The sequence below is a fragment of the Engystomops pustulosus genome, chromosome 7, assembly GCF_040894005.1.
Source record: "Engystomops pustulosus chromosome 7, aEngPut4.maternal, whole genome shotgun sequence".
NCBI lineage: Eukaryota > Metazoa > Chordata > Amphibia > Anura > Leptodactylidae > Engystomops > Engystomops pustulosus.
The window spans coordinates 145,869,391-146,013,569 of NC_092417.1; the positions used below are offsets into that span (position 1 = coordinate 145,869,391).

At 40.9% G+C, this 144,179-nt stretch overlaps 2 protein-coding genes across 2 annotated transcripts; both read left to right on the forward strand.

Annotated features, from left to right (window-relative positions):
• The first annotated feature begins 57,939 nt into the window (after positions 1-57,939).
• LOC140070233 (uncharacterized) lies at positions 57,940-104,213 on the forward strand. Its single transcript, XM_072116588.1, has 42 exons — positions 57,940-58,048; positions 58,470-58,559; positions 60,528-60,575; positions 61,816-61,863; positions 62,987-63,079; positions 63,484-63,531; positions 63,907-63,999; positions 64,647-64,694; positions 64,962-65,024; positions 65,354-65,482; positions 66,201-66,260; positions 66,347-66,608; positions 67,001-67,115; positions 68,012-68,102; positions 68,188-68,294; positions 68,599-68,815; positions 68,992-69,117; positions 69,638-69,755; positions 69,915-70,053; positions 70,397-70,507; positions 70,615-70,684; positions 71,571-71,708; positions 72,546-72,710; positions 73,367-73,461; positions 74,148-74,274; positions 74,382-74,637; positions 74,755-74,807; positions 77,224-77,324; positions 78,320-78,471; positions 78,570-78,708; positions 80,143-80,253; positions 80,358-80,537; positions 80,938-81,177; positions 81,334-81,490; positions 81,626-81,754; positions 82,537-82,690; positions 85,314-85,354; positions 86,361-86,621; positions 86,971-100,152; positions 100,947-101,510; positions 103,177-103,275; positions 104,119-104,213. The coding sequence occupies exons 1-42, from the start codon at positions 57,976-57,978 to the stop codon at positions 104,211-104,213; spliced, it is 18,588 nt and encodes a 6,195-aa protein (XP_071972689.1). The 5' UTR covers positions 57,940-57,975.
• Positions 104,214-104,621: 408 nt separating this feature from the next.
• On the forward strand, positions 104,622-108,422 carry LOC140070983 (intestinal mucin-like protein). The gene is made up of 6 exons (XM_072118157.1): positions 104,622-104,777; positions 105,301-105,399; positions 105,674-105,802; positions 106,649-106,709; positions 106,866-107,160; positions 107,996-108,422. The coding sequence occupies exons 1-6, from the start codon at positions 104,709-104,711 to the stop codon at positions 108,168-108,170; spliced, it is 828 nt and encodes a 275-aa protein (XP_071974258.1). The 5' UTR covers positions 104,622-104,708; the 3' UTR covers positions 108,171-108,422.
• The last annotated feature ends 35,757 nt before the right edge of the window (positions 108,423-144,179 follow it).

The window sequence follows — 144,179 nt, forward strand, 5'->3', positions numbered from 1 at the left end:
AGGGCCGGAGCTGGTGCATCAGCGCCAAATGTTTCACGTAGTGAAGCTCCCGTGGCGAGGGCTAGATTTTCGGAAGTCTGAAGGTTCTTTAAAGAAACACCGGATGACCGACGGGCTGTGGTGTGCAACCTGTGCCACACCAGGATCAGCAGGGGTTCCACCACTACCAGCTTAACCACCACCAGTATGCGCAGGCATATGAATGCTAAACACCCCACTCAATGGAACCAAGGCTGTTTACCTCCGGCCGGGCACACCACTGCTCCTTACCCTGTGTCATCTGCTGCCTCTGCTAGTCAGCCCCCTGCCCAGGACCCCGGCCCAAACACCTCCCGTGCGAAAACCACACCTTCGCCTCCACGATCCTCCACAGCATTCACCAATGTCTCCATGCGGAGCGTTCAGCTGTCTATACCCCAGACGCTGGAGTGCAAGAGGAAATACAGTGCAACCCACCCACACGCCCAAGCCCTCAACGTCCACATCTCCAAATTACTCAGCCTGGAGATGCTGCCCTATAGGCTGATAGAGACCGATGCCTTTTGCAACCTCATGGTGGCGGCCGCCCCTCGGTATTCGGTCCCCAGCCGCCACTACTTTTCCCGATGTGCCGTCCCAGCCCTGCACAAGCGCGTGTCAGACAACATCATCCGTGCCCTGACCAACGCCGTTTCTGACATGGTCCACCTGACCACGGACACGTGGACGAGTGCTGCCGGGCAGGGCCACTATATATCGCTGACGGCACATTGGGTTAACTTGGTGGAGTCTGGGACCGAGTCTGACCCTGGGGCTGGTCATATACTGCCGGGCCTACCTCGGTCCAGGTCTCTCGGCCCTACTATGCCTCCTCCTCCTCCCACCCCTCCTCCACCTCCGAATTACCATCCGTGGGCATGGCGCCATCAGTCGGTAGCTCTAGGCACCGCAGCAATGCCGTCGCCAAGCGATAGCAGGCGGTGCTCAAACTGCTGAGCCGAGGCGATAAAAGGCACACCGCCCAAGAGCTATTACAGGGCATCACTGCACAGACTGATCTGTGGCTGGCACCGCTGAACCTGAAGCCAGGCATGGTTGTGTGTGACAACGGCCGTAACCTGGTGGCGGCTCTACAACTCGGCAGACTGACACATGAGCCATGCCTGGCCCATGTGTTAAATCTCAAAGTTCAGCGGTTCCTCAAGACATACCCCAATCTGTCTGATTAGCTCACGAAGGTGCGCCGCATCTGTGCGCATTTCAGGAAGTCCAGCACAGATGCTGCCACTCTCAGGGCAGCGCAGCGCCGCCTCCAACTGCCCGCTCACCGACTGTTGTGCGACGTGCCCACGAGGTGGAATTCAACATTAACCATGTTATCCAGAGTTTACCAGCAGCGCAGAGCAATTGTAGACTGCCAGATGTCAACTTCCACCAGAACTGGTAGTCAGGTCAGTCAGCTTCCTCAAGTCTACAATGAGGAGTGGACGTGGATGTCTGATATCTGTCAGGTGCTGAGTAACTTTGAGGAGTCAACAAAGATGGTCAGTGACGATGCCGCCATCATCAGCCTCACCATCCCGCTGCTTGGCCTGTTGAAAAACCCTCTGGTCAGCATGAAGTTGGAAGCTGTGCGCTCGTCACAAGAGACGGGGAAAGAAGATTCCCTTGTTGATAGCCAAAGCACCCTCAGGTCTGTTTCTCAGCGCATATCGGAGGAGGTGGAGGAGGATGAGGAGGAAGAGGAGGAGAATGTTGGCGAGACAGAAGAGGGGAGCATTGCTCAGCCCTTCACTGTTCAGCGTGTATGGGCAGAAAAAGAGGAGTTGGAGGAGGAGGAAATGGACAGTCAGGCCAGTGAGGGGAGTGAATTCTTGCGCGTTGGGACTCTGGTGCATATGGCAGATTTCATGCTAGGCTGCCTATCCCATGACCCTCGAGTTCAAAGAATTTATTCCAGCACCGATTACTGGGTATTCACTCACGGTACACGGTACAAGCAAAATCTTTACACTCTCATCCCTGGAGAGGAAAGGAGTGTGAGAATGCATGAATACCAGCAGGCCCTGGTGCACAAGCTGAAACAGTATTTCCCTTCTGACAGCGCTAGCGGCAGAGGGCGTACTTCTGCGGGACAAGTAGCGAGGGAGAGTAGGCGAGCAGGCAGCTTTTCCAGCACTGGCAGGGGTACGCTTTACAAGGCCTTTGCCAGTTTTTTGTCACCCCAGCAAGACACTGTCACCTGTCCCCAGTCTCGGCAGAGTAGGGCTGATCTTTACAGAAAGATGGTGAGGGAGTACGTAGCTGACCATACCATCGTCCTAAATGATCACACAGCTCCCTACAACTACTGGGTCTCAAAGCTGGACATGTGCTGGCGTTGTATGCCTTGGAGGTTCTTGCCTGCCCTTCCGCTAACGTGTTGTCTGAGCGGGTTTTCAGTGCAGCTAGTGGCATCATCACTGATAAGCGTACACGCCTGTCGACTGACAGCGCTGACGCTTATCAAGATGAATAAAGCCTGGATTTCTCAGGATTTCCATTCTCCACCAGGTGAAAGAAGCTCAACCTGAATAATGTATGCACTCCTTCTCCTCATTTTCCTCCTTCTCCTCCTCTTTGTACACTAAAGCAGAGGAAACTGGCTATTTTTTGCCAGGGCCAACTGGCTCTAGCTATAGTACTCTATGTATTTAATTTTTATGGAGGGCCACCTACCCGGTCCTCTGTTTTAAACAATTTTTGGGAGTGCCACATACAGGTACTCTATGTATTTAATTTTTCTGGAGGACCACCTACCCGGTCCTCTGGTTTGAAAACTTTTTTGGACTGCCACATACAGGCACTATCCAAATTTAATTGTCTCCATAGCAGCCTCCACACGTCGTCTTTATAGCTGCCTCCACACGTCTCCATTGCTACCTCCACACATCATCTCCATAGCTGCCTCCAAAAGTCGTCCATATAGCTGCCTCCATACATCGTCCCCTTATCATACGAGCTGTGTCAGGCAGAATTTTGGGTTGTTTTCTTGGCTTCCACATCAAACTTGTTAACTTTGTCGCCACCCTGCTGTGTTATCCACAAAATATACTGCCAAACTTTTATCATTTACCGATATTATTTCAGCGCTTCTTACGCATCTGTTTACATTGCCCTCACCCGCCATAACCAAGCCAATTACTTATAAGAACAGTATTACACCTGGTCTTATACAAAAGGTTCTTAGAAGTGCTGTTTTTGGTCCATTTTGGGTGGGGAGGAGCCGAGAGGCAGGGGCTTGGACAGGAGAAAGTGCGCCTGGCAGCGGACCACCAGCTCCATCCCAAGATTAGGCAGCCTCAGAGGCATCCATGCATACTGCCCCTGCTGTTTCCTGTCCATTTCGCCTCCACGATCCTCCACAGCGTCCACCAATGTCTCCATGCGCAACTTTCAACTGTCTATACCCCAGACGCTGGAGTGCGAGAGGAAATACAGCACATCATCCACTTATCAAACGAGCTGTGTCAGGCAGAATTTTCAGGTGTTTCACCAGATACATAATGGAACTCAGCGCATCTGTCGCCGCCATGCTGGAGACCTGAAGTTTCAATCATAGCAGCGCAATATGGATGCCCCATACTGTCGCTCTTAATCATGGAAGTCGTTTCCATGGCTGCCTCCACATGTCGTCCTCTTATCAAACGAGCTGTGTCAGCCTCATTTTTTGGGTGTATCACCAGATACGTTATGGAACTTAGTCACTATGTCGCCACCATGCTGTGTTATCGACTAAATATACCGTCAACCTTTTGTTCACATAGGAAATCATTTCAGCGCTTCTTGCTCACCTCCTTTGGTTCCTCTCTTCCGCCTTAACCAGGCAAAATACTGATACATACACTGCTACACGTTATCCTCGCCAAAAGGAATTTTTTAAATTGGTTTGAAGCCTGAGTCCATTTGGGGTATGTCGCCCTGCCACTCTCTAGCCTGCCGCTGCTGACGCTGCCTCTGCATGCCGTCTTCTATAGTGTCAGGGTCAATTATTGGATGTTTTAGATGCTATCTAGCCTCATTCGGTCACTCTGTCATGGCCATGCTGTTGCCCATAATTTTGGCATAATGGTGCGATTAAGCAGCCTCAGAGGCATCCATGCATGCTGCCTCTGCTGTTTCCTGTCCATTTCCATGGCATTTCCATCATTTTCTGAGGTTTCCAGGTGTTTGGCCAAGCTTCCCTGTGCAGAGCCTTGGTCCCCTTGAAAAATGCTCGAGTCTCCCATTGACTTCAATGGGGCTCGTTATTCGAGACGAGCACTCGAGCGTCGGGAAAAGTTCGTCTCGAATAACGAGCACCCGAGCATTTTAGTGCTCGCTCATTTCTAGTCCCATGATATGCATCGGACCCATCTCTTGTAACCCTTACGCCTGCCGGCTGTAACAATGAATTAAAAATTAATCTAAACATTAAGAATAAAAAACAAATATACCCCCAACAAGAGGGATGAAGAGGGACAGACTAGAAAGATGCATATAAAAGTTAATCTTTATTGGTAACACATATTCACAATAACATGGACGATGCCAACATTAGATGGTGCTGTCCTATGGGTATCAATTGAATACAATAAAAGTACAATAAAAACACGAGTGGTGTAATACAGAACAAGAAGAAGCGGACCGACCCGGACAAAGTGGAGTAACAGGTAAGTAGGAAAGTTAGTTGGCAAAGAACTGGGCTAGCATAGGCCTGAAGCCTGCAATTGGACCATATGTTTATGGTACATATCAAAAATAGATAACAGCGGTAGCGTGGGAAATACCTGTTGTAAATAGTGACAATGCTATCCTATATGTGAGCTGCATAGCCTAGTGGCTGCAAAGCATGGAGACCAGTTCTTACCGAGTCGTTATGATTGTTAGAGGGTCCACTGTCCGGGAGAGGCCACGTCCCCGACGTACGTTTCGGCTCGGAATGAGCCTTCGTCTGGGGGTGGCGTGTTCCCAAACTAGGGTCCGTATATGACAGGTAGATGGACCAATGAGCGTTCAAAAAGAGGTGCACTTGATCACGGCCTCCCGAATCACGTGATGCGGAACCGCGAGTCACGGCCGGCAAGTCACTTGACTAAGTATCGTGGGAGCGCGATACTTGCATCGGATAGTGGACCCTCTAACAATCATAACAACTCGGTAAGAACTGGTGTCCAGGCTTTGCAGCCACTAGGCTATGCAGCTCACATATAGGATAGCATTGTCACTATTTACAACAGGTTTTCCCCACGCTACCGCTGTTATCTATTTTTGATATGTACCATAAACATATGGCCCAATAGCAGGTTTCAGGCCTATGCTAGCCCAGTTCCTTGCCAACTAACTTTCCTACTTACCTGTTACTCCACTTTGTCCGGGTCGGTCCGCTTCTTCTTGTTCTGTATTACACCACTCGTGTTTTTATTGTACTTTTATTGTATTCAATTGATACCCATAGGGCAGCGCCATCTAATGTTGGCATCGTCCATGTTATTGTGAATATGAGTTATCAATAAAGATTAACTTTTATATGCATCTTTCTAGTCTGTCCCTCTTTATCCCTCTTGTTGGGGGTATATTTGTTTTCTATTCCGGTTTTGGGGACTAATAAGACTAGGTGCGTTACTGTATGGGGTGACCGCATGGTGGGCCACACACTTGGCCTTGGTATACATTTAGGGAAGATCTCTATCTCCCCAAAAATCCCTTCACCTGTATCCAACTTTTTGTTTACATTAAAGGGAACCTACCACCACGAATCTACCTATAAAGGTAGATCGGGTGGTAGGTGGATGTAAGGGACGTGAGGATAGCTCTTTTTAGAGCTAATCCTCACGTCCCCGCTAACTTTTGGGAAACTTTATTGACCTAATATGTAAATTTCGTTATGCGGCTACTGGGGCGTGGAGTAGCCGGCACGGGGCTACACAGCGCGGCTACTCCACGCCCCAGTAGCCACATTACTCCTCCTACCCTGTTGCGTGCGGCGCGCAGCTCCTCGTAGCTGCGCGCCCTCGTCCGTCATTATGGCGTTCGGACGAGGGCGCGCAGCTACGAGGAGCTGCGCGCCGCACACAACAGGGTAGGAGGAGTAATGTGGCTACTGGGGCGTGGAGTAGCCTCGCTGTGTAGCCTCGTGCCGGCTACTCCACGCCCCAGTAGCCGCATAACGAAATTTACATATTAGGTCAATAAAGTTTCCCAAAAGTTAGCGGGGACGTGAGGATTAGCTCTAAAAAGAGCTATCCTCACGGCCCTTACATCCACCTACCACACCGATCTACCTTTATCGGTAGATTCGTGGTGGTAGGTTCTCTTTAAGAATAAAGCACAATAAAATAAAATTCCTAGTGGCAGTCCTGGTTATGTGCTTTGCTCTTCAATATATGAAAAATAATAGAAAAATTATGTTGCCTGCATTCTGCTGCTGAAAAGTACCTGTAGTATTGTAAATCTTCCACCAGCAGATGGCAGGCAGAAATGCAATGAGACGGAGGAAGAAGAGGGAGGATAAGCCAAATGCATTGTCAAAACAAGGGAAAGGCTGATGAAAATCCTTAATTTTCCTTGCGAACATCGCTGATGCAATTGTCCTGCCAGGACCTTGATCTTTTAAATATAAATACAATCATAAAGTTCTGACAGGGCGAATGTTTATGGACAGTTGGAGATTACATGACCCTATTTTCTTCAGCCATTTTATGGACAGGAATGTCCGGCTGATGAGGTAAAAGACAGGGGGCTTCACTTTACATATCAAGAAAGCGGATTAGAACTTTTAATGGATGTACAGTCTATTGGTATATTGGTAAATCTACAGTACAAGCCAGCCCAGGGACTTCTGGACTATGGCAGATTCCAGATTCACAGCAAATCGATCTACCTGCTTGCCGAAAGGAAAGTTCACAGCCTGTTACTTGCTGCTTCATTAGTTGGTGTGCGATTAAAGACACTGTGGGGCAGATTTATCAAGTGTCTAAAAGTCAGAATATTTCTAGTTGCCCATGGCAACCAATCACAGCTCCCCTTTAAAATATTCATGAGCACTGTTAAAATGAAAGCTGAGCTGTGATTGGTTGCCATGGGCAACTGGAAATATTCTGACTTTCAGACACTTGATAAATCTGCCCCTGTAAGTTTTTGTTCAAGATTTCTGTCTCCAAGTGTCATCCCTGGCTGCCCCTAACACCACAGGCCTCCCCTTCACCATCTGCCTGAGGATCTATTACCACACACGCATTTGGAAAGTGCCCCAAGCAGATCCCTTCATTATACTCCCGCCTTCCTCTCTGCCTGCATCTCCATGCTGGCTCTATTGGGTGTCTATGAGGCCTAGAACAAGGCATTGTGACTGATCCTGGCGCTAGGTTGCATTACAAGCCAGCCACTGTGGTCCCTGGGTATCCAGATGCCTTCACACTGTGGTCAGGCCCCCGTGGGGTAACGTTGCATTCAAAATCCACCATGGAACACAGCATACATGCCCCTGTCCTCTCTTTATTTAATTTTGGCCCTAGAGGTGTGCAGAGCATTGAGGATGCATTGACTCAACTCAAAGGATACATGTCAACCATTTTCTAAATAACCTCCTTAGCCCCTTTGTAACTATATTCAACATGTTTTAGGTTTTATAGATCTTTTATAATTTAATTTCATAACTCCGGTGTTAGCATAGAGGAGATGCTCTGCCTACTCCCCTCTGCTTCTCTGCTCCCCCTAGATTTCAAGTCAAACTATGGCGGGTTGTGCATGCTCAGCCGTAGCGAGAGGTACGCACTGGATGCCTCCATGCGTTGAATATAATTACAAAGGGGCTAAGGAGGTTATTTAGAAAATTAGCTTTGTTGTGGGCTATCTTTCTGGTGACAAGTGTCCTTTGAAGGGGAACTGTCATGACGAACAAGCCCAATAAACCTTACTCCCCACCTCCCGCTGTGCCTTTGTTGAAAAGTGCAGTGCAGGTGTCCCAGCTTAAATCTGCCACCAGTAAAATACTTTTGCAACATTTTTCTTTAATTGTTTCGCCCACTAGTATGCAGCCCCACACACTGACGTGCCCCTTCCTTTTATTGCTGGGTGCTCCGTCCTCACTGCTTATTTCACCGTGAGAGGGACAGCATTCTGGTAAGGAAGTTGACAGGAAGAGGAATTCCTGTCTGCTTATGCCGAGATTTGAAGAAATACTGAGCTTTCAATCAAAAAAGGGAGGCATGGTTCATTGGCAACTTGGAGAAAACATGACTCTTTATTCAGAAAATGACTCATCTAAATTCAACTGCATATCATAAAAACGGCTGTAATTAAGTTACAGTGCCTCAGTGGTATATCATTTTAGGTGATATGGAGATACCATTTAACCATTTACCATCAGGTATTACTGGTGTGCGGGGCAAAATTCTGGTGACATGTCTTCTTTAAGTTACCTATGTTCACGAATGACATGTTGCTGTTCCTGGCAGGCATTATTGGCAGTACGCAAGGTTACATAGAGCTTCAAAGTTTACATAAAGTACAAAGGCATGTCCACCTGCGATTCAGCTCAAATTAGCTTAGTCTACAAATTCTAATAAAATAAATTCAATACATGACACCATTATACCTACACTTTTAAATGGACGCAATCCACAACTCAGCCACTGGGTGGCCACATACAGCCACAACATCAACCACACAAAGAATCCAATGTTTCCTTCAGATTTTACTTAGTTTTATTCCCCCTCACCCCACACTTTGAATATGTTACACTTAATGGATATTCCTAAGGTCTTTGATTCCCTTGCTTGGCCTTCTTTATCTATGATGCTGGACCACTAGGGCCCGTTTCTGAAATGGGTAAAAGTGCTGTATGTGGTCTTATAGGTGTATATGTGAACTTTGTCGGTGTAAGGGCTTCTGTACTGCTCATTTTGATATCCAGTGTGGGACGCAGTGCCCTCTGTCCCCTCTTCTTTTCCTTGGACCCTCTGTCAATTCTAATCTGGACTAACCCAGATTTGTGGGGCATTAAAGGAAACCTACCACTCAAAAGTGGTAGGTTTATACACATATACATGGCACCAGCTCAGGGTGAGCTGGTGCCAGAGCATATTTTTGTTAGGGGAACAAAGCCCCTATTGCAGAATTATAAGTTATATTAACTTATAACTCGGCGCATCGCACTTGGGCACAGCGCACCATGCGCGCGCCGGATTCTAAAGTGCTAGAGAGCCGGTGACGTCACCGAGCTCTCCGTCATACGCGCACCTGCGCAACTTAGCACGCCGGCACAAGTTAATATAACTTATAATTCTGCGATAGGGGCTTTGTTCCCCTAACAAAAATATGCTCTGGCACCAGCTCACCCTGAGCTGGTGCCATGTATATGTGTATAAACCTATCACTTTTAAATGGTAGGTTTCCTTTAAGGTTGTACGAAAGAAAGCGATCCAGCTCAAATCCAGGATAGCAGCATAAAAAGTCTTCTTTATTCAAATAATTTTAAAAGACATGGGAAGACATCAAAATTCCAACGCGTTTCAGACGCTAAGCGCGTCCTTAATCATGATCATGATCGCTTTCTTTCGTACACTTGGATATTACTCGTCTGGGGCGAGGATCCGTGCTCTTCAGCATACAGAGTTCTACACGTGGCATGAGCTGGACTTTATCCTTTATCTCATATTTCCTTTAAGGTTGCATCAATCAACCATAAATTATCTATGTTTCAAGATGGCATGTTCCTGCTTTGCTCCTTTCCTTTGATTTCTGTCCTCAATCTCTTCTCAGAGCTGTCCTCGTTTGAGTCTATTGCTGGGCTCACATTCAACATATTTAATTCTAAAGCCCTAAATCACTTTACCCTTTGTTGGTATAGCTTCTGAAATCCTTGGTTACTGAAGAACCTGGATTATTAAGGTAATTAAGCTTACTACCTCCAATGAAACTATTTATGCTAGTGATTTCTCAGGTTGAGCCTGATGTTAAAGGATTGGTGACTAACACTAACATATCTAATGTATAATCAAGTGCACCTTATAGTCCAGTGCGCCTTATATATGAATCTAGACATTTTAGCAGGCATTTATTGATGGTGCGCCTTATACTCCGGTGCGCCTTATAGTCCGAAAAATACTGTAGGTGATGCGCACAATTGGCTTGAGAAAGAGGCATTTTGCAGCCTTAAAACTCGTTTCAAAAGGTTTATCAAACACTGTTTTGTTAACTATAAACCGCAATATATGTGGAATTGTATAACCCAATTGGATTAAACATTATTTGTCTCACCAAGAAGTGGAACTCTGGGACTTCATCACGAGGAGTGCGCCAGGAACTTTCCGATTTTTTAACTTTTTTCTGATCAACACAACATGACCCCTTCCACCGGTGTAGAGGAGCAGATCCGTAACAGCATCTATCGGAAGATTCATTTATATTCAACAACAGTGGTTATGCACAAAGCATATCCCAATCAGGTAAAAGGTTTTCTTTTCCATCCAAACTTAATTTACCCTAGAGAGTAGTGTTGCCCTGTAAGCACTTGTTCCCTTTATGTTTAGCTATCCATTTAATCTATTGCTAAACACAGACAAGCTAACTACAATCGAGAAAAAAAATGTATGCAAGTTATGTTTTAAAAACACTTTTCCCATAAAACATAATTAACAATTTGAATATCTTATATGAGTTCTGCGGCCATAGCTTTATTGATATGTAGCTTCTATTTGACACAGAAGCAGGGCTGAATCTGCCATGAATGGGGCAGAATTGCCATTTGGCAATTCTGTACTATGGCAAATCTGTCCTATGTGAGATCAATTGCATCTGTGTCTTTAAGATATTATCTGTACATAACAGACTTGTTTGTCTGTGTCGCTAGGTACATTGTGGAGGGCTAAGGCGGTGTGTGAACACGTGCCTGTATATAGAGGCTGTGCATAGACTGTGGGGTAGCTGTATATGGACTATGAAGGGGCCGTATATAGGAGGTGGAAGGGCTGTATATACTATTAATATGCTTCATACAGACTGTGGTGGGGATGTATATAGACTGTCAGGGCTGTATAAAAACAATGGTGGGGGCACTATATTGACTATGAGGAGGCTATAAATATGCTGTATATAGAATGTGGGGGTTGTTTATAGACTTGGGGGCTGTGTATAGACTGTGGCGAGGCTGTATATAGACCGTGGGGAGGCTGTATATAGACTTTGTGGGTTGTACATAAACTATTAAGGCTGGGATCCCATGATCAGTTTTTATTATGTTTTGAAACATAATGGGGCAGATTTACTTATCCGGGCCGTTCTCTGCGGTGGATTCGGGTCTGGCCGGGATTCACTAAGGTAGTTCCTCCGCCGTCCACCAGGTGGCGCTGCTGCGCTGAAGTTCCCCGGAGGCGCGCTGGAATGCCCTGAAATTCACCGGCCTATACCTGGTGAAGGTAAGTGTAATTTTCGCTACACATTTTTTTTCTTAAATGCGGCGGTTTTTCCGAATCCGTCGGGTTTTCGTTTGGCCACGCCCCCCGATTTCCGCCGCGTGCATGCCAGCGCCGATGCGCCACAATCCCGGGGCAATTCAGGTACAATCGGCGCAAATCGGAAATATTCGGGTAACACGTCGGGAAAACGTGAATCGGGCCCTTAGTAAATGACCCCCAATATGTTTTACATTGTTAATTATCAAGTCAAAAGATAATACTATTATGTATATAAATAGCTTATATTTATGCATTTGGTGAGGAGTTATTCCTTGTTTGTTCGCACTAAGTGGTTTCAAAACATATATATTAGTAGAAGTAATAATATTAATTAGGGGGTATGTAAGCATTGGTATACAGGTGACATCAAACTGTAAGTGACTTTGGTATTTTTTCGGGTGCAGTCTGGAGATGTGCTTGCAGAAAACAAACACATCTGGAGGTTAACTTAACAGTAAGAATGTAGTCCTCTTCTGGATGGAGCAGATAATCACCTAATGTCTTTCTCCTAGTTTGTGTGTAGTGTTAGTCAGCATTTTTTGATCACTTTTTAATGATTGTTTGATAAATTCTGTGTGACAGTTATAGCAGATAATTAGAGGTAGGTTACTGGGAGGGGGGTATTTAAGTTTTTGCCTGTTCATTACCTGTTGGTGGACAGTCTCTTCTTACCACTTATTCTGCTCCTCAGATCTCTATAAATATTACAGGTAATGGGTATAATGGGTCTTGCACAGGGTGTAAACTCAAGAGCCTTCATATAGAAGGCAGTAACATAGCGTAATGAGCTGCATGCACACCTCTAATTACAAAGATTTTTTATCGTAAAAGACTTTTTAGCAATCTTCTTCATTGCAGGCATATAATACTGGTATATTATCAGGGGTGAACCTAGCCTCCCTGCTGCCTGAGGTGTACTATAGAAAGAAGCTCCTCGTGGTTGAATAATTAGAATGTGATGAAATTGTAAAAAAAAAACATTTGTGCCAATTTCTTTTGGACACAGTTTTTACTGCTTTTACTGTACGCTCCAAATGACTTTTTCAAATTATTCTTTGGATTGGTATGATCACGGGGATACCAAATATTATACATATATTACTTCACGTCAGGCAGAGTCCATATACTACATCACTATACAGCAGAGCCCATTTATTACATTGCTATCAGGCATAAAATATAAAATAATAATTCCTTTATTATATTACATTGCTATCAGGCAGAGTGTATTTATTACATCGCTATCAGGCAGAGCATATATATATTACATTGCTATCAGGCATTATATATAAAATAATAATTCCTTTATTATATTACATCGCTATCAGGTAGAGCGTATATATATTACATTGCTATCAGGCAGAGCCCATATATTATCATCATTATCAGACAGGGCATATATATTACATCGCTACATAGTAAGTACATTGCTATCTGGCAGAGTGCACACAGTACATCGCTATCAGGCAGAGCGCACATGGTGCATTGCTATCAGACAGAGCGCACATCGTACACTGCTATCAGGCAGAGCGCACATAGTACATCGCTATCAGGCAGAGCGCACATGGTACATTGCTATCAGGCAGAGCGCACATCGTACACTGCTATCAGGCAGAGCGCACATAGTACATTGCTATCAGGCAGAGCGCACATCGTACACTGCTATCAGGCAGAGCGCACATAGTACATCGCTATCAGGCAGAGCGCACATGGTACATTGCTATCAGGCAGAGCGCACATGGTACATTGCTATCAGGCAGAGCGCACATAGTACATTGCTATCAGGCAGAGCGCACATTGTACATTGCTATCAGGCAGAGCGCACATAGTACATCGCTATCAGGCAGAGCGCACATGGTACATTGCTATCAGGAAGAGCGCACATCGTACATTGCTATCAGGCAGAGCGCACATAGTACATCGCTATCAGGCAGAGCGCACATCGTACATTGCTATCAGGCAGAGCGCACATAGTACATCGCTACCAGGCAGAGCGCAGATAGTACATTGCTGTCAGGCAGAGCGCACACAGTACATTGCTGTCAGGCAGAGCACACATAGTACATCGCTATCAGGCAGAGCGCACATAGTAAATCGCTATCAGGCAGAGCGCACATAGTACATTGCTATCAGGCAGAGCGCACATAGTACATTGCTTTCAGGCAGAGCGCACATAGCACATTGCTGTCAGGCAGAGTGCACACAATACATTGCTGTCAGGCAGAGCGCACATAGTACATTGCTATCAGGCAGAGCGCACATAGTACATCTCTATCAGGCAGAGCGCACGTATTCCATTGCTGTCAGGAAGAGCGCACATTGTACATTGCTTTCAGGCAGAGCGCACATAGTACATTGCTATCAGGCAGAGCGCACATAGTACATCTCTACCAGGCAGAGTGTATATATTACATCGCTATCAGGCAGTGCATATATAATAATTCCTTTATTATATTACATCGCTATCAGGCAGAGCCCATATATTACATCATTATCAGACAGGGCATATATATTACATCGCTACATAGTAAGTACATTGCTATCAGGCAGAGCGCACACAGTACATCGCTATCAGGCAGAGCGCACATAGTACATTGCTATCAGGCAGAGCGCACATGGTACATTGCTATCAGGCAGAGCGCACATGGTACATTGCTATCAGGCAGAGGGCACATGGTACATTGCTATCAGGCAGAGCGCACATAGTACATCGCTATCAGGCAGAGCGCACATAGTACATTGCTATCAGGCAGAGCGCACATGGTACATTGCTATCAGGCAGAGCGCACATAGTACATCGCTACCAGGCAGAGCGCACATAGTACATTGCTTTCAGGCAGAGCGCACATAGTACATCACTATCAGGCAGAGCGCACATAGTACATCACTATCAGGCAGAGCGCACATTGGGGGTCATTTACTAAGGGCCCGATTCGCGTTTTCCCGACGTGTTACCCGAATATTTCCGATTTGCGCCGATTGTACCTGAATTGCCCAGGGATTGTGGCGCACGCGATCGGATTGTGGCGTATCGGCGCCGGCATGCGCGCGACGGAAATCGGGGGGCGTGGCCGAACGAAAACCCGACGTATTCGGAAAAACCGCCGCATTTAAAAACTGAAAAAGTGTCGCTTGGGGAGCGCTTACCTTCACCTGGTCCGAGGTGGTGCATTCCGGCGCGTTGAGATACTTTTCAGCGCAGCAGCGCCACCTGGTGGACGGCGGAGGAACTACCTTCATAAATCCCGGCCGGACCCGAATCCAGAGCAGAGAACGCGCCGCTGGATCGCGAATGGCCCGGGTAAGTAAATCTGCCCCATTGTACATTGCTATCAGGCAGTGCGCACATAGTACATTGCTGTCAGGCAGAGTGCACATAGTACATTGCTATCAGGCAGAGCGCACATAGTACATTGCTATCAGGCAGAGCGCACATAGTACATTGCTGTCAGGCAGAGAGCACATAGTACATTGCTATCATGCAGAGCGCACATCGTACATCACTATCAGGCAGAGCGCACATTGTACATTGCTATCAGGCAGAGCGCACATTGTACATTGCTATCAGGCAGAGTGCACATAGTACATCGCTATCAGGCAGAGCGCACATAGTACATTGCTATCAGGCAGAGCGCACATAGTACATCGCTACCAGGCAGAGCGCAGATAGTACATTGCTATCAGGCAGAGCGCACATAGTACATTGCTATCAGGCAGAGCGCACATAGTACATTGCTATCAGGCAGAGCGCACATAGTACATCGCTACCAGGCAGAGTGTATATATTACATCGCTAATAGGCAGAGTGTATATATTACATTGCTATAATGCAGAGCGCACATAGTACATTGCTATCAGGCAGAGCGCACATAGTACATCGCTACCAGGCAGAGCGCACATAGTACATCGCTACCAGGCAGAGTGTATATATTACATTGCTATCAGGCAGTGCATATATAATAATTCCTTTACTATATTACATCGCTATCAGGCAGAGCCAATATATTACATCATTATCAGACAGGGCATATATATTACATCGCTACATAGTAAGTACATTGCTATCAGGCAGAGCGCACATTGTACATCGCTATCAGGCAGAGCGTGCATAGTACATTGCTATCAGGCAGAGGGCACATTGTACATTGCTATCAGGCAGAGCGCACATTGTACATCGCTACTAGGCAGAGCGCACATAGTACATTGCTATCAGGCAGAGCGCACATAGTACATCGCTACCAGGCAGAGCGCACATAGTACATCGCTACCAGGCAGAGTGTATATATTACATCGCTAATAGGCAAAGTGTATATATTACATTGCTAATAGGCAAAGTGTATATATTACATCGCTAACAGGCAGAGCGCACATAGTACATCGCTACCAGGTAGAGTGTATATATTACATTGCTATCAGGCAGTGCATATATAATAATTCCTTTATTATATTACATCGCTATCCGGCAGAGCCCATATATTACATCATTATCATTATCAGACAGGGCATATATATTACATCGCTACATAGTAAGTACATTGCTATCAGGCAGAGCGCACATAGTACATCGCTATCAGGCAGAGCGCACATAGTACATTGCTATCAGGCAGAGAGCACATGTTACATTGCTATCAGGCAGAGCGCACACAGTACATCGCTACCAGGCAGAGCGCACATAGTACATTGCTATCAGGCAGAGCGCACATAGTACATCACTATCAGGCAGAGCGCACATAGTACATTGCTATCAGGCAGAGCGCACACAGTACATCGCTACCAGGCAGAGCGCACATAGTACATTGCTACCAGGCAGAGCGCACATAGTACATTGCTATCAGGCAGAGCGTACATAGTACATTGCTATCAGGCAGAGCGCACATAGTACATCGCTACTAGACAGAGCGCACATAGTACATTGCTATCAGGCAGAGCGCACATAGTACATATTACATCGCTATTACAGAGCGCACGTAGTACATAGCTATCAGGCAGAGCGCACACAGTACATCGCTATCAGGCAGAGTGCACATTGTACATTGCTATCAGGCAGAGCGCACATAGTACATTGCTGTCAGGCAGAGCGCACATTGTACATTGCTATCAGGCAGAGTGCACATAGAAAATCGATATCAGGCAGAGCGCACATATTACCGTATTTTTCGGCCTATAAGGCGCACCGGAGTATAAGGCGCACCTCTAATAAATGCCTGCTAAGACATCTAGGTTCATATATAAGGCGCACTGGAGTATAAGGCGCAGGATCAAATGCAGTACCTAAAAATGACCAGCAGGTGGCAGACCTGTGCACAGTTCAAGCCAGCTACACTTCCCGGGAAACTTGTCTTCAGCGTGTGACAGAGCTCCGATCTCAGAGGTATGGGCTGCTGGGGGTTAATGCAGGGTGATGCAGCAGGGGTTAAGCTGTCTCCCTCTGCCCCTTCTCCTTCCCTCCTCAGCCAGGGTATTATTCCTATGGGGTTCCCTGTGGCTCCTTCTCTTTCCCCTGTTACATGGCTGTCAGGTATGGGGGATTGTTTACTGATGATGATGATTGCCTCGTGGTCGGCACTATGGCAGCTCCGGTCTCTCCGTGCTAGGGGAGGGCAGGATGGGCACAATGTTAGTTGTGGTGCCAGGGCACTTCAGGAGCTAGGGACCCTGTATACTGTGTGGGAAGGTGCAGGACATTTCTGGGGTTGGAGCTATTAAACACTGGTAAATGTACAGTACATCTTGTCTGTAGTACATTTATGTATAAGTTCATATATAAGGCGCACTGGCGTATAAGGCGCACCTTTGATTTCTGAGAAAATTTAAGGATTTTTGGTGCGCCTTATAGGCCGAAAAATACGGTACATTGCTATCAGGCAGAGCGCACATAGTACATCGCTACCAGGCAGAGCGCACATAGTACATCGCTACCAGGCAGAGCGCACATAGTACATCGCTACCAGGCAGAGCGCACATAGTACATCGCTACCAGGCAGAGTGTATATAGTACATTGCTATCAGGCAGAGAGCACATAGTACATTGCTATCAGGCAGAGCGCACATTGTACATTGCTATCAGGCAGAGTGCACATTGTACATCGCTACCAGGCAGAGCGCACATAGTACATTGCTATCAGGCAGAGCGCACATAGTACATTGCTATCAGGCAGAGCGCACATTGTACATTGCTATCAGGCAGAGCGCACATAGTACATTGTTGTCAGGCAGAGCGCACATAGTACATTGCTATCAGGCAGAGCGCACATAGTACATTGCTCTCAGAAAGAGCGCACATAGTACATCGCTATCAGGCAGAGCGCACATAGTACATCGCTATCAGGCAGAGCGCACATAGTACATTGCTATCAGGCAGAGCGCACATGGTACATTGCTATCAGGCAGAGCGTACATAGTACATCTCTATCAGGCAGAGCGCACATAGTACATTGTTATCAGGCAGAGCGCACATAGTACATTGCTATCAGGCAGAGCGCACATAGTACATTGCTATCAGAAAGAGTGCACATAGTACATTGCTATCAGAAAGAGTGCACATAGTACATTGCTATCAGAAAGAGCGCACATAGTACATTGCTATCAGGCAGAGTGCACATAGTACATTGCTATCAGGCAGAGTGTATATATTACATTGCTAATAGGCAAAGTGTATATATTACATTGCTAATAGGCAGAGCGCACATAGTACATCGCTACCAGGCAGAGTGTATATATTACATTGCTAATAGGCAGAGTGTATATATTACATCACTATCAGGCAGAGTGTATATATTACATTGCTATCAGGCAGTGCATATATAATAATTCCTTTATTATATTACATCGCTATCCGGCAGAGCCCATATATTACATCATTATCAGACAGGGCATATATATTACATCGCTACATAGTAAGTACATTGCTATCAGGCAGAGCGCACACAGTACATCGCTATCAGGCAGAGCGCGCACAGTACATTGCTATCAGGCAGAGCGCACATGGTACATTGCTATCAGAAAGAGTGCACATAGTACATTGCTATCAGAAAGAGCGCACATAGTACATTGCTATCAGGCAGAGCGCACATGGTACATTGCTATCAGGTAGAGCGCACATTGTACATTGCTATCAGGCAGAGAGCACATAGTACATTGCTATCAGGCAGAGCGCACATAGTACATTGCTATCAGGCAGAGCGTACATAGTACATTGATATCAGGTAAAGCGCACATTGTACATTGCTATCAGGCAGAGCGCACATAGTGCATTGTTATCAGGCAGAGCGCACATAGTACATTGCTATCAGGCAGAGCGCCCATAGTACATTGCTCTCAGAAAGAGCGCACATAGTACATCGCTATCAGGCAGAGCGCACATAGTACATTGCTATCAGGCAGAGCGCACATAGTACATTGCTATCAGGCAGAGCGCACATAGTACATTGCTATCAGGCAGAGAGCACATAGTACATTGCTATCAGGCAGAGCGCACATAGTACATCGCTATCAGGCAGAGCGTACATAGTACATTGCTATCAGGTAAAGCGCACATTGTACATTGCTATCAGGCAGAGCGCACATTGTACATTGCTATCAGGCAGAGCGCACATTGTACATCGCTATCAGGCAGAGCGCACATAGTACATTGCTATCAGGCAGAGCGCACACAGTACATTGCTCACAGGCAGGGCGCACATTGTACATTGCTATCAGGCAGGGCGCACATTGTACATTGCTATCAGGCAGGGCGCACATTGTACATTGCTATCAGGCAGGGCGCACATTGTACATTGCTATCAGGCAGGGCGCACATTGTACATTGCTATCAGGCAGAGCGCACAAAGTACATCGCAAAAGTACATCACAAAGTACATCGCTGTCAGGTGTATATATTACATCACTCAGGCAATAGAAAAGTAACAAAATATCCATGTGAGGAGCTAAATCTGGTGCAGCAAAAATAAAATATCCACTTCCTCATGCTATTAAATATATGAAGTCTGCATTGCATTTAACACGCCTCCTTGACTCAGAGCGCACACATCACCCCTTCCACAATAATAGCACACACTCCCCACAGAAAAGCACTGCATCTTGTCACAACTACACACTCCCCCACTACCACTACACAAGCCACAACTGACAACATACAAAAACCCTCATCCTCTCTGGCATCACACACACTCCCCACACCCAACACTTACCTCAGCTTATAAATATTTTTTCTCCTTACTGCTGTCCCTCTCATGGAATCAGGCATGCTGTGGGGGCGGAGATTCTTGCTGTAGGGCGGAGCTATGTCAGCTCTGTACCTTTGCATCTCTAAAGTTGCAAGATGCCATGGGTCAAGGTGGACAGCAGGGAAGAGGCTATGAGGCCAAATAGAAAACCATAATTTTCATTTTTAATAATTCATATAAACATAAATTGTTGAGTAACTATAAATGTAAAAATTTTCTCTTTGAATTGCAAAATATATTAATATAGCATCCTGTTAGAAGAAATGTCAGGGTGCAGATAAGAGAATTTTTTAAAGTGGAATTAAACTTAAATTTAAAATTAATATAGTATTCCATTAGAACTGTGTTCTGACAAGGCTTTCCATCTGTCATGGTCTAATAGTCAGTGATGGTGTAAAAATGGAATGAAAAATAAGAGATTCCATACCTACCCTTCTATAACTGCTGGTGTTATGCCACTGTCCAGTTGCCACTGGGGTGCAACGGTAACCCACCTACAGTAAGAGGAATTTAGGGGAACCTGGCCAGTGGTGGGGGTCAGTGGGATGAGTGGGATTATTGTAAAATTTGATTACAGTGTATTAGAGTATTTATTATGAATATTAATACATTTATATAATTTTAACCATTGATTTTCAGTCCCTTTAAGAATGTTATGAACAGTACTTTTACAAATGAATCTAAATAAAAAAAGACAACTTCCATATCCTCATACTAGTTTTAGCTGAAATGTGTATACACAGGCATGCATACAGTAACATATGTAAATCATCTAAATCTATATGTACTAACACAAAATGTTTCCTACATTTTAATCAAACTCATATTCAAAATCTTTCTTTCTGCAATTTATGACCCAACACTGTCTATGATATTCTCAAATACTCAGCCTATTCGTACCTCAGATGATAAAGATGAGGAAGCCACCCGGGACGTCTTTTGTGTTTTCCTCTTGTTACAGGACACAATAGATACGTACAGCAAGAGCCAAGTGATGAAAGTCATTTACCACTAGAACAAATGGCTGCGGACACTCCCATAGTCTGTAGACATGTAAGGTACACCTCTTTTTTTACAGAGAAAGCTGACCCAGTCCCAAGGTAGATTTTAGATCCAATAAGCAATTTATTAACCCAATACAATTTCAAATGGCGCAAAAAAACAGAGCAGACAATTTAGAGTGTGGTTGGACTTCACTGGTGGAGGAAGGGGTAGCCCACACTATTCCTTCAAATAAGTAAAGGTACCATATCCAAATGATGGGGGGGCTTTTAACGAATTATACATAAATATTGGCATATTTTGACCGAAGACAAGATAATTGGTGATCTTATCCCAAAAAAACAAAATTCATCTTTAGAAGAGCACAGAACCTTGGGAACTTAGTGGCCTCCACAATACAAGGAGACAGAGTAACTGATGAACAGGTGAATAAGAATTTTCTACATTATCCAGGCTTCTTTCCGTGTCGCATTTGTAAGGTTTGCAAAAACACAAAATTAAAACAACCTATTTTAGATTTTAGTAAGGAAGGTTTGACAGGATCACAGTATAAAATGAAACAACATATGAATTGCCACACAAAAGGGTATTACCGGTATATACTGTATGCAATGTCCATGTGGCAAGTTATATATAGGAAGAGCTATACAGTCTTTTATGAAACGTTTGAAAGAACATATTTACAATATTGTGAGAGGGTTTGAAGGACACCCTCTCTCTAGACACTATAAAGTGAAGCATCAGAATAAATCTACTGGTTCAATAGCATCTGGTTTAGAAAAAATGAAAAAGAATTGGAGAGGAGGAGATTTTATCCACCAAATGTCGCGGAATGAAAGCCGATGAATTTTTAATTTAGAAACACTGGCCCCTAATGGACTTAATCATGAAATAGAGCTATTTGCTTTTTATAACACTTATTTATGTTTTAAGACACATTGGGGCAGATTTACTTACCCGGTCCAGTCACGATCCAATAGCGCGTTCTCCGACGCTGATTCGGGTTCTGCCGGGATTCACTAAGGTCGTTCCCCCGATGTCCACTAGGTGTCGCTGCTGCACTGAAGTCCGCCGGAGTTCACCTTCTTCGTCTCGGTGTATGTGACTGCTATTCTTGCAACATTCCGCGTTTTTTCTGAATCCATCGGGTTTTCCGATGGCCACGCCCCCGATTTCTGTCACGTGAAAGCCGGCGCCTATGCGCCACAATCCGATCGTGTGCGCCAAAACCCGACGAAAATGCTCAATTCGGACCGTAGTAAATGAGCCCCATTCTTTTAAAGAATGTGCACACATATACATACATATTTTATACATATTATATTTTTCATATATTTTTAATTGTATGAATAAAATGATTTTTATTTATTACATACTTTTTTCATCTAGATTAGGATGTACATTTAGATAAATACACACTTTTTATATTGTTGAGGGCATCAGATGAGTTTTTGCTCAGGTCGTCTCCCTGAGGTACATGATGGATACCAGCAATGTTTGCAGTTACCAAATCCTATATAAAGAGGATCGTCATGGTGTGGCACACATACCTCTCATTCCTGACGAAGAAAGCCGTGACTTTCGAAACACGTCGAGTAGAAGTGTTCCTTTTGACGACCTGTAGATTGAGTGACGTCACTCCAACGGAACTGTTTAGCGGGTTGCAGCCACTGGCTGGGGCTGCTCCGCATTATTGATGACTTATTCAAAGTGCACCACTTGTAGAACCTCATCTATATACCAATTTCTTGGATGCAGAAACCTCTTTGGACCATTCAGGTGAACAGGATTTCGGACTGGATACAATTACCATCTTGAAGTTTTCATGCTCCATCACAGTTACCACGTTAGCGATCATTTATATTACTAGGACAGCGTAGGTGTATTCTATATTTTTAATCAATATATTAACCCCTTGCCGCCAAAGCCACTATTCACCTTCCTGACGCAGCCCATTTTTTCAAATCTTCCCTTTGTCACTATAAATGGTTATAACACTTTAACATATTCTGGGTGTTTTGAAATTGTTTTCTCGTGACACTTTGTACTTCTCTATTTTCGAAATTCTTCCTTTGCACCTGCCCTGGACCAGGTGCAGATTTTGCGCCTGAAAAGTCGCAATAATAAGCAATAAAAAAAAGGGATACATAAGTGAAAAGTCGCATAGAACATCTGGAAAACAATGATACATAAGGCACCTTACAAGGTGCAGACCAAGGCGTTCTTGAAAAATGAGTAAGGCCCCTTTCACACTTGCGTTGCAGATCACGTCAGAGTCTGATCAGGGTGCGATCAGGGTTTGGTCAGTGAAAAACTGACATTTTTCATCAGTTCAATCAGTTTTCAGTCAGAGTTTGTTCAGTGTCTCAGCTTTTCATGCAAAGATAATGCGCGTGAAAAGGACTCAGGACTGAGCTCTATCTTTTCTATGGCAATTGATGCGTGAAAAACGCATTGCACTTGCAAGTGTCTCAGAGTGCAATGCATTTTTGATGCGTCTCCATAGACTTGTATGATGCGTTTTTCACGCGCGTGACTTGCAAAAGTAGAGCATGCTGAGATTTAAACGCGCGTTAAAAAAAAAACGCATGTGTGTGCGTGAAAAAAAAAATGATAAATAAGACCATTGATTACCATGGGTCAGAGTGCAATGCAAGTTCTGCGCGTCAACAGCACGCATGCGTGGAAAACACAAGTGTGAAAGGGGCCTAAAATGTCGCAAAAAAGTGGCAAAAACTACAAAAGATTAGAAAACTTGACTAGAAGAAATAATGATACATGTCCCCCATAGTCATAACAGTAAACAAACTTGATTTACCGAATGTCTGCTTTATGTCTCCATGCATTCTCTCATTTTTGTTATGTTTTGGGGCTTTGAACTTTAGGTGCAATTTCTCACATTTTCATAAAAATCACAAAATCCTGCTATTGAGGAACCTTCTCAGATTTCAAGTCACTTTAAGAGACCTTTATAAAAGTAAAACTCCATAAATTACCCCATTATAGAAACTACACCCCTCAATGTATGTAAAACAACTGTTATGAAGTCTGTTAACCCTTTAATTGTTTTACAGGGGTTAAAACAAAATTATAATTTTTTTGGCTAAATTAATGTGTTTTTCAAAAAATGTACAATTCTCAGTGGATAAAATACCAAAACGCTCCACAAAGTTTGATACCCAATTTCCTCCCAGTACAACAATACCCCATATGGGGAGGTGACTGCTGTATGGGCACACGCCAGTGCATCAAAGGGAAGTGGCTTATTTACTAAGGGTCCGAATGCCGCACTTTCGTCGGGTTTCCCCAATATTTCCGTTTGCGCCGAATTGCCCTGGGATTTTGGCACACGTGATCGGATTGTGGCGCATCGGCGTCGGCTTTCATGCGACAGAAATGGGGGCGCGGGCCGTTGGACAACCTGACGGATTCGAAAAAACCGCAGAATTTAAAAAACGAATTGTGTCGCAAGATCAAGCACTCACATGCACCAGGAAGAAGCAGGTTAAATCCTGCTGGATATCGGGCTCACGACCCGAATCCTCGTCGGACAACGCGCCGCGGGATCGCCACTGGACCGGGTAATTAAATGTGCCCAAATGTATTGTCACGTTTTAATAGCTATACAATTTTTAATTTTTTGTGGCAATTTGGACAAATAAGAGATTATTTTATGCGGCATTAGATGCACTTTACAAATACTTTATTTAGAGGGTCATTAGCTTATTGATGTGATTTTATTAACTCTTGAATGTATGGAGGAAAAGAAAATTGTGAATTCTAGTTTCCTTTATTTTTGTATTTTTTTGGGGCCGTACACCATGCAATAAAAATAATACAATGGGGCACATTGACTAACAACAGTGCAAACTGTACTAAATGCAGTTTACCTGTGTAGTGTGCAGGGTGCACCAGATTCAGGAATTCTGGCCCCTGTTCTTTATGAATCTGGCACCCACTGCACTGTCCCGATAGAGTGCACCAACTTTTTTTTCGTCACCTTTAACATGGGGCTCGCAACACACTTTTGACAGACTTTGCTAATTAAAGGGGCTTTCTACTTTCAGCTAATATTTGGTATGGTTTGTAATAGGAAAAGTTATACAAGTTTCCATTATATACTTTCTGTATCAATTCCTCACAGTTTTATAGATATCTGCTTGCTGTCCTGCTATAGACAGGTGCAGCAGTGCCACAAAAGGGTTGCGTGCAACACAATTATGGTGCAGACATTTAAAAAATTACCAGTGCAAGCAGTTTGCACCTTAAATAACTAACAATGAAAAAATCCCATTTGTTTTCGTATCTCCATCTTTTTGGAGACATACCTTATATACTCGAGTATAAGCCTAGTTTTTCAGCACAAAAAATGTGCTGAAAAACCCAAACTCGGCTTATACTCGAGTCAAAAAATAAATAAATCAAAACTTGCCTTTCTGGCGGCACCCGTAGATCTTCTGTTCGATCCATCCGTTATTGTTGTGCTGCACGACGGGGAAGGGGGGGGGCTATATACACTGGGGCAGGGGCTGGCAGGCTATATACACTGGGGCAGGGGCTGGCAGGCTATATATACTGGGGCAGGGGCTGGCAGGCTATATACACTGGGGCAGGGGCTGGCAGGCTATATACACTGGGGCAGGGGCTGGCAGGCTATATACACTGAGGCAGGGGCTGGCAGGCTATATACACTGGGGCAGGGGCTGGCAGGCTATATACACTGAGGCAGGGGCTGGCAGGCTATATACACTGGGGCAGAGGCTGGCTGGCTATATACACTGGGGCAGGGGCTGGCTGGCTATATACACTGGGGCAGGGGCTGGCTGGCTACATACTGGAGAGGCTGTGACCAATGCATTTCCCACCCTCGGCTTATACTCGAGTCAATAGGTTTTCCCAGTTTTTTGTGGTAAAATTAGGGGCCTCGGCTTATACTCGGGTCGGCTTATACTCGAGTATATACGGTAACTTTAACTTTAATATAAGCTTTAATAGATGTGTATAGGGAATGTTTTTTTTGGGGAGACTTTTACTTCATTTAATAAATTCTTTTTATTAAAAACTTTATTAAGTCTTTTTAACTTTTTTTTTTCTTTTTTTACAGGATGGCTAGAACAAGCGATGCTCTGATTGCTTGCTCAAGCTATTATTCATATAATAAGCAATCTGCAATACAGATGGCAGGACCAGGCTCCCAGAATATATCACTAAGCCTCGGGGCACTGGCAGACCCGTGGCCAGGGCCGCATCTGCCATGAGGCGAGATGAAAATCTCGCCTCAGGCGGCAGAATGTGGATCCCTGTAAAGGGCGGCGAAATTCGCCGCTCTAAAGTGGGCGATTCGGGCGCCGTTAACGCCCGAATCGCCCACCTGCTAAATAAATCGCGCCTGTCTCTTTAAGACACAGGCGCGATTTATATGCGGAGCGACGCAGCACCTTTCTGGCAGCTGCGTCGCTCCGTTCCAATCAGCGACACAGGCGTCATGACGCAACGCCGCCTGTGTCGCTGTGCGGAGCCGGGGCTCACAGAAGAGCCACATGAGGACGGGACCCGCGCGCCGAGGGAGCAGCTGCCTGCAGGTGAGTATGATTATTATTATTTTTCATGTATTTTCATTAATTAAATGTGGCCAATAAGGGGGAGTGGGGAGGTGTCATTATCGTGGGAGGGGGGGAGTACTGTATACATTCTATGTGGCCATATTTGTTGCATACTGTGTGTGTGGGGGGGATGCTGTATACATTATATGGATATTATGGGGCCAGAATTGTGTTATACTGGGGGGGGGGGGATACTGTATATATTTTCTGGGGCCAGAATTGTTTTATACTGGGGGGGGGGAGTACTGTATATATTTTATGGGGCCAGAATTGTTTTATACTGGGGGAGGGGGGACTGTATATATTTTATGGGGCCAGAATTGTGTTATACTGGGGGGGGGGGGATACTGTATATATTTTCTGGGGCCAGAATTGTTTTATACTGGGGGGGGGGGAGTACTGTATATATTTTATGGGGCCAGAATTGTTTTATACTGGGGGAGGGGGGACTGTATATATTTTATGGGGCCAGAATTGTTTTATACTGGGGGGGGGGGGTACTGTATATATTTTATGGGGCCAGAATTGTTTTCTACAGGGGGAGGGGGGACTGTATATATTTTATGGGGCCAGAATTGTTTTATACTGGGGGGGGGGGGACTGTATATATTTTCTGGGGCCAGAATTGTTTTATACTGGGGGAGGGGGGACTGTATATATTTTATGGGGCCAGAATTGTTTTATACTGGGGGGGGGGGGGGGGACTGTATATATTTTCTGGGGCCAGAATTGTTTTATACTGGGGGAGGGGGGACTGTATATATTTTATGGGGCCAGAATTGTTTTATACTGGGGGAGGGGGGACTGTATATATTTTATGGGGCCAGAATTGTTTTATACTTGGGGGGGGGGGGTACTGTATATATTTTATGGGGCCAGAATTGTTTTATACTGGGGGAGAGGGGGGGGTACTGTATATATTTTATGGGGCCAGAATTGTTTTATACTGGGGGGGGGGGTGCAGTATATATTATATGGGGCCAGATTTCAGCTGGGGGGGCTGTATATGGGATACAGTATATTACTAAGCTGGGGGGGCTGTATATTAGGGGGTGCTATATATTCACATTGGTCAGGGGAGCACTGTATGTAAAATCATGTAACATAATAACAGAGTGGGATATATTAGTTATAGGATACAATAGATTACTTTGCATCATTTAAACCAAATGTTAGGGGTCTGTATTAATAAATTGGGGGTGTTGTATATTGATTGGTGCTGTGTATGCTATAATTTCAGTAGAAATATACATGAAGGGATATTTTATATGTGGGGAGAGTGCGGTCAGTTGTGCTGTGAGGGGTATATAATATTTAGGAGCGCAGTGTTGTTATCCAGGAGACTTTATACTGTAAGTGACTGTGGTATTTTTAGGGACGCCGGGTGGAGATGCTGCACGGAGCTGAAGACATCTGCCAGTGAATTCAGCAGTGATACGTCATGGATTGAAGAAATTGAAGAACCAGGAATAAAGTCCCCCTGATGGAAGAGATTGTCATCTATAAGGTACTAGAGGACACTAATGACTCCCAAAACCTGTAGTCAGTAACACAGTGTCAGGGAGCTGCCTGTGACGATGTTAGTTGTTAGTAAAGTTTTTTTTACTTATTTACTTAACAGGGAGCGGGGGGGGGGGGGGGGGGCAGCATTTTAATATTCGCCTCAGGCAGCAAATATGCTAGAATCGGCCCTGCCCGTGGCTGCCACCGAAGCAACAAACCCCCCGGTGTCCAATCTAGTTTAGACGCCCTTACATGCCGTGATCATGCGTAACCATGATGGTTAAGCGGTTAAAGCTCTAGATCGGGGGAATATCCGATCGCGGGTGCTAGAGACGGGTGTCAGCTGTAACGTACAGCTGACACCCGCAGCTTCTGGTACCCGCTCAAGAAGCTTGACGTAATAGTACTGTATAACTCACCTCCTGCCATGCAGTAGTATTAATTATTATGCATTACTAATAAAATGTCGGTAAGGGGTTAAAATATCCCATGGTGTGTTTCGTGATACTCCTGGAAATAGCTAGGAAGGTGCTTACACAGCACAAAAGTTATATTTTCCCTAGATATGCCATATTACATACATTACATATCACTACTTTTCTGGGTGATGCAGCGTGCTTGTTCACATCCCTGGCTGTAGTTGCCATGTGTAGTTATATCATTCAAAGATATATTGAAAATAAACGCAAAAAGTAAAATACAAACATCTACCGTATTTTCCGGGCCATTAGGCGCACCGGAATATAAGGCGCAACAGTCCGATGCGCCTTATATATGTAATAATTCCATATATAAGGCGCATCGGACTATAAGGCGCAGGGTCCGGGGGCGTGGCGGAGACCCGACGGGACGCGACGCGACGCCGAGAAGAGACGCGGAACGCGGGGAAGGTGAGCCGGGAAGGTGAGGGGGAGGTGGAGAATAGAATACTTACATAGATCCCCGCTACCGGAGACAGCAGATCTCCAGCGGGAACTGCAGACCACGCGGCAGAAGTTGTTCGTGCCGCGTGGTCTGCAGTTCCCGCTGGAGATCTGCTGTCTCCGGTAGCGGGGACCTATGTAAGTAGGGTCCGCTGCCCTCATATAGGGCGCACCGGACTATAAGGCGCACTTTGGATTTCCAAGGAAATCCAAGGCTTTTAAGTGCGCCTTATAGTCTGGAAAATACGGTACATCAAAAAGCAAATAAAGCAGTTGAGAAATGCAAATGTAAAAATGTTATAAAGAACATTTTTCATTGAAATACTAGACTGTTAGAAATAAGATTAGCAAATATGATGCATCAGTCATATACCATGAACACCTATCATTTGAAGAAATTTCTTCAAATGCTCTAAATTAAACAGTAGGTATACATATAAAATTGTGGATATAGGCTGGATGAACTCTATTTTTTTTACTTATACAGAAATGTGTTTTTTTCCCCCTTTTTAAAAAAAAAAATGTTTGAGAAGTTCCGTAGAGCACAGAAATCAGCTGTTAACATCAGGGAGGCTAAGTATTCAATTCTAAATGCAATTGAAAAATGACATATGTTCATTTGCCAAAACAACTTTGCTTGGAGGATTTAAGCAAAGAGGATGACTGTAACTAAATGGTAATTGCAGAATCCCAGTCAGCAACTACAGTAAGGCTAAATCCACTATACCGTTCCTTCCCTCCATTTAAAAAGTAAAGAATGGAGGTTTAATGTATCAGTTAAAAACGTACAAATCAGGCACTAAAAATTGGTCCCACACCAATTTAATTCAATCGCATTGAATAAAATTTTTGCAAGGTGTTGTGAATGTAAAATCATGCTAACAAAACCCTTGTATGATCAAACCTTGCACATAACAACACAATCAATGAGTTGTCCCACAAAAAGATATACAGCTTGAAAGATACATTATATACAGTTTCAGGCTCCTTCCACATTAACGAGTGCTCACCCGGCGGCAGCAGGACAAGAACACGGCAGCGTGCTGGTGGGAGGAGGGGTGAGCAGCACTCTTCATAGGAAGAGGTGAGGCATACCCATAACTATGGTGGAAGATAGAGCCTGCTCTATTTTTCCCCCCTGGTACAGCTGGGTGAGCAAAACGTCAATTAAAGGTATCAAGGTATTGCCCATTAAAATGAATGGGTCTTTATGCAACCCATACCCTTACCGCCATTTTCTTACGTTCGTGTGAAAACGCCCTTACTTTATTAAAGTTGCTAAACTTTGCAATTGCTTAAAAACTTCTCATTCTAACAGCCTGTGAATCTGCAGAGTGCATGGGCTCTGGGAACACTCTTGTTTGTTAGTTAGAGGTTCATTAGCATCATTTTAAAAGTTGATTTTACAAGGAAGGAGGCCATGGATAACAAATATAAGATTGTGCCTGGATCTATGAGTAAGTGTCCCTGGTTTATCATGATGGATTTTCTTTAAGAAACGTCGGCTACAAATATGGAATATATTACATATGTGATGGCTGAGTCCTCGTACCTGTCCATCACAATTCGCAGCATGTTTTATTGTTTTTCCTTAGTGTACTAACCTAAGTACTGCACAGTTACTGGATCATTTACACTGTGTAAATTTGTAGGAGTGAAAATGAAAACAAAGTGGAAAAAGAATTGTTATACTTTGTAAGGGTCATTTACCTTTTACACAATTTTTGATTGGTCTTCAGACATTGACGTTGAAAAGTTCCATATATTTTTTTCTTCTACATAAATTGACACAGGACAATGGGTATTTGCTTGCTATAATGGCAACAATATGTGTATAATATCCATATTTGGAAATCCTAGTGTGTCAAACTTAGTACTTTAAGTACCACTTGCTATATATTTATGGGGGGTGGTCCTGCGACATAATAACCATGCCACTTTAAAGACACAGACACAAAAAGTATAATTTAAAGAAAATCGAACATTTGATTTCATGCATTATGAACCAAACATATCTTGAGAATGCTGCAGCTACACGGATGCAGAAGCATATCTTGTTTAATCCCTCAGCTGAGTGTTTTTGCTGAAAAATTATGATAATGAAGCTCTGTTGCTTCCCTACCTGGCTTCTCCTCTCACATTAAGTATGCACTACTCGAGAGAATGATGTAATCACTGTGTTGTGCCTGACAGGCAGAAGTAATCAATCACTGCACCATCCCCCAGCTGCTGTGCATGAGAGATCGAGCTCAAGTTGATAAGTCCTGCATGGATAGTTCAAGAAGCTCCACTTGTAATGTATTTATGTATGGCAGCCAGCAGCACCCAGCTTTCTTAAGGTCCTGTGTGTTATAGTTGTTTTTTTTAAGCGAAACCTCTCAGCACAGAGAATAAACAAGATATGTTTCTGCATCAGTGTAGTTAAAGCATTCTGCACTGCTCGAGAGAATAATGTAATCACTGTGTTGTGCCTGACAGGCAGAAGTAATCAATCACTGCACCATCCCCCAGCTGCTGTGCATGAGAGATCGAGCTCAAGTTGATAAGTCCTGCATGGATAGTTCAAGAAGCTCCACTTGTAATGTATTTATGTATGGCAGCCAGCAGCACTCAGCTTTCCTTAGGTCCTGTGTGTTATAGTTGTTTTTTTTAAGTGAAACCTCTCAGCACAGAGAATAAACAAGATATGTTTCTGCATCAGTGTAGCTAAAGCATTTTCAAGGTATGTTTGGTTCATAATGCATAAAAACAAATGGTCATCAAGGTCCCACACAAGAAACTTCTCACATCGGGTATAATTAGTTAGATGTGTCAAGTCCTTTGCACACCTTCAGAAGACTTCTAGCACTGTTGGGACAAAACAATATGTAATCAGTTTCCAGGACATGTTTGCACGCTCACCACAGAAGACTCCACAGCTGTAGAAAAAGCATGTTCAAGATTGGTCAAGGACATTTAGACAAGTCGGTGAAATACTGGGAGAATATATTCTGTTTACAACAAACAAAATGTAACTTTTTGGATTCCTTAATACGCCCCCATGTTTAGAGGCCAAAAGACACTGCATGCTCTATCACCACAAAAGACACCAGCCCAACTGTGAAGTTTGGAGGTGGGAACATCATGGTGTGTGTCTTTCAGCATATGATATAAACCTTTCTTTCATGATGTATACCACTTTTTATTATATATGATCTTTTTTATGATATACATTGTTTCCAATATATATTTGTATTTTTTCTGTATAAATGATATTTTCGTAACAAAAACATATTACGGTATGTCATAATTTTTACTTCTACTGTTCTACTGTATATACTTGACTTCTACACTAAAACGTCCTCATACAGCACATTTACATATTACAGAATACCTTCTTGGACCTGAAGAAGGGACAAATTCTCGCCCTACTTTTACCTAACTTTTTATGAGAATTACTATGTATATGTAATAAATATTTTTAAGAAGTAAACTAAATACTAGTTTGTGTGAAATAAGAAAGTATTAAATACATTTATGTAAGTGCATTGTGTACCTTTACCCTGTGGTAATATTACACACAAGTTAAGTTAATTTATGGTTTTATATCTGTGCCAGTGTGGATTGGACAGGCTGTAACCAACATTTGGTGAGAATTTCATGTCAATAGAAACTTTAGAAATATTAACTTTGAAAATTAGAGACTGTCCAATAATTAGCAGTAAAACTGCAATATACTGTGATACGGTACCATTGCAGTTTATTGTATGAGCAGTCAGACCCTCCATGGTTAAAGTACCCTAGAGGATCTGAAATAATAGTTAAAAAATTATCGCTGAAAAAATATTTTTTTTAGTCAATTTCATCGTACTTGGAATTTTTTTTTTCAGATTTCCAGTGCATTGCATGGAATATTAAATTGTGGCACTAAGAATGAAATTTGTCCAACAAATAACCCCCACACATCTCTGTAAACCGAAAAATAAAAAAAGTTATTGCTTTTGGAATGAGGGGTATAAAAAACAGAAGAGCCAACATAAAAGAGTCCTGAAAGCGTTAAATAAGTAAGCTGATTTGCATAAAAATGAAGGCTGTAATCTCTGCAGATTATTAGAAGAAGGGTTTGCAGGTGCGTTCACACGTTGCAGCCTGACGCATGGATTTTAGACGCATGCGTCGGAACCAGGAGCGTTTGTTAGGGTCATAAAAAATCTGGGGCATGGGCCCCAATGCATATGTATTGAAGTGTCAGTAGTGATCATTCCTGTACATAACCCCCCGTTAATGAGCTTTCGCCAAAACCAACTGAAAATTTAGTAGAAATCCCTACCTTTCCATCCAGTGCCTGCAGGTGACGTGTCCTCAGACAGTAGTAAAGTCTATCTTTTTTATTAGGGCCAGCATCACCACAAAGTTTATGGAGTTTACCACAAAGACATCTTATGTTCTTCATTGTTCCTAAATCTTGGTCCCATAACTTTGTTATTCTGCTGCCTCCCCTAACACTCTCCCTCAAATACTGTAATATGACTAAATGGAAAATCCACTGTTTATAATGCTTGCAATTGTGGCAATGTACATTATACTTCCTGATATTGCCCCCTCCCCTAAGTATAACCGATATAAATATACAGGCAATCCCTGGGTTGCGTACAAGATAGGATCTGTAGGTTTATTCTTTATTTGAATTTGTAATTCAGAATTGGTAACTTTTATAATTGTAACTCCAGACAAAAATTTTTTTGGTCTCTGTGACAATTTAAAACGTTTGGGTTGTCATAAGATGCAGGATTAACAATAAATCTTTATTACTAAATACAGTAAATTAACTAACATTCAGAGGACCGTTTGTAACTAGGGGTCGTCTGTAAGTCGGATGTTTTTAAGTAGGGGACCGCCTGTACTGCTCATTCCGGTTTACACATACTACATTGTCCCCATTGTGGCTCCACAATAACTGCCCATCCACAATACATGTGCCCTATACTTTACATTACAACCCTCTAATAGTACCATCCACCTAAAGGTGGCCTAACATGTTATAAAGTCCCTTCAATGTGACCCCACACTGAATTATTCCCCTTTTTAGCCATGTGCAGTGAAATGAGCCACGTAATAATACTCACACTAAATAATGCCCCTCCCCCCCAATGAATCATTCTCCTACACTGAATAATATCCCCCCCAATGAATAATTCTCCCAAATGAAATAAGTCTCACCAATAAATGATGTCCCCCACAGCCCCCAGTATATAATGTCCCCCACAGCCTCCAATAAATAATGTCCCCCACAGCCCCCCGGTATATAATGCCCCCAGTGAATAATTCTCCCACATTAAATAAGTCTCATCAGTAAGTAATGTCCCCACAACCCCCCAAGCAATTAATGTCCCCAACAACCCCCCAAAAATGTTTGTCACCTAAAGCCCCCAGCAATTCATGTCCTTTGCAACCCACTCCCACAGCCCCTCACACTTATTGATATCCCCCACAGCCACTCCCAGTAATAGATGTTGTCCCAGCTCCACGGCCAACAATTGATGTCCCCCCAGCCCATCAACAATGGATGTCCCACCCCCAGCAATGGTTGTGTCTCAAAGCTCCCCAACAATTGATGTCCCCCACAGCCCCCCCTAGAAATAAATGTCCCCATTAGCTCCCCAGCAATTAATACCCAGGAGCAATGGATGTCATCCCCACTGTCCGGACCTGGGGAGACCTTCCAGGACCTGGAGCATGGGCCAAAAGATCTGGGGTACGGGGCCTGTCTCTTTTAGCCTAGAGACAGCCCTGGTCAGAAGACATGCATCTAAAACGCACGTGTTTTAATGTTACTATGCGTTTTGCTGTTTTACAGTCTAAAATGCATGCGTCAGAACACCACATGTGAATGCCGCCTGTAGGAAATCAACAGCAATTAGACACGATAAATCCATATTTAGAAAATTCAACCTTTGCAATGTAAGAGTTGTGCTCCACCTCCGCACAATCATGAGTTATATGCTTGATGTAGTCTTCATGAGCATTGCATCATCAAAAATGTATGTTGATTTATTGCCATTGCAGACAGGCCATTGCAGACAGACAGGGGAATTCCGTTGTAACAAGAGAAGGATCCAGAAGGGTTCATCGGTTAATCTTCTATTTGTTATCTATGACCTCCTAAAATCAACTTTAATACTAATGCTAGAGGGCTTCTGGGCAATTCCTCTGTGTGCTGAATCTTCCTCTGCTGCAGTGAGAACACATCAGGCAGTGGGATGGAGAAATGCTGAGGAAGCAAAGGGGACAGGTGGAAACAGAGTAACAGCATGTGAAGCTGAAGCACTGAGAGGCTCTGGTAACACTTCCAGGAGACCTTTGGACTCATTAGCATAATATATACTGTACATGTCTATAGTATGACAATAATATTGATATGTAGAGGCAATGGATTATTTGTTAGTGATTGTATGTCAACATTGATTTTGATATATATTTAGAGTGACAGTGTGGTATAGTTATCACTCAGCAATGATGCCATCACAATGCTATCATTAAAGGAAATCAACCAGTGAAAACAAGAAAAAAAAGACTCCTGTTCACCTTGATCCCAGCGCTGTCCTTGCTAATCTTGATATTCTGGGATCACCTAGAAAACAAATTTATAATTAGCATCACAGAGGGCAGGGACAAAATGTCCGGCGCTCCAAGCTGCTAATTATTCGCACCCCACACCTCCCTCTCCCATGCTCACCCCTCTAGCGTGACATCACCTCGCTCTGCCATGCTCCCATTTTCACTGGTTAATTCCCTTTAAGTATGTGTGGTTTTATAATATTTCACACAATGGGGCTCATTTACTAAGAGCCCGAATCGAGTTTTTACGGCGGGTTACCCGAATATTTGCTGTGCATGCTCAGTTACACACAACCGGGTCCTGCCAGGAGGCGGAACCCGGCACAGAGAGGAGCCGGAAGCCTAGGGTCACTCGTCGGAACCCGGGGCTGAGGCAGGAGGGATCGGATCCCCCGGGAAGCACACCGGGGGGGTCCGATCCACGGTGTGGACACTTACACGCCGCGGTTAGAATCATGACCCCCATATACCTAAACCCTTGCTGCAGGCTCCATCCTGCACATAATACTTCAGAATACACATATACCATATATACACTATACAGACATATGCACCCATACACTATATATGCATAATAAACATATATAAACACAGCACCATTTATACTCTACACACACTATACAAATACACCCACACCATATATAAGTGTCACGGGTGCTCCCGCGATCCCTGTCTCGGATCGCGGGCGCATCCGTGCACCCCCGTTTGCCCCCGCTGCAGGCCGGTCTCTGCACTCACCTCTCCCGGCTCCTGCTCTTCCCCGGACTGCTAGGAGGCGGGGACGCGCGCGCGGCTCCTGCCGAAAATTTAAAGGGCCAGCGCACCGCTAATTGGTGCACTGGCTGAACCTCACCTTTAAGAATCCTGCCTCCTCCTGTGTCCCCTGCCGGATCTTTGTGCCTCATAGCCTTAGAGAAAGCTTCCAAGCGAGTATTCCTGCGTTCCTGTGTATTCCTGCGTATTCCTGTGTATTCCTGTGTGTTCCCGCTCCTGAGTCCTGTGTTGCAGTGTTACCTGAGTTCCTCCGTGTTGCTGTGTTCCGTGTGCCTGTGTTCCCGTTCCCACCTGCCTGGACCTCCTGTTGCTGACCTCGGACTTGGACCTGACGTTGCATCTCTGCCGCCTGCCCTGACCCTGTGCCTGGACCTGTCTACGAGATTGTCATCCGCTAAGGTACCTCGACCTCGGCTGCCACCGTGGGCTAGTCACACCTGGGAACGACCTAGTGGTATCCTGCCGCAGCAAGTCCAACCCGCTTTGCGGCGGGCTCTGGTGAATACCAGGTGCCGCTAGGCTCCGGTTCCGGGTGTTGGCTAGTTACATCTCCCGCGGTGGTCCAGAGGATCCACTGATCCTAACAATAAGAAACACTGAAATACAGTTGAACATATGTATATATCCCCACACCTATACCCACATACCTGTACAATGCTAATAGCAGTGCAGTAATGAATACACCACATATATAAATATATTCCCACTGGGAATATACTGAACATTACTATACAGCCCCCCAAAAAATGACTGCACACCAGGGCTGTCATAAGGCAGATGTAGACTTCCCTTACTGTATAACTCAGTTGTAACTCCAACCTTCTACTTCTGATCTGTCCAGGTCTTCATCTTAGCGGCTCCTCACAGATGACGGTTCTTCTCCTCCATCAGTTACAGAACTTTGATAACTTCTCCGACCGTGACTTATTGCAACAGAATTCACCACAAGTCGTCTTCAGCTCCGTGCAGCACATCCTGAAACTGTGCCCCTAAGAATACCACTGTCACTGACAGTATAATGTTACATGTATATGTATAAAAACTTAGCTCCTAATTTATATATGGTGCCTACTTACTGTTATACAGCAATGACATCCTCTTATTAATTTAAGTTTACTCCCAATCATTAATACAGGCGGTCCCCTACTTAAGAACACTCGACTTACATACGACCCCTAGTTACAAACGGACCTCTGGATATTGGTAATTTATTGTACTTTAGTCCTAGGCTACAATAAACAGCTATAGCAGTTATCACAGGTGTCTATACTGAAGCTTTAGTGTTAATCCTGATTCTTATGACAACCCAACATTTTTAAAATCCAATTGTCACAGAGACCAAAAAAGTTCTGGCTGGGATTACAATGATAAAATATACAGTTCCGACTTACATTCAAAATCAACTTAAAGGGAACCTCCCACCACGAATCTACCTATAAAGGTAGATCGGGTGGTAGGTGGATTTAAGGGACGTGAGGAGAGCTCTTTTTAGAGCTAATCCTCACGTCCCGCTAACTTTTGGGAAACTTTATTAACCTAATATGTAAATTTAGTTATGCGGCTACTGGGGCGTGGAGTAGCCGGCACGAGGCTACACAGCGCGGCTACTCCACGCCCCAGTAGCCACATTACTCCTCCTACCCTGTTGTGTCCGGCGCGCAGCTCCTCGTAGCTGCGCGCCCTCGTCTGACAAGCCGGCTACTGTGCATGCGCAGTAGCTCCGGCCTCGGAGCTGGGACTGCTCAGCCGGCGTTCTGCGCAACGCCATCATATTGGTCGGACGAGGGCGCGCAGCTACAAGGAGCTGCGCGCCGGACACAACAGGGTAGGAGGAGTAATGTGGCTACTGGGGCGTGGAGTAGCCGCGCTGTGTAGCCTCGTGCCGGCTACTCCACGCCCCAGTAGCCGCATAACTAAATTTACATATTAGGTTAATAAAGTTTCCCAAAAGTTAGCGGGGACGTGAGGATTAGCTCTAAAAAAAGCTCTCCTCACGTCCCTTACATCCACCTACCACCCGATCTACCTTTATAGGTAGATTCGTGGTGGTAGGTTCTCTTTAAGAACAAACCTACAGACCCTATCTTGTATGTAACCCGGGGACTGCCTGTATTTAGCAAAGCAGTACCCCATTAATATATATGTAATCTCGCACCCCGCTATTTATTAAAGTAGCAGAGCAGTAAAAGTAGCCATTAGAATTTCCCTCCAACTCCCCTTATTAAGTACCAGTAGCCCTTATTATACCCCCACCCCCCTTATTACATACCAATAGCCATTATTATATCCCCGCAACCCCCTTATTACATATCAGTAGCCATTATGTTGCCCCACCCCCTTATTACATAGCAGTAGCCATTATTATAATACCCCCCCTCTTATTACATAACAGTATCCATTATAATTTTTCCCCACAGTCTTATTACATAACAGTAGCCATTATAATTTCTACCACTCCCTCTTATTACATAACAGTATCCATTATAATTTCCCCAACCCCCTCTTATAATATAACAGTAGCCATTATAATTCCCCCCTACAACCTCTTATTACATAACAGTAGCCATTGCAATTTTCCCCACCCTCCTTATTACATAACAGTACCCATTATAATTTCCCCCCAACCCCCTCTTATTACATAACAGTATCCATTATAATTCCCCCCTTATAACATAACAGTAGCCATTATAATTTCCTCACACACCCTCTTATTACATAACATAAACCATTGTAATATCCTCCACCCCCTCTTATTACATAACAGTATCCATTATAATTCCCCCCTTATAACATAACAGTAGCCATTATAATTTCCTCACACACCCTCTTATTACATAACATAAACCATTGTAATATCCTCCACCCCCTTTTATTACATAACAGTAGCCATTATAATTCCCCCCCTATAACATAAAAGTAGCCATTGTAATTTTCCACCACCCGCTCTTATTACATTACTAGCCATTATAATTCCCCCATCCCCTCTTATTACACAAGCAGCGTAATTACTGTCCATAGTTGTCTGTTACTTTGGGATGAATAAGTTGCAAATTTGATGCTATTAATAAACAGAATTTGTGATGCAAAAAACAACCCCAACAAAAAATGAAAAGGTTATGGGTAGAGATGAGCGAGCACTAAAATGCTCGGGTACTCGTTATTCGAGACGAACTTTTCCCGATGCTCGAGTGCTCGTCTCGAATAACGAGCCCCATTGAAGTCAATGGGAGACTCGAGCATTTTTCAAGGGGACCAAGGCTCTGCACAGGGAAGCTTGGCCAAACACCTGGGAACCTCAGAAAAGGATGGAAACACCACGGAAATGGACAGGAAACAGCAGGGGCAGCATGCATGGATGCCTCTGAGGCTGCTTAATCACACCATTATGCCAAAACTATGGGCAACAGCATGGCCATGACAGAGTGACAGAATGAAGCTAGATAGCATCTAAAACATCCAATAATTGACCCTGACACTATAGGGGACGGCATGCAGAGGCAGCGGCAGCAGCGGCAGGCTAGAGAGTGGCATGGCGACATACCCTAAATGGACTCAGGCTTCAAACCAATGGGTGGCAGAGAGGAACCAAAGGAGGTGAGCAAGAAGCGCTCAAATAATATCGGTACATGATAAAAGTTTGCCAGTATATTTTGTGGATTACACAGCAGGGTGGCGACAAAGTTAACATGGAAGCCATGAAAACAACCCAAAATTCTGCCTGACACAGCTCGTTTGATAAGGGGACCATGTATGGAGGCAGTGAACTAGTAGTAGATTAAAGGTGCTGCAGTTAAAACTATGTTAGTTGGATCTTGGCATGGAGCTGGCGCTCCGCTGCCAGGCGAGCTTTCGCCAATCCAAGCCCCTGTCTCTAGGCTACTCCCCAAACAGCACTTCTAAGAACCTTTTGTATAAGATCAAGTGTAGTAGCGTTCTTATAAGTTTAGGATATGGCGGGTGAGGGGAATGTAAACAGATGCGCAAGAAGCGCTGAAATAATATCGGTAAATGATAAAAGTTTGCCAGTATTTTTTGTGGATTACACAGCAGGGTGGCGACAAAGTTAACAAGTTTGTTGTGGAAGCCATGAAAACAACCCAAAATTCTGCCTGACACACCTCGTTTGATAAGGGGACCATGTATGCTTACAGTTCATGCCAGTCGCTGCACTGGCTGCCAGTCTCCTTTCGAATACAGTTTAAAATAATAACCCTCATCCATAAAGCTCTGTATAATGCTGCACCCCCCTACCTCTCCTCTCTTATCTCAGTCTATCGCCCAACCCGTGCTCTTAGATCCGCCAGTGATCTTAGATTAACCTCTACCCTAGTGCGGACCTCCCACTCGCGTCTCCAAGACTTCTCTAGAGCTGCACCAATTCTATGGAATGCTCTGCCCTGGACTATCAGACTAATACCTGACCTCCAAAGTTTCAAACGTGCTCTTAAAACCCATTTCTTTAGGCAAGCCTATAACACTCATTAACTGCATGAAGTTTTAACTCTTCTACTAACCCGTCCTGTGTCGTCCTCCCATCTGTTATCCAGCAACCAACAGGCACCAGACTTCTCTACAGTCCCATTCACCCTGGACCTGGTATATAAGATGACGGCTGAGTGGTTCAAGCGACAGCAATTCCATTTATTATATTTTGTTCTATTCCCTAAGAAGAATGGCTTGACCATTAAATATTCTTTTACCTCGTGTTACCCCATCATCTTCATAAACCGTAAGCTCTGGCGAGAAGGGACCTCACTCCTGTTGTTCCATACAAATGTTGTGCTCTGTTACATTACATTTGTATTTGTTTCCTATGATTTGTAAAGCGCTACGGAATATGATGGCGCTACATAAATAAAGATTATTATTATTATTATGGAGGCAGTGAACTAGTAGTAGATTAAAGGTGCTGCAGTTAAAACTATGTTAGTTGGATCTTGGGATGGAGCTGGCGCTCCGCAGCCAGGCGAGCTTTCGCCAATCCAAGCCCCTGTCTCTAGGCTACTCCCCAAACAGCACTTCTAAGAACCTTTTGTATAAGATCAAGTGTAGTAGCGTTCTTATAAGTTTGGGATATGGCGGGTGAGGGGAATGTAAACAGATGCGCAAGAAGCGCTGAAATAATATTGGTAAATGATAAAAGTTTATTAGTATATTTTGTGGATAACACAGCTGGGTGGCGACAAAGTTAACAACTTTGATGTGGAATCCATGAAAACAACCCAAATTTCTGCCTGACACACCTCGTTTGATAAAGGGACGATGTATGGAGGCAGCTATATGGACGACTTTTGGAGGTAGCAATGGAGACAACGTGTGGAGGCTGCTATGGAGACAATTTAATTTGGATAGTGCCTGTATGTGGCAGTCCCAAAAATGTTTCAAACCAGAGGAGCAGGTAGGTGGCCCTCCAGAAAAATTGAATAGATTGAGTGCCTGTATGTGGCAGTCCCAAAAAGTTTTCAAACCAGAGGAGCAGGTAGGTGGCCCTCCAGAAAAATAGAATAGATTGAGTGCCTGTATGTGGCAGTCCCAAAAAGTTTTCAAACCAGAGGAGCAGGTAGGTGGCCCTCCAGAAAAATTTAATAGATTGAGTGCCTGTATGTGGCACTCCCAAAAATTGTTTAAAACAGAGGAACGGGTCGGTGGCCCTCCAGAAAAATTGAATAGATTGAGTGCCTGTATGTGGCACTCCCAAAAATTGTTTAAAACAGAGGACCGGGTCGGTGGCCCTCCAGAAAAATTAAATGCATAAAGTACTATAGCTAGAGCCAGTGGGCCCTGTCAAAAAATAGCCAGTTTCCTCTGCTTTACTTTACAAAGAGGAGGAGAAGGAGGAAAATGAGGAGGAGGAGGAGTGGATCAATTATTCAGGTTGAGCTTCCTTCACCTGGTGGAGATTGGAAATTATGAGAAATCCAGGCTTTATTCATCTTAATAAGCGTCAGCCTGTCAGTCGACAGGCGTGTACGCTTATCGGTGATGATGCCACCAGCTGCACTGAAAACCCGCTCGGACAAGACGCTAGCGGCAGGGCAGGCAAGAACCTCCAAGGCGTACAGCGCCAGTTCGTGCCACATGTCCAGCTTTGAAACCCAGTAGTTGTAGGGAGCTGTGTGATCATTTAGGACGATGGTATGGTCAGCTACGTACTCCCTCACCATCTTTCTGTAAAGATCAGCCCTACTCTGCCGAGACTGGGGACAGGTGACAGTGTCTTGCTGGGGTGACATAAAGCTGGCAAAAGCCTTGTAAAGCGTACCCTTGCCAGTGCTGGACAAGCTGCCTGCTCGCCTACTCTCCCTCGCTACTTGTCCCGCAGAACTACGCACTCTGCCGCTAGCGCTGTCAGAAGGGAAATACTGTTTCAGCTTGTGCACCAGGGCCTGCTGGTATTCATGCATTCTCACACTCCTTTCCTCTGCAGGGATGAGAGTGGAAAGATTTTGCTTGTACCGTGGGTCCAGGAGAGTGAACACCCAGTAATCGGTGCTGGAATAAATTCTTTGAACGCGAGGGTCACGGGATAGGCAGCCTAGCATGAAATCTGCCATATGCGCCAGAGTACCAACGCGTAAGAATTCACTCCCCTTACTGGCCTGACTGTCCATTTCCTCCTCCTCCAACTCCTCCAACTCCTCTTCTTCTGCCCATACACGCTGAACAGTGAAGGACTCAACAATGGTCCCCTCTTGTGTCTCGCCAACATTCTCCTCCTCTTCCTCCTCATCCTCCTCCACCTCCACCTCCTCCGATATGCGCTGAGAAACAGACCTAAGGGTGCTTTGGCTATCAACAAGGGAATCTTCTTCCCCCGTCTCTTGTGACGAGCGCAAAGCTTCCGACTTCATGCTGACCAGAGAGTTTTTCAACAGGCCAAGCAGCGGGATGGTGAGGCTGATGATGGCGGCATCGCCACTGACCATCTGTGTTGACTCCTCAAAGTTACTCAGCACCTGACAGATATCAGACATCCACGTCCACTCCTCATTGTAGACTTGAGGAAGCTGACTGACCTGACTACCAGTTCTGGTGGAAGTTGACATCTGGCAGTCTACAATGGCTCGGCGCTGCTGGTAAACTCTGGATAACATGGTCAGTGTTGAATTCCACCTCGTGGGCACGTCGCACAACAGTCGGTGAGCGGGCAGTTGGAGGCGGCGCTGCGCTGCCCTGAGAGTGGCAGCATCTGTGCTGGACTTCCTGAAATGCGCACAGATGCGGCGCACCTTCGTGAGCAAATCTGACAGATTGGGGTATGTCTTGAGGAAACGCTGAACTATCAGATTTAACACATGGGCCAGGCATGGCACATGTGTCAGTCTGCCGAGTTGCAGAGCCGCCACCAGGTTACGGCCGTTGTCACACACAACCATGCCTGGCTTCAGGTTCAGCGGTGCCAGCCACAGATCAGTCTGCGCCGTGATGCCCTGTAATAGCTCTTGGGCGGTGTGCCTTTTATCGCCTAGGCTCAGCAGTTTGAGCACCGCCTGCTGCCGCTTAGCGACGGCACTGCTGCTGTGCCTAGAGCTACCGACTGATGGCGCCGTGCCCACGGATGGTAGTTCGGAGGAGGAGGTGGAGGAGAGGTGGGAGGAGGAGGAGGCATAGTAGGCCTGAAACACCTGGACCGAGGTAGGCCCCGCAATCCTCGGCGTCGGCAGTATATGACCAGTCCCAAGTCTCACTACAAATTGCTCACAATTTGCTAGTAGATGCACTGCAGCAAGTACAGCCACCAGCAGATCAACCAGAAATCAAATATATATAACGCTACTGTAGGCGTAAGTAAGCCGTTTAGATTCTCCTATGGCTATTTTCTAGCCAAGTATGAAAGCACACTACTATGCCAGATGAGATGACGCAGAGTTATGAAACAAAATAAACGTAAAATAAAAAAGGAAAAATGGCAGACTGTGCCTAATTGAAATCCAACCCCTACTAAATTTTCCCACTTCGGTCTTTGCAATGGATATGTGCGTCACTAAGCGCAAAACACAGCGGTCGCAAGTCTCACTACAAATTGCTCACAATTTGCTAGTAGATGCACTGCAGCAAGTACAGCCACCAGCAGATCAACCAGAAATCAAATATATATAATGCTACTGTAGGCGTAAGTAAGCCGTTTAGATTCTCCTATGGCTATTTTCTAGCCAAGTATGAAAGCACACTACTATGCCAGATGAGATGACGCAGAGTTATGAAACAAAATAAACGTAAAATAAAAAAGGAAAAATGGCAGACTGTGCCTAATTGAAATCCAACCCCTACTAAATTTTCCCACTTCGGTCTTTGCAATGGATATGTGCGTCACTAAGCGCAAAACACAGCGGTCGCAAGTCTCACTACAAATTGCTCACAATTTGCTAGTAGATGCACTGCAGCAAGTACAGCCACCAGCAGATCAACCAGAAATCAAATATATATAACGCTACTGTAGGCGTAAGTAAGCCGTTTAGATTCTCCTATGGCTATTTTCTAGCCAAGTATGAAAGCACACTACTATGCCAGATGAGATGACGCAGAGTTATGAAACAAAATAAACGTAAAATAAAAAAGGAAAAATGGCAGACTGTGCCTAATTGAAATCCAACCCCTACTAAATTTTCCCACTTCGGTCTTTGCAATGGATATGTGCGTCACTAAGCGCAAAACACAGCGGTCGCAAGTCTCACTACAAATTGCTCACAATTTGCTAGTAGATGCACTGCAGCAAGTACAGCCACCAGCAGATCAACCAGAAATCAAATATATATAACGCTACTGTAGGCGTAAGTAAGCTGTTTGGATTCTCCTATGGCTATTTTCTAGCCAAGTATGAAAGCACACTACTATGCCAGATGAGATGACACTGAGTTATTAAAAAAATAAACGTAAAATAAAAAGTAAATGGCAGACTGTGCCTAATTGAAATCAAACCCCTAATAAATTTTCCCACTTTGGTGTTTGAGGTGGATATGTGTGTCACTAAGAGCTAAACACAACGGTAGCAAGTCCCCCTGCAAATTCCTCACAATATGGTACTAGCTGCAAATAAAAAAAAAAAAGTAGAACGTTATTGTAGCCCTAAGAAGGGCTGTTGGGTTCTTGGAGAATCACTCCTGCCTAACAGTAAGCTAATAGAACACCCTAACGCTTTCCCTGACCAGCAGCAGCTCTCTCCCTAGCGGCATCCAGACACAGAATGATCCGAGCAGCGCGGGCAGCGGCTAGTCTATCCCAGGGTCACCTGATCTGGCCAGCCAACCACTGCTATCGACGTGTAAGGGTACCACGTCATGCTGGGTGGAGTGCAGAGTCTCCTGGCTTGTGATTGGCTCTGTTTCTGGCCGCCAAAAAGCAAAACGGCGGGAGCTGCCATTTTCTCGAGCGGGCGAAGTATTCGTCTGAGCAACGAGCAGTTTCGAGTACGCTAATGCTCGACCGAGCATCAAGCTCGGACGAGCATGTTCGCTCATCTCTAGTTATGGGATTAAGATGCAGACATGTGTAAAAAACTTGGTCCTAAATGTTCTAAACAGGCAGTAGATGGTGTTTTTATTTATAATAGGTTAGTACTAAGGTTACCGTATGCCCCATTTTTTATGTATGCCAGTTCCCCTTGCAGGATATAAAAATTCCCATATTTTTTGTAATTTTCTAAATACTTTATGCAAATTGTATGTTTTCAGATTTCACATTATTGACATATCCCCACACAGGTCGGGTATGGACAAAATATATTTGAACAAGCAAACCACAGTACAAACAATCCATGTCTGTTCCTATTCTCCCTGTCATCAGGATGTATAGACCAGGAGCACAATCTTTCAGCGAATGCAACATAGCAAATTGCAAGTGACGTCAATAATATCTACCACAAGGTTGAGGAAATTGTAAAAATGCAAAGTTTATCTAACAGTGAAAATATATACGTTTTTGGAAATGTTAATTTGCCGCAATACACTGACAACGAAAGCTTGTTCCATTAAAGAGGAGCAAATTATTTTTAACCAAGACAAATAAAATTTGGGGTTTTTACACCAGATAAATTCTTATCCAATCAATGAACAAGGAGGTAACAATATATTTGAGGTTTATCCAATAATAATAAATGAAATTTTATAAAAAAGTAAAAAGGAGTCCCTTCTCGACTGAGAGTCACTGCTGCTGGAATTTCCAGGTCAAATATTGTAGTTCTGTTCTGTGCTTCTTTAAATGATGATGGGGCACATTTACTTACCCATCCGCTGGAGTTCATCGAAAGTCCATTGTCCGAACATAATGCACTGTGCTGCAATTCACTAAGATTGTCCGATTGATTGTACGATTGTACGATCCTGCATGTGTTGCTTCCAATCAGGTCCGACAGAATTCACCATCTTCTTCCTGGTGCATGTAAGTGCTTGGGCTTGCCACACAATTTGAAAGTTAAATCCCGCGCTCAGTCCGAATCAGTCGGATCGTCTGACAGCACCCCTCCCCCCAATTTGTGTTGCATGGAAGCCAGCGCAGCTGCGGCAAAAACTATCGCATGTGACACAATCCCAGCGCAGGCACCTGTTAAGTACCTGTCCAAGCCGTGCAATCCCTGAAAAAGGCACACAGCCTGACAAAAGAACGATGTGCGACCCTTAGTAAATGAGCCCCGAAATCTTTTGCACCACTTTATATATATATGACAATTTTTACCTTGCTTTTGTTTCACGACAAATGAGATTTAACAAAGATTTTTTGTAAATAGATCTCATTTTTTCCCTTTAGAAATTTTTTATTAACCAATTGAGAGTTTCCTTGGCTGTGTGTGTTGGGATCATAAACTTGCTGAATTGTCTCTCCTCGCTTCATCTTCATCATCCTTGTAAATGGCAGCTGATTTTCATTAAAAATGTCTCAGTTCCTTTGTCCATTCATTCTTTTATAATTACTGTATATACTTACGTATAAGCCGAATGTGCTGAATAAAACAACCTCACCTTATAGTCGAGTCTCTAAAAACAACAAAGTCAATACACAATATTCCGATGGCACACTCAGGCCTTCTTCTTTTTTCCAGCGACAGGTCTGTGCGCGCTTGCAATGAGGTAATGAGGTCAGCAGGCAGCTAACATCATATTCTGTGCGCCGCAAGCGTTGTAAAGGTGAGTAGTGAGTTTATTTTTTTATGTGCTGGTGGCGGGCACAGGCTGGCTATATACTGTGGGGCTGGCTGGCTATACACTATGGACTGGCTAGCTATATACTATGGGCTGGCATAATCTTTGGGCTGGCTGGCTATATACTATGGGGCTGGTTGGCTATATACTATGGGCTGGCTGGCTATATACTCGGACAAGGGCTGGCTACATTCTGGAGGCTGGCAGGCTATATACTGGGGCTGGCAGGCTATATACTGAGGGACGCTATCAGGCTATATACTGGGGGGGCTGCCTGGGTATATACTAGGGGCAGGATGGCTATATTATAGGGGCTGTAAGCCTATATACTACAACATAGGCTGGCAGGCTATATACTGGGGCATGGGCTGGCTATATTTTGAGGCATGGGCTGGCTTGCTATATGCTGCGGCAGGGGCTGGCTATTTACTGGGTACTAGCTGGCTATATACTGGGGGCTGACTGTCTGGCTATATACAGGGGACTTGCTGGCTATATACTAGATCTGGCTGGCTATATACTGGGGGCATAAGTTGGCTATATACTGAGGGCATGAGTGGGCTGACTAGCTATTTACTGGGCGGAGGCTGTGACCAATGCTTTTCCCACCTTAGGCTTATACTCAAGTTAATAGGTTTTCCAATTTTTTTGTGGTAAAATTAGGTACCTCAGCTTATATTCGGGTCGTCTTTTACACAAGTATATATGGCATGTAAGGTTTTTCAGTGACAAGGTGAAACACATACCACAATGTTCCCACTTTCAAACTTCACTGTAGGTATGGTATTTTTGGCAAGACCTCCAGGCATGCTTTTTGTTCAGTAATGGAATCTTGTGTGGTGAATGTGGATATAGGCCAAGGGTGCACTACTTATTGTTTTTTAATTGAAACAATTGCACCTGCTAATTCCAAATGATTCTGTTGCTCTCCGGTGGTGGTCTTTAGCAAACAGACAACTATTGTGATAATTTTTTTCATGCCTCTGGTTGTGGTCATTTTATGGTAAAATTATGTTCATTTCACTTACAGAAATATTGCCCCAACTGTGGTCACTGGAACCTTCAGTACTTTAGAAATTCTTTTGTAACCTGTCACGGGTACTCCTGCAACCTCTCTCCCGAGTCGGAGGCGCACCCATGGGTCTCCCTGTACTACCTCTTCCCTGCAGCAGCCTCACTCACCTGTCCGCTATCCAACGGCGGTCTACTCGCACCGCCGCGCAGTCCCCACCTCCTAGGCTGCGCGCTGGTATTTTGAGATTTAGGGCTGTCCTTCCTGTTAAATTCCCAGCCCTTTCCTGTGTCCCCTGCCGGATCTTCGTGTCTTGTGCCCTAGGGAAAACTGGTTCCGTATGCTCCCTGTCTGTATTGAGATTTCCCGTTGTGACCCCGGTTCTGTTCCCGACTCTTATCCCGTGCTGCCTATCCTGACCTCCTCCCTGTCCCTGACTGCGATTCTGCTCTAAGACTTCACCTTGGCCACCACCGCGGACAAAGTCGCGGTTGTGGAGCAACAAGTCCAACCTGCTTGATGGCAAGCTCTGCTGAAAACCGGGTAGCACTTAGACTACACTCCCAGGTGGAGGCTTACGTCATCGTTTGTGGTGGTACAGAGTGTCCATTACCACTGATCATTACCGACATATATATATTATATACATAATATATTTTACAACAACATAGTTGGGAAGTTTACATGTCATGAGTAGAGATGAGCGAGCACTAAAATGCTCGGGTGCTCGTTACTCGAGCCGAACATTTCCAGATGTTCGAGTGCTCGTTTCGAGTAACGAGCCCCATTGAAATCAATGGGAGACCCGAGCATTTTTCAGTAAAATTATAAACTTAACGAGCACAGTGAAAATACACAGTGCAGAACAGATTGCAGATGTTCGGGAACATCTGCAATCTGTTCCGGAGACACGCGTGCAGAACGGTGTTCTCCGCAATAGTATTTGAAGAACAATATGTGTGAAGAACAACTTGCAGATGTTTGGAAACATCTGCAAGTTGTTCTTCACACATATTGTTCTTCAAATACTATTGCGGAGAACACCGTTCTGCACGTGTGTCTCCGGGACATCTGCGATCTGCTCCGGAGACACGCGTGCAGAACGGTGTTCTCCGCAATAGTATTTGAAGAACAATATGTGTAGAGAACAACTTGCAGATGTTGCCAAACATCTGTAATGTGTTCTTCACACATATTTTTCTTCAAATACTATTGCGGAGAACACCGTTCTGCACGCGTGTCTCCAGAACAGATTGCAGATGTTCCCGAACATCTGCAATCTGTTCTGCACTGTGTTCTTTCACTGTTTTCTTCAATTAAACAATTAAATTAAATGTTTTAATTGTATCTTTTTACTGTTCTTCACTTTTTTTTTTTTAAATTAAATGCTCGTTATCGAGCAGGGCAAATACTCGTCCGAGCAACGAGCCGGTCCGAGTATGCTAATACTCGACCGAGCATCAAGCTCGGACGAGTATACTCGCTCATCACTAGTCATGAGACATTGCTTGTGTGGTACCTTGGTAACAAGACACTACTTTATAGGCAATAAGTTGTGGACAACTAACACAAGTCTCTCACACCAGTGCAGTGTAAGAGACCAGTGGTGGCCTGTGGATGTGCTGAGGTCATTCAAAGCAAAGGCCTGTGCACTTCCTACTGATTGGTGAGTGGTGTATCCTTCAAGAAATCATTATTATTATCTTTCTCTGTGCTACAGTTATTGCTGTTCTCTAATTATCATCATCACATTTTTTGCAAAATAAAGGTTTTATGTTGATATACTTGTTATTTTTGTAAAATACTGTTCTGGTGGCATGAAGTACCCCTTACAAAAATAAAAAAATCTCTTCAAGTGTGAAGAGAAGGTCCAAAGGGTTCAAGGACCTACACCTGGACACCTCTGACTGGTGCTTGCACCCTTAAATGGGTCCTCTCACCTACCAGACACAAACACATTTTGGCAGGCACCTTGTTGATCCTCGTGCCACTTTGGCCACGTCATGTAAAGTATGGTATCAGCGATACTGGGTTAAACCGAGCTTGTACTTCTGGCTGGAGTCCGAGTTCTTGTTCTGCACAATGCTTCGTATAAACCTGAAAATTGCTGTTCGGGTCCGCTAATCACTAGTGAGGGGTGAATTTATGAATATATTTATCATAGAACTGCTCCCTTAAGCAATGAGCTTACATGTCATTTTATTTTTACCTGGACACAAAACATTGGTTAGGGAATCCCTCACTCTGTTTAAAAAAACTATTTCCATTTGCGTATGAGAGTACAATGGAACAATGTCATAATAAAGAATATCTGCAAACAGAAGAAGGTCATTACTAATGTTTGTGGAAAAATGTATGGATGTTGACTGTCCACAGTCCTCCTGCCTAAAATATATTATTGTAGGTTGCTAAAAATGTATTTGTAAAAATTAATAATTGACCCTTTTACTAGGAGGGGATTTCTGATCTGTTACTCTGTTGTTACCAGGGACCGTATTTACTATCTATCACACATACAACGAAAATTGAAATAATAAAAAAAGATTAAATTCCTACATTGTATATATTGTATAGCAGCTTACAAACATACGTCAAATGATTGTATTTCACATTAAAAAAAACACATGAAACATTAAAGTTCTGTACTCAACCTATCAAATTAATCACAAAAAACTGTATAAAAAAGCTATTCACACAAAAAGTACAAGTTTATATCAATGCAAACGTGTAGAGAAAGACATTACCTACAGGAAGGCAGAGTTTTGTTTTTCGTTGCTGATCACAAGTGTTTCATTGTAAATGCATGTTTGAAAAACACATTTCAAACTCTGTGGGGCTCATTTACTAAGGTTCACACCACTAAGTTTTGTCAGACAGTTGCCTTTTTTCGGGGATTACCCGGCTTGCACAAGTATTTAAGAAGTGTCTGTGCCAGGATTTTGGCGCAAGCAATCCTTTTTTGGCGCAGTTGCGCTGGCTTCCAGGTGTCACAGATTGGGGGGGGCGTGCCGTTGGACGATGTGACCGATTAGGACTGCGCTTGTGTCGCAAGCCCAAGCACCACTCAAAAGATAGTGAACGACACATGCAGGATATCCGACGCACAATCTTAGTGAACTGCGGCACAATGCATTATCGTTGGACAATGCACTTTCGGTGAACTCCAGTGGCTGCGTGAGTAAATGTGTCCCTGTATGTGCATATGAAAATTGGGAGTGTTTTGACATATAATGGGGCACATTTACTAAGGGTCCGAACAGCGCATTTCCGTCAGGTTTCCCGACTTTATACCGTTTTGCCCTTGCATGCGGCTTGCATGCGACACAAATCAGGGGCATGGATGCCGGACAACCCGACTGATTTGGACAAACCGCAGAATTTAAAAATGAAATTGTGTTACAAGATCAGCATTTACATGCATCGGGAAGAAGAAGGTGAACTCCGGCGGACCTCAGTGGGGAAGCGAAAGATACAAGAAATTGGATGCACGATCTTAGTGAATCGCGGCAGACCCGAATCCTCGTTGGACAACGCATAGTGGGGATCGCGATGGGTAAGTAAATGTGCCCCAATATGTATAGTTTCTGGCAAATAGGGCGACTATGGCAATTTTTTTATAGTGTAGCGGTGGATTTTTTTTCATTTTATTAAGAAATATTAATGCTTATTTTTAAATATTTATTAATATTTTCTCCGTTTTTTTTTACTTTATATGTCCTCCATGAGGTCATAAAAGACCATTTCTACAGTTTTTTTTTTATTTTAATTTTTTTCACTTTATAGTTTTCACCTATAGCTAGAGCATTTGAACCATATTCTGTCACAAATAACTTTTTACAGACCTGTGTGAGGTATAACTTTTTGCAGGCTGAGTTGATGTTTTTATTGCTACCATTGTACAAACTTTTAACCATTTTATTTAAATTTTTATGTGTGATAAAATAGAGAAAAGTGGTGATGTGGACATTCCCTCATCTGTTTCTGTTACAGGGTATAACATAGAACAAGAATTAAGCAATATAACACTTACCAAACCCAGTAAATAGATTCTTCCCCCTTGTTATCCACCCAAAGAAAGAAAAATAAAGTTTCACCTTCATGACCATCCGAATGATGTACAACTCCGACTCCAGCCAGTGTGGCAATCTAGGCTTGAGATGCTAAAGGCAACACATGGAAGCTAAAACAACCTAATAATCCACTGACACTAGTGTTGTGTCTAAGGAAAAGCACAAGCTGGTGAGCCACTCTCCATCAGGGTACACAAATCAATCTCTGTTTGCACTTACCCTATGAGCGTTTTTCCCCTGTTTTTGCTTTTTACCATTTCTTCCAACTTGCTAGCTGAAGGAAAGAAAAAAAAAAAATCTTACCTCAGCAACTACTGGGGTCGAAACTTTAATACATATATTTTATTTTTTATATTTTACTCCAGTATTCTGCTTCTATTGTAGCCTTGTTCATACCATTTTGTCTTATTAACCCCTTAAGGGCCAGGCCGCTTTCATTTTTTGTGTTTCCATTTTTCACACCCTGTCGTTAAAAATGCATAACTTTATAAATATTCCATTGACAGGTCAACAAATTGCACTACCTAGTGATGGCACTATGCTGGTTACTAGGAAGCTGGAAAAAATACAAAATGCCTTGAAATTGTAGGAAAAACGCATTTACAACATATTTTTGTGAACACAGTTTTTACAGCTTTCACTGTGCGCTCCCCCCCCCCCCCAAAAAAATAATCTCCTACACACATTACAAGTGTTTTCATGAATAATCCCCCTGTGTGGGGTACACCTTGCGCCTTGACCTATTGTATGGCATTTTCCTATGTTTTTTAAACAATAAAACCTTGTTGAAACTATTATACAGTATCCTACTTCTGGCACCGGCTCACAAACAGAGCCTGCACCAGAAGCAGCAGCTGAAGTATGTATATTACAGCTGACACCGCACTCTAATATTCGCGATCTGAACTGGCTTTGATCACGAGTGTTAACCTCTTATATGCCGTGGTGAAGCATTACCACAGCGTGTAAGGGGGTTCCCCCTTAGGAGTGGACCCCCCCCGTGCCTCTTACAAGGGGATCCGATCCACTTTTGGACAGCCCAGAGGTCTGCCAAGTGCCCTGGGGCTGCCCAATCTCTTCTGCAGTCAGACCCCTTGTAGAGCATTGGTTTGCACAGTTTAAAAAAGTCAAGTTAAAACATGAGAATAAATAAAAAATAAATAAATAAAAATATAAGCCCCTAAAATGTCACTTTCCCATACAAACACTTAAAGAAGTCCGTAACAATCTGCATAATAAAAAAAATCGTTACTAGACCGCCACAGTAAAAACCAGGAAAAAACTCCAAAAACCGTTCCGAAAAAAAATCATTTTTAATTAATACCCTTACAAAATACTCTAAAAAGTGATAAAAAATGTTATGGTCTCTAAAATAAGACCACTAAAAAGAAAACTCTTCTTTAAAAAAAATAAGCCCTTAACCAGATTTTCTCCAAATTAGTTTTTATTCCGTAAAATTGAATAAAATACACAAAACCCACATATTTGGGATTTCTGCAGAATCGTTACTGGGCGCACAGTGAATCCCGTAAAAAAAAACAACCAAAAAAATGCTTTCGAAAAACATAATTTTTGATTAATACTAGAGATGAGCGAGTATACTCGTCCGAGCTTGATGCTCGTTCGAGTATTAAGGTACTCGAAACGGCTCGTTGCTCGGACGAGTATTTCCCCTGCTCGAGATCGAGCATTTAATTAAACAAACACAGTGAAGAACAATGAAGAATAGAATAAAAACAGTGAACACAGGATCATTTAAGTGAAAAACACAGTGAAGAACACAGTGAAGAATAGAGTACAGATGTTCGGCACATCTGCTTACTTCTCGGAAGATACACGCGGAACGGCAGCAGGGAGACATCGCGCACCAGGGAGACATCGGGCGCAGCAGGGAGACATCGGGCGCAGCAGGGAGACATCGGGCGCAGCAGAGACACATCGGGCGCAGCAGGGAGACATCGGGCGCAGCAGGAAGACATCGCGCGCAGCAGGGAGACATCGCACGCAGCAGGGAGACATCGGGCAGCAGGGAGACATCGGGGAGACTTCAGTGGAAGAAGAGGAGTGGATCCCGGGACAGCGTATATCCCGACAAGTAAGCAGATGTGCCGAACATCTGCAATCTATTCTTCACTGTGTTTTTCACTTAAATGATCCTATGTTCACTGTTTTTATTCTATTCTTCACTGTTCTTCACATCTGCTAACTTGTCGGGAGATAATATACGCGCGGAACAGTGAAGAATAGATTGCAGATGTTTGCATACATCTGCTAACTTATCAGAAGACATTCTTTTTCAATTAAAAACACATTTTATTCCCGAACCATGGTCCCTTTGAAAAATGCTCGAGTCTCCCATTGACTTCAATGGGGCTCGTTATTCGAGACGAGCACTCGAGCATCTGGAAAAGTTCGTCTCGAATAACGAGCACCCGAGCATTTTAGTGCTCGCTCATCTCTAATTAATACCCTTTAAAAAAATGCTATAAAAAGTGATTTAAAAAATCTAACGCACTACAAAATAAGACCACTAAAAGGAACAATGCTCTTCGCAAAAAATAAGCCTTTAACCAGATTTGTCAGCCGAAAAATAAAAAAAGTTATGCATATGAAAATATGGTGATGCTAAAATTAAAAACATTTTCGCCAAATTACTTTTTATTCAGTAAAATTGGGAAAAAATAAAAAAATCTATATAAATGAGGTATTTTCATAATCGTGGTGAGCCACAGAATGTACTATATTTATGGCATTAAGAACGGGCAAAAAAGAAACTTCCTTAAAATTGATGATTTTCATTTTTGCCACCAACAAAGAGTTACATCTCACCAATTAGCTTATATGCTGCAAAATAATCTACCAGAAAAGTTAATCTAATGTGGTAAAAAAATAAGCCCCTATAGGTCCAAAGTAAAAAATGGATGGTGCTCCCTACATTCTATGCCGGCCGTGTGTCCATACTTTACAGTGTACTCAGGAGAAATTGGGTATCAAACTTTGTGGAGCCTTTTTTCATTTAATTAATTGCAAATGTTTAATTTTCCACTCAAAATGAGTGTATTGTAAAAAAAAAATTACAATTCTACCATTTTACGGACTGCACAGCCTTTTGATCACTTTTTATTGAATTTTTTTTAGATTTTTCAAAATGTCTAAAAAGTGGCATTTTCAACTTTGGGCGCTATTTTCCTTTAAAAAAACATTATTATATTTTGATTTGTATTTGTTTATATTTATATCAGTTCTAGGGAACTGATCTAGGGAAAGGGGGATGATTTGAATGTTTAGGTTTTAATTTAAATTTTTTAAACTTATTTTATTATTTTTCAGACCCCTTATGGTACTTTAACCCTAGGTTGTCTGATTATGGTGATTGTGGTGATTTTCCACATCATATTTTACAATTAGCAAATTGCTTCTTCTATGACCCGAAGTTATCATAGTAACCGATCGCTGCCCCTCCCCCCCGATGATTTCACAGGGGGCGGTGATCAAATCCAATATGGCGGCGCCCATGTGTCACAGGGATTTAAGGGGTTATTGACAGCTGCATGTTTAGCAAATTTTTGTACTTACTAGCTTAAGGGCCATATCTTCTTTTTATTGAATGCTACCTGTGACACACAAGGCTAGTTAAAAATGTACATTTTTTTTTTTGTTATAGTGTAGCGGGTACTTTTTATTGGGAAAACTTCCCAATGATTTTTTTTTTTACTTTATATGCCCCACATGGGGTCATAAAAGACCCCTGGGGACATTTTTTACAGTTTTGTTTCCAATAGTTTTTTTCCCTTAAAAGTTTACCACTGTAACTGGGACATCTATACGATTCCCAGTTACAGGGGGAAAATGAGCCCCTATGTGGGCAGATTTCTTCGGCATAGTTGTACTGGGTCTGAAAAGACCCAGCAGTTTTGATTAACTCTTTCATAACCGGCAATCACTCAAGTCTATTGAGAGGGCAGCATTCATTGCATAGCGCTACTTCAGCACTACTTCATTGCAGAAAGAAGGCAAAGGCAGAAATAAACCACTTCTGTCTTCTCCCTAGGGTCTCTGCAGACATCCTTGGAGACTCGGGACTTGCACTGCCCACTGTTAAAAGAAGGTGGGTGGATAGGATTGAGTTAATAATCTTGCTAAAAATAATAGTCTATTCATAAGATATTTTGTCTGACAGGGATATTGACCAAAATCTGTGGAGCCAAATACTACCTACCCTAAGGGTGATTATATTGGAAGGACCTATAATAGATTCCATGTTTTATTACCTTAGATCAGTATTCTCCCAAACCGGGGCAGGACCAGATACAGTGCATGATACTTCTATGGAGTATATTTTACACGTACTGCTGCGACCAGCATCCATTTTGTTCATTCTTAATTGTGGAAAGTATAGTGTATGTAGGATATTGTATTATACCATTTTACCACTCAATGATGAAAGATTGTCCCAGATATTGCTTGGCATATCCCCGAGATCAGCGTCCTTACCTCTTCTAGCAGGAAAACTTCCCATCTATATCTTTCCATATTTAGATGTTTATAAGTAATTTATAATATATAGTATAATTGATTTTTTTATTATGTGCTTGACAAGTCAAAATAAGTTCCAAACATCCATGCTGCTCCGTTTTTCAATCCGCTTTCACTATCTGTTTAAGTGCGTGATATAATTGATAAATTCTAATAGTGTCTGTCCTCCCTCCAAACGGATCACTTATTACACTTAAAGCGTAATCATTTTCATATTTTGATAAGTCTGGCATATTTTGGCAGATCTGGAATCTCTTTCATTGTACAAGACCCTTTGTTTAATTTGCACTTCAAAATCAAACGCAAAAATTACTTATATGTTCTATTTTTATTTTAACTACATATTCTCGTCCCTGCTGAGAATACAGGTAAAGATACCGAAAATGTAAATTTGCAGAGCTAATAGTTTTTAACAACACAGTTTTGCCATCAAACTTTCTTTCTTTTCAGGAATAATTTATATCAACAGGACCAGATTTATCTACGGTATGTTACATTATTTCTTGACATTTCCACACAAATTCTCACAGATCTCCAAAACCTGAAATTCTAAAATCAAAACAAAATCGTCCACCCATAAAGAGATTACATCTCAAATAGTTTTCAGACTTGTTAACATAGAACTTTATTTATCTTCTCTACTAGGATGAGAAAAAAAACCCTAATGTGAGGCAAGTGTCTAATTATGTTATATAAATTCTACCTATAAATATTGTGCACATTCTCATTCATAAAGGATCGACATGTGTGTTTGGAAAGTGTACGGAAAATTAAAAGACTTACAAAACCCTAATCCAAACAAGAATTTTCTTTACACCTAATACTAATGTTCAAGAAAACTATATATTTACCAAGTAAACTATGTATTTATCAAGTATTTAGGATTTCTTCCATTGAGTCCTCATCACGTCGAAGAAAGATTTAGCAAAATCTATTTTTCGTCCAACTACCAGAACACAAACATCCTGGAATCACAGAAAAATAGCTTAGCACTTGACGTCAATGGCCGTTTCCAGGTATGTGGCTCTGCCCCGAATACGTAACTAGAGGCAGGGCTTTCTGCCTATAAGTAGCCCGTCTTGGGTGCAGGACCAGTGCCAGCTCTGGACATTCAGCTCAAGGTTTGAGCTGAGGAAACCATGGGGACCTCCAGGGGCCTATGGGCAGCACTATGTGCCCTCCTCATAATAAATGCCTGCCTACAGACACAAGGTAAGTAAAGTAGCTAAATAAATTTCTCTTGCATTTACTACAATGATCTATTTTTTCAAATGTTATCAATACATAATTTTGATGGCTTTCACCATTTAGTGGTAAAATACTAACTAATATGTGCATTTGATTGACTTAATAGATCCACAAATCAGTTGCCAATTTTAGTGACCCATATATATAATATAGAAAACATATGCTTCTTAATCCTCACAAAATTATAATGATGACTTATGAAAATGTTATCAATAAAGTGAAGTTGGGGAAACTCCTCAAATGCTTTTTTTTAAAGTCCAAACAAAAATTGGTACAATTCTCTTTATCAAAGCTAAACCCTCCCCAGCAATATGTAAAACATATTTTTACTGAATAAAACTGAATATAACTTATTTGTTACAAATGCTATAATTATTTCCAACAGCTTCAAAGTTAAAGTCTTCGGTGGCAAAGGCTTCTGCATCCAAGGACTCCTATGAACAGCAAGAAAACAGTGCTGACCAACAGGCGTTAGGTGAGATCATAATCCCCTAGAGATATTAAAAGGAAACATAATGTTGTAACATATTAATTTAAGATTAAAGGCAAATCACCAATTGCCAAAATAGTAGATGTTTCAAGATAGTAGATGTTCATCCAGGTAGTTATTCTGTCCGGAAAAAATTACGAGTTGGGAAGGAAATTTTTATTGTATTGGCCAAATGGCATCAGCCTTGTAGGTTTTTTTTGCCTTCCTCTAGATCAACACAGTAGGATTTATAAGTTTAATTTGATGAACCAATGTCTTTTTTTTTACCTCATTTACTTTGATACAAGGAAAATAATAAAATGTTTTTACTTGCTTACAATCATCCTTAATTATTTCAATAAGACATTACAAGTGACATCTAAAGTGAAGCTCTGGGACCTTAATCAATTGCAAGATTTGAACATACTTCTCATATCTAGTGTCATATCTTTAAGGAAATCATATCTTTTTTAATTTTTATGTTATGCAGTCTAGTGATAACAATAACATTTAAGATAAAAAGGAAAGAAATCATCTCTTTGAATCTTTATAACCTTGGGAAACCGTGGGAATCTAGCAGTATGCAAAGGAAACTCAATTTGGCATCAGAGAGATGGGAGTGGGAGAGATGTCGGATTGGGATCACAGATAGTCCATTGTGTCAATTTATTTTCTAGATAAATTGGGTCATATCCCACATAATGTGTGGGAAAAGGACCCATCTTCGTCTGGGGTAGTGGGGGGGGGGGGATCAAATGGAAATGTGGTAAAGGACATACAAAGTGGGTTCACCCCAAATGAGGGAGCACAACACAATCACCAAGTCACTGGAAGGAAGATACCCAGATCCCAGGCAGTGTGCAGGTGATTAAATGGTTACAAATCATTGTTGGACGCCTGCTAAAGTTACCAAGTTGTTTAGGCAAACCATTGATGTATAATTGACTGGATGTGAGTGATAAAATAATCTTCACAGGGTGTCAAGTTTAAAAAAATTGTGAAAATCTGGACATCTGGAGTCAAGATTAAATTAGTCCATCCTTAGCCACAACACCAGTTTTCAAGGAACAAAAAGTGAGAGGAAGTGTCTGGGCCAAGCCATGTTCACAATATGATGCTGTAGACATAGAAAATCCAATACCAATACATAACAATAAATCATAGGTGTTGTCTCTAAAAGGTCACCAAACATAGCCCAACCAGTGGCCAGGGGGGATCATTGTATGGTGTGGGTTTGCGCAAAGACTCCCTCTGCATAAAGATCATATAATCTGGCCCAAAAAGGAACAATATACCGGGACACCTTTTTAACATCTCTTAGAAAAAAGATTTCATAGATATGTTTGCTTTTTTCCAATGCAAACTTCAAATAAGTAAAGGCACTTCTTGCAACAAGGCAGACCGACATCAATAAATTCTCACATTAATGAAAAATGACCTTTGTCATCCCTACACTTGCTATAAAAGAGTATATGTAGATCTCATGGTTATATGTATAGTCCAATATACAATTTTGTGCTGCTTTCTGGTGCCTTTGTAAGCTTCATATTCTCTTCTGAACCCTAATTCTACACACAGCTTTTCTCTTCAGACTTCAATCCACTACAATTAGAAGCGTATGTGATCCATATTACAGATTTATAAAGCACAGATCTGTAAATGGCGCTGTGTTCCGCTTATGAAATAAAAAGTGATAACTATGAAGTTTTACAATGTGCGAGGAGAGGTAGACTTAATAATAAATATAAGTAATACTATTTATTCATAATCATGTTTTGGGGGTCATAATCATGTTTTGGGGGTCTGCGTTTTATTCGAAATGTTAAGGAAAGAAGATTCCTCCTTATTGTTTTTTTACTATTAGAATCAGGTGCAGAGTGTTAGTGGTTTTATTATGTACAGTACATAATGCGGCTTTATTAATGGAAAAAATGGTTATGTACACTAATTACAGTATATACTATAATTACACAGAATCAGAATCTTCAGAACAACCATATGGGCAAACACAAGACAATCCGGGTAAGTCAATGATACATAAATACCAATAGAGCAGATAGAAATATTTACCTTAATTATATGTTATTTTTTGTTATTTTATTATATGTTATGTTCTCCAATTTGCTGTATGCAATAAATCAATATAGAATACCCAATGATAACAACTAGAGATGAGCGAGCACTAAAATGCTCGGGTGCTCGTTATTCGAGACGAACTTTTCCAGATGCTCGAGTGCTCGTCTCGAATAACGAGCCCCATTGAAGTCAATGGGAGACTCGAGCATTTTTCAAAGGGACCATGGTTCAGGAATAAAATGTGTTATTTAATTGAAAAAGAATGTCTTCTGATAAGTGATCAGATGTATGCAAACATCTGCAATCTATTCTTCACTGTTCCGCGCGTATATTATCTCCCGACAAGTTAGCAGATGTGACGAACAGTGAAGAATAGAATAAAAACAGTGAACACAGTGAACACAGGATCATTTAAGTGAAAAACACAGTGAAGAATAGATTACAGATGTTCGGCACATCTGCTTACTTTTCGGGAGAGGAGATACGCTGTCCCGGGATCCGCTCCTCTTCTTCCACTGAAGTCTCCCCGATGTCTCCCTGCTGCCTGATGTCTCCCTGGTGCCCGATGTCTGCCTGCTGCCCGATGTCTCCCTGGTGCCCGATGTCTCCCTGGTGCCCGATGTCTCCCTGCTGCGCGTGATGTCTCCCTGCTGCGCGCGATGTCTCCCTGCTGCGCGCGATGTCTCCCTGCTGCGCGCGATGTCTCCCTGCTGCGCCCGATGTGTCTCTGCTGTGCCCGATGTGTCTCTGCTGCGCCCGATGTGTCTCTGCTGCGCCCGATGTGTTTCTGCTGCGCCAGATGTGTCTCTGCTGCGCCAGATGTCTCCCTGCTGTGCGATGTCTCCCTGCTGCCGTTCCGCGTGTATCTTCCGACAAGTAAGCAGATGTGCCGAACATCTGTAATCTATTCTTCACTGTGTTCTTCACTTAAATGATCCTGTGTTCACTGTTTTTATTCTATTCTTCATTGTTCTTCACTGTGTTTGTTTAATTAAATGCTCGATCTCGAGCAGGGGAAATACTCGTCCGAGCAACGAGCCGTTTCGAGTACCTTAATACTCGAACGAGCATCAAGCTCGGACGAGTATACTCGCTCATCTCTAATAACAACCCAATACTGCTATGTTATCAAATCAATACTTATATATTGATATAATATATATTGATATATGTTATAATTCTATAGGATCAGATTCTTTGGATCAATCAAGTGGGCAAGCAGAAAGAAAATTAGGTAAGTCTATCTATCTATCTATCTATCAATTTATTTCAGGTAAAGACATAACACCAAAAAATTCTAATGCATCATTGGTGGTTTAATCCATAAGGTGATTAAACCACCAATTTTGCATTTGAATTCTTTGGTGTGCTGCATTTTCTTGAAATACTTTGAAGGTCCCGTTACCCAGACTCATGTGACTTTGCTATGCTGTGCTACTTGGGACATTTCTTTAAAGGGGATTTTCCACTAAACAATTTAGGCCCTATTCACAGGATATGGAGCTGACTGATCTATGGAGCTGACCGAGATCACCGAGTGCCGCGCTCCGCAATCTCTGTCAGCTCCATAGAGACGATTGGAGCAGAACGGTCATGCATGGCCGCCTGCTCCATCCATCCTGGGGAGTGACGAAGGGTCCAACTGAGGTACCTGGGACCCCCTGTTCTTGTGATCTGTGGGGGTCTTGACACGGAGTAGCAAGTTAGGTCTTATCCTGTGGACATTGCCTTACTTGCTTGATGAGAAAACCCCTTTAACTAACTATATATCATCATGTAAATATAGAAATCATACATTAACCATCTAAACCCATTGTCATTTTTGCAAAGCCATCAGTTGTTCCCTTCTATTTGCCTCTTTGCTCAATACAATTTAGCTGTCAACAGCTTTATGGTTCTAGGTAATATTTGCAGAGCACAGTTTAGATGCTTTTCTGAAATACACGCATCAGACAATACTTTAAGAGATTACACATTATCCACCTGTATTAACAGGAAAGAAATTGACCACATCGCTCAGCATGTTATTATAAGGTACACAGTTCAACATGATGTACACACAACATGGTCTGGCTATACTTGGAAACATACCACAGACCATGTAAAGACAACAACCAAAGATTACTCAGTACTGTACAAATCAACAGTGTGGGTTTATGGCAAAGGAACCTCAAATAAAAGAAAAAAATTGGACACCTGCAATGGATTTCCAGTAACATTGGCTGCTAGGATTTCTTCAGTACTAATGTCATTTAGGATTATGTAATCTGACTTTACAAAAGTTTATAATTGGGGGGGAGAAAGTGTAATTTCTTGTCGTAATTGTTACAAAGTAAATTTTCATTTTTTCTTAACAGCATCGAAGCAAATGTCTTCCATGTCAAAAGCTTCTGCTGGCCAGGACTCCAAAGACCAAAAGCAAAAAGTTGCTGTTAATCAACATGCATCAGGTGAGATGACTATCCCTTAGTTTATAGCACCAGATTTACAGAGGTTGTCCAAGAATTTATATTGATAAAATATTTTGGCCATCAAAGCATCCATAGCTGAAAGTGAATATGAGCTGCAGGGACATGGAGCCAGATACTACTGGTTCTGTAATACTTGGGTTAGATACTGATTAGTGATACACTGATATAGATCAGAGAAATAGACCAAAGATTGGAAATTTCCCCCACCAACTCCTTTATTTAAGTGAAAAAGAAAGTATTTTAACAAAAATAACACTTTAATGACAATCTTCAGTGTCAGCAATATAAAAAGATAGCAAGCACTGTATAACAGTATCATAGATGTGTATGATGTATTGCACTGAAATGAAATAAAAATAACAATATGTATCATAAAATTATAGGGGAAGATTCCTCTGGGCAGTCAAGTGGTCAAGCACAAGACAAATCAGGTGGGTTACTAATATTAAATGTGTTGTACCAACAGTTGTAAGCTGATTAGTGGGGGTCTTACTTGTGGAACCCTCATGATAACGGGGCCCCAGTAGGTTGCTCACCAATGGGTGGAATGACACAATAAGCAAAACTAGTCGGAGATTACCAAATACAGTGCTTGGCTATCTCTGGTAATCCCATAAACTTTCAATCTCAATCCCAATCACTGTACTCAGCAATTTACAACTACCATTAGTTCGATTAGCTCAGCCCTAATGTAATTTCAGATCATTACTGTATTTTTTTTTCCTACAGTTCTTACTGCACTACTTTTTATTACTGTATTTATAAAATAATTTTTTACATATTCTACTGTTATTTATTTTAAACAGCATTGAAGCAAATGTCTTCCATGTCAAAAGCTTTTGCTGACCAGGACTCCAAAGAACAAAAAGAAAAAGCTGCTGTCAAGCAAAATGCATCAGGTGAGATTATAATCCCTGACATGTGGAATTCTCAAAAGGGGACAGAAGAAATAAGATTAGCATGTATTAATTAAAGATTAATGAAGGGAGCCTACCAACTCCCAAACCACCTCAAGGAGAACAATCATGCTAGGATGTACCCTACTGCCTTGATTGATGCCCCCCAGTCCAGTTACATCAACACATGTCAACTGCTAAATGGAAACTGTCGAAGGAAGGCCATAAAGATGTACAGTGCTAGTCCCATGGGACATAATGCAAGGGAAAAAGGGGAAAAAAATCAGTGTGCATAGCCCCTGACTCACAGAGATTGTCCGGGAATATATTACAATTTCTGGCAGGTACAGGGACATACTGTAGAGCCAACTACTACTGAACAGTTGACTGCTATGGGGGACCCCCACTAGGGGTTATCCTCCAGTGATCAAATACAAATTCTAGAGGAATAGACCAATGATTGGAACTTCCTGACTAATCCCTTTATCAAAGTGATGTCTTAAAACAAAAGTATTAAGACAAAAATTTATATTCAGTGTCAGCACTTTAAGTATAGTATAACAAAGACTGTATTACAGAATCAGAGATGTGTATGATGTATTGATGTGAATTTAATAAAAATCACAAAAATATGGTGTATAATTATATAGGTGAAGATTCCTATGGACAATCAAGTGGTCAAGCAAGAGACAAATCGGGTGAGTCAATAATATTAAAGGAAATTATCAACTATCCACAGGATATGGGATAACAAGATGATCAGTAATATTCTCATTGCTGGAGCACCCATTCTCACTAATGTGAAGCATGAAGGTTACCATCATACTAGCGGCATTGATATAGATACTAACCTAGAACTCAAGAGTCTGTCAGCTGATAATATGGAATACTGTAATATTAATACTATGGATACAACTACCATATTTATGTCTGGGACACCTTCATAAGTTATTTGATTCTTACAGCTGAACACTTCAATCAATATGACCGCACTTATCAAAGCTCTGACCTGGATGAAGCTTTATCTGGTTAGTTCATTTGTTTGATCAGTTATCATATCATAAAATGGAGTTATAGAACCTTTTTCAAGGGAAGTATAAGACCCTCGTAGGGTCAACCATATTTAACCTACCCTAGTAAAATTTCTAGGTAGTGTATCATATGACACACTGGAAGTAGGGCTTGGGACTTCCTGTTATGTCCCATGTCCTGCTGGGTTCTGGGTTTAAACTTGCATCCTTCCTTTTCTATACCTTCCATTTCATATGAATGGTACCTTATTTGATTGACGTAAACAAGTTTTACCTAATTTTGTGTTATCTAAGCCAAGTGCCCTGATCAGATGTTCTTCCTACAGATGAGGGACACAGCTCAGAATCCAAGCCCGCTAACTTCCAACAGCAGAAACATGTAAATTCCAAGGAGGACGATTCCAGCAAGGCAGACAACTCATGGTACTACAATCAGAGGAATACCTATGACAACAGTAAGTTACCAGCTCTTTAATGCTGTCTTAAATCATGTTCCTATGTCATTGTTCCCACTGTAAATCACGAAAATGTAAACGCATGGAAGTGTAAATATTGCTTCACAATATAACATGGTGCTGAGACTTATCCACCCAAATTAAACACAATAAAACTCATAAATGGCGTGAGATATAGAGCCCTGAAATGAAAGCATCCCAAAAATATATAACTATCGATAACTATACACATGCATATCTGTTATATGCATGTAATAAGTGTCTTATCCATGGGGTCTGAATACTTATGTCATCAATTCATGAGAACTGGGTCCCTCTATTCTCCTGGAATCATCAGATACATGGGGGAATTTATCATAAGTCTCTTAGAGTGGAACTGTTCTAGTTGCCTTTGGCAACCAATGAGAACTCAGCTTTCATTTTCGCACATCCGCTTCTAAAATTAAAGCTGAGCTCTAATTGGTTTCCATGTCCACCTAGAACAGTTTTACCTCTTGAAACTTGATGATAAATCTCCCCCACAGAGTCTGTAAGTCTGTAACACAAAACTAGAAAACAAATATATAATCTGCAAAAGTGCAGAAAGATATTCAGTATTGGTATATTATCAATCATTACTCTAGTGTCCGAGAACTATGGTTCTTTATTCTCCTGTAATTTTTTTGAACAAAATTAACGTTGATATAAATACTTAGAATATTTTTCTTATCTCATCTAGGTGCTGAGAAAAAATCAAAGCTCACCTTCATTGCTCCAACAGCTGCTCCAGTTCTAAGAAGTAAGTATATAAATACATCTATATTGAGTAGCTGTATATAGGGGATCACAAAGAACATACTCTAATGATATAGCTTCGGTTCACAGGTGTTGTTTCTGCTCACAATGGTCAAGTCTGTAGCACCTGGGGTAACTATTACTTCAAGAGCTTTGATGGGGACATCTTCTACTATCCTGGCACTTGTAACTATGTCCTGGCTTCAAACTGCAAGAGCAATTTTGAGGAATTTAATATCCAGATCAGACGCTCAGTTGTGAGGAGTCTACCCACAATAAGCCACATCACTATGAAGATTGATGGGGTCTCTATTGAGTTGTCTAGTGGAAAAATAGCATTTAATGGTGACAAGTAAGTAGATTATTTTCTTTCTATCTCTCTGGGGGATCTATCAGTGCTTGTACACCAGTTTTCGGGTATACAAGACATGAACTTATTGCAATTCCTGGTGCACAACAAGGAGTTGTGACTATTTCACACTTACGACACCTCCACACCAAGTCGGTTTGGAGGGGTGTGAAGGGGGCCATCCTCCTGCCGTTTCTGATCCACGCCTACGCACTACCTATAGGCTGCACCAGAAAATATAAGTTATTGCACAATTCTATGCCAAAGACTTGTATGCGGATGTGGGAGCCCTTAGAAATATCAGTTGTGGTGGGAAGGATGGGGTTTATATCAAACAATTTGCACCATGTGATGGTTTTATGTTTTAATTATGTTTTTGTGTTTTTAATTACCAGGGTGGATCTTCCTTACAGTTTCTCAGGAATCCAGATTGATAGAAATGGTATCTACATCAAAGTCACTGCCAAGCTTGGTCTGGAATTCATGTGGAATGAAGATGATGCAATTTTGGTAAATTCCTATGAGATTTTCTGATGCAGGACAAAGTTTGCAGTATGCACTAGCTTATTTAGCTTTATTTAGAAAAAGCGTTTTCTCAATATCATGTGGGGATCCAAACACATAACAGTATATAATAACAATATATAACAACATACCATATGATAGTAAAACTATTGCCACCTACAAATTCATTTAAAAAAAATTCTATGAAAAGATCTGTACATGGACTCTAGTCAAACTCCTTGTGGAGCAGAAAGTAAACCATGGCTTGAGACGTGGCCATTAGGCACCAGTGCTTTTAGTGCTGAATATCTTTTGATCTAATATTAAAATATGATAAAAATGCCACACCATAATAATTTAACATTAAAGTAACACTCAGGTCAAAAGGTGGAGCAGGACTCTAAGTTATAACAAGGTTCTAGGAATACAATGAAATTGAGTCCTGCTCCTCCCTTCAGCTGTGACTCGAGAGTTCCTTTAATCTGGCTGATGGGCCCCCAGCTGATGTAAATATTCCAATATAAAAATATTCAGCTGCACCAGTTTGTAAAAAGCAGAGTTTCTAAGTCCTTAATAATATATAATAATAGTACAAATAGGGAAAAAACAGGTTATTTTATTCCCAGAGTGCTATGTTTCAGCTCCTAGCAAGGTTTTACTATTCCTTATGTATATAGAGAAAATCAATCCGCTCAATTTTAGGTTACACGGGAGGCACATGGCAGAGTGGGAAGAGGAGGAGGAGGTGAGCACCGCTCACCCCCGCCCCTCTCCATAGGAATATATGTCGCACGGCACCATACTCCGTCGAAAGATAGGACATGTCATGTATGGAGCGGTACGGTGCCACACCGTAGACTGCTTTAGGTTTCACTTACTTACCATTATGTTTCTTTTCTCAGCTGGAGCTTGACAACAAATTTAGCAATCAGACCTGTGGTCTATGCGGAGACTTCAATGGCATTCCCATTTACAACGAGTTTATTTCCAACAGTAAGAGACTTTCTATTCAATATTCTGTAGCTCAGACATCTGCTTGCCAATGAGAGAGATGAAAATTGTCTCTTTTTTTACATAGATGCTAAACTGACACCTATTCAGTATGGAAACATGCAGAAGTTAAATGGGCCAACAGAACTGTGTCAAGATGTAACAATCCAGCCCCAAAACAACTGCACAGATTCTGTAAGTTCAAAGGTCAATACTGAACACCAATGGGTTAGCCATGATATTCTGTCAATATAGCTTGAAATCTAGCTCATAGCGTTGTATCTATCTATCTATATATCCATCATCTATCTATCTAATCCAATAATTGTCCCTGCTTCTTTCTATCTTATTTTACCGATTTGTCAATCTCATAACTAAATATCTATCTATTACTCCAATTCATGTTGCATCTATCTATCTATCTATCTATTGCCCATGCATATTGAGTTTATCCACTGTACTAACAACTTTGGTTTGTTATTTTCGACTTCATTTGCAGAGGAGACTTTGTGAAGTGATCTTGACCAATGCTGCGTTTTCATCCTGCAACCGCCTGGTGGACCCTACGCTATACATCGATGCTTGTGTGCAGGATCTGTGTCGCTGTGCACAAAATGCTACTGGCTTTTGCCTCTGTAACACCTTCACTGAATATTCCCGGCAGTGCGCCCACGCTGGAGGACAACCCCAGAATTGGAGAACTGCCAAGCTGTGCCGTGAGTTCACCCGCCATTATCTATCAATATTGCAGATAACAGGAGATTATAATTAACATCCATCCTTATGCCTTCGTTTGTGTAGCCAAAGGATTTGTTATATCATCTAGTAAATAGTAACCAGTCAGTACCATGAGCCATCATTGACTTAAACAATGTTCCCATTTCAATTGCAGCTCTTCAGTGTAACTACAATCTTGAATACAAGGAATGTGGAAGCCCCTGCCCCAACACTTGTTCCAACCCTGACCGCTCATCAGTCTGTGACAACCACTGTATTGATGGATGCTTTTGCCCTGCAGGTATATCTCAAAACCTTTACCTTTTAGTAAATGTTTTATGCATACTTCAATAACAGTAGGCCACTGTATGTATTTTGGTTATGTACTCCAATTTTTTCAGTTCAAGGACCTTTGGAGTACCTTTAAAGGTCCTGGAAGGGCTCTTACATACATGAATGTGTATGCTGACAAACATTTATGTACCGTATTTTTTGGACTATAAGGCGCACAAAAAATCCTTTGATTTTCTCAGAAAACAAAGGTGCGCCTTATAGTCCAGTGCGCCTTATATATGAACCGTACTTACAGACAACAGCTGCCTTGAGCTGTGCACAGGTCTGCCACCTGCTGGTCATTCATCCTTATAATCAGGTGCGCCTTATACATGAAGCTAGACGTTTTAGCAGGCATTTATTGATGGTGCGCCTTATACTCCGAAAAATATGGTAAATATCAGGGTTAGAGGTGAATATTATAACTTGGAGACTATTCCCCCTATAGAATTTATATATATCATGTTCTTTTAATTTCTTTTTCTCAGGAACTGTCTTTGATGACATCGGCAACTCTGGATGTATTCCCAAGCAGCAGTGTTCCTGTACTTTCAATGGACAAGTCTATGCATCAGGCACTGGGTATTCAGTGAAATGCCAATCCTGGTAAATGCTCTTTGTCAATTTGATCTCATAAAATTGGTCATATGTTCGCATTTTCACATTTGGGGTTTTTGTAGAGTTTACTTATATCTACAGTGGTCCCAAAAAGGAAAGCATTGGAACTTTTTGTAAACTCACATAGACCTTTCATCACATTTTTAGTACATGTAATGAAGGAAAATGGAAGTGTGTAGAAAACAACTGCCCTGGATCTTGCTCCATTGAAGGAGGATCTCATATCACATCTTTTGATAGCACACGCTACAAATTTCATGGTGACTGCTCATATGTCGTTGCTAAGGTAGGTTACAACCAAAGAAAAGCTTTTTAATACTTATAACTGAGGTCAGTACAGTATACATGAATATAGATGTTGTGCATAGCTCAATGTCTAGTGCTGGAGATGCACAATAAGTTTGAAAAGACGAGCAAGCTGCAATTTCAATGGCGCGCACCAGAAATGGCCACTTGAGCCCCATTGTCTTGTACTGTGCCGTAGAATATGTTCTTAACTCTCAGTATTCAGAAATGTTGTGATCCTCATATAAAGTACATTTTACAGTATGGAGCTTACTTACTACCGTATACGTAGTATAAGATTTAAAACAACATGTATTCATCATTTATCAATGAACTTGTTTCAGACATGTAGCACAAACACATTCAGTGTCCTGGGAGAAATTCGTACATGCGGCCTGACCAACACTGAGACCTGCATGAAGAGTGTCACCCTCAGTCTTAATGATGGAAAAGATGTAAGTTACCAAAGCTGATACAGTCATTATAGTCACTGTTAACAGGACCATAAATTAATTTCTTTTTTTAATTTTTTTTTTTATCTTGCATTTTATCTGGATCACAGTTCATTTACATCAAACCATGTGGCAGTGTTTATGTAAATTCGATATTCACTCAGTTACCCATCTCTTCAGGTATGTTACATATTCTCTTAACCAACTAATAAGAAACAATAGAAAGAACATATTTACCTCCCTCATACTTCATTCCAATCGCATTTCCTAATTAACAGTTGCTCACAATCCACTGGAAGTGCTGCTCAGCTATTCGCTGGCTCAATCCTCAGTACAATCCATGTGTCCATTTTCTAGAAGTTTTCAGGAAATATAATTCCAAATTGTCTAGTTGGGTACATTTTCCATATGCAATTTTTGCCCCATTAATTCTATTTTCCCCTTTTATCTATCCATTCCAATGGATGCAAATCCAACCTGCTGACCACGTAGTTATACTCACATTTACACATCTTTTTAAAATACAATTTTTAAATTTAAGAAGGAAGAAAATGACACACGGGATCCTTTATGTTCCAGCTAGTGCCGATGCTTCTAGTTAATGTTAAACCATGGGGTTCATTTATCATTATTTTCCTTCCTGTTTTTTCTTTCTTTTTTGAGACATTTTTTGGCACATTGCAATTTTTGCTCTTTTTTGAGGACAATGTCCGCCGGACATTTGTTTTTCGTCAATAAGACACATTTATCTTCTATTCCAGATATGCTAAATGTCGCAAATGCCATTTATCTTTACAAATTGTCTAATATTTGCGTAATTATTTTGGCGCAAAAAACTCCAAACAAAACCATACTTAAGGAAAACTTATAACATTGAAAGAAATGACTTGCGACATTTGTGCCACATTTTTACAACATTTGTAACAAATGTCTCAAAAAGAGATCTGAAAAAAATCCCCCATTTAACACAAGGGAAAAGTGAGATTGATAAATTACCAAAGAAGCAGATGGAGAAAAACAGGCAAAATAATAAGATAAATGACCCCCTATGTGTTCTTTCCTGCAGCCAGTGTCACCATTTTCAAACCATCATCATTTTACATCATTGTGCAAACTAAGATTGGAATTCAACTTCAGATCCAGCTTACACCAACAATGCAGCTGTACATCACTCTCAGCCCATCCTACAAAAGCCAAGTGTGCGGTAAGTTACTCAAAAAAGTGGCGCTAAAAACACTACAAGTGAGTAGCTATAGGAGGTTTAATGGTTAGGCTAAGGAACCAGAAGACTACATCAGATCTATCCATTCTCCAGATGACATGACATGCATCGTGACAATCCGGTTATTATTAGAAATATATAAATAAAGTAACAATGTGATCTTACTAAGAGGGATGGTCTCTGCGTCAGACTTTCTAGGACACCTCTAAATAGAAAAGGGCATGATATCAAGTATCTAGTTATCAATGTTCAAAGACTGTGTGGCACCGAACAGTGATCCAGTCGGTGAACACTCAGTTTTCTATAGAGAGGGGAGGTCATAAGCAGCGCTCACTCTCCTTCCTTCTGCACCCAGCCGTGTGCTCGTCTGGGTCCTAAGGCTGTTGACCCCTTTGACTCCTATTTCTTCCCATCTACACAGTGATTCCTATATAAATTCTCATATATAGCTGAGCTAGGCATTTAAAATTATATACTTCTAGCCAAAGACCTATAAGAGGGCGACAGCCAAAAAATAATCAAATGTATATACATACATGACTGTATTGAATGTGTATGCTACTATAGGTGCACTCTTACAGGAGAGATTTACCTAAAGATAACTCTTTTTTAGCTGCATTGTACTTGGAATGACACTAGATGTCACCAAATAACTATAAATACGACTAATAAATGGGGATGGAAAAGATTCTTCTTGCTTTAGATGTTTTGGTTAAATGAAAACTTAATTACAACCATTTTTACTAGCAACATTCTGTAATTTTCCTATAATGTGTTGCTTATCAATTAACTAAATTAACCATTTTTTAATAATGCCAGGTCTCTGTGGCAACTACAACAGCGTTCAAGCCGATGATTTCCAAGTTCTGAGTGGAGTCATTGAAGGGACTGGCTCATCCTTTGCCAACACTTGGAAGACTCAAGCCAGCTGTCCTGACGTTATCTCAAGCTTTGAAAATCCATGTTCCCTCAGTATTGAAAATGGTAGGTCACGCTCACTACAACCAGGCAGACATGCAAGCAACCGGATCCGTAAAAGCGATTCCTTAAAAGGGTTACTAAGAATTATACTGATGACCTGTCCTTAGAATGAGTGATGAATAATATAAATAACGAGGGGTGACACTCAGCTTTCATAGCTTTGTCTGCCATTAGGAATATACAGTGGACTGAGCCTGAATTAGACAGCGCTGTCTACTGTGTAGTGGCCAAGGCAATGTACTGCAGCTCAATACACACGCAGCTCGTAGGAAAATATTTACATATAGCATTCATTTACATCCCTGCTAACTCTAGGTTTAGGAGTCCAATGGGAGGTCCTGATCATTGAGTACCAGTTTTATTTTTTGTGCATACTCACTCAAGGCTTCTTTTTATTTAGCAGATCCACCTACCTATTAAGAAGATCCATCCACCTACCTAACCATAGGAAGCCAATGGATTTCATTTATAAAATCATAACTTACATTGAGTTTCTTCCCATAGAGTAGAGATCCACTCAGCTTATTCTGCTCTATAACATTATGCCTGTATATTTTAGAGGTGATATGTTTTAGCCATCAGTATGATCACTTATTGGTTTTGTATGATGCTGGTTACTGCTCTAGATCTCTGTTAACATCAATATTTGCTACTTTCAGAAAACTACGCTACACACTGGTGCTCAATGCTAAGTGATGCCAATGGACCTTTTGCAGCTTGCCATTCCACTGTAAACCCAGACACCTACCAGTCGGTAAGCTATTTGAGTTTTAGTAAATGAAAGGGAATATTTAGCACAATTTTTAAATGTATATGTCTGCCCGAATGAAGAATGAACACACAGCATTTCTGAAGGACTAACATGTCTATTTACTGTATTATATGAACACTCTAAATATCAGGGGTGTAACCAGAGTGGCAGCAGCCATAGCAGCTGCTGTGGGGCCCACAGTGTCAGGGGACCCCGGCATTAGACCTGACACACTAAACAATGGAGGATGTGCACCACTATATACATATTAGGCTTTTTTTAGTGTACGCTCAGTGTATACATTGGGAAAGCTCCTCACATATATACGCTAAGGGTACACATTGACATATACTGGCAGACGGAGGAGATATGTGTGAGTATACAAATATGTATATTTTCTAAGGGGATGGGGGGCCCCATTCAGAAATCTGCTATGGGGCCCAACCTCGCCTATTTACACCCCTTATACCTTAGTGACTATGCTGAGGGACAGTGAATAAAAGTTCTTCATAAGTCAATGTTGATCATCAGAGGTCCCACCACAAGGACATTTTGGGTCTCTTAATTTTACTGAGACAATATTCCACTAGATCTTGTTTATTGGGATCTATTTGCTTATGGAGGTGGTTTTCTGATTATTTTCACAGCACAACATTTTAATAATGATAATAATGTCTCTGCTCCTACAGAACTGTATGTTTGACTCCTGCAACTGCGCCAAGAGTGAGGAGTGCATGTGCGCCGCCCTGTCCTCCTATGTGCATGCATGTGCTAAGGATGGAGTTTACCTGAAAGGATGGAGAAAAAACGTCTGCCGTAAGTTTCTTTTAAAAAAAAATGTTTTATTACTCTTTATAGATCTACTATATCAATTGTTACAATATCTTTATGAATATAAAATTGTTTTTATTTTTAACCCATAGAACTTTACACAACTACATGTCCCAAGACCTTGTCCTACAGCTACTTTGTCGGTGCATGCCAACCCACCTGCCGCTCCCTCAGCGAGCACGACATTACCTGTGACATCTCCTTTGTCCCGGTTGATGGCTGTGTTTGTCAGAATGGAACTTACCTGGATGACAGTGGTCGATGTGTGCTCCAGTCGGCTTGTCCCTGTTATTACAAAGGCTCGGCTGTGCCACCAGGCGAAGTGGTCCATGACAATGGAGCTATGTGGTAAGTAAAGAGCAGTTTTCTAAGATGAAATCTCACTGCTTGCTCTATTTGGAGATTTTTCTAATGTACTTTGTAATTAAATTTTACTAATGCAATACGTCTATGCTTATTTACTAGCACATGCTCAAATGGAAGACTAGACTGTATTGGACAGAAAACACCACAGACTGGTAAGAAATCTACAGACTACGTTCTCATTAAATCAGAGACAAAAGGAAATAAAATACATTACTCATAGATCCAGGCACTGGGACTGTGGTAATATTCTTATATGTGTTATCCATGGCCTCCTCCTTCTAAAATCATCTATTACAATTATGCTAATGAGCCTGTAGGGCTCCTGTGGGTGTTACCAGAGCCATCCTGGGTTGCAGCTTCACAGGCTGTTACACTCTATCATCCTCCCTCACTGCTCCCCCAGGATACCTCCTCCCTCTGTCGGATGTAATCATTAGCATAATTGTAGAAATTGATGGCTATGGATAACAAAGAAGATTACCACAGTCGCGGTGCTTGAATCTATAAGTGCCTTGGTTTATCATGATATATTTTGATGGTTCATTTTCTTTAACCACTATTGTATAGTCCAGTGAAGGCTCACCTATGGCACTGGTGCCAGAAGTGGCACTCAGAGCCCTTTCTCTGGGCACACGGGCCATCACCAGAGATGACTCCAGGTATCTTCCTGCAGTCCCAGACAGCCCAGGACTTGCTGTGTACAGAGCTATTTTAAAGTGACAGTTCTACCTGGGACTATTTTCTGCTTTATTGGTGTCCTCAGGGGCTGGTATCAATGAAAACTGTAAAAGAGTAGAGATATAAATCACAAATTAAATTTCTGTGTTGGCACTCTGCGATAAATAAGCGGGTCTTTGTTGTAGTTTGGGCACTCGGCCTCTAAAAGGTTCGCCATCACTGGTATAGTCTTTTGTTATATTCAGCTACTATGCACACATGGCGGTACAAATAATAGGTCGTATTTTTTTCATTCTTGTGCACTAAAATTATTTTTATGCCTTTTCCATTTTTTGTATCTCTCCTTTATTTTATTCAAATTTGTATTTTATCTTGGAATTTTTGTTTTACTTGTTTTCATAAATGATTTTTTAACAAAAAAATTGTACATGTGAATTCCATAACTAACTGGCTTATATTTACACAATCCTATTACATATTGGAACAGATTTATCAATACATTTACAACTAAATTCTGTCATAATTTCCACATGAAAAGTGTCTTAACCCCTTAGGCACGTGGCCCTTTTTCGTTTTTGCGTTTTAATTTTTCACTCACCACCTTCAAAAATTTGTAACTTTTTTATTTCTCCATGTAAAGAGCTGTGTGATGGCTTGTTTTCGGCGTAACAAATTGCACTTCATAGTGATGGTATTTATTATTCCATGCCGTGTACTGGGAAGCAGGAAAAAAATTCAGAATGCAGTGAAAATGATAAAAAAAAACGCATTTGCTCCGTTTTCTTGTGGGCTTGGATTTTACAGCTTTCACTGAGCGCCCCAAATCACATGTCTATTTTATTCTTTGGTTCGGTACGATCACGAGGATACCAAATTTGTACAGGTTTACCTACCTCCAGCCTGCCTCCAGAAGTATACAGCCACCCAAGCCTGCCCCCAGTAGTATACAGCCACCCCAGCCTGCCCCCAGTAGTATACAGCCTGCCCCCAGTAGTATACAGCCACCCCAGCCTACATCCAGTAGTATACAGCCTGCCCCCAGTAGTATAGAGCCACCCCAGCCTTCCCCCAGTAGTATACAGCCTGCCCTCAGTAGTATACAGCCACCTCAGCCTGCCCCCAGTAGTATACAGCCAGCCCAGCAGTAAAAAAAAAAAAAAAAAACTTATAAACTCCGATGTGCAGCGCTGCTCCTCCGATGTCAGCGCGGCTCGTCTTCTGGCTTCCGCGCCCGTCTTCTTTCTTCTGTAAGATCGTGCTGGGCGCCGCCATTGTTCTCCCCCCGACGGCAGGCGCATAGTATGACGCGCCGCTGCGCCGTTACTTTCTTATACTATGCAAGATTTATTATCAATGGAGAGATAGTCTGTTACGGCCAGCACAGGGGCTGAGTGGGTAGAACTACAGCCTTGCAGCACTGTCTCTGACTGTCACTTAGTCTATGGGGAAGATTTATCAGAACTGTTCTAGTTGCCTATGGAAGCCAATCAGATCACAGCTTTAAATTTATAAACAGCAGTGGGAAAATGAAAGCTGAGCTCTGATTGGTTTCCATGGGTAACTAGAAAAATCCTGCTCAGACATGTATAATAAATCTATCCCACTAAATCCATTCAAAAGGTGTGCACCACGAGTTGTGGTGCAAATAATCAAAAGTTGCATAAAAATGTGCAAATTCACAACTTCTCAAAAGCTTTTTCGTACTAAGAAAAAGAAAGATAAATCCCCCCTAATAATTCTAGTCCAGAAATTGGTCATATTTTTGCCATCTTACACAAGTGAGCAATATTTGGGATATTTTAATGATTTTCTTTATGGAGGTTTATCTGGGAAATCATGTTCTGATATACCATTACTGATTCTACTTTATTCAATGTCTCCATCCTATAGCCTGTGCAGCCCCCATGGTATACTTTGACTGTACTAACAAAACTGCAGGCACAAAGGGATCTGAATGTCAGAAGAGTTGCCAAACCCTTGACATGAACTGCGTAAGTAGGCTTAAACATTTTGATATGATGATTTGAGAATAAGATAACCCCTGCATGATTTTGGAAAGTCTTTCAAGGATATTTGTACAGGCAGTACAGGGTTACACACAAGGTAGGTTCCGTAGTTGTATTTGTATGTAAGTCAAAACTGTATAGTTTATAGATGTAAACCCCAGCCAGAATTTTTTTTGGTCTTTGTAACAATTGGATTTTAAAAATGTTGGGTTGTCATAAGAACCAGAATTAACAATAAAGCTTAATTGCAGACAAATATAACTCCTGATTATTGTAGCCTAAGGCTAAAGTAGAGTGGATTACCAACATTCAGAGGTCAGTTTGTAACTAGGGGTTTTCTGTAAGTCGGGTGTTCTTAAGTAGGGGACCACCTGTATTTAACTTTTAATAGCTAATTCAAATCCTTGTATCGATGGTCTGTGTCAGGCAATCCCGTCCTCCTGGATCATTTTAATAAAAACATGGTGCCATTCAACATGAAGTTTATTCCAGTTTTAATATGTAAAAACATAGTATTGCCATTAGTTATGAAGAAATTAATGTTAAAGGGGTATTCCCATTTCAGCAAATAAATTTCATTGTTTGTATAATGAAAAGTTACCCAATACACTTTCTGTATCAATTCCTTGTGGTTTTCTAGATCTCTGCTTGCTGTCCTTCTATAGAAAGCTTCTGTGTTTATTGCCAGTGGACAGAAATGGTCACACTGGTGCATGGCTCGCTATATCACATTGCTCTGATTACTCTTAGCGCACCTGAGATTTAGAAAACAGTAAAGAATTGATTTCAAAAGTATATTGGAAAACTTTTCATTATACGAGCAACAACATTAGTTTGCTGAAATGAAAATAACCCTTTAAAGTGCCTACTTAACTGGAAAGGTGTGCAGGACATCAGACCTCTACCAAAACATCCATAACCAGAGACTTATTTTTGGATTCCATGACCCTGTGTAATTGCTTTTGGTTTCTAAATTACAGTACAGTGCACAGTGTGTGTCTGGCTGCGTGTGCCCAAATGGACTGATAGCTGATGGAAAAGGTGGTTGTGTACAAGAGAGTCAGTGTCCATGTATACACAATAATAATCCCTACAAGCCAGGAGAAACAATCAAGGTCCTATGTAACACTTGGTGAGTGAACCTCAACCATCACACGTAGCGTAGTTGGGAATTACTTGCTCCACTTGCATCGCAGACTCTTCTAAACTTTGGATCTTTTTTGCCATCAGCACATGCAAAAACAGAAACTGGGACTGCACGAATGAGGAATGTATGGGCACCTGCGCTGTATATGGAGATGGTCACTACCTTACCTTTGACAGTAAATCATACATCTTTAATGGAGACTGTCAGTACACTCTGGCTCAGGTAAGTAGTACATGCACACCTAATACAGACAACCAGACAACCTATTAAGCAAACTTTTGCTTTAAAACTAGCCACACCAGCCATGTATTAAAGCCAATGCTGGTCATTTTATATTGCCTTCCCAATTTCTGACTCACCCCCAGTTCTACATGTTGGGCCAAGATTGCACTATTGAATTTCAACATAACCAAATCTCATAGGATTCACTCAATTCAGGATGTCACCCAGGACCAACATTTTGTTTTCTTTGAACAATTGTCCTCTAAGCACCAACTTTACACGCACTGTTTGAACCATTACTTTAAATTGAGGCACGCATTTTATACCCACTTCCCTGCCACCTCTGCCCCCATTTTCTTCTCCTGTCCCCTGACAGGCAATGTCCACTCTCAGGGTACCGGGGGTTTGATCTCCATCATTTATTCATGTCCAAGCTAAAACAAACTCCAGTGAGGGGAGAACGTTGGTGGAGTGGCTGATCACGGCCTTAAGCGAGGAGGACTTTACTGAGCTACTTGTGTTGCACCATTCTGTATCACCTTCTATTAACAGCAAGCTTATCCAGCTATACATAATCCACCAGTGCTACCTAACTAGAATACAGCTTCATAAAATGGGCCGTATTCTGTCCCCTAGTTGTCACAGATGTAGCTTCACGCCTGCCTCCTTTTGGCACATGAATTGGGCTTGCCCACACCTGGAAAAGAGGTGATTAAACATTATCTAATATATTGGAGTTTCCCGTTGATTGTTTACCTGAAGTTTGCCTATTTGGCGTGATTGAGGAACTTTGGCCACACCACACAAGGATTTTCCTTTTTGAAACATTGCTTATGGCACAGAAGGCAGGGCCACTTACTTATGTGGATACACTAATGACCTCCTAAGTGTTCCCAATGGAAGTCCCTTGTTAATTGTTTTGTTCCATATGAGATGGTGGTCTTTCTCTATAGACACTGTCCTGAGAAATATGCAAAGGTCTGGTGTGGGTGGTACGACTCCCCTCTGATCGTATATATTCAGCCTTGGCTATGTCCTCCTCACTTAATGCCCTTAGGTAAATTGTGTTTAACTCTTTTAGTTTTTGCTCACTATGTTTGGTATGGTGCGAGGTCTCGGAATGGGGGGATAGACTGTTATGTATGTACTACGTTGTTTTGTTTCTTTTTTGTACCTGGTTTTTGTGTGTACGAAGTTTCCTTAGTATATGGCACATGCAATGTATTTTGTCAGAATTGTACAACAAATGTATGTTCAACATAACCAATTATTTTGCTAATAGGGATGTAAGACATACCATGGCCTTTTTCCATTACCCATTCATTGTATAAGTTCTAGTATAGTTCAGTCAAGAAACACATCTTTATATATATAAAGAAGTTAGTTAAAATGTTGAATCACTCTATAGTTTTTTCCAAAATCTTTTCTGCCTAGGATTACTGTACCGGGGATTCCAAAAATGGAACTTTCCGTGTTATAACTGAAAATATCCCTTGTGGCACCACAGGAACCACTTGTTCTAAATCAGTTAAAGTTTTCCTTGGGGTAAGTTTTAAAACATTTCAAACTATTCCAAAAACAGTGATGGCTACATTATTAAGACAATAAGATTTTTGCTTTAAATTGTACATTTCATTCCCTTCATACAGAACTATGAACTGATACTTGCTGAAGATAAATTTGAGGTTGTCAAACAAAACTCAGGAACATATATTCCATACAAAGTGCGTCAGATGGGTATCTACATGGTGATTGAGGCCCTCAATGGACTGGTCCTGGTCTGGGACAAGAGAACCAGTGTATATATTAAGCTAGAGTCAAGCTTCAAGGTAAGTTAAATGGGTCTTATGAAATCATTGGTTGTTGGATTTTTCGTCTGGTTACTGGTGTTCTATTACTGGATAATGATCAAGTCAATGAAGGTTTTGATGTTTTGACCAGTGATTCCTGACCATTGTCGTGAGAAAATATGCCCCCTATCAGCTGACAAATTTTCTTCTGGTATTGGGAAAGGGGATGTGTTGTTGACCATAGTGAAACTGTATAGAATTGCAACTTAATACAACGATCCTCACCTAGAATCTACAGTAGAAGATTTGCTGCAGGAAATAGTCAATTGACTCCTGTTACCGGCAGAAAATATGCCAGGAGCTAAGGGTTTAAAGGTTCCAAGTTTCATCTACAGTCTGGGATATTTTGTTGCTAACATTCAGTTATATTTCTTTTTAGGGTAAAGTTTGTGGTCTGTGTGGTAATTACGATGGAAATTTTGTCAATGACTATACAACCAGAAGTCTGGCTGTGGTCAGTGATGTCATGGAATTCGGCAACAGCTGGAAACTGTCACCAAGTTGCTTGGATAGCGTGGATGTGGGAGACTCCTGTGCATCAAATCCCTACAGGAAGGCATGGTCTCAGAAACAATGTAGTATCATCACTAGTGACACATTTTCAGCCTGCCACTCACTCGTAAGTAGAATGACTTGATATATTATTTGGCATATATATCTTATCTTTATCTTATCACTTTGCCAGCCATTAAGATATTAAAAGAAATGCCTTGTAAAACTATAAAGTAACGTGGACTGTGTGGTAAGTTTGAATAAAATGTTCTGCTTCTTGTAGGTAAACCCACTGAAATATTACGATGCCTGTGTCAAAGATGCCTGTGCCTGTGATACCGGTGGAGACTGTGAGTGCTTCTGTACAGCTGTAGCTGCTTATGCCCAGGCTTGTAGTGAAGCTGGAACCTGTATAAGGTGGAGAACCCCTACAATGTGCCGTGAGTATATATTTGCAGAACATTAAGTCATTCGCATTACTTGCCTATTATCCCTTCCCTAATAATAGTTATCGAATATCATTCACTTCAAGTCATGTCGTTCTAATACACTTCTTACAATCTTATCCACGACAGCTGTATTCTGTGATTATTACAACCGGCAAGGACAGTGTGAGTGGCATTACAAAGCCTGTGGTGCTCAATGTATGAAGACCTGCAGAAACCCAGAGGGAACCTGCTACCATAACTTGCCAGGCCTGGAAGGTAAATGTTTAGTAGTATTGATCAATGAATTCTGGTTTTAAGAATAATCTTTGGATATATTTTCTAGGATTTAAGGCATATAGTATTTATTGATATTGAGCACCCTCTTTAGTGATATAGTTATAAACCATGTCCAGCTCTTTAACATGCATGAGAACATTTCATAGTTTAGAAGTCATATACAGGCGGTCCCCTGCTTAAGGACAACTGTTTTACAGACGACCCTTAATTACAGACAGACCCCTCTGCCCACTATGACCTCTGGTGATACCTTCTGGATACTTTACTAGTCCCAGGTTGCAATGATCATCTGTAAGGCGTCTGTAATGAAGCTCTATTGATAATCCTTGTTCCCATGACAGCACAAAATGTAAAAAATCCAATTGTCACAGGGATAACATTTTTTTTCTCGAATTGCAATTATAAAATATAGCAGTTCCGACTTACATACAAATTCAACTTAAGTACAAACCTAGAAAACCTATCTTGCACATAACCTGGTGACTGCCTGAATATGACCACATACAATATATATATATATATATATATATATATATATATATATATGCCGGAATACCCACAAAAAGAATTCAAACTACTTCTACACATTTGTTGGATCAACAATCCTTACTGTAACTTTGATCTTGGTCTCAGTGCTCTGATGGTCCTAGGACATTAGGTGTTTATCAGAAGCCTCTGATCAGTATGAATGAAAATAACAATAAGCAATTAAAAGAAATGACATATCACATGAAATATACTGAAAACGTATGTGTTTGCAGGATGCTACCCTTCATGCCCACCTGAAACCCCCTTTTTTGATGAGGATAGAATGACTTGTGTTGCATCATGTCCTTGCTATTCAATCAATGGAACAGAATATGCTGTTGGTCAGACTATGCCTCCAGAAGATGGTGAAAACAACTGCACAACTTGGTAAGAAAAGTACAAGCCAATGCAGCCATATTACTTAAAGGACACCTGTCATCAGGTCTCTGCCACTAGTCCTGTCACTACTACCTGTTGGAGCAGCTCACAGGCTGCAGGGGGTGTGGCCACCAGCACCAGGAAGCACATGGAAACATTACACCATTATACCTCACTCCATTATACAGGCTGTCAGTCAAGCACTGGGGGTGTGGCTGTGCCTCCCACTCATGAATAGAGTGGACAGCTTGAATATGCTAATGCTTCATTGGACATTTCACAGGTCATTTGCATACAGCTTTAGGACCTCATTGCTTAGGTTTACAGGCATGTAGAGGGACAATGAAGGGATAGAGGCAATGCTCTCTAATGGCAGTTTATGAAAATATATTTAGTTTAGGTAGGTTATTTTGCATGACGGGTTCTCTTTAAGTACAGGCGGTCCCCAACTTAAGAACTTATATACGACCCCTAGTTACAAACGGACCTCTGGATGTTGGCAATTTACTGTACTTTAGGGCTACAATAAACAGCTATAACAGTTATCACAGGTGTCTGTAATTAAGATTTATTGTTAATCCTGGTTCTAATGACAATCCAACACTTTTAAAATCCAATTGTCACAGAGACCAAAAAAAATTTGGCTGGGGCTACAATGATAAAGTATACAGTTCCGACTTACATACAAATTCAACTTTAGAACAAACCTACAGACCCTATCTTGTACGTAACCCGGGGACTGCCTGTAGTTATAGTTGCTCAAAATGTCCATCATTTTAAAGGGATGTTGCGTTTCTGCAAATAAAAGTTATTGTTTGTGTAATGAAAAGTTATACAATTTTCCAATATACTTTCTATATCAATTCCCTGCGGTTTTCTAGATCTCTGCTTGCTGACCTTCTACAGAAAGCTTCTATGCTTATTTCCAGTGGATATAAAGCAGTCCCTGGTCATGTGATGTCACACAGCTCCGATTACTCTGTGATAATATGGAGCCGTGCACCTGTGTGACATCATATGACCAGGAACAGAATTCTATGCACTGAAATATCAGCAAACATTTATTTGGGACCAACCCCTTTAACCTTTTTAATGCTGATGCCCTTTTTAATTTTTTAGCTTATGTTTTTTAACTTTTTAATGCGCCATGGGGTTGTTAAGAAAGTATGAAGACTGCTGGCTTTTTGCAGCAAAACATCCAGTAGTAACACACGTGATGGCACCGATCACACGTCTTAACCATTTAAAGAGAACCTTCCATTAACATGAACCCACCCCAAATAAATATTTCATGTTCATTTCAAGTTGAATTTGTTATTTTGTCAATGTTCATATGGACCATTATCTTCTATATATGGTAAGATAGGAAGCCTAAAAGGCTATATAAGGCACATGTTGATCTAATTTGTACAAATTGGACTTTTATAATGTTGATGGCTTCGATAAAGTCTATTTTAAAAAAAAACCTATCATTAAAAAGCATTGCCCTTATCACTAAATGTTTCCTTTCCATCGTGGCTGCAATGTAAAAAAATTAGTTTGTAAACTTAATGGAAACCTACCACTTCGGATAGGGCTTCTAAGCAGCACATGCCGTGCACCAGCTCAGGGTGAGCTGGTGCCGACACTTATCTTCGTTATGTTTTTAAACGTTTTTAAAGAGTTTTAATACTTTATTAATCTTATATCTGAACTAGCTTCCCCGCACCGTGGTCCGCGCTTGGCGCACCATGCGCGCGACTGTGTGTGCGCCTGAATAGGAAGTGGTCCAATTCCTATTCCTGAATAGGAAGCGGTGAACCACCACTATTGCAACCTGGAGTCTGCGTGAGACTCCGGCCATTGTTATTTAAGTAGATCTGTTACAATAACAGTAAATCCACCATAGCTGTAATGCAGTTAACTGTTGGAACGATCAGACCCCCTAGGGCAGTGGTGGTGAACCTATGGCACGGGTGCCAGAGGTGGCACTCAGAGCCCTCTATATGGGCACCCTTGCCATCACCCCAGGGCAGGGTTCACCAGACAGGACTCAAGGCGTCTTGCAGTCCCAGGCAGCACAGGACTTTAGAAGGAAGCTACAGTGATAATCCAAATGTCTTCTCCTTCTTTCTACTATATCAGTGTCCACAGGTGCCTATACAATTTAAACCTGTGAAAGAGCAGAGAATAATAAGTTGCTGCTTAAATTGTCGCATTGGCACTTTGCGAAAAATACATGGGTTTTGGTTGTAGTTTGGGCACTCGGTGTCTAAAAGGTTTTCTATCGCTGCCCTAGGGTTAAAGAGGCTGTGTCCTTATAGGGTTAACCCATATACACACATTTGTTAACTTGTTTATTTTACGTACTATTTTTTACTATAATGCTACAGTATGTATTAGGGGTTGCAGAATTATATGCATAAGAGCTTCTGAGAGTATCCTTGCTGTCATAATAATTATAATAATAATAGGAAAGGGGGTTGGATGATTGAAACCAAGATGTCAGGGGAAGACAATAAATACAATTAATCCAAGCCTATGGGATTTGTAGGGCAATGCTTGCAAGCGTTCTTATGGAGTTCGGTTTGATTTAATTATGTCTGCACAAAAATGAAGATAAAATAGATGTTTGCATTTTTTTCTTTTTCAGCAAATGTGCTGCTACTGGCAAAAGGAGGTGCACTTATGAAGGTAAGTACATTTATCAGCTATGGAATCATAAAAAAACCACAAAACAAGTTAGGCCCTATACACAGAATAAGGCCTTATAGATCATAGATCATTATAAATCTCCCCGTCTTGTGACCTGTAGGAGTCTGAAGTGGTCTTATCACTGATCATCAAGTTAGGCCCTATCCCAGTGGTGGCGAACCTATGGCACGGGTGCCAGAGGTGGCACTCTGTGCCCTTTTAGTGGGCACTCAGGCTGTTACCTCAGCAAAGAATTCACAAGACAGGACTTGATGGATCCTCTTGCAGGTCCAGGTAGCCCAGGATGTGAAGAGACTGCAGGAAGAGAAGGTGTGGACATGGTCAGTTTATCATTGGAGCCATTGAAGCTCCTCCTCTTGGCCCCACAATTCTTCTTGTTCAGGGAAGCTACAATGGCAATCAGAATTTTCCCACCGTCAAAGATATTGTCAAAGATATTGGTGTACTCAGGACCGTTGAAGCTGTGGTATAGCACGGAGCAAGACGATTTTTTAATTTAATGCTTTAATTGCTCTGTTGGTAATTTGCAATAAATAAGTGGTTCTGGTTTGCATTTTGGGCACTCACTCTCTTAAAGGTTTGCCATCACTGCCCTATCCTATGGATAGGGTCTAACTTGTTTGGTGGGGAAAACACTTTAACATCTTACTTTAGGAAATCATTCTAGAGAGAATGTTCTCATCCCTTATTTCAGATTCCAATTATTATTCAATATTCCAGAAGATTGAAAGCTCATGCACAAAGCAAGAAAAAGCTATTAGAATATTCACTTTGTATACTTTACTATAGAAAGGACAGGGCACCAAAGAATTTAATGATCCAAAGGCAAATTGTTTCTTAAAACTGTATTTTGCACAGCACTTCAGGTTTTTCTCATGGGTCATGTTGGTCCAGTTTTGTAGTTGGTATCGGATACAATCTATCTTTTCTCATGTTTTAAATATGGATGTGCCAACTTAGTAACATTTTGCCTACTTTCTTACAGCATGCTGTATATATGACGGCAAGATCTACAGGACATCAGAACTTATTTACAATACAACCGATGGCATTGGGGGATGCATTATAGCATATTGTATTAATGGATATGTCAATGGAACCAATACCAACTGTACTTCTTCTACAACTACACCAACAACTGTTTTCAGCTTCTCCACTACAACAGGCACACCATCAACAACACCAACAACACAAACAACTGGAACAACCACCACCACGAGTACAGTCAGCAGCACAACAGCTACAGGTAACTTGCTTCCCAATACAGTATTGTTTGATGCAACTGTTACTTTAGTTGAATGGCTCTATACCTAAAACTGTCAAATGAAGCTTATAAACTAGTATACCTAGTTTTTTTTCTCATCTATGAAGTCATGTACGGTACTTAAAAAAATTATACAAATTAGAAATAAGAGATATATTATCTGTAAAAAAAATTTTGAAGAAATTAAATACCAAAATAATAATAATAAAATAATGATAATAAAATAATGATAATGGTAATACCTCATATATTAATGGACATTCACAGATAAAGGTTTTGATCACTGTGGAAAGATAGCATCTAACATTTTCTACTTGCTTTTTTATTCTAGTATGTTCAGTAACTCCAGAAGATGTAGGATGTACTTGGTCACAATGGTTCGATGTACATAACCCTTCCAATGGCAATGACGAAGGAGATTTTGAAACATTTGAAAACATAAGGAAAAAGGGATTTAAAATTTGTGATGCACCTCAAAATGTAGAATGCAGATCAAAGGCTTATCCTAATCAACCACTAAAGAACTTAGATAAACAGGTGACATGCAGCAAAAAAGTAGGTCTAATTTGCCTAAATAGCCAACAGCCACAAAAAATATGTTACAATTACGAAATCAGAGTACAATGTTGTTCTCCAGTAGCGCATTGTAGCACAACTCCATCAGAATCAACACCCACAACTCTTTCAACATATTTCACAAGTACAAGCACATCAATGTCAACAAGTGAAACAACAGTTTCTACAACACCACCCACTCATTCATCCACCAGTGTTTCAACTACTTCTTCAACAACTTGTGCATATGAACATTCCATGAAATGCTATTGGTCTGATTGGATGGTAGATACTCCAACAACATTTATTAAAGGAGGAGAAAAGAATTCACCAGGAAGTGATTCCAGTGAGGAAAATGGGAAATCCTCAAACAGTCAAAATAAGGAAAAAGATACTAACTCTGGAAATAAAGAGTCAAAAGAAAAAACCTTTACATCCAAGAAAGGTTACTTCAATGACCTTCTGAAAAAGATTTTCAAAGGCTCCTCTAGTGAGGAAGACCTAAATAGTAATTCTGGAAGAAAAGATTCAAATCAAAAAGACAGCAAGCCTGGGAAAGGATATTTCAATGAGTTAATCAAGAAATTTTTCAAAGGTTCTTCCAGTGAAGAAGAACAAAACCGAGACTCTAGAATAAAGGAATCTAATGAGAATGTGAGTGGAGGAAATAAAGGATTTTTAAATGAAATAGTCAACAAAGTTTTCAAAGAATTTGCAAGTGAGGAAGATGTACCTTCAAATGTATTCACCGCTGATGATATTGATAGCTCTGAAATATTAAAGATTGCCACTTATGAAATCTGTTCAACATCACAGATGGCCAGTCAGATTGAGTGTGATGTAAGACCAGGCTTGAACAACAAAGAGAAGAATGCAGTATCACAATGTAACAGGGACACTGGGATTGCTTGCTTACTTGCCAAACAGGGAGGAATTGATGCTCCAGTATGTGATTATTATAGGATAAGGGTGCTGTGCTGTTCCAAAGTATGTGGTGAAACAACACCAAGTGAAACATCAACCACCTCAGTCTCATCGAAAACAACTACATCACCACATACAACACTTTCTACAACACCACCAACTCATTCATCCACCAGTGTTTCAACTACTTCTTCAACAACTTGTGCATATGAACATTCCATGAAATGCTATTGGTCTGATTGGATGGTAGATACTCCAACAACATTTATTAAAGGAGGAGAAAAGAATCCATCAGGAAGTGATTCCAGTGAGGAAAATGGGAAATCCTCAAACAGTCAAAATAAGGAAAAAGATACTAACTCTGGAAATAAAGAGTCAAAAGAAAAAACCATTACATCCAAGAAAGGTTACTTCAATGACCTTCTGAAAAAGATTTTCAAAGGCTCCTCTAGTGAAGAAGACCAAACCCGTAACTCTGGAAGAAAAGATTCAAATCAAAAAGACAGCAAGCCTGGGAAAGGATATTTCAATCAGTTAATCAAGAAATTTTTCAAAGATTCTTCCAGTGAAGAAGAACAAAACCGAGACTCTAGAATAAAGGAATCTAATGAGAATGTGAGTGGAGGAAATAAAGGATTTTTAAATGAAATAGTCAACAAAGTTTTCAAAGAATTTGCAAGTGAGGAAGATGTACCTTCAAATGTACTCACCGCTGATGATATTGATAGCTCTGAAATATTAAAGATGGCCACTTATGAAATCTGCTCAACATCACAGATGGCCAGTCAGATTGAGTGTGATGTAAGACCAGGCTTGAGCAACAAAGAGAAGAATGCAGTATCACAATGTAACAGAGACACTGGCATTGCTTGCTTACTTGCCAAACAGGGAGGAATTGATGCTCCAGTATGTGAATATTATAGGATAAGGGTGCTGTGCTGTTCCAAAGTATGTGGTGAAACAACACCAAGTGAAACATCAACCACCTCAGTCTCCTCTAAAACAACTACATCACCACATACACTTTCTACAACAAGTAAAACAACTACTTCAACATTATCTACAACCAAAAAAACCCCATCATCAACCATCACTACTACAACCTCCACAACCAGAACAACAACCACCTCACCTACAACTTCAACAAGGTCAACACCCACATCTACCACTGTTTCTACTACATCCACAAGCGGTACAACACCCACATCTAAATCGTCCACATCAACCACTACCACAACAAGAACACCTTATTCATCTACCTCTGTTTCTACTACATCCACAAGCCGTACACCGCCGACATCAAGTTCAACCACATCAACCACTTCCACAACAAGAACACCTTATTCATCTACCTCTGTTTCTACTACAACCACAAGTGGTACACCACCCACATCTAGTTCAACCACATCAACCACTACCACAACAAGAACACCATATTCATCTACCTCTGTTTCTACTACATCCACAAGCGGTACACCACCTACATCTGGTTCTACCACATCGACAGCTACCACAACAAGAACACCATATTCATCTACCTCTGCATCTACTACATCCACAACTAAAACCACTTCCACTCCATCTACATCAACGAAGACAACACAGTCATCTACATCAGTTTCTACCACAAAGAGAACAAGTGAAACAACAGTTTCTACAACACCACCCACTCATTCATCCACCAGTGTTTCAACTACTTCTTCAACAACTTGTGCATATGAACATTCCATGAAATGCTATTGGTCTGATTGGATGGTAGATACTCCAACAACATTTATTAAAGGAGGAGAAAAGAATTCACCAGGAAGTGATTCCAGTGAGGAAAATGGGAAATCCTCAAACAGTCAACATAAGGAAAAAGATACTAATTCTGGAAATAAAGAGTCAAAAGAAAAAACCTTTACATCCAAGAAAGGTTACTTCAATGACCTTCTGAAAAAGATTTTCAAAGGCTCCTCTAGTGAGGAAGACCTAAATAGTAATTCTGGAAGAAAAGATTCAAATCAAAAAGACAGCAAGCCTGGGAAAGGATATTTCAATGAGTTAATCAAGAAATTTTTCAAAGGTTCTTCCAGTGAAGAAGAACAAAACCGAGACTCTAGAATAAAGGAATCTAATGAGAATGTGAGTGGAGGAAATAAAGGATTTTTAAATGAAATAGTCAACAAAGTTTTCAAAGAATTTGCAAGTGAGGAAGATGTACCTTCAAATGTATTCACCGCTGATGATATTGATAGCTCTGAAATATTAAAGATTGCCACTTATGAAATCTGTTCAACATCACAGATGGCCAGTCAGATTGAGTGTGATGTAAGACCAGGCTTGAACAACAAAGAGAAGAATGCAGTATCACAGTGTAACAGAAACACTGGCATTGCTTGCTTACTTGCCAAACAGGGAGGAATTGATGCTCCAGTATGTGATTATTATAGGATAAGGGTGCTGTGCTGTTCCAAAGTATGTGGTGAAACAACACCAAGTGAAACATCAACCACCTCAGTCTCCTCTAAAACAACTACATCACCACATACAACAGTTTCTACAACACCACCAACTCATTCATCCACCAGTGTTTCAACTACTTCTTCAACAACTTGTGCATATGAACATTCCATGAAATGCTATTGGTCTGATTGGATGGTAGATACTCCAATAACATTAATTAAAGGAGGAGAAAAGAATTCACCAGGAAGTGATTCCAGTGAGGAAAATAATAAATCCTCAAACGGTCAAAATAAGGAAAAAGATACTAATTCTGGAAATAAAGAGTCAAAAGAAAAAACTATTACATCCAAGAAAGGTTACTTCAATGACCTTCTGAAAAAGATTTTCCAAGGCTCCTCTAGTGAAGAAGACCAAACCCACAACTATGGAAGAAAAGATTCAAATCAAAAAGACACCAAGCCTGGTAAAGGATATTTCAACCAGTTAATTAAGAAATTTTTTAAAGATTCTTCTAGTGAAGAAGAACAAAACCGAGACTCTAGAATAAAGGAATCTAATGAGAATGTGAGTGGAGGAAATAAAGGATTTTTAAAGGATATAGTCAACAAAGTTTTCAAAGAATTTGCAAGTGAGGAAGATGTACCTTCAAATGTATTCACCGCTGATGATATTGATAGCTCTGAAATATTAAAGATTGCCACTTATGAAATCTGCTCAACATCACAGATGGCCAGTCAGATTGAGTGTGATGTAAGGCCAGGCTTGAACAACAAAGAGAAGAATGCAGTATCACAATGTAACAGGGACACTGGCATTGCTTGCTTACTTGCCAAACAGGGAGGAATTGATGCTCCAGTATGTGATTATTATAGGATAAGGGTGCTGTGCTGTTCCAAAGTATGTGGTGAAACAACACCAAGTGAAACAACAACCACCTCAGTCTCATCTAAAACAACTACATCACCACATACTCTTTCTACAACAAGTAAAACTACTTCAACTTTATCTACAACTACAACCAAGACAACCCCCTCATCAACCATCACTACTACAACCTCAACAAGCAGAACACCAACCACCTCACCAACAACTTCAACAAGGTCAACAACCACATCTACCTCTGCTTCTACTACATCCACAAGTGGTACACCACCCACATCTAGTTCAACCACATCAACCACTACCACAACAAGAACACCATATTCATCTACCTCTGTTTCTACTACATCCACAAGCCCTACACCGCCGACATCTGGTTCTACCACATTGACTGCAACCACAACAAGAACACCTTATTCATCCTCCTCTGCTTCTACTACATCCACAACTAAAACCACCTCCACTCCATCTACAACATCAACGAGGACAACCCAGTCATCTACATCAGTTTCTACCACAAAGAGAACAAGTGAAACAACAGTTTCTACAACACCACCCACTCATTCATCCACCAGTGTTTCAACTACTTCTTCAACAACTTGTGCATATGAACATTCCATGAAATGCTATTGGTCTGATTGGATGGTAGATACTCCAACAACATTTATTAAAGGAGGAGAAAAGAATCCATCAGGAAGTGATTCCAGTGAGGAAAATGGGAAATCCTCAAACAGTCAAAATAAGGAAAAAGATACTAACTCTGGAAATAAAGAGTCAAAAGAAAAAACCATTACATCCAAGAAAGGTTACTTCAATGAACTTCTGAAAAAGATTTTCAAAGGCTCCTCTAGTGAAGAAGACCAAACCCGTAACTATGGAAGAAAAGATTCAAATCAAAAAGACAGCAAGACTGGTAAAGGATATTTTAACCAGTTAATTAAGAAATTTTTCAAAGATTCTTCCAGTGAAGAAGAACAAAACCGAGACTCTAGAATAAAGGAATCTAATGAGAATGTGAGTGGAGGAAATAAAGGATTTTTAAATGAAATAGTCAACAAAGTTTTCAAAGAATTTGCAAGTGAGGAAGATGTACCTTCAAATGTATTCACCACTGATGATATTGATAGCTCTGAAATATTAAAGATGGCCACTTATGAAATCTGTTCAACATCACAGATGGCCAGTCAGATTGAGTGTGATGTAAGACCAGGCTTGAGCAACAAAGAGAAGAATGCAGTATCACAATGTAACAGGGACACTGGCATTGCTTGCTTACTTGCCAAACAGGGAGGAATTGATGCTCCAGTATGTGAATATTATAGGATAAGGGTGCTGTGCTGTTCCAAAGTATGTGGTGAAACAACACCAAGTGAAACATCCACCACCTCAGTCTCATCTAAAACAACTACATCACCACATACAACAGTTTCTACAACACCACCCACTCATTCATCCACCAGTGTTTCAACTACTTCTTCAACAACTTGTGCTTATGAACATTCCATGAAATGCTATTGGTCTGATTGGATGGTAGATACTCCAGCAACGCTTATTAATGGAGGAGAAAAGAATCCATCAGGAAGTGATTCCAGTGAGGAAAATGGGAAATCCTCCAACAGTCAACCTAAGGAAAAAGATACTAACTCTGGAAATAAAGAGTCAAAAGAAAAAACTATTACATCCAAGAAAGGTTACTTCAATGACCTTCTGAAAAAGATTTTCAAAGGCTCCTCTAGTGAAGAAGACCAAACCCGTAACTATGGAAGAAAAGATTCAAATCAAAAAGACAGCAAGCCTGGGAAAGGATATTTCAATCAGTTAATTAAGAAATTTTTCAAAGATTCTTCCAGTGAAGAACAAAACCGAGACTCTAGAATAAAGGAATCTAATGAGAATGTGAGTGGAGGAAATAAAGGATTTTTAAAGGATATAGTCAACAAAGTTTTCAAAGAATTTGCAAGTGAGGAAGATGTACCTTCAAATGTATTCACCGCTGATGATATTGATAGCTCTGAAATATTAAAGATTGCCACTTATGAAATCTGCTCAACATCACAGATGGCCAGTCAGATTGAGTGTGATGTAAGGCCAGGCTTGAGCAACAAAGAGAAGAATGCAGTATCACAATGTAACAGGGACACTGGCATTGCTTGCTTACTTGCCAAACAGGGAGGAATTGATGCTCCAGTATGTGATTATTATAGGATAAGGGTGCTGTGCTGTTCCAAAGTATGTGGTGAAACAACACCAAGTGAAACATCAACCACCTCAGTCTCATCTAAAACAACTACATCACCACATACTCTTTCTACAACAAGTAAAACTACTTCAACTTTATCTACAACTACAACCAAGACAACCCCCTCATCAACCATCACTACTACAACCTCAACAAGCAGAACACCAACCACCTCACCAACAACTTCAACAAGGTCAACAACCACATCTACCTCTGCTTCTACTACATCCACAAGTGGTACACCACCCACATCTAGTTCAACCACATCAACCACTACCACAACAAGAACACCATATTCATCTACCTCTGTTTCTACTACATCCACAAGCCGTACACCGCCGACATCTGGTTCTACCACATTGACCGCGACCACAACAAGAACACCTTATTCATCCTCCTCTGCTTCTACTACATCCACAACTAAAACCACCTCCACTCCATCTACAACATCAACGAGGACAACCCAGTCATCTACATCAGTTTCTACCACAAAGAGAACAAGTGAAACAACAGTTTCTACAACACCACCCACTCATTCATCCACCAGTGTTTCAACTACTTCTTCAACAACTTGTGCATATGAACATTCCATGAAATGCTATTGGTCTGATTGGATGGTAAATACTCCAACAACATTTATTAAAGGAGGAGAAAAGAATCCATCAGGAAGTGATTCCAGTGAGGAAAATGGGAAATCCTCAAACAGTCAAAATAAGGAAAAAGATACTAACTCTGGAAATAAAGAGTCAAAAGAAAAAACCATTACATCCAAGAAAGGTTACTTCAATGAACTTCTGAAAAAGATTTTCAAAGGCTCCTCTAGTGAAGAAGACCAAACCAGTAACTATGGAAGAAAAGATTCAAATCAAAAAGACAGCAAGCCTGGTAAAGGATATTTTAACCAGTTAATTAAGAAATTTTTCAAAGATTCTTCCAGTGAAGAAGAACAAAACCGAGACTCTAGAATAAAGGAATCTAATGAGAATGTGAGTGGAGGAAATAAAGGATTTTTAAAGGATATAGTCAACAAAGTTTTCAAAGAATTTGCAAGTGAGGAAGATGTACCTTCAAATGTATTCACCGCTGATGATATTGATAGCTCTGAAATATTAAAGATTGCCACTTATGAAATCTGCTCAACATCACAGATGGCCAGTCAGATTGAGTGTGATGTAAGACCAGGCTTGAGCAACAAAGAGAAGAATGCAGTATCACAATGTAACAGAAACACTGGCATTGCTTGCTTACTTGCCAAACAGGGAGGAATTGATGCTCCAGTATGTGATTATTATAGGATAAGGGTGCTGTGCTGTTCCAAAGTATGTGGTGAAACAACACCAAGTGAAACATCAACCACCTCAGTCTCATCTAAAACAACTACATCACCACATACTCTTTCTACAACAAGTAAAACTACTTCAACTTTATCTACAACTACAACCAAGACAACCCCCTCATCAACCATCACTACTACAACCTCAACAAGCAGAACACCAACCACCTCACCAACAACTTCAACAAGGTCAACAACCACATCTACCTCTGCTTCTACTACATCCACAAGTGGTACACCACCCACATCTAGTTCAACCACATCAACCACTACCACAACAAGAACACCATATTCATCTACCTCTGTTTCTACTACATCCACAAGCCCTACACCGCCGACATCTGGTTCTACCACATTGACCGCGACCACAACAAGAACACCTTATTCATCCTCCTCTGCTTCTACTACATCCACAACTAAAACCACTTCCACTCCATCTACAACATCAACGAGGACAACCCAGTCATCTACATCAGTTTCTACCACAAAGAGAACAAGTGAAACAACAGTTTCTACAACACCACCCACTCATTCATCCACCAGTGTTTCAACTACTTCTTCAACAACTTGTGCATATGAACATTCCATGAAATGCTATTGGTCTGATTGGATGGTAGATACTCCAACAACATTTATTAAAGGAGGAGAAAAGAATCCATCAGGAAGTGATTCCAGTGAGGAAAATGGGAAATCCTCAAACAGTCAAAATAAGGAAAAAGATACTAACTCTGGAAATAAAGAGTCAAAAGAAAAAACCATTACATCCAAGAAAGGTTACTTCAATGACCTTCTGAAAAAGATTTTCAAAGGCTCCTCTAGTGAAGAAGACCAAACCCGTAACTATGGAAGAAAAGATTCAAATCAAAAAGACAGCAAGCCTGGTAAAGGATATTTTAACCAGTTAATTAAGAAATTTTTCAAAGATTCTTCCAGTGAAGAAGAACAAAACCGAGACTCTAGAATAAAGGAATCTAATGAGAATGTGAGTGGAGGAAATAAAGGATTTTTAAATGAAATAGTCAACAAAGTTTTCAAAGAATTTGCAAGTGAGGAAGATGTACCTTCAAATGTATTCACCGCTGATGATATTGATAGCTCTGAAATATTAAAGATTGCCACTTATGAAATCTGTTCAACATCACAGATGGCCAGTCAGATTGAGTGTGATGTAAGACCAGGCTTGAGCAACAAAGAGAAGAATGCAGTATCACAATGTAACAGAAACACTGGCATTGCTTGCTTACTTGCCAAACAGGGAGGAATTGATGCTCCAGTATGTGAATATTATAGGATAAGGGTGCTGTGCTGTTCCAAAGTATGTGGTGAAACAACACCAAGTGAAACATCCACCACCTCAGTCTCATCTAAAACAACTACATCACCACATACAACAGTTTCTACAACACCACCCACTCATTCATCCACCAGTGTTTCAACTACTTCTTCAACAACTTGTGCATATGAACATTCCATGAAATGCTATTGGTCTGATTGGATGGTAGATACTCCAACAACATTTATTAAAGGAGGAGAAAAGAATCCATCAGGAAGTGATTCCAGTGAGGAAAATGGGAAATCCTCCAACAGTCAACCTAAGGAAAAAGATACTAACTCTGGAAATAAAGAGTCAAAAGAAAAAACTATTACATCCAAGAAAGGTTACTTCAATGACCTTCTGAAAAAGATTTTCAAAGGCTCCTCTAGTGAAGAAGGCCAAACCCGTAACTCTGGAAGAAAAGATTCAAATCAAAAAGACAGCAAGCCTGGGAAAGGATATTTCAATCAGTTAATTAAGAAATTTTTCAAAGATTCTTCCAGTGAAGAAGAACAAAACCGAGACTCTAGAATAAAGGAATCTAATGAGAATGTGAGTGGAGGAAATAAAGGATTTTTAAAGGATATAGTCAACAAAGTTTTCAAAGAATTTGCAAGTGAGGAAGATGTACCTTCAAATGTATTCACCGCTGATGATATTGATAGCTCTGAAATATTAAAGATTGCCACTTATGAAATCTGCTCAACATCACAGATGGCCAGTCAGATTGAGTGTGATGTAAGGCCAGGCTTGAACAACAAAGAGAAGAATGCAGTATCACAATGTAACAGGGACACTGGCATTGCTTGCTTACTTGCCAAACAGGGAGGAATTGATGCTCCAGTATGTGATTATTATAGGATAAGGGTGCTGTGCTGTTCCAAAGTATGTGGTGAAACAACACCAAGTGAAACATCAACCACCTCAGTCTCATCTAAAACAACTACATCACCACATACTCTTTCTACAACAAGTAAAACTACTTCAACTTTATCTACAACTACAACCAAGACAACCCCCTCATCAACCATCACTACTACAACCTCAACAAGCAGAACACCAACCACCTCACCAACAACTTCAACAAGGTCAACAACCACATCTACCTCTGCTTCTACTACATCCACAAGTGGTACACCACCCACATCTAGTTCAACCACATCAACCACTACCTCAACAAGAACACCATATTCATCTACCTCTGTTTCTACTACATCCACAAGCCGTACACCGCCGACATCTGGTTCTACCACATTGACCGCGACCACAACAAGAACACCTTATTCATCCTCCTCTGCTTCTACTACATCCACAACTAAAACCACTTCCACTCCATCTACAACATCAACGAGGACAACCCAGTCATCTACATCAGTTTCTACCACAAAGAGAACAAGTGAAACAACAGTTTCTACAACACCACCCACTCATTCATCCACCAGTGTTTCAACTACTTCTTCAACAACTTGTGCATATGAACATTCCATGAAATGCTATTGGTCTGATTGGATGGTAGATACTCCAACAACATTTATTAAAGGAGGAGAAAAGAATCCATCAGGAAGTGATTCCAGTGAGGAAAATGGGAAATCCTCAAACAGTCAAAATAAGGAAAAAGATACTAACTCTGGAAATAAAGAGTCAAAAGAAAAAACCATTACATCCAAGAAAGGTTACTTCAATGAACTTCTGAAAAAGATTTTCAAAGGCTCCTCTAGTGAAGAAGACCAAACCCGTAACTATGGAAGAAAAGATTCAAATCAAAAAGACAGCAAGCCTGGTAAAGGATATTTTAACCAGTTAATTAAGAAATTTTTCAAAGATTCTTCCAGTGAAGAAGAACAAAACCGAGACTCTAGAATAAAGGAATCTAATGAGAATGTGAGTGGAGGAAATAAAGGATTTTTAAATGAAATAGTCAACAAAGTTTTCAAAGAATTTGCAAGTGAGGAAGATGTACCTTCAAATGTATTCACCGCTGATGATATTGATAGCTCTGAAATATTAAAGATTGCCACTTATGAAATCTGCTCAACATCACAGATGGCCAGTCAGATTGAGTGTGATGTAAGACCAGGCTTGAGCAACAAAGAGAAGAATGCAGTATCACAATGTAACAGGGACACTGGCATTGCTTGCTTACTTGCCAAACAGGGAGGAATTGATGCTCCAGTATGTGAATATTATAGGATAAGGGTGCTGTGCTGTTCCAAAGTATGTGGTGAAACAACACCAAGTGAAACATCAACCACCTCAGTCTCATCTAAAACAACTACATCACCACATACAACAGTTTCTACAACACCACCAACTCATTCATCCACCAGTGTTTCAACTACTTCTTCAACAACTTGTGCATATGAACATTCCATGAAATGCTATTGGTCTGATTGGATGGTAGATACTCCAACAACATTTATTAAAGGAGGAGAAAAGAATTCACCAGGAAGTGATTCCAGTGAGGAAAATGGGAAATCCTCAAACAGTCAACATAAGGAAAAAGATACTAACTCTGGAAATAAAGAGTCAAAAGAAAAAACCATTACATCCAAGAAAGGTTACTTCAATGACCTTCTGAAAAAGATTTTCAAAGGCTCCTCTAGTGAAGAAGACCAAACCCGTAACTCTGGAAGAAAAGATTCAAATCAAAAAGACAGCAAGCCTGGGAAAGGATATTTCAATCAGTTAATTAAGAAATTTTTCAAAGATTCTTCCAGTGAAGAAGAACAAAACCGAGACTCTAGAATAAAGGAATCTAATGAGAATGTGAGTGGAGGAAATAAAGGATTTTTAAAGGATATAGTCAACAAAGTTTTCAAAGAATTTGCAAGTGAGGAAGATGTACCTTCAAATGTATTCACCGCTGATGATATTGATAGCTCTGAAATATTAAAGATTGCCACTTATGAAATCTGCTCAACATCACAGATGGCCAGTCAGATTGAGTGTGATGTAAGACCAGGCTTGAGCAACAAAGAGAAGAATGCAGTATCACAATGTAACAGAAACACTGGCATTGCTTGCTTACTTGCCAAACAGGGAGGAATTGATGCTCCAGTATGTGATTATTATAGGATAAGGGTGCTGTGCTGTTCCAAAGTATGTGGTGAAACAACACCAAGTGAAACATCAACCACCTCAGTCTCATCTAAAACAACTACATCACCACATACTCTTTCTACAACAAGTAAAACAACAAGTAGTTCCACTTTATCTACAACCAAGACAACCCCATCATCAGTCATTACTTCCACAACCTTAACAAGCAGACCATCGACTACCTCACCTACAACTTCAACAAAGTCAGCATCCACATCTAGTACAACAGCTACCACAACAAGAACACCATATTCATCTACCTCTGTTTCTACTACATCCACAACTAAAATCACTTCAACTCCATCTACAACGTCAACAAAGACAACACAGTCATCTACAAGTGAAACAACAACTACTTCTAGGTCAACCACATCAAGCTCAACTTCACCGTCGTCATCCTCAACCTCCTCAACAATTACATATTCAACATCTCAATCAACTACATCAACAACTGTCACATCAAGTTCCCTATATACTATTACATCAACCTCTGGAACAACCACTTCACCCATATCTACTACATCATTTACAACATCATCAACATCATATACTTCTTCAACTACTCCTTTATCTACAAGTATTTCATCTTCAACCAGCACAAGGATAACATCAGGAACTAGCACAACTCATTCACAGACAACATCACCTACATCTTTGTCTTACTCAACAATCAGCACACCACCAACTTGTTTCTGCCAAGTGAACAAGTCACTTTTTTCACCTGGTAAGTAAATTTAGATGTTTGTCCTTAAAAGTATGAATGTTTATAGTTTTCTCTTCATTTCTCTATCACTTTATATTAATTTAAGTTTTATTTTATATATAATTTTCAGTTCACCAAATATGAAACTTAAAAAAAAAAATTAAAAATTAAATTTTACATTTTTTGAATAGGGGTAAAATATAGTATGGGGGATTCACAAGCTATAAATCGCCTTTTTCTAGTGCCACAAATTGCAACCTCCCCCCACTTATACCCCCCAGAGAGGTAGGTGTTAGTGCAATTCCACGCTAGGCAGGGCCAAATCCTCCTATTATATTTGGATCAACCAAAGGTTTGGGGAGGAATCATTAGCTGGCAAACTATGCCCCAGTGCTTGATAAATACTCCCCCCCCCCCCCCTCGCTCATACCCCTATTTGTTACGATTTGATAATATTTTCAATTGATGATTGAAGACAAAAACTAAACACTATCCATGAGCTACTGTATGCCATTAATCTAGAAATCTCTGCTTTCTTAGTACCAGTTGTGAGCTTGATTGTATTTCCCTGAAGGTGCAGTTTAGAAGGACATATTTGGACCATTTTGGAATTTTGGGACTGATTCCTTTTTTCCTTGGCACTACTGTGCAGTGTTTGCTTATCTCAATACATATGATATTTTACATTAGCAAATGGATTGGGTTTATACAGTTTTGAAAATGTACATTTTTAACAATAGCTATTTAATTTTCAGAGATGTTCAATTGTATTTCTCTATCAGTTTTAAGTTTAATAATTCTTGAACCTTTTTTAGGGGAAACTATCTATGAAACGACTGATAAGATTGGCTGTGGATATTCTGCAAAATGTAGCAGTGCTTGCACTGTGGACAGATATAGTCTGGATTGCTTCCCCACCACAACTGGAGGACCAACAACCTCTGAGACAACTGGATCAACATATACAACTACTTCATCCACGTCAACCATCTCAGAGACAACAGGATCAACAAGTACAACTACTGCATCTTCATCAACAACTCCAGAGACAACAGGATCAACACTTACAACTACTACATCAACAACCTCTGAGACAACAGAATCAACACTTACAACTACTTCTTCTTCATCAACGACTCCAGAGACAACAGGATCAACACCTACAACTACTATATCTATTTCAACTACCCCTGAGACAACTGGATCAACACTTTCAACTACATCTACAACCACTGAATCTTCAACAACATACTCAGTGAGATCAACATCCACATCTCTGTCAACTCTTTCTAGTACATCCACAAACATCTCATCAACAACTGAGTCAAGTAGTACATCAACAAACGTATCAACATCCATTGTGCCCACCACAGCCAGCAGTAAGTACAGTCGTATTTCTTAATAAGTGCAAATGTTGCCCAAGTCTATTTGCAGTAATAAATACACTGACACTAGTATGGGTTTGGTCACAAATATAATTTGCCATAACTTTTATGTTGTCAAAGTTGTGTCTTTGCATCAATTTAACCATAAGCTGTGCAAAATTGAGGTTAAAAAAATTAATGGCAATTAATACATGTAAATAAATATTAATGGCTACCTGTCTGAAAGTGTAGGAGAAGAAAACAGGGGCGCTTCTATGGTGTAATACCCTTTGTCAATACAGGCGGTCCCCTACTTAAGAACACTCGACTTACATACGACCCCTAGTTACAAACGGACCACGGATATTGATAATTTAGTCCTAGACTACAATAAACAGCTGTAACAGTTATCACAGGTGTCTGTAATGAAGCTTTATTTTTAATCCTGGTTCTTATGACAACACAACATTTTTAAAATCCAATTGTCACAGAGACCAAAAAAGTTCTGGCTGGGGTTACAATTATAAAATATACAGTTCTGACGTACATACAAATTCAACTTAAGAACAAACCTACAGACCCTATCTTGTATGTAACCCGGGGACTGCCTGTAGTCTGATGATAAATAGAAGTATAACTGCTCAGTAACGGCGTTCCTGTGCTGCCACGCTCTCAAGATACGATCCTTTCTCCAGGGTGACAGGGATCTATCTTGTAGGTAAGTATCCACTGGATGTGTGTAGCGATGTTGAGCTTTTAGATGGTGCTGGGACAACCTAATATAGTGATTTTTTCAGGATTTTTTAATATTATAAAATTAACAACAAAGTAATAAATAACAGTCTATAAAAATAACAGTAAAGATTCCGAAAAATGCGTTTAGCGCTCGGGCTGAGCGCTTCTTCTGGTTCATAAATATACATAGGAATGAGATACTAGGAATGAGATACTATTTAAATAGTATCTCATTCCTATGTATATTTATGAACCAGAACTATTTAAATAGTATCTCATTCCTATGTATATTTATGAACCAGAAGAAGCGCTCAGCCCGAGCGTGAAATACATTGTTCGGAACCTTTACTGTTATTTTTACAGACTTTTATTTATTTATTACTTTGTTGTTAATTTTATAATATTAAAAAATCCTGAAAATCTCTATATTGGGTCGTTCCAGCGCCATCTAAACGCTCAACATCGCTACACACATCCAATGGCTACCTGTGGAATTCTAGGCCACCATGACAATCCTATGCGTGTTCTACTTTCCAGGACTGTATGATTGTGTAACGTCCTGGAAAGTCGAGCATGCACAGGTTGGTAGAGCATGTTGTCATGGACAGCTATAGGATCACATGACTCTCCATCTGTGACTATTTTATTGAATGGCGGCTGATGGGGTCAAGGACATTTCTGCACCAGGGGCTTTACTTTACATATCAAGAAAGCGATGCAGAATTAATAATAGATGTATGTTGGTAAGTCACCTAATATCCTTCCCCCCAAACATTACAGAAAACTTAAAGTGGCCAATCTCTTTAACTTTGCTTGCAATGATCCGTATACAGCATGTTTGTCTTTCAAGTAATGGCGGCAAACTCATACTATGTTTTGTAAGTTTTGAATAATTTCTCTTTACGCCAAGCTTAAATGAAGAGTAAACCCATTGTTTGTTTTACAGCTTGTGGTGAATGTGAATGTCAGATGCCAACTTGTGGATCTGGTTACAAAGTAGTTTCTTTCCTGCCACCTGGTGCCTGTTGTGTTAATATTACGTGTGGTATGTATATTACTTTTTCAATTTTTTCATTTAAATAAGAGCGGCTTAAATTCACCTAATTAAATACACACATCATTACTGAAATTTTTATGGCTAAAAATTGATCCCTCGCCAAAATTACTGATCCCTACTGCAACAAATATTCAACCCTTTCAGACCTTTAGGAATGGTGGAGTGATTTACATTAAATTGCATATTATAGCATGTCAACTATATTTCCTTTTTAATAAGTTCCGACCCCAAATTTAGATTTACGGTAGGCAGATTGGGTCTCTTAAAGCATGTGGCATTGTATATTTACCATGTGGGTTATGTCAGGACCCCACTGCAGGAGAATACATAAGTGATATTTACTGCATCTGTCTTCTCAGCTTCTCCATATAACATACTATGTGCCAAGAATAGAGTCTATGGCGTGTAAGTAGGCTTCTGCTGGACAAAACATTTGTCACCGTAGAACAGCAGCTTTCACCTGTAAATATAAAGTTACTGTAGGTATACTCTAACCTTTGAGGGACATAGTGTAAAAATAAAAATACAACAATTCAGTATAACTTAATGTTCTTCTTTCCTTTTTACTTATTCATACCATTGTTCTGCATTAATTTACAAAACAAAATAGAATTTAAAATCAAAACAACATAAAAAATATACAACACAAATCAGACATATGATATCAAAATGTGTGGCTTATCTTTGATACAGTCAGACTAAAAAAGATAACATGTAAATTTGTTTCTAGCAGAAACTTAAAGAAAGAATAGTCTCGCAAATCACATTATACTGCAAAATCTACATATGTTTTTTAATAATAAATTGCAAACCTTGTCTCCTGTGTTTTAGTGCCTGACTCCGTCTGTGTATATGGAACTGATGTATATCAGGTAATCTACCTATTTTTGTTGCATTTGAGTGTTCATAGACTTATGCAATTATAAAAGCAAAATAGTAAAACAAATACAGTCCAGGGAGAATCCAATTTTACCTCCTATTTATTTCATTCCGCTTCTGCTCTATTCTTGCTCTTAAATTTGAGAATTATAATAAAGTCTGAATTGTCTAAATTGAGAGATTTTAATGGCAAGGCTTTAAAGGCTGTCACTATTTTTTTTTGCAAACTGAAACACTGAAAACTTTATTTTTTTACCGGAACATTTGTACAGAATATGTAAATGAATATGCCAATACATATTTGTAAAATGAACCTAATTATGGTGGCAAAATATTACCACATATGCAAGTGATGTAATGAAAAAAACATGGATATATATATATATATATCAGTTAAAGCAAGTTGAACCACATTCATCATAAATGCATGTAGACTACAACACTTCTGATAATGCGTTGACTTTCTTTTATGTCTTCTTCAGAGAGGATCCACCATTCCACAGCCAAAAACTCCATGCGAGAAATGTGAATGTTCCTATGAGATGGACAACCACACAGGATTCTATGCTATTAAATGTGCCCCCATCGTTTGCAACACTACATGCACTTCTGTAAGAATGTGTTTTTTATGTTTTTGATTGTTTTTATGACATTTTATGTTACCCACCTTAGTTTTACTTACCGACATAATTACATCTAGATTACCGTATATATTCTGTGAAATAAGTCAAATTTAGCACCTAGCATGCTAGGTGACTATGTTATCTTTTAATTTCTACAAAAACAAAGAAACAGTCCCAGCACCGTAGATAAAAAAGTAACTTCAAGTGGTTAATCCACCAGTGATCAGGCACATATTGTATAATTTGTAAATCCCTTAAATACATGAAAATAATCCTCCTCCTTCTCAAGACGTACCGGTTTCTTTTCGTCTACTTGTTAGATCTGTTTATAAATTTGTTATTATCTTACATCTAATCTCTATGCATTCACACTAGCCATTACTTGTACAATAATGTATACTATCTGAGCATTTTTATGGGTTTTTAATTTTCAACTACTATAAAACTTAGTTATTGACAATTTATACCAAATCTCTTTATGGGTTACCCATTACATTGTCTCTTCTTCTAGGGCTATGAATACAGAACAAGGTCTGGACAATGCTGCGGAGAATGTGTGGCCAAACAATGTTCTATGAAGGGAGGTAACAGCACTGATGTCTTTATTGAGGTAACTACCGAATCAATTATCTTTCAATTGATCTATTTATTATACATAAGCAATGGGGTATTACATTTTTTTTTAATAAGGAACTTTAAATCGTGAAATTTGTGATCCATATTACTTCTGTATATGTGAAGGCCAGACATAAAATATATTCAATAATATATACAAATATAATAACTGTTAAATATATATTTTTTTAAATGATTTTTTTTTCCTGAACTGTAACCTAATTTTGTATAGTAATGTGCATATTTAACTAGTGTTATTTGTTTATCAGGTTGGACAGAAGTACCGTACAACTGAAAGTAGATGCAGCTACTATGAATGTAATGAAGAAGATGGCCAGCCTATACTAACCAGAGTGAAGAAGGTTTGCCAGGAGTTGGACATCAGCAGATGTGACCTGGTGGGTTAACCATAGCTATATATATATATGTGTGTGTATATATATATATATATATATATATATATATATATATATATTAAACGTTTTCAGGAATTGCAAAAAATGGATCTGGGGGAAAATAGAAAGATTTCCCTCCTCCAGCACACACTGCCCCGGATATAATTAGAGACTCCGGCCTCTGAGTACACTGGGGGTCATTTACTAAGGACCCGATTTGCGTTTTTCTGTCACGTTACTCGATTATTTCCGATTTGCGGCGATTTTTGGATTTTTCGGATTGTGGCGCATTGGCGCCGGCATGCACGCAACGGAAATCGGGGGGCATGGCCATAAGGAAACCTGACGGATTTGGAAAAACAGACGGATTTAAAAAAATAAAGTGCTTACCTGCACCCAGCGTAGCTTGGTGAACTTCAGCGAACTCCGACGGAATTCAGCGCACCTAGTGGACATCGGGCGCACTACCTTAGTGAATCCCAGCCGGACCCGAATCAGCGTTGGAGAACCCACCGCTGGATCGCGACTGGACCGGGTAAATAACGCTAGGTCTTCCCAGCATAGAACTGCACTATAAGCTGGGTGTACAAGGCATGGTAAAAGTTTTTAAAGTATTTATACAGAAATAATAACAGCACAATGGAGCAGCTTTAAGAAATATGCTCCAGCATTGTTATTTTAGGTGGAATACAAGTATTCAATAAAACAGGAAAGTCAAGACAGTAAACCTTGCAAGAAGGATTTTAGGCTTTTAAATTATTGTCTAAGTTTCCACAGCTGCTATATTACAATAAAATCTTATTGTTTTGTACTTCAGCTTAACATTTACACATCATTTTTGTATTTCAGAACACAATAACATATGATGAAGATGGTTGCTGCAGGACATGCCAACCAAGACAAGTACAAGGTATAATTTTTTACACGTACATTTGAACAAAAATCACACGCTTCCGTCCTGGATGTGAAATTTGGCTAAAGTTTCTATACACGCCACTGTATTCATATACAGTATTTAGAAATCTGCATAATTAAAAGGCTTAACTGTATTTTATTTTTTCAACAGACTTAACTACAGTCATTCCAGGATTAGACTTAACTACAGGTATTCCAGGTTCAGATTTAAGCAACTTTTCTCCAAGATCGGATCTTTCTTCGGCTATCCCAGGATCAGACCAAAGCACTCCAGGATCAAGTGGATCAACTGATAGCAATGCTACTCCTGGAACATCAGTCACCAATCCCCCAAGGGTTCCAGAAGACTGTGGTGTTCGTACAAACATCACTGAACTGAAACAAGATGATTGTGTAGCGACTGTAGAGCTGACATTTTGTGGAGGTCCCTGCATGGGAACTTCTGTGTAAGTAATCATCAATTATTATACAAAAAATGCCACGTTGAAATGAATGGGAACAACTAACAGCTAAAAAACTGTAAAAGTGCAAAGTCATTTCTACACTTTGGATAAGTCACATTGAAACAACCACTTTCAATTTTTAGCTTCAAAAATCCTAGCTGTTATCACTGAGGTATGTTCAGGCTAGCCATATATTTCTACAAATGTGCCACTACATGCTGGCCATTGTTTAATGGGAGAGGTCCACTAGAAGAAGAGTCATTGGGGCTGATGTATGTGAACCAGTTTTTTTGGTATACAAGTCATGAAAAACTCTCAATTGGCACGCACTGCAGAATTTTTGGCCCTTCTGCTTAAGGTGCACTTCTTTTTCAAAAAGTGTGTGTTTGAGGGTGGGGGAAAAGATGGGCCAGTCCAGGATGAAAGGTCCACACAAATTTCCTAAAACCTGTGCCAAAAACTGGAGCAGTTTGTAGCTAAAAACTACACCAAACATGCAGTAGATTTCAATTCAGGTGCACAAATGCTGCACTGAAATTGCTACGAAGTCTGAACTTTCTCGTAATTCTGGTATGTTGCCACTTGGACCAATTGTCTTCAGGAGCTGAAGAGACGTATATAAATATATCAGCTTTGTCTATGGCTATGGCTATCTTACAAAGTCACTAAGAGAGTAATTCTACCAACAAATACAGAAAAGTTACAAAAATAAACCTTACTTTAGTCTAAAGACAAGTTTGCTAGCAAACCAGGTAAATTATTGCATTTAGATCTGATCTCGACTGTTAACTTTTTTTACTTTTCAAGAATTTTGTTGACGATTTTTTTCCCTCCTCAGGTTCTCTACGGCTTCCAGGAGTATGCAACACATATGTTCTTGCTGCACAGAGCTTGAAGTAGGCCAGAAGAGCATCCAACTTATTTGCGCCAATGGACAACGCAAGGTTTACACATACACAGATGTTCTCAGATGTGGCTGTGTTAGTTCCTTCTGTACACCCAACAACCTATAACCTAATAGCCAATGGCCACAATAATGAGGCCTAGACGCGGCAAGTCATCAGGATTAGCACTGTTTATAATCTGAGCCTTTATGGTCACTTCCAAAGAATTTAGTTGTAGTGTTCTAGAAAATAAATGTAAAATTACTGATACACTTAGAACAAGTTGTACTAATAAACACAAAGGCTGGATTCTTAATGTGCTATTCTTTAATGTAAATTTTTAAGCGCAAAAATTAAAAAAAAAATTACATATGCAAACAATATCTTTGTTCTGTGTTTTTTTTTATTGGAGCTATGTTATACTGCTTCTACCCTGAGTATAAGGAATCCACTTTTCATCTGTTAGGGCCTAACTCTAGCTATTACTGCATGGGTAATAATGCTGCAGCACTTCCAAATAGACAGTGTCCCCTTAAAGGGGTTGTCCGAGTTTTAAAAAAAAACTATATGTGGCCGGGAGCGGGCTGACTAAAACAATAAAGCTGTACTTACCTCCCGGTGCCCTCCCGTATCCAGCGCTGCTGTCGCTCCGGTCCGGGCGCCATGTAAACAAACATGGCCGCCGGAGCAGCGCTGGACTCAGTTCCGGCCCGACCCGACAACCTTCCGGCCCCCATACACAATGCTGTGTATAGGGACGGATAGGCGTACCCGGCCACGGCCGGCCGGAAGCTGAGTCCAGCGCTGCTCCGGCGGCCATGTTTGTTTACATGGCGCCCGGACCGGAGCAACAGCAGCGCTGGATACCGGAGGGCACCGGGAGGTAAGTACATCTTTATTATTTTAGGCAGCCTGCTCCCGGCCACATATATTTTATTTTTTTTTTAAACTCGGACAACCCCTTTAAGTTTCTTCAGGTACTGCACAGCTCACACAATTGTGGCTGTGTCTGGTACTACACCTCAACCCCGGAAAGTGGTGCTTGTTGGAGCACTGTAGCCCTTTGATGCTGATCAGCAGGGTTCATGGGTACGTTTCTCGTGGAGATCGGGTGAAATGCCTTATCAGCGCTTCACACGATCTCCATTACAGTGGTCAGCAGGGTTTGGCAGTGCTGGATCCTCAGACTTTAAGATGCAGGCACTTTATAGCAAGATATTTTTCTGGCTAAAAAGCTGAATAGTGTTTTTCCAGCACATTTGTTGTTCTGAAAAACTCAATTATACACAAGTCTATATGGAATTTTGAAACTCTGAAAATTTGCTATAACAAAGACTAATTTGTATAGCATATGAACAATATATTGAACAATTAAGCCTCGGTGCAAAACAAGTTTTTTCCACCAACAATGTCTCAATATATCTTACAAAATCTCCTCTTGCAATTGAATGACATCCTGTTTTTTTTGATCATTGACCTACTGAATTACACGTACTACCCAGAGAAATTGTAACTGCTTCTGCAATTGTTCTCCAGGGAGAAAGGTGCATATCTGGAAAGCTTGATTATAGGTGTATTTATTCAACCATGTAGTGTATTGATGATAATGTACTGTAGATATGCGCAAATCGAAATTGGACAAAGTGGAATTTGATACAAATAACATGAAAGATTAGATATGAAATGCATCTGAAATTACTGATGATTCCTGATTAGAGACGAGCGGACCATATTTTTGTACAGAACCTGGTAGACACACCTGGCCAATCACAGCCATACCTAGATGCTACGGTTGTAAAGCTGCCTGATTGACTGCTCTGCAGCCCATCAAGCAACATGTCCGCATTGAGTTGCCAAACAGAGGGTTTTTGGGTCTACTCATCTCTGAACTCCTGGAGTCCTTTTCGGCATGGCCTGGCACCTGATATTGATTGCGGCAGAATTTCTACAAAGACTGGGAGCCTCTCAAAAAGCTTCCCTCTTCAGAATACCAAGAAAGGGACCACCAGTAAGATGCTCCCTTGGAACTGCTGCTCTTGTTTACTACCAGGAGGACACAGTCTCCCTGGGCCAAGACAGGGCTCCAAGTGGGTGGCTGATTTTTGAGAGCCTCCAAGTATTGACATAAATTCTGGAAAGAGCACCTGGACCATTTTGGACGTGGACCAATCAAATTTTTCAGAAATTCACTTGGCTTTAATGTGCCACAGTGAAGCATTTGTTTTAGAAGGATTTACTAATCACTCCACTAAGATTTTATGCTGATGACTAGAGATGAGCGAACACTAAAATGCTCGGGTACTCGTTATTCGAGACGAACTTTTCCCGATGCTCGAGTGCTCGTCTCGAATAACGAACCCCATTGAAGTCAATGGGAGACTCGAGCATTTTTCAAGGGGACCAAGGCTCTGCACAGGGAAGCTTGGCCAAACACCTGGGAACCTCAGAAAAGGATGGAAACACCACGGAAATGGACAGGAAACAGCAGGGGCAGCATGCATGGATGCCTCTGAGGCTGCCTAATCGCACCATTATGCCAAAATTATGGGCAACAGCATGGCCATGACAGAGTGACAGAATGAAGCTAGATAGCATCTAAAACATCCAATAATTGACCCTGACACTATAGGGGACGGCATGCAGAGGCAGCGGCAGCAGCGGAAGGCTAGAGAGTGGCATGGCGACAAACCCTAAATGGACTCAGGCTTCAAACCAATGGGTGGCAGAGAGGAACCAAAGGAGGTGAGCAAGAAGCGCTCAAATAATATCGGTACATGATAAAAGTTTGCCAGTATATTTTGTGGATTACACAGCAGGGTGGCGACAAAGTTAACATGGAAGCCATGAAAACAACCCAAAATTCTGCCTGACACAGCTCGTTTGATAAGGGGACCATGTATGGAGGCAGTGAACTAGTAGTAGATTAAAGGTGCTGCAGTTAAAACTATGTTAGTTGGATCTTGGCATGGAGCTGGCGCTCCGCTGCCAGGCGAGCTTTCGCCAATCCAAGCCCCTGTCTATAGGCTACTCCCCAAACAGCACTTCTAAGAACCTTTTGTATAAGATCAAGTGTAGTAGCGTTCTTATAAGTTTAGGATATGGCGGGTGAGGGGAATGTAAACAGATGCGCAAGAAGCGCTGAAATAATATCCCTAAATGGTAAAAGTTTGCAAGTATATTTTGTGGATTACACAGCAGGGTGGCGACAAAGTTAACAACTTTGATGTGGAATGCCCTGTAATAGCTCTTGGGCGGTGTGCCTTTTGTCGCCTAGGCTCAGCAGTTTGAGCACCGCCTGCTGTCGCTTAGCGACTGCACTGCTGCTGTGCCTAGAGCTACCGACTGATGGCGCCGTGCCCACGGATGGTAGTTCGGAGGAGGAGGTGGAGGAGGGGTGGGAGGAGGAGGAGGCATAGTAGGCCTGAAACACCTGGACCGAGGTAGGCCCCGCAATCCTCGGCGTCGGCAGTATATGAGCAGCCCCAGGGTCAGACTCGGTCCCAGCCTCCACCAAGTTAACCCAATGTGCCGTCAGCGATATATAGTGGCCCTGCCCGGCAGCACTCGTCCACGTGTCCGTGGTCAGGTGGACCTTGTCAGAAACGGCGTTGGTCAGGGCACGGATGATGTTGTCTGACACGTGCTGGTGCAGGGCTGGGACGGCACATCGGGAAAAGTAGTGGCGGCTGGGGACCGAATACCGAGGGGCGGCCGCCGCCATGAGGTTGCGAAAGGCCTCGGTCTCTACTAGCCTATAGGGCAGCATCTCCAGGCTAAGCAATCTGGAGATGTGCACATTAAGGGCTTGGGCGTGCGGGTGGGTTGCACTATATTTGCGTTTCCGCTCCAGCGTCTGGGGTATGGAGAGCTGAACGCTGGTGGATGCTGTGGAGGATCGTGGAGGCGACGATGGGGTTTTTGTGCCAGGGTCCTGGGCAGGGGGCTGACTAGCAGCTGACACAGGGGAAGGAGCAGTGGTGTGCACGGCCGGAGGTGAACGGGCTTGTTGCCACTGAGTGGGGTGCTTAGCATTCATATGCCTGCGCATACTGGTGGTAGTTAAGCTAGTAGTGGTGGAACCCCTGCTGAGCCTGGTTTGGCAAATGTTGCACACCACAGTCCGTCGGTCATCCGGTGTTTCCTTAAAGAACCTCCACACTTCTGAAGATCTAGCCCTCGCCGCAAGAGCCCTCACCACGGGAGCTTCACTAGTTGACAGTGGCGCTGATGCACCAGCTCTGGCCCTGCCTCTCCGTCTGGCCCCACCACTGCCTCTTCCAACCTGTTCAGGTCGAGGACTCTCCTCCGTCTCAGAAGCACTGTGTTCACCCGGCCTCTCAACCCAGCTTGGGTCTGTCCCCTCATCATCCTCCGATCCCTCAGTCTGCTCCCCCCTCGGACTTCCTGCCCTGACAACAACTTCCGCACTGTCTGACAACCGTGTCTCCTCATCGTCGGACACCTCTTTACACACTTCCACTACGTCAAGAAGGTCATCATCACCCACAGACTGTGACTGGTGGAAAACCTGGGCATCGGAAAATTGCTCAGCAGCAACCGGACAAGTGGTTTGTGACTGTGGGAAGGGTCCAGAAAACAGTTCCTCAGAGTATGCCGGTTCAAATGCCAAATTTTCCTGGGAGGGGGCAGACTGGGGGGGAGGAGGCTGAGGTGCAGGAGCTGGAGGAGTGGGGATTTCGGTGACATGGGTGGACTGCGTGGAAGACTGACTGGTGGTGGACAAATTGCTCGAAGCATTGTCAGCAATCCACGACATCACCTGTTCGCACTGTTCTGGCCTCAACAGTGCTCTACCACGAGTCCCAGTAACTTCAGACATGAACCTAGGGAGTGTAGCTCTGCGGCGTTCCCCTGCTCCCTCATCAGCAGGTGGTGTCTCACCCCGCCCAGGACCACGGCCTCTGACCCCTGCAGTAGTTGGACGCCCACGTCCCCGCCCTCGTCCTCTACCCCTAGCCCTCGGGTTAAACATTTTTAAAATGAGAGTTATAACTTTTTTTTTTTTTTTACTTCTTTTTGTTTTTTTTTGTGTTTTTTTGTGTTTTTTGTTTTTTTTTGAGTTTTTAAAACCAAACAATCCTATCCTATTGCTATGGCTATTTTCTAGCCAAGTATCAAAGGAAGCACACTACTATGCCAGATGAGATGACACCGAGTTATTGCCTAATAGAAATCCAACCCCTACTGAATTTTGCCACTTCGGCCTTTGCTATGGATATGTGCGCCACTAAGCGCAGAACACAGCGGTCGCAAGTCTCACTACAAATTGCTCAGAATTGGCAAGTACATGCACTGCAGAAACTACAGCCACCAGCAGATCAACCAGAAATCAAATATATAGAACGCTACTGTAGGCTTCAAGAAGCTGTTTGTATTCTCCTATGGCTATTTTCTAGCCAAGTATCAAAGGAAGCACACTACTATGCCAGATGAGATGACACTGAGTTATTGCCTAATAGAAATCCAACCCCTACTGAATTTTGCCACTTCGGCCTTTGCTATGGATATGTGCGCCACTAAGCGCAGAACACAGCGGTCGCAAGTCTCACTACAAATTGCTCAGAATTGGCAAGTACATGCACTGCAGAAACTACAGCCACCAGCAGATCAACCAGAAATCAAATATATAGAACGCTACTGTAGGCTTCAAGAAGCTGTTTGTATTCTCCTATGGCTATTTTCTAGCCAAGTATCAAAGGAAGCACACTACTATGCCAGATGAGATGACACTGAGTTATTGCCTAATAGAAATCCAACCCCTACTGAATTTTGCCACTTCGGCCTTTGCTATGGATATGTGCGCCACTAAGCGCAGAACACAGCGGTCGCAAGTCTCACTACAAATTGCTCAGAATTGGCAAGTACATGCACTGCAGAAACTACAGCCACCAGCAGATCAACCAGAAATCAAATATATAGAACGCTACTGTAGGCTTCAAGAAGCTGTTTGTATTCTCCTATGGCTATTTTCTAGCCAAGTATCAAAGGAAGCACACTACTATGCCAGATGAGATGACACTGAGTTATTGCCTAATAGAAATCCAACCCCTACTGAATTTTGCCACTTCGGCCTTTGCTATGGATATGTGCGCCACTAAGCGCAGAACACAGCGGTCGCAAGTCTCACTACAAATTGCTCAGAATTGGCAAGTACATGCACTGCAGAAACTACAGCCACCAGCAGATCAACCAGAAATCAAATATATAGAACGCTACTGTAGGCTTCAAGAAGCTGTTTGTATTCTCCTATGGCTATTTTCTAGCCAAGTATCAAAGGAAGCACACTACTATGCCAGATGAGATGACACCGAGTTATTGCCTAATAGAAATCCAACCCCTACTGAATTTTCCCACTTCGGCCTTTGCTATGGATATGTGCGCCACTAAGCGCAGAACACAGCGGTCGCAAGTCTCACTACAAATTGCTCAGAATTGGCAAGTACATGCACTGCAGAAACTACAGCCACCAGCAGATCAACCAGAAATCAAATATATAGAACGCTACTGTAGGCTTCAAGAAGCTGTTTGTATTCTCCTATGGCTATTTTCTAGCCAAGTATCAAAGGAAGCACACTACTATGCCAGATGAGATGACACTGAGTTATTGCCTAATAGAAATCCAACCCCTACTGAATTTTGCCACTTCGGCCTTTGCTATGGATATGTGCGCCACTAAGCGCAGAACACAGCGGTCGCAAGTCTCACTACAAATTGCTCAGAATTGGCAAGTACATGCACTGCAGAAACTACAGCCACCAGCAGATCAACCAGAAATCAAATATATAGAACGCTACTGTAGGCTTCAAGAAGCTGTTTGTATTCTCCTATGGCTATTTTCTAGCCAAGTATCAAAGGAAGCACACTACTATGCCAGATGAGATGACACTGAGTTATTGCCTAATAGAAATCCAACCCCTACTGAATTTTCCCACTTCGGCCTTTGCTATGGATATGTGCGCCACTAAGCGCAGAACACAGCGGTCGCAAGTCTCACTACAAATTGCTCAGAATTGGCAAGTACATGCACTGCAGAAACTACAGCCACCAGCAGATCAACCAGAAATCAAATATATAGAACGCTACTGTAGGCTTCAAGAAGCTGTTTGTATTCTCCTATGGCTATTTTCTAGCCAAGTATCAAAGGAAGCACACTACTATGCCAGATGAGATGACACCGAGTTATTGCCTAATAGAAATCCAACCCCTACTGAATTTTGCCACTTCGGCCTTTGCTATGGATATGTGCGCCACTAAGCGCAGAACACAGCGGTCGCAAGTCTCACTACAAATTGCTCAGAATTGGCAAGTACATGCACTGCAGAAACTACAGCCACCAGCAGATCAACCAGAAATCAAATATATAGAACGCTACTGTAGGCTTCAAGAAGCTGTTTGTATTCTCCTATGGCTATTTTCTAGCCAAGTATCAAAGGAAGCACACTACTATGCCAGATGAGATGACACTGAGTTATTGCCTAATAGAAATCCAACCCCTACTGAATTTTGCCACTTCGGTCTTTGCTATGGATATGTGTGCCACTAAGAGCTAAACACAACGGTAGCAAGTACCCCTGCTAATTCCTCACAAAATGGTAAAAGATGCAAATTAAAATAAAAAAAGTAGAAAGTTATTGTAGCCCTAAGAAGGGCTGTTGGGTTCTTTGAGAATCACTCCTGCCTAACAGTAAGCTAATAGAACACCCTAACGCTTTCCCTGACCAGCAGCAGCTCTCTCCCTAGCGGCATCCAGAGACAGAATGATCCGAGCAGCGCGGCCAGCGGCTAGTCTATCCCAGGGTCACCTGATCTGGCCAGCCAACCACTGCTATCGACGTGTAAGGGTACCACGTCATGCTGGGTGGAGTGCAGAGTCTCCTGGCTTGTGATTGGCTCTGTTTCTGGCCGCCAAAAAGCAAAACGGCGGGAGCTGCCATTTTCTCGAGCGGGCGAAGTATTCGTCCGAGTAACGAGCAGTTTCGAGTACCCTAATGCTCGACCGAGCATCAAGCTCGGACGAGCATGTTCGCTCATCTCTACTGATGACCTATCATCATGATGATTCATATGTGATTTAACATATGTACCGAACATGAATAAGGATGTTTAAGCAGCCTCTTGTCACTGTTAACTATAAAGTGACACAGAAGAATAGGTTGACTATACAGCAGGCAATCGAAGCACAAGCAGCTCAGATTACATTGACTTTCAGGATTGTAATCCAAGCATACTTACATACTGGTGTGTGCCCCCCTTTTGCAGGAATTTCTCTTCTTTAACCCCTTAAGGACGCAGCCACTTTATAGCTTAACCCCTTAAGGACGCAGCCATTTTACAGCTTAAGGCTCAGTCTCATTTTTTGGATTCTGACTTGCGTCTCTTTATATGGTTATAACTTTTGAACACTTTTACTTATCAAAGCGATTCTGAGATTGTTTTTTCGCCACATGTTGTACTTCATTTTAGTGGTAAATTTTGGCAGATAAGTTTTGCGTTTATTTTAAAAAAAAAGAAAAAATGATGAATTTTTAGAAAAATTTGCCATTTTCGAAATTCAAAATCACCGCGTTTTCAGGCAGATCGATTTACCACCTAAATAACTTGCAGAATAACATTTCCCATTTGTCTACTTTACATTTTCATAATTTTTGAAATGTTTGGATAATTTATTTTGACGTCACGCGGCCTACAAATCGAATAGCGATTTTCCGTATTTTCAGAATTGACTATTTTGGGGATAAATACTGTTTTAAATTAAATTTTACATATTTAGCATCAAAAACCCCCTATATAACACACCCATTTTCAAATCTGCACCCCACAAACTATCAGAAACAGCATTTACAAAGATTGTTAACCCCTTGAGATCTTCATAGTAATTGAATCAAAATGGCGGTGAAATTTAGAATGGTCAAATTTTGTCGGTTATACGTTCATTTAGCCCTAAAATTTACACATTTCCAAAAGATAAAAAGAGAAAACCCACCATAAAATTTGTTCTACAATTTCTCCTGAGTGCAGCGACCCCCCACATGTGGACATTACTTGTGTTATGGGGGCACAGCGAGGCGCAGAAGGGAAGGAGCACCCTGCAGCTGCCAGGATTTTAGTTTTCTCGTTGCCCCCTTTTGAAGGCTATAAAATTTTCGCTTTTTCGTTTTTGGGGCCATGTGATGGCATTTTTTTTGCGCGATGAGATGCTTTTTCCAGTGTTACCATTTTGGGGTTGGTATCACCTATTGTTGAAAATTTAGGAACTTTTTTTGAGGTCATGAGTAGAAAAGCATCAATTCTGTACTGGATTTTTTACTTTTTTTTTTTTTCATGTTCACCGTATAGCCTAATAATCATGTTATCTTTATTCTATGGGTCGATACAATTACGGGGATACCAGACATGAATATTTTTTCTTATGTTTTACTAAATTTGCCAAATAAAACCCTAATGTGGGGAAAAATCTATCATTTTTGCATCGCCGTCTTCCAAGTGGCATAACATTGTTAAGTTTTTGGCTACAGAGCTGGTTGATGGCTTGTTTTTTGCGGGACATGTTGTTCTTTGCAACAGTATCATTCGGGAGTACATATGTTTTGTTGATCACTTTTTATTGCATTTTTAGTGGGATATAATAGGTAAAGATCATAATTTTTGGCGGGTTTTTAACGTTTTATTTTTACGGCGTTCATCATATGGGTTCAATAGTTATTTAGTTTTATTCTATGGATTGTTACGGACGCGGTGATACTATATATGTGGGGTTTGTGTTATGATTTAGACTTTTTTGAGCGTTATATGTCTCTTTATATTTTTTGGGGCTTATGGGCATTTTTAGTGATTTATAGTTATTTTTTATTGAAAAACATTTTTTTTTACTTGATCCACCATGGGATATGAACAAGCAATCATCTGATTGCTTGTTCATGATAATACTCTGCAATACTGATTGCAGGGTATTAGCAGTGCCAGCCTATGCAGATGCATAGGCTGACACTTTGCCTTTAAGACGCCATCTTAAAGGCACTGCCTTCAGGCTTCTCTGGGGTCCCAATCGGACCCCAGAGGTGCCATAGCAGTGATCAGCCCCCCCGAAAACGGCGCGGGGGGGGGGGGCGGACGATCGTGGGGTAAAGACCCCCGGAAGGCATGTTAAATGCCGCGGTTTTGTTTTATGGGCGCACAGCGAGAGGCAGAAGGGGAGGAGTACCCTGCAGCTGCCAGGATTTTAGTTTCCTTATTGGCCCCTTTTGCAGGCTATAACATTTTTGCTTTTTCGTTATTGGGGCCATGTGACAGCATTTTTTTTTGCGTGATGAGATGCTTTTTCCAGTGTTACCATTTTGGGGTTGGTATCTCCTATTGTTGAAAATGTATGAACTTTTTTTTAGACTTTTTTTGTGCATTATATGTCTCTTTATATGTTTTGGGGCTTATGGGCATTTTGTTTTTACATTTTTTTATTGCTTCCACCATGGGACATTAACAAGCAATCATCTGATTGCTTGTTCATGATAATACTCTGCAATACTGATGTATTGCAGGGTATTAGCAGTGTCAGCCTACGCACATGCATAGGCTGACACTGTGACTTTAAGATGACGTCACTGATCACAACTTTCAGGCAGGGCCTGCAGGCTGATCGGACCCCGGGGCTGCCATAGCAATGATTGCCCCCCCCCCCCCGAAAATGGCGTGTGGGGTGATCGTGGGGGTAAGACCCCCCAAAGGTAATTTAAATGCCATGGTCGTGCTGACTGCAGCATGTAACGGGTTAAACACCCGCGATCGGAGCCCACTTTGACCATAGGTGTTACCCGGGGATGTCGAGGATGATTACCGCTGACACCCCGCGACTCCCGATGCGGGTTTGGCTTCAGTGCAGTGCCGAACCGACATTGGCTCAGCGCTATACGAGTACGCCGCTGAGCACCAATAGCGGGAGCCCGCACAGTACTGGTACGACGCAGAGCGCTAAGGGGTTAAGTTTCCTATGCCCTGGTTTTTAAATGAGCCTGAGGAGCTCCAGGCTCCAATAGAACCTATGGAACACAGAGCCACTAAGGCTCATTTGCATAATTGCAACGCCCTTTTAAAAAAAACAGGGCATTTCAAATTTAAAAAAAAAAGAGCAGAAGCTTTCTGAATGCTTTACTATAGTCCCAGGCTGCAATGATCAGCTGTAAGGTGTCTGTAATGAAGCTTTATAGATAATCCTTGGTCCCATTACAGCAAAAAATGTTTAAACTCCAATTGTCACTGGGGCCCAAAATTTTTTTGTCTGGATCTACAATATAAAATATACAGTTTCGATTTGCATACAAATTCAACTTAAGAACAAACCTCCGGACCCTATCTTGTACGTAACCCGGGGACTGCCTGTAGTTGCGTTTCTGACATAAGCTTTGAACTATATGTGTGTATCCAGGTATACGGAATATCAGGCCAGCATCTGACTAATGACTAATAGACTATTATGATTATGTCACATACAGTAATAAAAATGTTATTTCATATTTATGTTTTGTTGACACATTACGGCGTGTGCATAGGACCTACTGCCTAAGAATATCACATAATTCTAAAATATGACAGAATATGTGAGGTTTTTACTGTAGCAATAGTCTTTCAACTTAATAATCGGACAGGATATATTTTATATGAAAGTCAGTGACTGAAACACAATGCCACTAAATGAGATACAAAGTAAAAACCTCACATATTGTGACATATTTCAGAATGATGTGATATTTTCTTATTCATTCCATATTAGTTAAAAGGACACGCAGGTCTATTATTCACACCTTGTCATGAAAAGATATTGGAAGGTTTACAGTACAAACACAGCTGAGACGCCTGTAGCTATTATATTTCTTATCAACATGTTTCATCTGACACATTTTGTTTCAGTACAGGACACTCCTTTCAGATTCATCCTGATTGTAACAATAGGCGCAACTGGCTGGACACTCTGCTATTGTTCTCAACGCTGGATGCTAGGATCATGTGACCTGCTAGCAGTCAGGACGGGCTGAGCTCTGTTGCTTTGTGATCCTTGACGTTCTGAAGCTGGGGGATCGTCGTCCACTACTTGTAGTTAGGGTCCTACTGACTTTACCTGTTATAGTGCTTAGTAATGGACTTATATATTGGTTTCATATTATAAATATAGCTATGAGTTTAGTTACTATATGTGGTTACATCTATTAGTAAATTCTGAAATAAACATTATATATATATATATATATATATAAAAATACTAATACTAATATTAATAATAGAGCTTTATTTCTATACTGCCATTATATTCTACTATATATATATACACACACACATATATTATAAATATGTACTGATTTATATAACTATGATAAGACTGTTAAAAGATTTGCTTTAAGGTATTCAAATCTAGTTATAAACATATAAAACTATAGAGTAGGGGGCATCATATGCACCAGGTTCAGTCTATTCTAATAAAAAATTGAGTAAGAATCTTAAAGAGAGATTATCTCTTTAGATATACAAGTCCTAGTAGGATCCTTACTCCAGTTTTTAGAATAGACTTAGCCTGGTGCATTTACATTTCTATTTTGTAACTATTTTTGGAATGGGAACACAAATGAATGGAACACAGAGAACCACTTTAAAAACAGCTTATAAGGCAATCACTCTGGGTCCTGGCAGCAAATAAATGCCTTTTAAACAGCCACCTGCCTTGGGAGTTAAAGGTATCACAGGGATGACACAGATCCTGTAACTGTATAGCATTCCAAGTACAATGTAAATGAAAATGTAATGCCAGCCTGTGTGCACCAGATCAATTTAAATGTCACAGGCATGAAACAGCTAATGCTCATGATTGGCGGGCAGAACGGGGGAGGGGAGGGTGTTGTGCTGGGCCTGAAAACGTCAAAGTCCAGATCCACCAGATCAGCTATTTTTGTGGCTCCTTGACAATCAACTAATCCAACAAACAATACAACTAATAATATACTCAGAGTGGGTCCCAGAACTTGGATTTGAACCTATCAAATATTTTTAAGTTCTAAAACTTTCCTTTTTAATTTTATCCATGTGGAATTTTTTTAAATATTGTTTCTTCCTTTTCTCTTGAAACTGCAAAAGCTTAATCACTACTGTAATACACAGTAATATTTTTGTATATATAGTGAAGCTGTGAGGGCAATATTTTATGAGAATTCTGTAGTCTTTGTTGCCATATTTAGCATCTCTATAAATTTGGTTTGTCTTTACAGAAAGTCTGTCCTTAAATGTGACTCCATTTTTTATGTCTATACACTATACACTATACAAATAAAGGGAGCACAGAAATACCACAACCTAGATCTCAATGAACAAAATATTCCTGTAGCAGTTCATTATTCATTTCATAGTGGAATTTGTTGACAACATTAAAACATATAAATGATCCATGAAAATCGAAACTATTATCCCACGGAGGTTCGGTGTGTGTGGTAGTAGATTGTGTCTGTATTATCTCCCAACTATGTCCAACCATGAGGCCGCAGATGTTCTCCTGAGGGATCTTCTCCCAGACCTGGATTAAAGCATCAGTCTCCTCTTTGACAACCTCCAGTGGTCAGTGTGCTGTTGGTGGTCAGAACGAGACATGATGTCCAGATGTGCTTGACTGGATTCAGGTCGGTAAAACTGGCAGGCCCATTCTTAATTGCCTTGATCATGCAGGAACTACTGATACATTAGAGCAGTGGTGGAAAACCTATGGCACGGATGCACTCTCTGTGGGCACCCAGACCATCACCCAGACCATCACAGAGTTTCCAAACAGTACTCAAAACATCCCTCTGCAGTTCCTGGCCACCCAGGATGTGCTGTGATCAGTGCTATTGTAAAGCTAAATATCCTTAGCTGCCTGGGACTACAGGAGGAGCAAGGAGGTGCACACAAGGCTTCGTTATTATTGGAGCTCCTGCTCTGGGCCCCACAATTCTTCTTGTTCTGGAGACCCTGGAAAAAAACTACAATGATAATCTAAATTTCTCCTTTTTCTTTCAACTGTATTGTGCCAATGCAATTAAAAGTTGTGACAAAACAGGTAGCAACATGTTACTTGTACCAAACTCATGGCACCTTTGGCGAGCAAATGGAAGTCTGTGTGGATATCCAAAGAAATACCTCCCACACCATTTACTGACCCACTGCCAAACCGTTCATGCTGGAGTTTTTTTTGCAGGCAGCAGAATATTCTCCACAGCCCCTTCAGACTCTCCTATATCTGCTACATGTGCTACATGTGCTCTGCTCTCATCCATAAAAAGCACACAACACCAAAGTGGACTCTGCCAAACTAACAGTTATCTGGCAAATGCCCATCTCCCTGCATGGTGTTGGTCTGTAATCCAACAAAAACTCATACCACCCTCATGGAGTCTCTTTCTGACAATGAAAGCAGACACATGAATATTAGCAACCTGTGGAGGTCATTGTAGCTGGCTCTGGCCCTAATCCTCCTGTCCCTTGTGCACAACAGATGATTTAGCTGTCCTGCTGCTGAGTTAGTGTCCTCCTACACAACCCTCCTGGTATCTGCTCCATGCTCTGGACACTGATGACAGACACAGCTAACCTTCCACTCCCCTGCTGGTGTACGTAAAAGATAAGAATGGGTTTATTAAAAATGTGATAGTTTTTAGGAAGAAAAATGCCAGATTAAACACTTTCTAAGATAAATCTGACAATCCCAAAGCTAACCCATTCTTCCCAAAAAAAGACAAGCACAAATTTCCAGATTAAAGGTAAATGATCCACAAGGTCAAAAATTAGATTACATAAACAGTGTGAAAGTTTTGTTGTCTCTAGGGTCTCCGATGACCCCACTATCTCAGGATTGGATTTCTTCATTGTTGTGGTGACTTATTAATCCCTTTAATAAATTGAGTCCTGTGCATGTGGAGACTGTCAAATACAAAATCCAAAATCTATATTCCAAAATCTCTCATTTGGCAACCTTTAATATTAGAACTTTCATGTCCATTTTAATATGACTACAGAAATGTTTGTCCATAGGTAGGTGTCCTCATCAATAGCCGTAGAACCTCAAGATGTGGACAGGATTATATATTCTTGCTACAGGTTGGGGATCAGTATACTCAACCCCCAGCAAGAATATGACTTCCGGGCCACACTTTCATGTTCTACTGCTAATGTGGTATATTGAATATTGTGCACATTGTGGGGAATTGATGAAGCAACTATAATTGTAACTCCAGACAAAACTTTTTGTGCTGCATGAGAACAAGGATTATCAATAAAGCTTCATTATAGAAAACTTACAGCTGATCATTGCAGTCTGGGACTAAAGTTAAGTATCCAGAGAGCTTCACCATAGGGCAGTGATGGCAAACCTTTTAGAGGCTGAGTGCCTAAACTACAACAAAGACCCGCTTATTTATCCCAAAGTGCCAACACAGAAATGTAATTTATGATTTACACTCCCTTCTCTGTCACAGTTTTCATTGATACCAGCCCCTCAGGACACCAATAAAGCAGAAAATTGTCCCAGGTAGAGCGGTCACTTTAAAATAGCTCTGTGCACAGCAAGTCCTGGGCTGTCTGGGACTGCAGGAAGATACATGGAGTCCTCTCTGGTGATGGCCTGAGTGCCCACAGAAAGGGCTCTGTGTGCCACCTCTGGCACCAGTGCCATAGGTTAGCCATCACTGCCATAGGGCATGGTGGTCAGAGGGATCTGTCTGTAACTAGGGGTTGTCTGTAAGTCGAGTGTCCTTAATTCGGGGACTACCTATATAAGTTTATTACCCTCTTTGACACTCTCCAAACAAACAAGACACGCATTATCAAAGTGTTTGATGCCTCACTGAAACATCTAAGAAATAAATTCCTGAGACAGTAGGGTCTTCAGAGACTGTAGGGCCTTTAACCAGTTCCTTACCATGCCCTTTTCCATTTTTATGCTTCAGTTTGAGGGCCAGTTATCTGCATCATAAATTGTATTTCCTCACTATTTTACATTTTATTCAGTGTACAGGGAAGCTGAAAAAACACATTTACACTACTGTATTATGGGCTTTGATTTTAGTTTTTTTTCTGTGCAGTGTTCTGGGCAGGCATGCCACGTCCCTTTATTCTATGATCACATTGATACCAAATTTAAATGGGTTCTATTAACTTTTAATCCTTTTTTTTAAATCATCTTTTGTATTAAATAAATGTTAGTTTGTCTTTATTCTCATGCCAATAACTTTTTTTTTTGTGGGATGAGATGACATTTTTATTTAAATATTTATGACTTGCAAATAGGCAAAACAAAGCCGCAATTCAGACAACTGGACTTTTTTTTGGTTACGGCATTCATGGCAAGGGATAATTTGCTTTTATATTTTGATAGATTGGGCATTGTTGGACGCGGGATATCGAACATGCTTATGAATTAAACTGTTACCGTATATGCTCGAGTATAATCTGACCTGAGAATAAGCTGAGGCACCTAATTTAAACACAAAAATTGGGAAAACGTATTGACTCGAGTATAAGCCTAGGGTGGGAAATGCAGCCAGTACTCTCTAATAAAATGTCCAGTAGTCTCCCCTCATTAATAAAATGCACTAAGAAACACCTCCAATTAATAAAATGTCCAGCACAGACCTCAATAATAAAATGCCCATAGCAGAGCCCCCCTTAAAAAACACATATCAGAGCCCCCGTTAGTAAATGCCCATAGCAGAGCCCACCATCAATGAACCCATAGCAGAGACCCTGCTTATAAAATGCCCATAGCAGAGCCCCCTTCAATAAAATGTCCATAGCAGAGCACCCCCAACAAAAAATGTCCATGACAGGGCCCCTCCATTAATAAAAGGTCCATAGCAGAGCGCCCCAATAATAAAATATTCATGGGAGAGCACCCCCATTAGTTCAATATTTAGAACAGAGCCCCCCATTAAATAAATGTACAGAGCAGAGCCCCCTTAAAAAAATTAACTGTCTATACGTTCTGCCGGCACACAAACTATGACATTAGCATCCAGCGACCCTGTCATGGCTTTGTGTGTGCACCAGTAGATGGCTAAGAAGTGCATTTGCCGGCTTCCAGGAACCCAAAGAATTCCTGTGGGGAGAAGAGGACGCTGGAGGGGAAAGTGCTACGTTTATTTTTTATATATACTCCAGTACAAGCCAAGAGAGGCTGGGATAACTCAGCTTATACTCAACCATATCAGTAATTTATTTTACATGTGTTATTTTTTTTGCTATTATTTCAGGCCCCCAGAGCCAAGTGATTTTATTGTGTAAAGATTTTACAGTACAAAAATAATCTTCTTCTATACAGATTTCTGATATTAAAAGTAATTTTATTTTGGTAAATCCAGTTAATTCACTTTCATATAAAAAAATTAAAAGATGAACTTCATATAGAGCCTGTTCAAGAAAATCTGTATATACAAATGTGTATGTACCCAGTTTTAAATTCTAATGTTCTTTTTAGTCAAGATACTGTTGGGTTTCTTCACAATTATGTCTATACAGCAGTGTATGTACAGTACAAATGAATGGATACTAGAATGGTTGAGGAACATCAGTACTATGCATTGAATTCTGACTCTGAAGTCTAGCTACCAACTTGAACGCTTTTCTATACATAATTTAACCCTTTAAGTTGTTCTACCTAGTAATGCCATTGAATATCCCATGCAATGTGCTGCAAAACTGGAAAAAACAAGTTATAACATAAAGGCAGTTGCACCTTTTCTTTAGGGCTTTGTTTTGTGATCCAAATAATGCATCCCCTTTATTCTTTGGGGTTAGTGTCACTGTATCCTGCTCCCTCAGCACTTCCCTCCTCTCTCTGCCTGATGTAATCTCACACAGTGGGGGGGGGGGTGTACTCCTGCACAGAGTAACAGCCTATGAAGCTACAGCACGGAAAGACTCTGGTAACATCCAAAGAAGCCCTTTAGGCTCATTAGCATAATTGAAAAAGTTAATCTTAGAAGGAAGGAGGCCATGGATAACAAATAAATTATTATTACTACAGTCGCAGTGCCTGGATCTATGAGTAAGTGTCTCTGGTTTATCAGGCCCTTTTTTGTTTTCTCATTTCCATTTTTCACTACCCACCTTCAGAAATCTATAACTTTTTTACTTTTTTACTTTTTTTTTCTTAATTTTGCCATTTTCTGCCACCAACAACTTTTTATACTTCGGTGTAAGGAGCTGTGTTCGCCTTTTGATGGCGTTTTCAATGCTATGATTTTTAGGACTTTACAATCTTTTTATCACTTTTTATTGAATTTTTTATATTTCTCAAAATGGCAAAAAAGTGCCATTTTCGACTTTGGGCGCTGTGTTCTGTTACGGGGTTAAACGGAGGGAAAAAACTTCATTATATTTTGATAGATCAGGCATTACCTAATATGATTTTTACTGTTTATTTATATTTATATAAGTTCTAGGGAAAGGGGGGTGATTAGAATTTTTATGGGTTTTTTTTTGCACTTTTTTATTTTTACTTTCACAGTTTTTTAGACTCCCTAGGGTACTTTATCCCTAGGTTGTCTGATCGATCCTACCATAAACTGCAATACTAAAGTTTATGGGGATTATGCCAAAATGCATAACTTTACATTTATCTACATTAAACTTGGTCACCAATTTTTCCGCCATATCCTCCAGCTTCCACAAATCCCTCTGTAATATTATACTATTAGCCTCGGTATTAATTACTTTACAGAGCTTAGCATCCTCTGCAAATATTGAAACTTGACTGTGTAAAAACTCTATAAGGTCAGTAATAAAAACATTAAAAAGAAGGTGCCCAATACTGACCCCTGTGGCAATCAAACGGTAACATCAACCGCATCTGAGAATGTGCCATTAATGACGACCCTCTGGTTTCTATCACTAAGGCAATTGCTTATCCAAATACAGGGGGTCCCCTACTTAAGAACACCCAACTTACAGACGACCCTAAGTTACAAACGGAACTCTGGATGTTGGTAATTTTCTGTACTTTAGCCTTAGGTGACAATAAATAGGTGACTTAGGTGACTAAAATATTATGGTTATCACAGGTGTCTGCAATTAAACTTTAGTGTTAATCCTGGTTCTGATTACAATCCAACATTTTTAAAATCCAGTTTTCACAGAGGCCCAAAAAATTCTGTCTGGGGTTACAATTATGAAATACACAGTTCCGACTTACATACAAATTCAACTTAAGAATAAACCTACAGAAGCTATCCTGTACGTAACCCGTATCCTGTTTTTACAAACCTTTTATGTGGCACTGTATCAAAGGCCTTGGAAAAGTCAAGATACACAACATCCACAGCCTCCTCCTGGTCCAGTCTAGAACTTACCTCCCAATAGAAGCCAATTAGATTAGTCTGACAGGATTGGTCCCTCATGCTGATGCAAGGTTATGTACAGTGAGATACTTCAGGATAGCATTTCTAACAAACCCCTCAAATATTTTCCCCACAACAGAAATTAAACTCACAGGTCTGTAGTTTCCAGGATCACAACATCTGTATAGTTGCACAAAATCTGCAAAGCACCAGTCCTGTGCAACAGAACCTGTCCTTAAAGGGGTATTCCGGGAATATGAACGTCTGATACAAAAACCCATGGTGATATAAATAAATGATTATAATAAAACTCAATGTCATTAGTCACAAAATGGATCTTAAATAGCTTTATTTTATGATTCACCAAATTTTATGGCCTCTCTAGAATATGCACAGTTATCATAAGAAGGCCGCCACTGGAAACTACAAAGTCCATGATCCTTTAGTTCTCAGTAACCCCTCCTACCTCTCACGTTCTGAGTGATGATCTAACATACTTTAATGCTCAGTTACCATGGTAATGGTGTGTAACTGCCATTACCTCACTGAGATGACATGTCACCACAACACTGGCCATACTGGATGCACTGCAACCAACCGACTACAGCCAAACATAGTGATGATCACATGACCTGTCCAGGCAGGTGCAGGACACGTGACAAGCGGCCATGTTCTGTCCTGTGTCTCCTCCGCGCTGAGGAAATTAACGGACTGATTAAAGGCCGGTAGCATTTTAATTCTTCACTACAGTGTATGTCCACAACATTTTTCTTCTAAGGGGAGAAAAATTTTAAATAACAACTAATTACATATTAGCTTATATTTTAAGTACCCATTTGTATATGAATTATGCTGATTCATGGAATACCCCTTTAAGGAATATTCAAATATAATAATTAGTGGTCTGTCTATTTCTGTACTTAATTCCTCCAGTACCTGGGGGGGTATGTCATCTGGGCCTGGTGATTTGTTTTTTTTAGAGATTTTGAGGTGGCACCGCACTTCTTCCTGGGTTAAGCAGCTGACATTCAAAGAAAAAATTACATCATCCCTCATCATGTCTTTAATCTTCCTGGGTAAAGACTGTTGAGAAGGTGGTAATCAATATATTGGCCCTTTCTTCATCTCCCTCCACCATGACCCCTACGTTATTCCTAAGAGGAACCACATTCTCTGTTTTTAGTTTCTTGTCTTTTATATACTGGAAGAATAATTTGGGATTATTTTTACTTTCTTTACCAATATTTCCTTCAGTCTCTATATTTGCTGTTTTTCAAAGAATATATTTTTGTCTTTGTAATATTTGTTTTTGAGAAAATTGTCCCAGTTTATTATGCCTTTAAGGTCCTCCCTTTGCTGTTGACATTTTGCCCTGCTGAACAGTGTTCTTTGTCCCCCATACGAACAATCTTAGTAAAGCTTAATATAAAATCAATAATGTTGTGGTCACTTTTTCCCATGTTAGCCCAAACTGTTCTCCTGTAGGAATAGGGCTTTGTCTTTTTACAATACTTTGCCTTAAAGGGGTCAACCCAGAAATGGAATTGCTTTTTGTGCATCTATTTTTTTCTAAATAAGACACTGCTAGGAGCTATAGAGTGCTATAAAAGTGTTATATCAAAGTGTTAACTACAGGTGAAATTACTTTATAGCCATAAATCATAAACATATGATAAATAGAGAGTCCACCAAAGCAAAATATTATGTTCACATCAATAATTTATTTAAATAAACAACTGACAAAGAAAATGCAACCAGGTACAAATATATAATTGCTGAATACTCAAGTATAGGCCGACCCGAATATAAGCTGAGGCCCCTAATTTTACCACAATAACCGGGTACAACCTATTAACTTCAGTATAAGCCGAGGGTGGGAAATGCATTGGTCACAGCCACATGTGCTGGCGGTGCATAGCCTATGACGTCAGCCGCTTGCCGATGTCATAGTCTTTGCGCCGCTAGCGCACATGGACCTGGACCTTGCGGCAGGTAGGGAAAAGGAGTACCTGCGGGTGGAGGTACAGAGTTTATTTTTATATGCCCGAGTATAAGCCAAATGATGCTTTTTCAGCACAAAAATTGTGCTTAAAAACTCAGCTTATATGGTAACTGCAAAAATTGATAACAGGTTTGCTATGATTGGACACTGGGGGACTAATATATTATTCCTCTCTTTCAAGTTTTTTATAGTGTTTTATGATGTATTTGACTTTTTTGGTTTCACGCCTTTGCTCACCGTTTTGCGCCTTCTGCACCTATTTTAATATTTATGGCTGGTTCAAGAAGCAGAATGTTTATTTATTAGAATATTTTATACTGTTCTTTTTTATATATTTATATATTTTATACCAGAATGGCTGGATCATTGTACAAACTCTTATACCTCTTTCACCCCTTTCACAAGAGCTTTCTTGTGAGCAAGGTCCTCACCCCTTTTGTTCCATATGACTGTTTGTACTCTGTAATGTCATATTATATTTGTAATTGTCCCCTATGATTTGTAAAGCGATGCAGAATTTGATGCTGTATAAAAGAGAAGGAGGATGGAGATAGAGTTCTCAGTTTACAGAAGTATATGCAGATAAACATGGAGCCGGGTGTACTTTTTACAACATGTTTCAGGATAGGTGTATTCATTCTACTGCTAATTAAAAAAATATGGGGAAATATTAAAATTTTTAATAATTTGCCTGCTAATTCTATAAAAATGTAATTACCGTATATACTACAATATAAGCCGACCGGAGTATAAGCCGAGACCCCTAATTTTACCACCAAAAACTGGGAAAGCCTATTGACTCGAGTATAAGCTGAGGGTGGGAAATGCATTGGTCACAGCCCCCTCTAGTATATAGCCTGCAAGACCCCTGTAGTATATAGCCGAGTATTGTGCTTGAAAACTCGGCTTATACTCGAGTATATATGGTAATAAATATATAATATAATATATATTGTATAATATATTATAGATAATTTCTTTTTCATACTTCAGTGTACAGAGCTGTGGGTGGTGTAATTTTTGCGACTTTTGAAGACGTTTTCAATGCTTCTATTTTTAGGACAGTACGGCCTCTTGATCACTTTTTATAGAATTTTTTATATTTTTCAAAAAGGCTGTATTTTTCGTTACGTTACGTTACGTTTTTCGTTAAATACAGTGAAGAACTGTTATTATATTTTGATAGATTGGGCATTTTCGGACTCGGCGATACCTAATTTGTTTATGATTTTTACTGTTTATTCATATTTATATGACTTCTAGGGAAAGGGGGGTGATTTGAATTTTTAGGGTTTTTTGATATAATTTTTTTCTCCTTTTTTCATTTTTTTTTTTTTCATTTTTCAGACCCCCTAGGGTACTTTAAACCTAGGTTGTCTGATTGATCCTACCATATACTGCCATATTGCAGTATGGCAGTCTATGGGGATTCTCCTTCTCATTCTTTGCAATATATGAATGGGTTAAAACAAGAAACCCGAGGCTGCCACGGCGACAGTTTGCCACTCCCGATTACATCATGGGGAGCGACCATTCTTACCAAGATGGCCGGTGTTACCGGTAAGTGTTTGCTGCAATATGCAGGAAAGACTTACCGGCTATGGAGAGGGCTCAGCCTGTGAGCCCTCTCCATTAACCCACAGCCGATGCGTGATGTAGTGTAAATCTCCTGAAGTCCAATGCATGATATCAATCATGACATAGGAGGCATTCTGAGGTGGAAACATCTTGATTGCACGACTAAACTGTCAGCCTCTATGACTTCATGATTTTCTGGGCCATGAAATAAATATGATCTCAAAGGTGTTAAGATGCCTTACAACAAACTGGTATTGCTTTATTAGGTCAATTTTTGATGACAGGTTCCCTTTAAGACCATGCTATAGTCCTGATAGCCCCTCCCATCATTTGTTTTCAGCCCAGGCGAGCATCCATCTGTTTGCATGAAGCAAATTTGTGAACAATATTTGACAGAGAAGTGTCTTTTGCGTACATAAAAAAAGTCTTGGATCTTTGAGTTTAGCTAAAGCAAAATGGAAACAAAAATAAAAGTGTTTCATTTATATTTTGGTTAAAGTGTTCGTCAGAAGTTTGAAAAACATGGCTGCTTTCATCTAAAAACAGCTTTTCTCCTGACAATGGGTAATGCATTGTGTTGCACTTAAACCACTTGAAAAACACAAAGAAACCTACAAATACTCACCTCCGCTCCTCTTCATCTTGATCCCGGCGGTGTCCGTCCCTAGTTTTGAGATGCTGGGATCACCTAGAAAAGAAAGTTATAACTAGCAGCGCCGGGACAAGATTTCCGGCGCTCTGGGCTGCTAATTATGCATGCCCTCGCCATGCTGGGAAAGGGAGGTGATATCATGTGAGAGAGATGCGGGGGCGTGCATACTTAGCAGCCCGACATCTTGTCCCCGTGCTTCTAATTATAATTTTCTTTTCTAGGTGATCCAGACGTGTTAAGACTAGTGATGGACAGTCCTGGGATCAAGATGAATAGTGGAGGTGAGTATTTGTAAGTTTTTTGGTGTATTACCAGCATAAACCATGGTCATAAGTGGTGCTGTATTTTGAAGAATGTGGTCATGTATTTTAAACTCCATATAACCTCTTTAAGTATAAATATGGAATCATCTAAATTAGTAAACTTAGTATGAAAAAACTATAAAAGCTTTTTACCTCTGACAAATTGTTATGCATCACGGTCAGGACACAGGAGGCAAAATAAAGCTAAGGTAAAAAAGAGAACAAGCAGCAAAAAAATTAAGGATGATATTCAGGAAAGAAAGCTGTTTGGGGCGGTTGTATGCACCAGCTTTTATCATTGATACTGCTGATGAGAGATGTACAAAATGTTGAGTAAGTTCTGGCCTTTCTTAACACGTAGATGACAGGATGAGAATGCTTGTAGTAATTAGTGATCTGTTGCCACATTCTCACCCTCATGATCGGGCTGATACTGTGAGAGTGTATCAGGCATGCAGATGCACGTCTATGCGTCGTGCCTAAGCACCCTGAAGATTTCATCAGTGGTGCTACCGCCATGTCATACAGTGTATGCGGCTAGAGTGCATGAATGGACGTGCATATGCCTACACTGCTGCAAGAAAGAAGTGGAAGCCATGGGATCGCTGGGTGAGGTGCGTATGGAGTTTATTTTCTTTTCATTAAGGGGGCATATATGGACATTTCATTAGGGGGGTCTCTGAGGACATTTCATTAGGGGGGCCTCTGCGCACATTTCATTAGGGGGGCCTCTGCGCACATTTCATTAGTGGGGCCTCTGCGCACATTTCATTAGGGGGGCCTCTGCGCACATTTCATTAGGGGGGCCTCTGCGCACATTTCATTAGGGGGGCCTCTGCGCACATTTCATTAGGGGGGCCTCTGCGCACATTTCATTAGGGGGGCCTCTGCGCACATTTCATTAGGGGGGCCTCTGCGCACATTTCATTAGGGGGGCCTCTGCGCACATTTCATTAGGGGGGCCTCTGCGCACATTTCATTAGGGGGGCCTCTGCGCACATTTCATTAGGGGGGCCTCTGCGCACATTTCATTAGGGGGGCCTCTGCGCACATTTCATTAGGGGGGCCTCTGCGCACATTTCATTAGGGGAGCCTCAGCGGACATTTCATTAGGGGGGCCTCTGAACACATTTCATTAGGGGGGCCTCTGAACACATTTCATTAGGGGGGCCCCTGCGCACATTTCATTAGGGGGCCCCTGCGCACATTTCATTAGGGGGGCCTCTGCGCACATTTCATTAGGGGGGCCTCTGCGCACATTTCATTAGGGGGGCCTCTGCGCACATTTCATTAGGGGGGCCTCTGCGCACATTTCATTAGGGGGGCCTCTGCGCACATTTCATTAGGGGGGCCTCAGCGGACATTTCATTAAGGAAGGTACTGTAGATATTTCATTAAGGGAGGTTCTGTAGATATTTCATTAAGGGAGCCTCTGTGGATATTTAATTAAGGGGGCCTTCTGTGTATAATTCAATAAGAGGGCTGCTGTGAGCATTTCATTAAGGGAGCCTCTGTGAGCATTCCATTAAGAGGGCTTCTACTGATATTTAATTTAGAGGGCTTCTGCGGATATTTCATTAAGGGGACCTCTACTGATTTTTCATTTAAGGGCTTCTGTGGATATTTCATTGAGGGGCCTCTGTGGATATTTCATTAAGGGAGCCTCTGCAGACATTTCATTAAGAGGGCCACTGCTGATATTTCATTTAGTGGGCTTCTGTGGATATTTAATTTAGGGGGCTTCTGTGGATATTTAATTTAGGGGGCTTCTGTGGATATTTCATTAAGGGGTGTCTGCAGACATTTTATTAAGTGGGCCTCTGCTGCTTTTTCATTTAGGGGACTTCTGTGGATATTTCATTAAGGGGGCCACTACTGATATTTCATTAAGGGGGCCTCTACTGATATTTCATTAAGGGGGCTTCTGTGGATATTTCATTTAGGGGGCTTCTGTGGATATTTCATTAAGGGGCCTCTGCAGACATTTTATTAAGTGGGCCTCTGCTGCTTTTTCATTTAGAGGGCTTCTGTGGATATTTCATTAAGGGGGCCTCTGTGGGAATTTCAATAAGAGGGCTGTTGTGAGCATTTCATTAAGGGGGCTTCTACTGATATTTCATTTAGGGGGCTTCTATGGACATTTTATTATGAGGGGCTTCTGCAGAGATTTCATTAAAAGGGCTGCTGTGAACATTTAATTAAGGGGGCCCCTGTTGACACTTCACTCAGTAAACCTCTGCAGACATTCATTCAGGGGGCCGCGGTAAGCATATTATGCTGTGAATAGTTCTTTAATAAGAGCTGCTGAAAAGTATATTAATAAGGGAGGCTGCTGGACACCACATATAATGGTGTATGAGTATGGTTCTATGAGGATAATTCTGTGTAGCATATAAGTGTATTTTCAAGTGTAATGTGCGGAACAGGGATGGCAGTGAGAGTTTAGGTATAGGGGGCCCCAATCCAAAGTTTCCAGTAGGGCCCAATAGAGTCTTGTTATGCCACTGCTCTTAACCGCAGCAATTAAGCTTGATTATATTCCCTCTGTCAGCTGCCCACCCAAAGGTGATCTTAGGGTGCTGAGGTTGAATTGCCTTGGTAGATGGAAGCCTTAACAAGGCCTCCATAACTGCCATGTACAGATGCCTCTTAGGCCCAGTCTGAAACTGGGTCTAATAGGCAAACTGTCAATTTAAAACAGATACAATACATTGCAGTACTGAAAGGTATTGTATAAGAGTATAAGTAAGTAGGACCCCTAGAGGGACAGTAAAAAGTTCAAATGAATTTTTAAAAATTATAAATAAATAAATTGAAAAAACACACAAAGTAAGTATTTTCACATTTGTTACCTTGACTAAAAAGATATTATGCTATTATACCCATACTGTAAATTTAAAAAAATGAAAAAATTTCAATTTTAATGCTTCCTAAAAGTGTAGTAAAAAGCAATGAAAAGGTTGTATGTGCCCCAAAATACTGCTAATCTAACTTATCTTATCCAGGAATAAACTAACCCTAAGAATGCTATTTTTATTGACAAATAAAACATGTTTATCACTTCAAATATGGCGACAAATAATCAAATGAGTTTTCCTCAAAAATGTGTTTTTGTAAGTGTAACTACGTAAATGGTTTAATTCAAAAACATGAAGCCGAATAGTCATCATTTTGTGCTCCCCTAGAGGAAAGAGTTATTTATTTTTATGGTATTTTTAACCTAAAAATGAAAATACTGGAAAATACAACTTTTAGTGCAATAATACATAAATATATGTGTTAGAAGTCAGATAGAAAAACTGAAAAAGTGCTGTTCCCTAAAGGTCACTTTAGGCCGTGTCCTTAAGGTGTTAATGATGATGGTGCATCCCCCGTGCCAGAATTGAAACATACGGGAGGTAGCACCTGCCAAGAATTTTAAAAATAAAACATTTGTCATATTACTGAATTGATCTCTGCGCTGGCCGCTTTGATCACCTCTATGCTCAAATTTTAAAAGTGATAAAATGTGAAGTTTCGATGTTTATGGCATATACTAGAAATTGTGACTTTTTTGCAGGCCTCGCACGCCAGTTCTCTTTTCTGCAAGCCATGATAAATTACTCCCATTGTTTTCACATCTATAGGCTGCATCTACATTTATAGAAAGTTTACATATAGACTTAGTAAGAACAGACTTCAAAAGATAGATTTATAATGTCAGCGTTAAGGGAACCAAAAAACAATGTGCGAGATGCTGGTTTCTGATAAAGATACACTGAAGCGTGAAGATTAGGTGTATCGAGGCACAGAGAAAGAAATGGTCAACTAAACCAAAGAACTTTCTAAACTTGGACGGACTCCATGCATTACAGACAATTGTCACACACAGAAGAACCACCCTCCGTGGCAGCCATATAAGACTGCTCCATACAGAAACTTTGTTCTCCCTCAGCAGTTCAGCTGGGGAATAGGTGACCACAACAGACAGAATGGAAGTGACCACGTCAATATGGATTGTCCTCAACATGGCTGCTTTTATCGATGTTGGTAAGATATAGTAATTTGCTATTTTCTAACTCATTCTTTTATCATTCTTATCCAGACCAGATTTAATGGGACATGTATTTACCATATGTTATGGATATTCATAGCAGAGAACTTTTCTGATTTGGGGCATATATCTCTAAGAGGTTTCCTTGTATGTTCACTATCTATTCATTCTAGAATATTACCTTTGAGAAGTATCATTTATATATATTTTCTCACTATTTTATGCCAAAAGAATCTACAATAAGTAATCTTTCTTGTAAGAAATTTTAGGAAAACTAATACAATAAAACTGTGTTGCAGATAACGACCAGGAAAAATCTTTCTATAAGTATTGTGATAATATTGTGATGGATAACAATAAACTATATTAATTATGTAAAGTTTCCCGGTCCATCTTTAAATTAAGCTTTTCTTGAAAAAGCAACAAAAAAACTGAAATTGAAAACATAAATGGAGTGAGGATTAATATTACCTGCAACGTAAAATGTTTCTTAAGGGCCAGTTCCCATCTCTGTTTTTTCATTATTTTTCTACAGCAGTTATTGTGAGCCAAAACCAAGTGGGGTAGAAAGCACAGAACAGGTGTAAATCTTTCCATTATATCTTATCTTTGTGAATTCTCCACACTTGGTTTAACTCAAGATAACGGATGGAAAATAAAAACACTGTTTAATACATCACAATCCATTAAAAATAGAAATTGCATTATTCTTACAGTCTAAGCGATATCAAGTGAAAATGTATTCACCTCATATTTAACTTCACTTGCACTAATATATGATGTGGTATTTATGTGTATATGGCTTTTTCTAGTATTGGTAAATTAGAGGTATTCCCAGGTCAGAGGTCACCTTGGTCACATTTTATAAAATGTCAGAGTCAGTTATAAAGTACAGTATGACATGGCCGTGGAGCCCGTTTATATATTCCAGGTATTTTCCTGGACACTTACACTTTTGTTGTATTGTTTCTTCCTATGACAGTTCACTAACTAGTGACATTGTTCACTATTGACCCAAAGGGACTTATAGTAAACCTATAATGGGATTAAAGCAAACCATCATTGAGATCAGAATATTTTATAGGGAGATAGGCTGTGCTCTGGGATGTGGGGGTTTAGGTTGTATGGAGTACAATTCTGACAGGACTCCCAAGAGAGAGAATGAGCGTCCTGGTAACTGCTGATAGCAGGAGACAGAAAAGTAGTCACTCTCTTCTCTTTGTATGTGGACGGGGAAAGCGGCACAGGGAGTGACAGGGCAAGAATCTCCGACCCTGTAAGAGAGTTTGGGGATTCTGATGGTTAAACACCACAATATATCGGATTGGTGTTGGGGTTAGTCCATGTTTGTGACAAGATGAGCAACTTTTGTTTTATTTGTGGCCAGCTAGTGACTGTATTTTGTGTAATGCGGCTTGTAAGTGCGCTGGATGGATTTAATGGACCAGCATGATGTGGGTCTTCTGGCACTGTTGGGTCTGCTGTTTGGTCAACTCTTTGTATCATATACCTCTAAGAAGCAAGGAAGTCCCATTCCCCGAATTGAGCACATGGTCCATTTATTATGGGCCGAGCATAGTTGCATGGTGCCTTAGGTGTTTTGGTAGCAGGTTAGCACTGTGTAGTGATCTAGGTTTCATAAGAAATTGGAATTCCCGATCAAAGTAGGAAAAAAACAAAAAATTAATATATCCGTAAAAGAGATGCACAAATTCATTAACTAAACGCATAATCCAGCTTCATAATACAACTGACACCCACCCTCAACACTCACGACCAGAGATTCCTCCAGACATGGGTGTTAGCCCCCTACATGGTCGCACATTAAGTTTTTAAACAATTAATAAAGTTTTTTAAAATAAAAATTAATAATTAAATTAAGCTAAAGTCCCCTAAACAAGACCTTTGCCAATATACATCTAATAAAGTACAAAAAAACTATAAAAATCTGTACTATAAATAAATAGAGAATAAATCAGAAACATTATTGGACCAGCTCGAACGTCGTAGATAAAAAAAATAAAAATTAAAAACTTGTCAAAAATGTTAATTTGCCCCTTAATAGCATGCAAAAAACAACCTATGGAAGACAACTTCCATAAGTGCCTGGTACCATATTAGTCTATGGCTCAAAATATATGAAGATAAATAGCACACAAATTATACAAATAAAAAAATTGAATGGATATTGCAAAATTTCCTGTTAAAAGAAATTTACCACAAGGATGAGGGATTGCAAGCCAAGCAAGCACACTAACGTACTGGCTTGTGACCCTATGTCAGAATCTGTTCTTCTTTTAGCTTATTATCTCCTGTTTTTTTGGGTTTTTTTAAGTATTTTCAAATGAGCCTGAGGAGCTCCAAGTTCCATAGATGCTATTGGAATCTGGAACTGTTGCCCCTCAGGACTAATTTGCATAATTTTTAAAGCCTTTTTTTTCTTGAAAACAAGGGCATGGGAAGCTTAAAGAAGAGCATATCTTGCCAGAGGGGGCACACAACAGTATGTCAGTGTGCTTGGTTTACAATCCTTCATCCTAGTGGTAGATGTCTTTTAATGAGAATGAGAAAAAGGAAAACAAAATAATTTTACTTGAAACATTCTTTAGAAACCAAAGGGCTTATAAAGGAAGAAAAACACATATTGACATTTTTTGCTATGTAATTTTTTTCTATGTGTGTAATATTTGCAGACCCCAATTTGTCACTAATATGCAATGGGAAAAACATTTACCCTTCCTTCTCATTTCATTTTTACCTTCTGTATTTTGTTTCATTAATTTTATTTGTCATGGGGAAGTTTTGGAAGCATAAAGCAGAATGGCAAACATTTAGGGTGCGTTCACACATAGCAGTAACGCATTCATTTTCAAACGCATCAGAACAGCTGAGTAGAAGAGATTTGCCTGATAGCGTAACTGTTAACATTGCGTTTAGAAATGCATGCGATAACACAATATGAACACATGCATCTGAAAACACAGCTATGTATTCCAACAAATCTCCTCTTCCCAGCTGTACTGATGCATTTGAAAAGGCATGCGTTACTGCCACGTATGAACACACCCTCAACCTTATAAAGCCTATTTTTTTTATCATGTATAATTTTAATTTTTATATGATTAGCGTATGTACTCGAGTATAAGCCGATACCCCTAATTTGGTCACATCCTCCCCAGTATAAAGCCTGCCAGCCCCTGGAGTATATAGCCTGCCAGCCCCCTATAGTATAAAGCCTGCCAGCCTCTGTAGTATAAAACCTGCCAGCCCCTGTAGTATGTAAATTTTTAAAAGTTTTCTTAAAGTGACCGGAGCTATACGACTTCCTTCAGTCCATAAAGATATTTCAGACTAAAGATTTCATTGGAAATAAGCCACTGTTCAGACACGAAACCACTTCAGTTCTTTTTCCACAAATATCCTCCGTAATTCAGCTTTGCTGTTTAGAGGAAATAAGAATGGACAAATCGTAGACGGTTTCAACAAGTAAAAACTCTTTATTCCTGGTTCTACTCACATAAAATCAGATAAAAATGCACATATAGTCAATCAATGAGGACACAAGACATTGCCCGACCCAGGGTTTTGCCTATCAGCTTCTTCCGGGGCTGCCCAGATTAAGAAAACTTTTTAAAATTTGCATGTTGGATGTTTGGTGGATCCATCCGGGACTGTTCTTATGTGCAGCTCTTAATCTGTGTTTGGAAGGTGCTACATCTTTTTTTATGTCCTGTAGTATGTAGCCTGTTTGTTTTCGTTTGTTTTCTTGACTCGAGTATAAGCAGAGTCAGCTTATACTCGAGTATATACAGTAATTAGCTTTTATATAATATTATTTAGCAGAAAAAGTAAAAGCATAATTAAAAAAAATAGCAATTACGGTATGCTTTCTTGTTTCCACATTATTCTTGAAGTTTCAAATTTTATTAAATTTTACAAATAAGAAAAATACATTTTTGTTTCTCTTTCAATAGGATTATTATTAAAAAACATTAACTCCTTATCAATGCACGCCATCCTATGACAGTGCAGCGTGGGACTGGGTGTATGGGGAGAGCATATGGATGAGTCCTCTCCATAAATGGTCGGTGTTTGCTGCATATTGCAGCAAACACCCACCAATAACCAATAACCACAGTTGTTGTACTGGTCTCAAGTGTTAACTATTTAAATGCCTCCAACAAAGCTCAGTTACCATCAATGCCTAGAGTCTCTGTTAGTCCACAGGGTCTGTCATTCTGCGTCTACAAAATTGCAGTCATAGCAAAAGCGATCAGACACCTTTAAACCGTCCCCGACCACTACAATATGGTGACTTATGGAGATTTATCTTTTTTTCTAATGTTAGTGCAAAAAAGTTGCATATTTTTGTGCAGTTTAGTTTTTGTGCATTTCCTTAGTTACACTACAACTTGTGGTGCAAAAGTTTAGGATGGTATCACATTATTTATCACAAATCCAGCTGTTTAGTCTCAAGTAAGATGTATTGGTCTTCTGTGAATTTGACACAAGTGGCAAAAAATTGTGCAAAAGTTTGCCTAGTTTTGGCTGGCGAAGCTGGCTGTAAGAAACAGAACAACTGTTTTGCGCCTTTTTGTTGCAAAAATCACTCGACACACATGTTAGCCTAAGGACAGATTCACCCTTTTCTTGTTGACCCGTGAACTGCACACCATGCAGAGTTCTGTAGCACAGACTTATCGCACTGCAGAGGGCAGAACTACTTGTTGAACAGCAGTGCTGACAGTGTAAACATGATAAAAGTCTTGTTGTTGCGGTTGAGTAAAAGAGCAGGAACCTCTTACATAATAGATCGCTATCATGTAAGCAGGTTCCCAGCAGTGAGATCAGTCCATGCTACAGAACTGCGCATGGTTTGTGGTTTTCGAACCGACAAACGACAGTGTGAAACATGCACAAGCCCTAATCACCACAAAATAAACCACTTAAAGGGGTATTCCTATATCAGCAAGTAATTACTATTGTTTGAATTATTAAAAGTTATACAAATTTACAATATACTTTCTGTATCAATTCCTCATGCTTTTCCAGATCTCTGCTTGCTGTCATTTTATAGAAAGCTTCATTGACAGCAAGCAGAGATCTAGAAAACCATTAGAAATTGATACAGAAAGTATATTGGAAAATTGTATTATTTTTCCAGCATACTTTCAATAACATTCATTTGCCAAATTGGGAATACCCCTGTAAGACAAATCAGACTCAGAAAAATGCCAAAACAGAAACTAGACTGGCTGAAAAACTAGAATGAAAAAAGATAAAATTTCTCCAAAGGTTTTCATTTTTTAAATTTACTTAACTCTAATAAAACCTTTATAAATTTGGTATCCGCATGTTCGTACTAAACCAAGAAATAAAGTAGAAGGGGGATATTTATCAGTGCTTATAACTAGCACTTGCAAATTATTTTTCCCCATCACCTAAGGCCGAGAGTAGAAATAAACATCGCGCAGGACTCCGGCGGAGCGGCAGCGGGGCTATCATATGCCGAGCACGAGCACCGGCGTATGATAAAAGACTCCCGAAGTGTCATTTGAAGTGCACAATGAAGGCCATACAAACAGAGTTCACAGGAAAATGGCGCCAATGCATTTTTTTTTTGCAGAATTTCACCACATTTGGATATTTTTCTTGATTAAAACTACTGGGCATAAAATATAAAATGCTGCCACAAGGAAGTACAATTTGTTACACAGAAAACAAGCCCTCACACAGATCTGTATGTTACTGATGGAGTTTTGGAGGTGAGGAGCAATAAATGGTATCACAAAAACAAATCAGGGTCAGTTCGTTAAGGGGTTAAAAATCTTACACTAATTGTAACAATAAATCAGACAATAAATTACTGGTACTAGAGTTTTGCCCAATGTTAGCAGTTGTGGAAAGACCAGGGCTCAGTAGTACAGCCACAAACACTAGTAAAAAATGGGATCACAATAAAAATTTTATTTGATTACCGTATCGGTAAAGACTATAAGGCGCACCATCAATAAATGCCTGCTAAAATGTCTAGGTTCATATATAAGGCGCACCGGATTATAAGGCGCACCGGATTATAAGGATGAATGACCAGCAGGCGCCAGACCTGTGCACAGTTCAAGGCAGCTGTTGTCTGTCAGTATGGTTCATATATAAGGCACACTGGACTATAAGGATTTTTTGTGCGCCTTATAGTCCGAAAAATACGGTACTTCGTAGAACAAAATAAAAAAAAAAATAGAAAAAAAAAAAAACTTTTTCATGAATATGAACAGGTTTCATCAACTAGTAAATATTAACCCATGATCTCACACCATAATAAAACATGTCTAATAAGTTGATATTTCATGCCTTCCTCTAATTCAAGTGTGTGATCCAGAACCCTGAAGGAAAACTGAACAATATGCACGCAACGAAACAGGAGCTCGGCTGTGAAAGCAGAAAAGTACTGACTATAAAATAAAATAAATCAAATATTATTTTATTCTTAGGGCATAGTTTTTAATAGTTTATTGTGTGATTGCATAGTTTGTTGCATGTTTACATACATAGGATGTTTTTGTTTTTTTTTAATCCCTTACCCCTCCTATATTCTTGCTTCTTCTCCATGACCATTAACCATCTGTGCTGCACATGCTGAGAAGTCATTTTACAATTGTGACTATTTTATGTACATACTAAATTTATGGGAGTTACACTTGCAACTGTGATCAGGTCCTAAAAGAAATATTATTACTGTGGTAGTCCTCTACATCTGCAGTGAATACTATGGTAATGTCACACGTGTAAAGTATGGTCAATCTTTTATTTTCACAGTTCTTGGAAACCAATGTTATCAGACTGATAAATCCATGGAGCAAATGAACAACTTAAGAATCACAGAGAATAATTTTGGTACAGTATGCTGCATATTTAGTGAATTACATGTTAATAATCAAATAAAATGAACTTATACATACTTTTCTTTACAACCTATTTCCCAACCTATTTCCCCAAAACAGTAATCAACTAAAAGTATGCTAATGAGCCTGAAGGCCTCTTGGGAGGTATTACCAGAGCCCCTCTTTGCTGTAGCTGCAGAGATTGTTATACTGTCTCAACTTACCTCTGCCTGACGTAATCTTACTGCACCAGAGGAAGTTTCAGTATGCAGTGAAAGGGGAGAAGTGCTCCCTGCACACTGTAACAGCCTGTGAAGCCAGAGCATTTTAGCATAATTTTGAAAGCTACTAGCATAATTTTAAAAGTTGATTTTAGAAGGAATGCATGTGTGTACCGCTCCCGTTGGGCTCCCTGCGCCCATTGCCGTCTATGGAGGACGTATATAAGCCGTATATACGTCCCCCATACAGCAGTGTGAATGTAGCCTTATTGAACCATAAATTTTGCATTGAGAAAATATAAAAATGTGTGTCTAACGCTTTCATGTATTCCGCCTTCTTTCCTCCCCCCTGCTATAACATAAGCTTTCTCTTGCAGTGGCAGGCAATAATGAGCATGTCTGCAGTACCTGGGGAATTGGATACATCACTACATTTGATGGGCACTTTTATAATGGGAGAGGAAACTGCACATATACATTTGTCCAGCACTGTCACGTACAGGATGAAGATTTCAATATACTGATCAGACGTAACACTAACGAAGAAAAACCTTATATAGAATATATTTTCATGAAGCTTTTTTTTAGCATGGTTGAAGCCAACAAAACGGGAATATATGTCAACAGGAAAAAGTAAGTCACAGTCTTAGACTTTAGTAACTCGCACCCTCTTGTTATTATCTATTTTAGATGTTTTTCTGGGCAAGATCCATGTAATTTCTACTGGCAAGATAAAACTGCCATATAATGCTAGACATTACCATGCATCCAAATCATTGCAGTAATAAGAGTACCGTATATTATGTATTATGTATTCTTTAAAAGGGATGTGCACCTCATTGCCATATATTTAAGTAAACCAGTCACTAGATTTTACACCATTAAACTACCAGCCTCCTTAGGTTGGTATGAAATCTCCTTTCTAGAATTTCCTCTTGAATGTGGAAGAAAAATGACCCTCCAAAGTTATATGAAAAAGATCAAAGAAGAGTCATATTTTGCCTGAGATGAGTCGTGTATTGAGGCTGTATGGGGAGCGTCACTTCTATCTTCTGTTCTATAGTATCTTGAGACATGTAGGATTCATATTAAAGATAACAATCTCACC

Bases quoted from the DNA above. Each gene is read 5' to 3' on its own strand.
- LOC140070983 (XM_072118157.1), top strand. From the start codon at position 104,709: ATGGACAACCACACAGGATTCTATGCTATTAAATGTGCCCCCATCGTT. The intron at 106,710-106,865 runs GTATAATTTTTT...TTTTTTCAACAG, and splicing joins CCAACCAAGACAAGTACAAG to ACTTAACTACAGTCATTCCA. The intron at 107,161-107,995 runs GTAAGTAATCAT...TTCCCTCCTCAG, and splicing joins CCCTGCATGGGAACTTCTGT to GTTCTCTACGGCTTCCAGGA.
- LOC140070233 (XM_072116588.1), top strand. From the start codon at position 57,976: ATGGGGACCTCCAGGGGCCTATGGGCAGCACTATGTGCCCTCCTCATA. The intron at 58,049-58,469 runs GTAAGTAAAGTA...TATTTCCAACAG, and splicing joins TGCCTGCCTACAGACACAAG to CTTCAAAGTTAAAGTCTTCG. The intron at 60,576-61,815 runs GTAAGTCAATGA...ATAATTCTATAG, and splicing joins GCAAACACAAGACAATCCGG to GATCAGATTCTTTGGATCAA.